Genomic DNA, 144,179 nt, shown 5'->3' on the forward strand with positions numbered 1-144,179 from the left:
GGCTCTGGGCCAGCACAAAGGCCCTGGCACAAGGTTTGACTTACAGAAATATCCGGAAGGTAAAATCAGCTGGATTCAATGGTTGGCTGAATAGGAAAGTGAGGGAGAGAGAGGAATTTGCCAGCCAGAATAGTCAAGCTGCTCTCAGCTTATAAACATAACATTCATGTCCACGGTTTCTTCCCTTTCTTGAATGTTTTCATATTTATATAATCCACTAATTTTAAAATCAGCAACAATTAAAATCAAGTGCTTCATTTTCAAAATAATTTTCAGGAAAGTGTTGACTTAATTTGCTTTTTTGATATTTTCTAAAATGCTTTTGCTGTTCTCCTATTTTCTAGTATTTATATGAGGCTCCCACTTTGGTTTTTTTTGATGTTTGTGATCTGATTCTAAAATGTTCATCTCTCCCACAGGTGAATAAACATAAATTCAGCTGTAGCCGAAGCACACCCTTATTATTAAAAGAAAGTTATTGAAAGCAATTGTCACAGATGAGTGACATATTCGTAAATATTATCCAAAAATAAATGCCTGGTATTATAGAAACACTAAATTTTATTTGCTCTGTATTCTCTAATGTTTCTATCTTTATTAAATTTGAAAAATACATTTCCATGAATGATAATAGCAAACCGTTTTACAGTAAATGTCTTTAGAGAAAGGTCACATTCTTCCAAAGAGATATGTCAAGGCTAATGGATGTATTCAAAGGTTAGATTTCGGGGCCCTAGACTGAGTTTGATTCATGCTGTTTTATAATTGCATGCCCATGGCTACCCTAGTTGGTTAGCACACATACTAATGAGGCCGGTGGCAAAAGTTCAAATCCCTGGGCAGGCAATTTGTTTTTCTCTGCTTGTGGTGATGACTGCAATTCTTATCCCAAGCCGGGCATCACCAAAGTGTGTCCATCATTGAACTGTCCAGAGAGAGTACAAATGGCTAAATAAAAATCTGTCCTTTCTATTAGAAAAATGTCGCAAAGCACATATGCATCTAGTGGGGGAGAGTGGTGTCACCTTCAAATACAGAGTAGAATATTCCTCATGTTACCACAACAAACAAGTTCTCGCCAGCAGCAAGTCATAAATGTCATCAAGAATGATGATCTCAAATTAGATTCCACATGAATAAATTCTTCATTTCTCATCTTAGACCAAACGGCACTAAATTTACCATTAAGTAAAAACGATGTGAAATGTGTATTTACCTGCTTCCTTCCTGTCTCCCGAAATTGTTATGAGGATGAATCAGACAGTATCTTGGAGGCATTTTAAAATAATAAAATATTAATCCAAATTGTCCCCTTCTGACTCAGCAGGAGAGTAGATATATTGAGTTTTCACAAACGAAAAGCAACGGCTGATGTGCAATTCAGCCTTGAACAACAGAAAAGGAAAAAAAGATCAAGCCTGCTGTTTGAGTGGAACAGGGCTTGAGTGAGTTAAATGATCTATTGGTGCATAAAGTACAAAAAAATTAATGCTAGAAGTTCTGCCCTAACCATCCTTAAGTTTAGTTTAACAATAATCACCATTGAATAGAATTCAGAAGATCATCTGAACACGATGAAATCTGCCTAAGTGGATCAATGGCTTTATTAATAAAAAGTCTCCTGGGAGGATCCTGAGTTCAAAGTCAGCCTCAGCAACATTGAGGAACTAAGCACTCAGTACCGGAAAAAAAAAAAAAAAGCCAGTCTCCTGGGAGCACTCTTCCATTTGTGAGGTGAGGTCTAGTGAAGACTTGAAGGAGATACCTGGCCAATTAGCTAAGTAACTACACAGGTAGGGCTTTAAATAGAGATGCAGAGCTCCAGGGTCTGGATTTCAGCCTGTAGTTGGCTAAGTTCAGAAACCCAAACTCAAGGAGTCACTCTTGTCCTCTCCACACGTATCTAATCATTCATTTAAATTGTTCTCACACGTCTGCCTCCTAAATGTTATCCAAATCCATCCACATTGCTTAGCCTATTTCCTGCTTCCTTATAACCCCATACCTGCAGGAATGCTAACAAGAATCCATAAAGGACACTCAAGTCTACACAGTTGTCTTTATTGTTGTTTAAATCATCTCCAAACAAAATTGGGGACATTCAGAAATCAGAATGGTGATGATTTACAACATCCACATCTGTTAACTTGCTCAGAGTGCTCCCTCCTAGTAGGCAAGCCTGCTCAGAGACTGAGGTTATTTCAGAACCATTGGATTAAAGAGTTAGATGTCTTGAGGGACACATCCGCCAATCCAGTCATTGAATGCCTCCTTCTGCTCCTCCTTTCTACCTGTTTCTAAGGAAGACATGTTGGTGGTGTGGCGGAAGATTGATACAGTCCAGATATACCTGAGAGGCGAATGCTGTTGTTCTGTCTTGTTCTGTACTACTCCCTGATACCCAACCCTCTAAGGAAGAACATTTGTTTATGATAAATGCACCAGCCACAGTTTCCTCTTTGGCAGAGAAAAAGGTCCAGCTACAGAGGCTCAAAAGTCCCTTTTATACTAAGCATCCTTTCTTCCAAAAGTAATGGAAACTAAACCATGATATGCCTTTGCCACTAAAGAATCCCTGGGTATATTCCTCTACATACGTGGAACTAAAAGTCCTGTACCTAGAGGTCTCGTGATAAAGTCTTCTTTCTGTGCTTTTCTGATTGTACTCTGACAAGGTTGGTGTGGGTGTCTTGGATGAATTAGAAGTCAGAGTGTCAGTCCCACGGAGCAAAATGCATTATTCTTACTTGCAGATTTGAACATCAATTATAACAGATAGGTCTTCTAGAAAAATTTTAAAAGCAAACACTTTTCCCTGTATGTTTAAAATGAGAATGTTTTCTCTTCTCTCTGTGTATCCAAAGCTGAAATATGATCTGGTATTCAAAAAGAGTTGGTCTCACTTATTGTTCAGGAACAGAAATTTTATTGCTTTGTAAGAGAACCAGATATTTAGAATAATAAAGGAAAATGCCTCCCTCTTGCTATATGGGTAGGTAAATTTTGTCACAGAGTTCTCTAGGTCACTACACTCCTGGAGTATATGTTTGCCCTTTCTTCTTCCCACTTGTCAACTCAAAGACTGATCTGTAAACAGAGCTGGACAAAGGAAACCCACCCGGAGGTCCGAGGGAGAAAAAAATTAGCTTAAATTAGCTGAAGAAATGTCAGCCAGGCTTAAAGTGAAACCTGATTGTTGTTTTGATAGAATATTGAAATAGGCTAATAAGAGTCATGAAGTTTGCCTCCTTAGGGAATTTTCTATAAAGACTAAACTAAAAATTTCTGCCTGAGATACTACTTCATTTTATTCATTCAATTCATTCACTTGTTTCTTTAATAGGAATAGCTGATTACCTAATAACTGATTACTTAAATGCATACAAAGTAAATTTCTCAGCCAAAAAGCAGGAATCAGGACCACATGACCTCCTTAGGCTCGTGACATATTTCAGATATTATCGAATTCTGACAAATTTGAATATGGAGAAAATGGCTAGGAGGAAAGTATCCAAAGAACTTTTTTTTTAAGCAAAGAGAACTAATCCTGTTTCTGACTTTCATATATGGCTTTTTGTGATAAAGAACATTTCTGAGAAATGATTGTAGGTCATTTGGTGTAATTTACTTCAGAGGGGAAATGACCTCTAGGGTTAGTGAATATTCCATTACCAAAGCTATCAAAAATTGGGGAATCATCTGTCAGATAGGTACTACTCATATTTAGTTTGAGGAGAACACTTCAAAGTGTGCCTTCTGTGCAAATGAAACCATTGGCCAACTGGTTGAGTGACCAACTTGGAGATATCCTAAGAGAGAGACAATGGGTTGGGGCCATTGCTTCTCTCTCTCTCTCTCTCTCTCTCTCTCTCTCTCTCTCTCTTGTTCAGGAAAGAATTAAGCTCAATTCCAAAGGACTAGTTTGAGTTCTACTTTTCAAATTATGAAAAATCATGTACATTGAAGGGGATTATGAGAGAATACCCAGGGGTGGTATTCAAACACCGATACTGAAAGGCACAGTTAATCCAAATGATTCCAATATCCTCTTGGTATGCCAGTTGTTGATCCTTATTTGCTGTGTCTGAGGGCATCCAAGGATGCCTAAGAAGACAGTCAAAGAAACATGGTGCAGAGCAACTTAAAGGACCCTGGAACACAGGCCATTATCCCCTGTATCAGAAATACTTTCCTATTTTAACAAGTAGCACTGTAGTATCTATGGCAGTATAGAGAAGAACTAGTAATGCAAATCCACAAACTACCATGCCCCTGATACTAGCTAGCCCTCATCCCTGACAGTAAGTTTGAAAGGGGTGCTCCATTTGACCAACCCTGGCTCTTCTCTTCTGTGTGTCACAGACTAGAAAATGTTGGCACAGTCTGGCAACCTGGCACGGAAGAACTGGCCAGAAGGTGCCAAACAAAGAGGGGCTTCAAGAACTCCACATCAGACAGAAGAAACTGGGAATTGGTGTTCCTAAGAGCTGGAGACCAACGATGTTCACCTACTTACCAGTATAATCTCACTTTGTACAGTAATGCTCACGACAATTGACACTATAATGGGGGCTATGAAAATAGAGTTCTAGTTAGGGGTTAAACAACGTAAAAATAAGGAGTTGGTGAAAAGTGCCAACCCCTGGACAGATCAACACAACTCTGTTGTCTACCTAAAAAGTCAAAAAAAGAGAAAAGTTCTATGCAATGGAGTCACCAGCTTAGGTGGGAACAAGAATGCGTGAAGTCTGAGACAATGTTGAGAATCTTCGTGTAGTTAATATATTAATACCTCCTACCCATATCACTCCAGCTGTACCGGCTCAATCATCTATCAAGCTTCATAGAAACCCTGCCATTTAGCCTCTCACGTATCCGTGTGGACATTTTCTGCAAAATGCAAGGCACCACAGTGATGCCTGCTTTATCAACACTATCAGTTGATCTCCTTGAAAGCAATTATCATGCCATAGCCTTTTGTGAGACTAATTATAATTACACAAGTGAAAAAAAATCCATTACTCTTTTTAAAAAGAATAAAACAAACATTAAAGAAAAAGCAGAATGACCATATGATCTTTTATCCATACTAGGATATCCTTGAGAGTAAATGGAAGAACTATTAATAGTTATACCAGGACATCAGGTAGGGGGTCACACAAATTGGGACAATAGGTGACCATATACACGAGAACCTTAAAGCCCCTGAAAATGCTATGTCTCCCTCCAAAGTCTGAGTTTTCCAAATTTTCTCAAAGACAACTACTGTTACTATTTGGTGTTAGGGTCTGTAAACAAGTCAAGATGGTGCCTGGCATTTTGCCAGAGGGAGTGGTTTGTGAAGTAATGCCAGTGAGCCATTAAGTGTGGAGATTCCTTATTGGTTGACTGCTGTATCTAGTTTATGTTAATTAAGATAAGCTGTGTGGAATGTATATATACCCCTCCTGTCCTACAATAAATGGCTCCCACTCCTGCTGTATCAATGTACACAAGTTCCTCGTCACGCCCCCGGTTAGTTTGCTGCAGCCGGACTGCGGCAATTTGGGACTTGAAAGCATTTAAAGTCCATAGGATATCTGATAGAAAGTAAGAGAGCTTTTCTGTAAAACCAAGGGAGGTAAAATTAGAAAAGAAAAACAAGAAAAAGTGGTTCCAAGGTCATGGCACATCTTAGGATCACAGTTTCATCTGGGGCTCACTTCTGACCCTCAATCCCATATTTATCAATTTGAGGCACTTCTTCCCAGCCAGCTTCAGCTCTTCTAAAAAATGTCTAACTCTCAGCAATTGGCATTAAGAGATATTTGCAACGGAGAGCCACCTAACTATGGGCAATCTCTGAGAAACCTCTCTAATCAATACCTTTTCCATTCTACATGGCCTTGACACACTCTTATTTTCAGTTTTGAAATGAGCCCTCAGGATAGTTCCCCACCAGGATTGTATTCAAATTCACTTAAATTTGGAAAAAAAAAATTAATCCTAACTCCTTATGTTGTAAAGAGGGCAGCGAATATACATCGCACCTCCCTGAGGGGCAACTGCTAGGGAAAGCTGTCCCCCTCCCTTCACTCAATGTTCCCACTGGGAAAGGAATATCTGGCTGGTGAGGTAGAGAGTCAGTAGGTCGCAGGGCACCAGATCCGGCCCCTGCAGCAGATCTGTCACCTTCAGAGGCTCAGACATTCGGACCAAAGTAAAGACACTCACTTGCGGCTGTTCAGCTGGGCCCAGGACAGCTGGCGCAATTCAGAGGAAGCATTACTAAGTCTATTTGGCCCACATTTAAAGCCATGTTTTCTCATCAGCTTCATCAATAATAAAGCCAACTTTCTGTTTATTCCCCATCTGTCTGTCTTCTCTAGCCCATCTCTCCACTGGCTCCAAAATCTGGAGAGAAAGATGAGTGTCATTCGTTGGAACTCCACGTGTAGCTCTGATAGATGAGGTTTCAAAACAACTCTTGAATTGTGACCACCACGTTGAGTAGAGGCAACAGGGATCCTGACTCATCTATGCTGCTTTCCTTTGTCCTTCTGTGACTAATAGCACACGTTTTCAGGCAGTTTCCAGGGTCAGTTGTGGTATCTAGGATCACAGAATGGTGGTGGTGGGGTTCTCTTTAAAGTTAATAGCCATAGAGGGCCTGGGTTGCAGCTCAGTGGTAGAGTACTTGCCTATCATGCCGGAGGCTCTGGTTTCCATCCCCAGCTCTGCAAATAAATGGATGAATAAATAAAACTAAAGTTAAAAGCCATAGAGGGTAGAAGCTTGTAAGCCTGGATTTATTAGTGGCACAGCCAACTGCAGTGGTCCTCAGCTTTTTAAGAGCCAAAGACTTTTTAGATTATTATGTAGACAAAAAACTCATCCCAGGAAAATGCACTTAAGCACATATTCAAAGTTTGGCATTTAATTTTTCCCAGATCCCTGAGTTCCCTGAAATAAATGATTGCCAAACCTTGCATCCTGCTCCAAGGAGTGTATGACACAGTGTCCTACCCTTACTTTATCAGCATAAGAGAGCAGGACCCTAGGCTCAGAGGGAGCAAGGGGACACAGAGCTCATTAAAGTCAACTTCTCACCTTAGACTGAAAAAATAGACATAAAACAGTGCTTTTTAAGATTATGACATGCAAATTACTTTAAGCTTCTTAAGATTATTAATATTTTAAGTGCAAGAGGCCCATAGTTCCCTGTAAAGAAACTTTTAAACTCGTTACATTCCAGAGCTATATCTCCTCTGTACTAATTTACTTTGCATATAGAAAAGTAAGGGCTTAACAGAAGTTCCTTCTGTTTCTGAAGCAATTAACTTAGCCTCAAAAGGATAGCTGATGTAGGTGGCTGTTTTAAACCATGAAGAAGCCAAATGTGAATATTTTTTTTCAATATTCTGAACACAGAGGGCCAGGGCATAGGCACCAAGTAAATGATAGTTATCTGGCCATGGAAGAAAAGAATCATTTTGAAGAAATGACCACCATTGCTTATATTTATTATACCAATACATGTTGTATAGACATATCATTATATGCAAATCAGTTTCAACCTTGAGGCTCTGGGCAGGTGGCCAAAGTGATTCTAAGCCACACAGTTGGACATGTGTCATGTAACTTCACATACCTCACAAGAACATTTAATCATCTTGTCACATTTTTTACCTCTTCTTGCTGGTATTTCTTTCCTTCCTTTAGTCTCAAGTCCTTCCTAGTTTCCTATTTCTTCCATGGCCATGAAAATTGGTCCTTCCTTCTAGGGCTTCTCAACCATGTTATTCTTGATGTGTTGGAGGTGGGGGACCGATCAACCTTGTCATGGGGCTGTCCTGCATATTCTAGCCTGTTTGGCAGTTATTCACTAAGTGACAGTGGGACCTCCCTTCCCCTAAATTATGACAACTAAAATGTCTCCAGACACTGCCAAATGTCCCTTAGGAGGCAAAACCTACCCTTGGTCCTGTTGGGGGACCATAGCTTTAAAGCAATCTGTCTGACATCAAGAAGCCAAATCAAAGGCTGGGCTTGTGAATCAGTGGTAGACCGCTCACCTAGCACGTGCGGGACCCTGGGTTTGATCCTCAGCACCACATAAAATTAAAAAAAAATGATTTATTGTGTCCAACTACAACTAAAAAAAATAATCAATGTTTTAAAAATTTTTAAAAAGAAGCCAAATCAAATTAAAATTTGAGAAAGTAGCTGAGAGAACTCTGCTCAGCATAGGAAATGTCAACCACCCAGAAGCAACAGCTGCATATTTTCCTCCCAGTGATTTCCTTGACCCAGGAGGTCTCTCAATATGCACTGGATGGAAATGCCTCCTTATGACTCTCTAACTTCTGCTGCTTTGCTTCAGGGCTACTTCCTCTGGTGGTGTGCTGTGCTATGCTTTCTGCCTCTAATCTGTTTTGTAGTAGAAGCACTCTATGTTTATGGTTCTTTTTTATTATTGATTTTTTTTAAAAAAACAAATGACAGTGGAATGCATTCCAATTCTTATTACACATATAGAGCACAATTTTTCATATCTCTGGTTGTATGTAAAGTATGTTGACACCAATTTGTGTCTTCACACATATACTTTGGATAATGATGTCTATCACATTCCACCATCCTTGCCAATCCCCTGCCCCCTCCCTTTCCCTCCCACCCCTCTGCCCTAACTAGAATTCATCTATTCTCCCATGCTCCCCCTCCCTTCCCCACTATGAGTCATCCTCCTTAAATCAGAGAAAACATTCAGCTTTTGTGTTTCTGGGATTGACTAACTTCACTTAGCATTCTCTTCTCAAATGCCATCCATTTACCTGCAAATGCCATGATTTTATTCTCTTCTGTTGCTGAGTAATATTCCATTGTGTATATATGCCACATTTTTTTTATCCATTCATCCACTGAAGGGCATCTCCTTTGGCTCCACAGTTTAGCTATTATGAATTGTGATGCTATAAACATTGATGTGTTTATGGTTCTTTTATCACACTCAGACAAATACTCAATGACTGAGTTTTCTTAATGAAAGGAAATAGGGATGACCAGGAAGAGAGCAGTGGCTTAAGCAATGGTGCCAAGCCAACATCAATTTCCCTGATTAGTATAATCATTGAGCCAGTGATTCTAGAAGGTTCTTTGCAAAGTTGAGTAAATCAGAGATAACCCTCAGAATGCCAACTGTTCATACATGGAATCAGAATCCAGCCAAATGGAATATGGGGAATTAGTTTCCAGTGCACTTGCCTCTGCAGAACCCTCATTCAAATTCCCTCCATCTCGCTAATTTATGGAGGAGCTCCACGGAACTCCATGGCCAAGAAGCAATAATGCAGCTCATTAAGAGCCACCAGGGAGTATTTAGGAAACATGCAAAAGGAACAGTTCCTTTATTTCCTTTTCCCTAGAGCCTTATTTCTACTTTAAGTTTTTCTCCATTTCTTCTAGTTTGAACGACTAAAAATTGGCTTGAAAAAAATAACTTGCCATGACTATTCATCATTGAGCTAGTTTTTAAAAAGAAATTTTTATGTTTTCTGAGATGCACGTGATTCAGTTTCAATTCTAAATTCCAAGTGAGCAAAATGAACTCATATTTTTCATCTACAATTAAATAATACATTTTTCTAATTCTAAGGCATCCAATTCAAATAATCAAGTTGACAGGAACTCATCTACTGTATTCATTAGAAATTCACCTTTTTTAAAAATTTCCACTCCCTCATGACGTTGCCTTCCACATTTTTGGTAGCTGTTTCAGAGCTGGCTGAACAGACACAATCAATACCTCATTAAGTTATTTCAAATCGTTGAACTACAGCTGTTTCAGAGTATGAGCATGAAATATAATTTCATCAATAGAAACCCAGGCTCTGTCCACACAAAGACAAAACAATTGGGTAAGTTAGTCAATTTTGTAAAAAAAAAAAAATCAAATGGGTTATTTGGTATTGAGTATGGCAAACAATTACTTGTATGATTTTTTTTAATTATTTATTTTTATCAAGAGCACAGACCATAGAACTGACAGGGACTGTCATGATTTTCCTGGTCCATTTCTTTGAGTTACTTTATGGATATAAGCAGAGAACACCTATTCTATCATTAAATGCTACCAAGAAAAATTTCCTGCCACTTGTCCATGAGCACACTCTTTCCTAATCTGACCTAAGCACACATGAGTGACCATCAGTTAATCAGTTAGAACTGAACATACCATGAATGAAGTTCAAGGTTAGAGAAATTTTTGAAAGATTATAAAACATGGATCCTGCATTCAAATAATCTATGATCTAGATGAGGAGCCAAGACTGGGATACACAGTACAAAAAGCAACACGTGCCAACAACAGCAATATAACTCATGATAAACAATGCAGACCAGGGCTAATGTTGGAGAAGTTCAAAGAGAAGCAAGTCATCAAGGGCTGGCAACATTATTTTTAACTTGTTAGATAACAATGTCTTTACCTACATTCCAAATTCATTGCATACACTGTATGTAGAGCAGTATTGCTACATAGGAGGGAAATGTATTGCCTCTGTTAGTGAATTAGTCTAAGTATTACTAATTGAATCTATACATCACAGAGTGTGTTCTATCTGAATATAGAAATTAATTCCTAAGTATGAAATCATCCAAAAATAGAGTAGACTGAGAATATGACAGTCTCCAGCTGATGAACAACTCCAAACTATCCTGTATTTTTAGGGATACCTTTATCCTCAACAAGAAAAAATGGGCAAAGTCTTGACTTAAGATTCTGGAAGCAATTAATCTGCAAAAGATTGTCAGAAGCACCAGGTGTTCCCACACAACACTGCTCAAGACTGCAGCCCTCTGTGGCAGGTTCTGCCTCCAACACCATTTTCCCTTTACACCCTTTCGTTATTTTCTGTTTCTTTTTCAGTGCTGATATTTCTTCTTATCTCATTTTTCTTTTCTATCAACTATTATATAAATGTTCTCTTTATTGAAATAAACATACCTTCAGGAAAAGCAAACAGATTTTTGACACATGAATCATTTAATTTTTATACATAAAATGAACATAGCATGTAATTGTAAGGCAGGAAAAACAATTTTCCTTCTATTCTTCTAAGTTCTAAGCGGGAATCTTTATAACGAAAGAGAACTTAGAACAGAATAGAGAGTCCAGAAATAAATCCACACATTTGCAATCAACTTGTTTTGGACAAAGTTGCTAAGAACGTGTAACGGGTAAAGTGTCTTCAATAAGTGACATTAGTAAATTGAGGCTATCCATACACAGAAGAATAAAATTAGAAACTTATGCCACCTTTTTGTTGAAAAAAATTAACACAAAATAAAAAAAACTTAAATGTAAGATCTGAAATTTTAAAATTTCTAGGAAAAGCAAAAAAAAAAAAAAATAAAAATAAACAGAAAAACTCCATGACTTTTGTCTGGACAATGATTTTTTTGGGATATGAGCCCAAAAGCACATAAACAAAAGTAAAAACAGACAAATGAGATTATATAAAATTAAAAGGGTTTCACAGTTATAAAGTTACTGGTCTAATTCCTAGGTCACTGAAACATTATCAATTGACTTTTGTGCAAGGTGAGAGAGAGAAATCTGGTTTCATTCTCCTACATGGTGATATCCAGTTTCCCCAGAACCATTTGTTAAAAATGTTATCTTTCCTCTGTTTGGGTGCCTTTGTCTAGGATCAGATGACTGTATCAATGTTGGTTTGTCTCTGTGTCTTCTATTCTATTCCATTGACCTACCGGTCTGTTTTTATACCAGTAACAAGCAGTTTCTGTTACTGTAGGTCTGTGGTATAACCAGAAATTTGGTATTGTGATGCTTCCAGGGTCACTATTTTTATTCAGAATTGCTCTGGCTGTTCTGGATCTTTTGTTCCTCATATGAGTTTTAGAACTGTTTTTTCCTAGTTCTGTGAAGAATGACATTGCTTTTTGGATGGGTATTGCACTGAATCCGTAGATTAGTTTTGGTAATGTGGCTGTTTTAATAATATTGATTTTGTCTATCCAAGAACATGGGAGGTCTTTCCATCTTCTAGTATCTTCTTCTATTGTTTCAGGGCTACATAATTTTCATTGTGAAGATCTTTCACCTCTTTGGTTATATGTATTCCATGTTATTTTTTAAAGGCAATTGTAAAATGGAATTGTTTCCTTGATTTCTTGCTCAGAAGATTTATTATTTGTGTATTTAAAAAGCTATAGATTTTTGTATCCTGCTACTTGCTGAATTTTTTATCAGCTTTGGAATCTTCTGATGGAGCTTTCAGGATCTTCTAAGAATAGGATCATACCATCATCTGAAAACACTGATGATTTGGCTTCTTTTACTATCTATTTATATCCCTTTTATTTCCTTCTTTTCCCTATTTGCTGGAAGAAAACAAAGGGAAAACACTACACCATTTAAGCACAAGCAACAACTTCCTCAATAGGACTCCTAAAGCTCAGAAAACAATATCAAGAATCCATAAACAGACTGGCATCAAATTTAAAAAGCTTCTGCATAGCAGAGGAAGCAATTAAGAGTATAAAGAGAGAGCCCACAGAATGAAAGAAAATCTTTGCCAGCTTCTCTTTTGACAGAAGATTAATATAGAGGATATAAAAAAATCTTAACACCAAAAAAAAAAAAAAACCCAGTTAGAATGGCATCAAGAATACAAATAATAATAATAGCTGGAGGGGGTGTAGGGAAAAAGGAACTCTTATATGCTGCTGGTGGGAATGTAAATTAGTACAATCACATAGAAATTGGTATGGAGGTTCCTCAAAAGACTCAGAATAGAACCACCATATGATCCAGCTATACCACTCCTTGGTATTTATCCAAAAGAACTGAAGTCAACATACTAGAGAGATACATGCATACCCACATTTATAGAGTCATAATCCAAAATAGCCACGTTATGGAAACAGCCTAGATGTCCATCAACAGATGGATGAATGGATAAAGAAAATGTAGTATATGTCTGCAATGGAGTTTTATTCAACTATAAAAAAGAACAAGAATTATGTCACTTGCAGAAAAATTATGGAACTTGAATATGATGTTAAGCAAAATAAGCGAGATGTTGAAAGTCATGTTCTCTCTCATATGTGGAAGCCGAAGGAAAAAAAAAAGGAGAAACAAGATCTCATGAAATAGAAGAAAGATGGGATAGAGGAGGGGGACCAAGGGGAGGCAGGAGGGGAAAGCAAGAGGGGGCACAGGGAAAGAAGTTGGTCAAATTATGTTCTGTGTATCTACAATGTACCAGAATAAACTGCACTGTCATGTACCAATAAGAAATGTTCCTTTTGTTGTTGTTATTGTTAATTCTACATAGCAAAGGAAACTATCAACAGAGTAAAGAGACAACTTACAGAAAAGGAGAAAATATTTTGCAAAGTATACATCTGACAAGAGGTTAATATCTAAAATATATAAGGCACTAAAAAAATTTAATAGTAAGAAAAAAATACAATTAAAAATGGCAAAGGAACTGAATAGATATTCCTCAAAATAAAGTATAAATAGTCATCTGGTCCATAAAACATGCTCAGCATCACTAATCATAAGAGAAATCCAAATTTAAACCACAATGCAATGTCCCTCAAATGCTCATGTGTTGAAGACTTGGTCCTCAGGGCAGCAATTCTCAGGGGTAGGACATTGGGGTAGTGACTGCATCAGGAGGCTCTGACCTCATCAGTATGTTAATCCTTCCATGGCTCCACAGTTTGGTGGCTTGACTGGGAGGTGGTGAAACTGTAGAGTGGGGACCTGGTTGGACCAAGTAGGTACTGGGAGTGTGCCCTGAAAAGGTGGGTATTTCTTGTCTCTGCCCCTTTCCTCTTTCTCTCCCTTTACCACACTCCATTCCTAGCTGTCACCACTTGAGAAATCTTCCTCCACATGATTTTTTGCCATGACATTTTTTCGTTAGAGCCAGCTGACCATGTCCTGAAACCTCTGAAATCAGAGCCCAAATAAATCTTTCTTCTTTTAAGTTGCTTTTCTCAAGTATTTATCACAGTGACAAAAAGCTGACTAACCCAGAAGTGGGTTGATGCTGTGACACTATCTGACCAGATGCCTTTGGACCTGGGTTGTGGGAGGAGTGTGGAATGGCTTGGAGATGCAGGCTGGAGAAGTCCTAGAATGTCGGAAACAGAGGTTGATTCAGGCATTAGCTTAGGAGACCAGAATGCTGATGAGAATGCACCCAATAAAGACCGTGTTCATGAGGTTTCAGATGGGAATAAGAACTCTACTGGGAATTGAACTGCAATCCACACGTGTTACTTCCTGGCAAAGAACCTGTCTCCTTTTTGTCCATGCCTTAAGAGTTTGTGTGAAGTTGAATTTAAAGGTGACAGATTTATTAATCTGGTGGAGGAAATTTCAAGGCAGTATAGCACTTAAGCAGAGACAGGTATGACTGACAACTTTTAGCCATATTTATAGCAAGAATTGGGAGCAAAAGCAAAGCAGAAAATATTTTACAATTTGTAGTTATGGCCTCCAAAATGCATGTAACATTGGGGCCAAGGAAGATATGAGTATTGAATAGATTAGTGCCATTAAAGAGGAACAAAATGCTTTGCATTAAGACAACAAGAGAAATGTCTTGAAGACGTCTCAGGAATCAAAAACATCCCACTCATCGCAGGCTCAAAGACAGGAAAATGAAAATTCACTTGAAAGACTGCTTTGAGAAGAGAGCTCCAGGTTGAAGCTTCACAGGGTCTCCTGGGAAGTTGTTTCCCCAGAATCACTGCACCAAGCTCAGCCATCCAGCCACTCAGAAGCCACTGCAGCCATCGTCCAAGTGGGCCCAGATGCTGCGTGAGCTGATGGCAGGCCTTGGCATTACCCATGTGGTGCTGGTTTTGCAGGAATGCAGGGTACAAGAGTTGTGGGGTCATGGTGGCTTCCACTGAGACTTCAAAGACAGCCCTGGGAGGTCAGGAAATCTGTAATAGAGTTGGAATCCCTGCCACTCGTCCTGAGATTGTGATAGATCAAGCTGTGAGAGTAAAACCAAAGCTGCAATGGAGAATCCAGAAAGTTAGAGATGCCAGGAACATGGAGCTTCTGCCCAGGAAAGCTGGAGGCAATGAGCAGAGCCAACCCAGCAGAGAAGCCATATGGGCTGCAGGGCCGTAAGGGGGACTGCCTAGGCCTGTGAAGCCCACATCATGCCATCCTGTGCCCTGGGGGCCAGACATAGAACCGCAGAATTTACTGCTTGCCTGCTAAGCTTTGCTTTTGCTTTGATCCCAACCTTCCCTCTGTGCCCCCATTACTCCCTTTGAGATAGGAATCTTACCATGAGACTCTCCAACTACTGTATACTAGGAATATTTGAATTTTTAAAGACATTTTACAGGTTCTTGTAACTAAAAGTTGACTTGAGACTTAGAGATTTTGGACTTGGACTTTTGGCTGGAACTGCTGAGACTCTATCTTTTATTATGAGACGGACATGAGGTTCTGGAGGCTTGAGCGGAATGTTAGGGTTTGATCCGGAATGTTTTCCAAAAGCCCACGTGTAGAAAACCCTCTATCCAGTGCAGCGATGCTTAGGGGTGGGGCTTTGGGGTGACTGGATCAGGGGGCTCTGACCTCATCAGTGGATTAAACCTTTCATGGATTCATAGTTTGATGGCATTACTGTGAGGTGGTAAAATTGTAGGATGGGGACCTGGTCGGAGTAAGGTCACTGGGCATGTGCCCTGAAAATAGGCATTTCTTCTCTCTCTCTCTCTCTCTCTCTCTCTCTCTCCCTCTCACCTGCCCCCCTGTCCACTCCATTCCCAGCTGCCTTGAGCTGAGAAGTTATCCTCTGCCATGCCCTTCTGCCATAGTATTTCTGCCTTTTCCTCCTCTAAGTTGTTGTTCTCAGGTGTTTTTTGCAGTGTTGAAAAGCTAGCAGAGAGACCCTTGCACACTGTTGATGCGGATGTAAATTAGTTCAGCCATTATGGAAAACAGTGTAGCGTTTCCTCCAAAAATGAAAAATAGAACTACCATATGATCCAGCAATCCTGCTTCTGGGCATATATCCAAATAAAATAAAATAAAATCAGTATGTCAAACAACCCTAAATTAGAGTTTTAATTTTAATTGAAAAACATAATAAGATGTTCAATATATTTATTTATACTTAAGAATAAGAAAGATTTTGGCCTAGAAATAAATCTTTAGTCCTAGATATCTCTGACATGCAGGGTATGGATTTAAATGACCTTGAAATTATACTCATAGAGATAGTGACAGCTTTTGGTATGATCTCATTGTAATTAGGGAAAGAACCACCTAATTATTTGCAAATTATGAGATCATAACTTATTTGGGAATAATAATCATGCCCGTGTTAATATCAGCACAGTGCAATTATGAGCAACTTGATCATTTACATGGAGGCCTCATGCATATTATCTCATTTAAACCTCTGAGCAGCTCTGCTAATAAGACAGGAAAATACATTATTTTCCATATTTTCAAGATGGAGAAAGTAGGAAAGGGATGAATAAGGAGAAATTAAGAAATAGTTTAAGTTAATTAACAAATTAATAAATCATATTTTCAGGCTGGGGTTGTAGCTCAGTGGCAGAGCACTTGCCTGGCATGTGTGAGGCACTGGGTTCAATCCTCAGTACCACATAAAAATAAATAAATAAAATAAAGATATTGTGTCCATCTACAACTAAAAAAATATTAAAAAAAAAACATTTTCTAAGATCACAGAGTTAATCACATAGTTGACTAGAACACGAGTCTTTTGTTTCCTAGACCACTTATCTACCTACAAGATCCATTCATGAACCAATTCATCTATTGCCATATTTAATAATGAGAGTTCATTAATGATAAATAATTGGTAGAACATACTCATGCTAATATTTACAAGCTAGCCCAATTCATATTGGTCTTCATATTCAACCAACTGCTACTTCCTGATGGCAAGGAAAGAGAGAAGTTTTACTCGTTCAATCATTTGAGTTCTTACTTAATTTGACATACTAAAAGAGATATCATGAAAGTTATCTCTCCAATATAGTATTTAAGTCAGTTAAGTCTGGCAAACCTTTCTCAAGGGGCACAAATGGTTGTGTTACATTGGCTAAGTGCCATAGCAGGGAGCTGGAAGCACATAGGTTTGGACAGAAGGATCTGATGACCGATGCCTATGAGATTCAGGGAGCTCTTGATGTGGTCCCCACCAAGATGAATCTTTTATGGTGAGAAGGAGACATCCCGATGAACAAGTATGAACTTTCCTCACAGGAAAAGAACTCACACAAAGGCTCAAAGGTAAGAGAGAGGTAATTACTCTGAGTGCAAACTGAGAAACTGGAAATGGTGAAGACGTGATGTTTTACTCAGGTTTTTCACTGCTGTGACTAAATGACCCAATCAGCACAGTTGTAGAGGAGAAAAGGTTTATTAGAGGTCTCAGTTCATAGAAGGCTGATTCCATTCCTTGGGGCCCTAGGTGAGGCAGAACATCACGGTGGAAGAGTGTGGCAGAGGGAACCAGCTCACATTATCAGGAAGTGGAGAAAGGGAGGTCTCCACTAACCAGACACAAATATCTACCCAAAGTCACTCCCCAACCCCCGCCTCCTCCGGCCACACCCCACTATTTCAGTTACCACTCAGGCAATCCCTGTAAGGGGATTGAATCACTGATTGTGTTAAGACTCTTACCACACAATCATTTCTCCTCTGAACCTTCTTGCATCGTCTCACGTGTGAGCTTTTGGGGGACACCTCACATCCAAACCGTAACGCGTGACAATTGTGTCTTCTAATGTTCAAGAAGTGTGTAAACAAAAGAAGAGAGTTGAGCAGTTGGGTGTAGGTACAGCTGCAGGGCTGGAAGGAGGGCTTTGCTTTGTTTTGTTCAGATTGGAATGGAATTTACCCATGTTTACAGGCCGAATTAAAGATAGAAAACAAAGAAAAGATTAAAGATGTAGGGGAAAAAAGAAAGAAAAAAAGATAGGTGAGAGAATAAGTTCAAGTGCACAAATGACAAATGGGAAGCCGAGCCTGGTCGGGAGGAAGTACGCCTCATTCTAGTACTGAATGGAATGATGCAAGGATGGAGTGAGAAAACAGATGCACAGAGGAGGCCACACTGGGGGTCGGTAAAGCACACACCAACTGACTGGCTTCTGGGTGATTGTTTATGATGAAATGACAGAAGCAAAGCATTCATCTAATCATTAAACCAGAATTACCTCATTTCATCCCCTTAACAACCCAATGAAGCAGATATTATATTATTACGACCATTTTGCAGATGAGGAAACTGAGATTTAGATAAATAACTTGCCCGAGATTATGTGGCTAGAACTAATAACACTGAAACTGTAATGGCACGGGAGCCCTGGTCCCACTGGTCCACCTCTTTGCTCAAGAGAACTTGGGGAACTCTCTCATGATATTGGACAGAGGGGTACCTCCTCACCTGGGCAAGGGATGTTAAGTGATAAATAAGTTAAAAGATTTAAAAATACATATATTCCATTTGCTAACCAGCAAGCATAACATGAAATTAGAGACTTGGCATATCAACAGCAATGTCCAATATCTTGTCATTAATCATCTTTTCTTGAGTAAGGACCACAAGTCAACAGAACCATCCTTACTCAAGCTTGGGAAAGCTGCAATGGTCCTAAATAGCATACATTAAAGACCTAGACGATACTCTGAACCACCATTCTGGGAAACAAGCTTTTCTTTGTGGTCCAGAAGAATGGGTGGGTTTGCCATGATCTTTCCGTAGTCTCCTATCCACTAGTCCAGGTAACCTGAGGAACAGCATGAAGTACTTAGGGAGGTAGAGACAACCTGGTTATGGTTGCATGAACTCCTCAGGAGGAAGGCTACACAACAGCAGTCTCCAAAGTGCTGCAAGCCTTGGCAATCATCACAGCTCACAGAGAGCAGCACAAGATATGTTATAGCAGGTACTCAATGAAGAAATGGAATCAAATTGAAAATATCACCTGCAGATATTTAGAGTGCGTATTTAGAGTGCAACAGGTAATATCACTATTCTTTGATCCAAAACATTTCTTACTGATTCCTATATTCACCAGTTTCACTGATATTTTGATTCAAACATGAGGAATTTGTATTTTTCCATTTGTTAGTGAAGGCACTCATATTCCAGAGGTTTAATCTATTTTTATGCCATGGTTCCCTTTGGCAAATCAAATGAAATCTGTATTCATCATTAAGGAAAAGTTCAATTTCAATTACAGTTTAGAAAAAAATGAGAAGGTCAAATTTCCCATGCATGTTTTCAGCCTCCCCAAACACTATGGTACAGGAACCAGTCCTGATAAAAATCCATGTGAAGTGTGCATGTTGTGTCCACAATGTGCAAAATATTCTCCTTTTAATCTGACTTCTTCGTTTTCTTCAACAATCTGTCAGATTTACTGTATATTTTCCCATCTGCCTCGCACAAAATCTTCCTACTTTCCCAAACATTTTGAAAACAAGTGCCCTCCATAAATAACATTTTTAAATAAACATGATATAGCCTTTCCTCCAAATCGACAGTACCAGGTAGAATACCCCCCATGCAGGTAAGATGAAAACAAAGCCAGTGAACCCCCCAACCTCGGTGACTTTTCTCCTTTCCTCCTAATCCGCGTGCTTTTTCAACTGTGGAAGTGGAGTAATGAGCTCTATCTGTGACATCTGTTTGGTCTTCCCCTCCTTAAGAAGGGAGCTTAAGCCACACACTTGAAACTTGAAACTAAATCCTAGGTACAGTCATTTAGTCATGCCATTCGTCCTCAGTTTTTCTCTCTCTTTAGCAAATGCACGGTTTTAGATAAAGCATTCTTTTTGACATAGAGTGAGAATTTACTGGATCCAAGAACCATTTGGGAATTCTTAGCTTGGTTTTCCTTTACCTCGGTTCACCAGGCATTCCTAGATAAATAATCACTCTTGGGTAAATAACAAAAGAAGCGCTGGAAGATCACTGATAATTATTTAAGTTGTCCATTAAGAAAAATCTCTAAATTTCCTTTTCTTCCCATCTTTTTTGATAAGATCATTTTTCAAAAAGAAATTATGGAACTTTTTTTGGTGGCTTCTTGTTTACAGAGAATGGAAGCCTCCTTGTTTTATAACTTAACACGCTTGGAAGGGGCTGGGAACTACACCATTTCCTTAGATTGTGTTCTTGTTCCAATCTTTACAGAAATAGAGGAGCTGAAGCATGATACAGAATGTGCCCTTTTATTACATTTTTCCCCTTTAGACAACTTTCTTTCAGTGATCCGTGTCTGTATCCTCCAAAAGCACAGCTTCAATTTGGGCTTTGAAACACCGGCTCAGGCCATTTGTCAACACACTTTCTTCTCTGCAAGACATTTAATCTGTCCTGGCCTTTCTGGAAAGCATCCTCATCCTGGGATCTGTCTGCAGGCTTAATGGAGAAGTGCCCTCGTGGTGCGCCACCGGGTTCACCCACGGGAGCAGCGGGCAGCATCAAAAACGGAGAATACCTGGCTTGGGGATGATGAGAAGTCAGCGTCTGGAGTTCTCCACCATGTGCCTCTCTCCTGTTTCCAGCCAGCACTGAGACGTTCATTTCTTCATTAGCTGGGAGCAGCTGCTGGGAAGAGTGGCTGGCCAGGAACATAACCTAGCATCTATTCTGGCAATGAGCTTTTTAAATTGCTTTAAACAGCGCATTGGATCCGAGACCATATCCAGTGAGAATCTGTGTTAAAATCTCAATGGCTTCTGGGGGAAGATCCAGCGTTCTGCTTTCTATGCAGTAAGTGTTGCTAAATGGCTAACAAACCAGAGCTGAAGAGTGGATTGTTTTCCTTAACAGATTGTTATCGTGTTTTCCTTCTTCCACTGTTTTCCCTCTCCATCCTCACGGATGGTTTACTGAGAGGAGCCCTGGCCAGGCTACAGCAGCTCTGCGTGGGGCCTCAGCACAGGCAGAGAGTGTGTTTTATGCCCAAAGGGCCAGTGTCTGTTGCCACAGAATTAATTTGAGAATTTGACAGGATCTCTACCAAACCGGAAAGACCACAGCACGGCAAAATGGAATCAAACACTAGTTTTTTTCACTCCCTGGTCATTTAGATCAGAGCTTCTTATGACTCATGTTCTCTTTTTGCATTTTGGTGAAGAAATCTTTAGACAGAGATTAATAGTTTGAGGGTTTTTTTTAATCATTATTATGGGAGAAGCAAGTAAGAATGAAATATCATTATTAAAATATATTAAAATAAATTTGGACTCAGGTTTCCAGTCTGGCATGTAAGAATCTTAAAAGTTTCCACTACACCTAATTATAAGTAAAAGCTAAATTAACTGAAAAATTAACAATTTTCTTAAATTCATCAAAGAAGGGAAGTCATGGGGCAAAGCACTTCCCCCAAAACTGGAGATGCAGACAGGCACATGCAGAGAATCATGGCTCACTGGAAGGAAACCTAGTAACAGAAACTTTTATAGGAACCAATGCAGGGCTGAAAAACCTAACCTGTAATTGATGAATTGTGGAGGCTCATCGAGAACAAGTCTGAGTTAAAACTCCAGGGAGCAGGCCAGGGATGTAGTTCAGACAGAGAACATTTGCCAGGATGCATGAGGTCCTGGGTTCAGTCTCCAGAACTGCAAAATGAAAACACACACACATACACACACACATACACACGTGTGCGCACACACACACACACACACACACACTCCATAGGGACCCAGTTATGGGTAGATATCATCATACTTCTAGCAGAGAAAGGGGAAAAGTTATCATTGTGAAATACGTTGAAGCATTCTGTTCTTAACAAAGCTTGCCCTCAGGATAAACTACTTTACTAGAGACTAACCTCCTAGGATATTATCTGAGCCTAACTGACGGGAGGAAATGGAACTACCCAACTCCAGCCCCCATTAGCCTTCTAAATGTGGGAAGAGAAATAGCCAATTCTACTTCCAGTTAGTTGTCCCATCTAAGGGGGAGCTACACTGAGAAGCAGTGGTGAAGGTCACAGACCAGGGCCATAATGCACCCACAGACTGAGAACTACCCACAGGGCTATAGAATGCCTCCCCTGCCACACATTACCACCACACAACTAAAGGTCTGTTTACCATCCGTTCTTTCCACCAGCACCTCATATTCAGATTGCAACAAGAAATTACAAGGCACACTAAAAGGCAAAAACACAGTTTGAAGAGGCTGAGTAAGCATTAGAAACAGAGTCAGATATACCAAGTATGTTGGAATTATCAGGCCAGAAATTTAAAACAAGTATGACTAACATGCTTAGAGCTCTAATGGAAAAAGAAAACAACATATAAGAACAGATGGGCCACATAAGGAAAGAGGGAGAAATTCTTAGAATTTTTAAACTGTGAAATGTCAAAAAGCACCATAACAGAAATGAGGAATGCCTTTAATGGATTCATTAGCAGACCTGATCATGGCTAAAGAAGGAAATGTGAAAAGCAGAAAAGCAAGAGTAAAAAACAAAACAAAACCACCTTAGAAAAAGAAACAGAACAGAACTATGGGGACAAAACAAAAGGTATAATACATTTGAGAGAGAAGGAGAAGAAAGAAAGGAAGAGAGGTAACTAGTAATGACAGAAGTTTCCCAAATTAATGACAGAAAATAAACCATAGCTCTAGAAAGCTCAGAGAACACCAAGTAAGAGAAAAACAAGATAAACAGGAAAACTACACACGGGCATGTCATATTCAAACTTCAGAAAATCAAAGATGAAGGGGAAAAAAATCTTAAAAGAAGCCAGAGGAAAATACCTTGTCTATAAAGAAGCCAAGATAAGAATTGCATTCCTTTTTTTCTCAAAAGCAATGCAAGCAAGAAGAGAATTTAGTTAAATATTAAAGTATAAAAAAATAATATCAATCTACAATTTGGTACCTCACAAAATTACTCTTCAAGAATGAAGAAGAAATAAAGACTTAAACAAACTAAAACTGATGGAACTTGCTGCTAGCAGACCTATCTTCCAAGGAATGTTACAGGAAGTTTTTCAGAAAGAAGATTTCTATAGGTCAGAAACTTAGATCTACATAGGGAAAGAAAAAAAAAACATCATCATTGAGGAATGAGTAAGTGAAAGCACAATATAAACTTTTTGCTAATTCTTAACTGATGTAACAGACAAGTTTGTTCAAAACAATAACAACAACTATGTATTCAACTGTACATGCTTGTGCACAAGTGAAATAAAGGATAGCACTACACAGGGCCAGAAGAGAGGAACAGTGAAAATTTTGTTATTTTAAGGTGTTGCAGTACTCTTGAAGTGGTCGAGTGTTATTTGAAAGTGGACTTGGATGAGTTGTTAAATGTACACTTTAAAATGTAGAGCAATCATGAAAAATGTACATTTGGTATAAAAGAAAATGGAATCAAATAAAATGCTAAAAGGCAAAAAAAGTTTGAGGTAGAAACACAAGAATAAAGAATAAGGCTAATCAAAGTAACAGTAACAAACAGGGTTCCAATTATATAACAAGCAATGGTTAAAGTATAACTCTTGATTTTCTTGGGCTGGGACTGGGGCTGAGTGGCAAAGTGCTTGCCTAGCATGTGGGAGGCACTGGGTTCCATCCTCAGCACCACATAAAAATAAACAAATAAAATAAAGGCATTCTGTCCATATACAATTACAAAAAAGATTTTTTTAAAAAAGTATAACTCTCAGTTGTCTTAATATACCAATTAAAAGACAGAGATTATTGGAATGGATCAAAAAACAAGACCCAACTATATGTTATCAATGAGAAATCTATTTTAAATATAAAGTTCATATAGATTAAAAGTAAAGGAATGGAGAAAGATAAGCCATGATAAAACTAATGGCAAGAAAGAGATAGCTATATTAATTTCAGACAGAAGACTTTGAGCAAAGTAAGTGGCCAGGGATAAAAAAGGGAGTTACATAATGATAAAGAGTCAAATCATTAATGAGTATGCTCCAAACAATACAGCTTCAAAATATATAAGGTGTGGGCTGGGGAAAAACCTCAGTTGGTAGGGTGCTTGCCTCGCATGCACAAGGCCCTGTGTTCAATCCCCAGCACCACACACACACACACACACACACACACACACAATACATAGGTACAGAACTTCAAGGAGAAATCGATGAATCCACTGTCCTACTTGGAGACATCAATACTCTTCAATGAAGAATTGGCAGATTCAGCATTCAGAAAATTACCAAAAATATAGTTGAACTCAAAAGCTACATCAATCAATTGGCTTTAATTGACACATACAGACTTGTCCATCCAACAATAGGAAATTACACATTGTTCTCAGACTCTCATGGAACATGTATCTCCATAGACCACATTCTGAGGCATAAAATACAGTTTAACAAATTTAAAAGAAAAGAAATCATAACATAGTTGCTTTCAGACTACAGTGGGATTAAACCAAATATCAATTTAAAAAAAGATAATTGGAAAATCCTGCTCGTAAATTAACACAATACTAAATAATGTGTGACTCAAAGGAGAAATTGCAACAAAGGGTTCGATCCTCAGCACCACGTACAAACAAAGATGTTGTGTCCGCCAATAATTAAAAAATAAATATTAAAAAAAATTTTAAAACACTTTGAACTAAAACAAAATACAACTTATCAAAATGTGTGGGTACAGTGAAAAAGATACTCCGAGGAAATACGTAGCACATGCTAGAAAAGAAGAAAGATCTCAAATGAATAGACAAAGCTTGGGAACCTAAAAAGGAAGAGCACATTAAATCCAATGTGAGCAGAAGAAAAGAAACATTAAAGACTAGAGTAGAATGCAGGCATGGTGGTGCATGCTTGTTGTCCCTGCTGCTGCAGGAGGCTGAGGCAGGAGGATCATTTGAACTCAAGATTTGAGGCCAGTGTGGACAACACAGCAAGACCCCGTCTCCAAAAAAAGAAAAGCTAGAGAAAAGTTAACAAAATTGGAAACAGGAAATCAATAGATAAGTCAACAAAACTGAAATATGGTACTTCTAAAACACAAACAAAATCAATAAGCCTCTAGTCTGACTAAGAAAAAAAGAGAGAGAAATGAATTACTAATGTCTTTACAAATGACAGGGCATTGCTACCAATTCCATGGACATTGAAATCTAAGAAGAGCCTATTATGAGCACATCTAAGAAACGTGATGTGCACAGGATCTATATGAGGAAGACTACGAAACCTTAACAAAAGACATTACAGAGAGCCAAATGAAAGCAGAGATACTCTACTTTCATGGACAGGAAGACTCAATATTGCCAAGATCTCAATTCTTTCCACCTTCTATAGATTCAACCTAATCCCCAACAAAATCCCAGCAAATTTTGTATATAACAAACTCATTCTAAGGATTATATGGAGAGGCAAAGACCCAGAATAACTAACACAATATTGAAGAAGAGCAAAGTTGGAGAACTCACATATCCAAGTTAAACACCTGCTGTAAAGCAACAATAATGAACATGATATGGCCAAAAAAAAGAAAAATAGATAAATGGAACAGAACATAGAGCCCAGAAATAGACCCACACAAATATAGTCAAGTGATCTTTGACAAAGGAGCAAGACAATACAATGGAGCAAACACAGTCTTCAACAATTGGTTGTGGACCAACTGGACATACACATACAAAAAACAAACAAACAACAAAAAAAACAGTGAACCTAGACTTTACATTCTTCAGAAAACTTAACCAGAAAAGGATCATAAACCTAAGTATAAAACAAAGTAATAAAACTTCTCGAATATTGGAGAAAATCTAAATGACCTTGAATAAAGGTAATGATCTGTTTTTACATTTATACAATGACATTTATTGATAATAAATATTGAACACTGTTTTATAAAATTAGAGTTTTAGGCCATGCATTATTTTGAAATTTATTTGCAGACTTTTAATTAATAGGAAAAATAAAATCCGAATTCAACTTCTGGACCAAAGGAAGGAAGTTATTCCACAATGAATCATTTCATGTATTTATTAAAACTTTGTATATTTTAATAATAATACTGATTATTAAATAATAGGTAATTTTCTATGATTTTAGAAAAGCTAAACAAAAATACTTTCAATAGTTGAATTTTATTGTGAAAAATATTTTTGAAATATTAGTCAAAAATAAACATTTATAACAATAGCTTACTTATAGTAGCTTATTTATAATAAGCATTTACTTATAATAACAAAAGTGAACTAAAAGCAATGTACATTTTTGGAATTTGAAAAAGATTGAATATTAGCAATTAAAAATGGCACAAACTAAAGGTAATCATATAGTCTATAAGTTAGAAAGTAAATGATAAATTATAACAGCAGGGTTAGATTTGAATCAGGAGAACTAGAATTATGATGCATCCTATGAATATGACCATTGCCAAGTTACAACTTCTCTTGACCCCATTTTTTCATATGAAAATTTACTATTTTTATCTTTTTATTTTAGCACTAAACTTCTATAATTCAATTTATGTCATTTGTTCTGCCATTAAAGAAACTTATTTGGAGATGTCGGTAGAAGTATTTTATTTTATTACAAACATTTTAAATTTCTTATTAGCACATTATAGTTGTACAAAGTAGTGGAGTTCATTGTGACATACATACATGGGACATAATTTGCTCCTTTTTAATCCCAAGAACTTCTACCTTCCTTCTCCTCCTCCTTTCCCTCTACTCTATTGGTCTTTGCTGAGAGCCATAGCCAAGTCGGAATGGCCCCTGGCATTTTGCCAGAAGTAATGGTTGAGAGGCGAGCCATTAGAGGGGGTAGAGAGAGAAGAGGGGAGGGGAGGGGAGGGGGATAGTAGAGAATAGGAAAGGCAGCAGAACACAACAGACACTAGTATGGCAATATGTAAATCAATGGATGTGTAACTGATGTGATTCTGCAATCTGTATACGGGGTAAAAATGGGAGTTCATAACCCACTTGAATCAAAGTGTGAAATATGATATATCAAGAACTATGTAATGTTTTGAACAACCAACAATAAAAAATTAAAAAAGAAAAAAAAAGATGATGATATTAAGTTAAGCTGTCTATAATTGCTGTGACTGGATGATGTTGGATTGAAACAGGCTGTGTATTCAATTGTATATTAGACCTTTACTGTCTGCCTTGGGCGCCCGCTACTTTGGAGTTCCCGTTGAGTTCTCGCAGGGTTCAGAAAGTGAGTGCACGCCCAGCCCGGTGGTGTTCCGGGGGAGTTCCGGTTGGTGTGTGGTGTGTTCCTGGAGAAGGCTGCGTAGGTGGCGTTCGGGGGAGTTCAGAAATAAAGTTTGTTCCTGCTTGAGTGGCTAGTGATTTGTGCCCAGCCAGACTGCGGCAGGTCTTCCTTATATTTTTTGTTTTGTTTTTAATTGGTGCTTTATAGATAGACATAAAGGTGGAATTCACTCTAGTATATTCGTATAGGTACATGACATAATTTGGTCAATTTAATACACAGTTCTTTCCTTTCTTCCATCTATCCTCCTTGATTCTCTTCCTCTATTCCACTCATCTCCCTTGACTTTCTAACCAGAACATCAAAGACAGGATCCATGAAAGAAAGCATTGAGAAGCTGGACTTCATTAAAATTTAAAACTTTTGCTCTGAAAAAGTCACTGTCAAGAGAATAATAAGACAAGCCACGGATTGGGATGAAATATTTGCAAAAGACATCTGATGAAGGGCTGTTATCCTAAATACACAAAGAACTTTCAGAACTCAACAGTAAGAAAATGACCTGATTGAAACAGTAAGAAAATGATAGACACCTCACCAAAGAAGATACCCCAGATTGCAAGTAAGCATATAAAAAAGACAGGCAATATCTTTAAGAAATTGCAAATTAAAACAATGAGATGTCACTACACATCTATCAGAATTGCCAAAATATGGAACGTTGACGATGCCAAATGATAGAGAAACTCTTCATTGTTGCTGGTGGGAGTTCTGAATGCCACTTTGGAAGAAAGTTTGGCAATTTCTTACAAAACTAGTCTTACCGTATGATCCAGCAATCATGCTCCTTGGTATTTACCCAAATGAATCAGAAACGTATGTCCACACAAAATTCTGCACACAGATGGTTGTAGCATCTGTTATAGTTGGGATATGAGGTGTTCCCCCAAAGCTCCTGTGTATGCAGGAATATTCGGGGTGAGATGATTTCATTATGAGAGTTGTGATCTAATCAGTCCATCTGTTTGAACGGCCTGGGTGATAACTGTAGGCAGAACATGGCTGGAAGAGATGGGTCACTGGGGGCATGCCCTAGAAGGGCTGTTCTTCCTGTGCCCCTTATTCTCTCTCTCTCTCTCTCTCTCTCTCTCTCTCTCTCTGTGTGTGTGTGTGTGTGTGTGTGTGTGTGTGTGTGTATGCACCCACTCCCTAAGAGCAGTTTCCTCTGCCACACCATTCAGCCATGATGTGCTGCCTCACCTTGGTCTACAGACTGAGACCTCTAATACAGAGAGCCAAAATAAATGTTTCCTCTTTGGACTTGTTCTTTTAGTTAGCAAAAGCTAATTAAAATAAAACTTGGTACTGAGAAGTGGGGTTGTTGCCGTGATTAACCAGACCATGTGCTCCAGAAGACTTTGCTGCTGGTTTGTGGGAGGAATTTTTGAAAAGTTTAGAGATGCTAGCTGGAAAAGCTTTATAATGATGTAAGTGGAGCTTAATGGGTGATTCTGGTGGGCACTCAGAAGGCCAGAAGGCCAACAGGAGCGCAGGCTGTGTTCATGAGGTTTCAGAGGGAAAATCGGACTCTATTGAGAGTTGGACCAGAGGCCACGAGTGTTCAATTCTGGCAAAGAACTTGTCTACACTTTGGTCATTCACTGAGACTTTTTGTGAGGCGGAATTTAAAAGACCCACCTGATTTTTATGTATTCATTAATTCCACAAATATTATGGGACACCTACCACATAGCAGACTCTGTTCTAGGTTCAAGAATCACACAACAATAACAGAGATCCTGCCCTCATGGGCTTATAGTCTAGTTGAGAGACAGGGAAAGATATATAATAAACAAATATAAACAAATAAATGTCAGAAGAAGATATGAACCAAGAAGAAAAGTCAAGGAAAAGACCAGAGGTGAAACAGGTACAAATCAAACTTTCATAGTTTGACATTTTCCAAATTATATAAGGAAAGGTAAGTAATAAAATCCCTAATCTTCAAAATAAGTCACAACATCATGTAGAATCGGATACTTCTCAGATCAAATCATGACTACTAAAAAGACCTACATATAAGAAAGTTCTAGCAAGCCACATCTCTTCATAAGGACATGTTCTCCCCCCACCAAAAAAAAAAAAACAGCAGAAAGGACAGTTTATTGAAGAAGTATTGCATGTATGTGTATTATGTTCAGTTTTTTATTATCTATCAAATTTATAATCATGTAAAGTCCAGGCTCCTTTTTTTTGAGTTCATGATTACTTTGATGTAAAAAATATTGTTATGAAAGTGCAGCAACTAATTACTCAGAGCGAGAAACACCCCTAAAAACATGAAAGTAATTATAAAAGTTCGAGTGGAAGTTATTTTACAAATAGAAATATTCTTTAAAAGGAAGCTCTATATCAAACCTCTCCACAAATGCACTTTCACAGGAGTTTCTGATTCTCTCCCCACAAGGCTGGAGATCTTGGCATGTTTCTAGTACCCCAGGGAATTTCTAGGCAAAATTCCTAGGAAGGGACCCCAAGATTTCACTCCTTAATTCCTAGAACCTGTGAATGTGATCTCCCTCTTACAGTTCTGCTTTGTGTATGGTACAGGTGACCTTAAACAGGGGAGACTTTCCAGTGCTATAATCCAACAACATTAGCACTTCAGAGAAGTGAGCTTTCTCCAGCTGGTGGCTTAGGAGGAAGGCAGAAGACAGAGGGGAAGTCAGAGAGATATGAGGCAGGAGAGTGACCCCGCACACCAACTACTGTTGGCTGAAGATGGAGGGACCACATAAATAGGACCTCCATCCTACACACGGAGGGAATTGGATCCTGCCAACCATCGGAAGGAACTAGAAAGAGGATTTTTCTCCACAGCTTCCAGAAAAAGCATAAGCCTGCTATGTACTACCCTTGATTTTAGCCTTGTGAGATTCTGGGGTAAAGAATCCAGCCACATCCACCTGGATGTCTGCCCTACAGAACTGACAGTTAATAAATGGGTGTTTCTTCAAGTTTGTTCAGAAAGCATAAAAAGACTAATAGATCCTTTTTGCTATGTCATAGTAAGTGTCTTAAGGAGTCCAGTTTCTGTTGTTAGGACTGCTTTCTTTGGGTTCACCCACTGAACTTGAAGACACAGTGTCGTCTCCTCCCATTACTTCGACCCTGTTCATCTTTCTTGCTGTGTTGTTTTTCTGCGCAGTTTCTTTTTCCTTGTGCTGGAACAGTGTCCATTAATTAGTGACAGGCATTCATTCAGGGCTGTTTTATGCTCTGTATTTTCCAATGCATTGTTGGTTGTGTCATCTTGGGTTGCTTGAAATTGTGTTAGGCTGGTTTCACCATTCCTGCGATCTTTGCCTGTATACATGCCCACCATTTTAAACAAAGTATGAGAAATGGAAGCAATTGAACTGGATTTAGGCACATTCTCTACATAATTTATTATTTCAAAGCAAAACTAGCCATTGTTTTGATATTTGGTGGATTGCAGTGTCCACAAGTTGTAGAAAAATGGCAGCCTCACAAATAATTACTGTAAACTGGCAGTCATTATTGCTACAATATATAGTTTCCTTCTCAACCTTTGTAAAATATTAAAATATCAGAATCTCCAACAAGACTTGAGTCAGGATTCATGACCTGGACTTAGTGAAAATCTACTCTCTTTTCTGAATAGAGTGACCACTCACCTGGGGACAAGATCCACTGAAGACCTTTAGTAAGAGGACTTCCCAATGCAAGGAAAGAGTTCACTGGAGAGGACAGATAGGAAGGGAATTCCTGTCTCATAGGTTGGGACGGCAGGGAAGGAGAGCTAGCAAATTAAAACCAGGGAGTTCAAATAAATATTTGCAGAGTCTCACCAAAAGAGTTTGAAAGTGAATGGCAGCCTCCAAATCTGGAGGAGGAAGTTTTGGAGAAAAGGGTTTTATGACATCAAATAAAGAAACAAATGAGGGGTCCATGGTCACATTAGAGGTTAGAATTAAGGACTGGTTTTAAAGGTAGAAAACTTAAGTATCTGCTCACAAAGATATTTTAAAATAGAGATAATTTTAAATGTGTGGCACTCTTCTAGAAATCTCTTTTGAAAAATAACATTATAACTAGACAGCACGCCTGTAATCCCACCAACTCGGAAGGCTGAGGCAGGAGGATCCCTATTTTGAGGCCAGCCTCTGTGACCCAGCAAGACCCTGTCTCGAACTAAAAATAAAAAAGGGTAGGGGGTGTAGCCCAGTGGTAGAGTGCCCCTGGGTTAAATCCCCAGTACCACACAAAAAAGAAGAAAAACATTAACATTATGTCACAAAGCATGTAAGAATTTCTGTTTTAGCTTTGATTATACATTTTAAAAATTGGAAACAACTGAAATGTTGAAGGAGAGCAATCTTGTTCTCCCTCTCAGCATATTAGGCAGCTCTCAAATATGGAAGTGTATGTCTGTCTTGATTATAATGGAAAGAAGCTTATGACCCATTGAAAACTGAGAAACTGTAATAACTCATCTTGTAACCATCATGTACGACTTACACTATTCATCTCGTCCTACCCCCTGAGACAAGCCCCTGGGGTGTTGATGCTCTTATCACCCAATTTCTCATGAACAAAGTGGGTAAGAAGCGCTGGACGTAAAGTAGCAGATCCAGTCAGAAGCAAAGCTGTGGTTTGAACATGAGTTTATCTGACAGTAAAACTCGTCCCTACACCACTGTACACAACAGCAGCCAGAACACAATCTTGGAAAAATTCATAAAATATAGTCTAAATGAATATTCCATCTACCGTAAGATGCACTTGTTCTTACACTCTTGATACATTCACAACCAAGCACGTGGTGCATCTACTAACAGCCTGGAGAAAGAGACTCAGTTCTTCCAGTGAGGATTTAGAATGGCTTCCGCCAGGTCTTTAATCAAGCTAAATTCTCTTCTTTGGAATTTTTGGACCACAAGGGAACTATAAATTCAGACCGCAAGTCTAATATAGGTACCTACTTGTGACACAAATTCTCAAGGGCAAGTCTTCTGTTTTTTCCCTTCCTCTCCCCCGCACTAAGTTAATAAAAGTTTCCTACCCTTTCCTTCTCTATGGCATGTGGGAGTTTGTGTCTCCAGTTTATATGAGGGGTGGGGAGCAGTCCTCAGCTTGGTTGTGTTTTCCTGTCTTTGAGGTGTATCATGTAATCAATAACTTTCCAGGATAGATAACATTAAAATACATCCCAATGGTAATAGTCATGATGGGTTATAAGTAGTTTTGCTTATTTTGTTTGTATTGTTCTCAAATTCTTCTGTGAAAACATGAATTTGTATTTTTCAAAAAAAAAATAACATTAAACAATTGAGTTATCCAGTATAATTTTGGAATAATCAACTGACGTAGCTGGATTATAGAGGCAGGAAATGTCTCTTCCTTATATTCTGAACAACAAAATACAGCCACAGGACACTTCAGAAGGAAATGAAGACACAAAGGCTGGGTAAGCCTGACTATTTGTATGCTAGGTTTGATGAGAGGTGAGAAGTCATGAGAGACTATGATAGGACTAAAGGGGTGTCAGAGGTTAAGGAGTGAAGCTGGTCAGTCGGACTCCCCTGCATCCCCCTTCTTCAGAGATAAGGAGATTTTTCTCTCTAGGTGTAGGGAGGCACCTTTCACCTGAGTTTTATGACCTGATTCAGGGTAAGGTCACCTGCACCTGTCCTGTCTCAGATTCCATCAGCTTACAATATTCAATATGTCAAAGTGCCATGTTTTAAGGTAGAACATCTTGCACCCCATCAGGAGTATAGACACACTAATAACTAGTCTGTCGAGTATATATGTGTATGTATACACCCATATACTCATATATGATATATTATGTGCATGAAGTATTACAGATCATATAAATATATTCATATGATAAATTACATATACACATAAAACATACTCATAGTTTATATTTTCATATACAGAGAGAAAGATAAAGATTTTTAAAAATATGACTTGGATATCATTTTATTAGATAAAAGGCAGTGGATGTAGAAATTAAGAGGAAGCCCCAGACTTCTACTGGTGCTGGCTTCTCTGATTATAATACAGGAGGCCATCTGATTTCACAACAGGATCCAAGGGCCCCAGAGTAAGGCTGACTGACTTGAGACCTTGGCCACATGGCAGAGATGCCTCAGTCCCAGAGTCCTATGCAATCCCATGTCTACTAGCAACCACACAAAAAAGAGGTTTTTATAATCCCTCTGTATTAGTCAGCTTTCTAGAACTATAAGGAAATAATGGAGACCATTGATTTATAGAAAGAAAAGGTGTGTTGTTGTTGTTGTTGTTGTTGTTTTGTGTTGTGTATGGTTTGGTTCAAGGTTCTGGAAGTTCCAGTTCAATATCTATTGGTTCCATTGTTTGGGGCCTCTGGTGTGAGTGCCTGCTAATGGCAGGATGTACATGTATAAAACTGCTTGTCTTATGAACCAGAAAGCAGAAAAGAAAGAGAAAGAAGACATTGAGGGGCACTGATGTTCACCCTGAAGCTTGCGAGCCCCAGGGTCTCTGCTGGGCTGTCCAGCCAGAACTGGGCATCCCAGCAGCCTATGGCTTCAGACACCAGGTCTCACCAGGACTGCTGTCCAGAAGCCCAGTGTTCCACCTCCTGCCAAGGCCAAGACCAGCCCAGGTCCATGTGATAGACAGGAACCATCACCCTAGCCTCACTGGGCTCAGTCTTCAGGACCAGCTGAGGTCTGGCTCCTGACTGGCCGGATGGCTAGTCTATTCTATGTCCATTCTATGTCCCCTGTTCTCAGTTCACATTTCTGCAATTTCACAAAGATCCCTTTGCACAATTTCAGCAGCTACTTTTCAAGAGAGCTACAGGAATGAAATCATGGACCTAAACACCCAACACAAGGGTAGGCCCCCAGCCATCTAAGGACCTCCCTCTAGGTCCACCTTCTAGAGGCCCACAGAACTTCTCAATAGTGCCACTCTGGAGACCGAGCCTTTATCACATGAGCCTATAAGGGACAGTAAGAAGATCCAAACCATAGAACCATCATTATTCAGTTCATTCCTTAAGTTCTGGGTCCCAGAAGTTGTCACTGCTGAAAAATTCTTATTCAGCAGATGGTAAACAGACAAGCACCAGTGATGACCAGGGAAGGTTGCCAAGGCAGACTCTGAAGGGGTTCTTGAGACACACGTGTAAGAAAGACAATTAAAACACAGGAGACAGAGGCACAGAACACGTCTGTGACGTGGTGAAATATTATGAAATATGTCTTTGGCCCTCTTCCCCAATTTCTAGCATAAAGACGACAGGATCATTATGCTATTCATAATAAGTCCCTTTCAGCCATGTTGCTGTTTATACTAATGAGATAATTCTTGGAGGACCCCTAGGTAGCTCTAGGGTGGGAACTAGTCAAGTTGCCAGAGACACCAACCATGTGATTAGAGGAGTCAGCCCCACTTCCAATCCCCAGGGAAAGGAAAGGGGCTGGAGATTGAGTTGATCACCAGTAGCCATCGAAAATCAAATCACTTGGTGAGAAGCATAGGTCAGAAAAAGAAGACCAATGGTCAAACCCATTATCAGCATAAGGAGGGGAAAGGGGTTAGAGACAGTGAAGTCAAACCAGGGAAGCGCAGTACTAGATGGGGGTGGCGGGAGGAATTAGAAGAATGTCTAATGACAGGAGGAAGGAAACCTAACAATGATCACTGAATTTGCTCATTAGAAGCTCGTCCATTACTGTCTCAGTTTAGCTGTTATAATGAAATATCACAGACTGGGTAGTCTCAATAACAAATATTTTTTTTCCCCTCATGATTTAGAAGACTGTAAGTCCAAGGTGGGGGTCTGCATGGTCAGATTCTTGGTGAGAGGCCTGTCCTACTTTACTGATGGCTACCCCTAACTGTGTCCTCACAGGGTGGGGAGAGTAAGAGAGAGGGCTTAAGTTCTCTGTTCGCTCCTCATAGGGCCATTAATTGCATCGTGAGGTAAAAAGGAAGAGCAGCCTCTCTGGTCTTCACGGCCTCATCTAAACCTATTTAGCTAATTACCTCCCAAAGGGCTACCTCCAAACACCCGCATTAGGGGCTGGAATTTGAACTTCTGAGTGTGCAGGGGACGGGGATACAGACAGTCCCTCAGAACAATTGGCAAAAATGGTTGAGTGGAGTTAAAAGACACATTGGAAAGGTGTGAAGAACAAATTGGGGTATGGAGGGAAGATGGGGAGTGGAATACTGGTTTCATGAAGGCTAGCCTCAAAAACAAGGTGAGAAACAGAATAGTAAGTTGAAAAAAGAGAGATTTTTTTTTTCAAAAACATGTTTTTAATAGGAAATACTTTTTTAAAGTCATATAATGAAAAGGGAAGTGGGACTGATTGAAGAGGGAGGAAAGAGAAGGTGGGTCACAAGGTATGGCAGAAGGAAATGTGGTACCCAAGTGGAGAGGATGGCATTTAAAAGGACCCTGGGCCTCCACTCCTCTGAGGTATGTGAAGAGTCTTATTCTAAAGTGGGAAGGAAAGAAGGTAGAGAGTTTTTGTCAATAGCCCATCTTCTCTTGGATGGAAGGTATCCTAAGCTCAGGGGTCAATAACCTTGGAGTGGTGGATTAGAAGACATGACAAAGGAATTGGCCAGAGACACAGAAAAGATTTGGAACATTATTAAGGACCAAAGTTACTCTTTCTTAATCAGCATTTTATTCCCACTTTTAAAAGTGTGAGTGAATTGAGGCCAGCTGGCACAGGTATAAGCCTTTCTCCAGGTGTTCTTACACCCAGGAGCAGGAATTAAGAAACAGCATGATTGCCTTTCTCCACAGGTAAAAGCTGGCAGGTCAGGTGTGGAGAAAGGACAAGGAGTTGGGGCTTGGTAAGGCTGCAACTTGAGTAACCATGGTGATCCAGTCCATGGGGAACAGACATGAGGAGCGGAAGAGTAATCCTTGGTGTGATAGTCAGCTTTTCATGGCTGTGACAAAATACCTGAGAAAAACAACTTAAAGGAAGAAAGGTTTACGTTGGCTTCTGGTTTCAGAGATTTCTCTGTATGGTTGGCTGGCTCTGTTGCTTTAGGCCTAACTCAAGGCAGAACATTATGGCAGCAGGAATATGTGGTGGAAGAAACTGATCACCTCATGGTGGCTGGGAGGCAGATAGAGAGGAAGGGGTCAGGGACAAGATCTAGTCCCCAAGGGCACAGCCCCCGGACTCACTCCCTTCCACTGTATTCCATTTCCTTTAGTGTCCACCACCTCCTAACAACAGTCCATTCAGCTATGAGTCCCTAGGAATTATTCCACTGATGAGGTCAGAGGCCATCATGACCAAAGAGCGTCCCCAAAGCCTCACCTCTGAACACTGCTGTACTGGGGACCAAGCTTTCAACCCAGGAGCCTTGGGGTGACATTTCACATCTAAACCATGACAGTGTGTGTAAGCCTTACTAGATGCCCATCAAGCAGACACTGCCAACTGCTTTACAGTTGAGAAAACAAAAGACCCAGAAAAAATAAATAATCCCCCCAGGTCATCTGGCTGGGTAAGAGGTGAAGCCAGGATTCTAACCCTCTCCTTTATGAATCCAAAGCTTCCCGACATCCTGAGCACAGGAGCAAAAGCTAAGAAATCAATATGAGGTAGAAAGCAAAGGGCTTCAGGAGACAGGAAATTGAGCACCGATTTGTTGATTTAAATGTCACTTTCTGAACAGAGGAGATCTGGTCTGGATGATGCCAGGAAGCATCCGTGACTTCCACTAAGTTCTTACTAAATTCTGCTACTCAGGAGGCACCTGGCATCGTGTGATATTAGCTGATATCTTAATAAAACTGAGTATTTAAAAAAAATTAAAAACTGCACAATTGAGTAGAAACCTACAACCTGGTAAAGATCAAGCAACCGTTCCCTTTTCTGGAAGATTCCTACAATCTCGTCCTTATCCAGCACGGCTCCTGCTTTGGAGCACTTTAGAAGAGTTTTGTGGCTGCCTTGGGATGAGGTGCCCTTCTTGAGAACTGGGGCATTTAAACCACAAGTCGAACTCTGAAAATTCAGCGGCTCTCCTTCCACTTGATAGGATGACAGATAAACCCGGGGCCGAGTGGTCAATCACTTGACTTTCTTCCTCTCCTTCACTCTACATAATGTTTCACTCTGCTCCTGCCTGCTGTCGAACTCTGCCTTTATCTCATTCCACATGAGTGAAACTCTCAAGAACTAAATTCTCAAAATGGCTAACACGTATTTATGGGGCTATAATGGGGGATCCAGTTATAACCATGACACGCTGTGAGTCCTGTATTTAGGCTTAATAGCCAACTCTCTCTCTCTCTCAAAGACTCTATCCAGAAAAATCAATTTTGTTGAAGTTGCTTTATATTTGGAATGCAGCAGCTTACCTCTTGCTCCTAGCAGAGTTAACTCTTCTCATGCCGTTGGAGTAGAAGTGGTGAATGGTCCTATCATACAAAATACAAAAATCGCCCACACTCTACAATAAACCAACAGTTTAACGTAGCTGTGTTCACACAGGCCACGTTGCAAGAAGATTGAGCACCTTATCCAGCTGTGCCAAAAATTAAAGCACTTGATTAGTCTATCACACAAGCTCAGAAAGTTTAGGATCCATTTTTTAAAAGTACCTGGTTTGTATATTTTTTATACAACTTATAAGTTCATCAAAAATTACAAGTAAAAAGTGATCTTCCAAAATAGAGATGTTCCAACCCTCCCACAGCACTACATGAGTGTGAATGAACCCCTTTATTTCTCAGGCTCAAGGTCCTCCATCTGCCCCGACTTTGTGGCCCCAGGACGAGATGGCCATTCCACCTCTGGACAAGACCTGTTGCAACTGGCTTTCCCATTTGTGGGAGTTTGAGGAGTTTGGAGTCCGATGGAGGACTTCACATGAGCCCAGGTGGGAGTAGCACACACAGGGTTAACCAGGTGCCACTTTGAAGGGTTTCCAGGCCTGGCAGGTCCCCACAGCATGAGACACTGCAGAGGCTGCCATACAGGGACCATTACCCCGAAGGTGGCGGGCAGCCAGGGACCTCAGAAAGGGCTATTGGGGTAGGAGCTTACACGTTAGGGGATATCGTGCAGCAGCCCTACACAGAGCCTCTGCCAAGGGCAGCAGCAGATGGGGGCTTTGTAGCCTGGGTTTTATTTGACTTTTGTTCCTTATGGTTAGAAGATATTTGGGAAGAGTTTCATGAGGCAGGCAAAATAGACAATTTCTAAATGACTCAAAATCTGTTTATTGGGGATATGTTTAAAACAATTAGGTGTATAAAAAATTGAGTTTGCTACTGGCAAGCTTTTGAGCTAATAGGTCCCAGTTATAAATTGAAAATTTTATAAGTAAAAAAATGTATTTAATGCACCTACCCTACTGGACATCATAGTGTAGCCAAGACTACATAAAACTTGCTGAGAACACTAACACTGGCCACCAGGGGAACAAAATCAACTAACCTGAAGCCTAGTTTATAAAAGAGTGTGGAATAATTAATGAAATTCAGTGAATACAATTCTGAAAGTGAAAAACAAGGATAGTTGTATGAATATAATTTTGCACCATCACAAAGGTTTAAAAGAAGTAAGTAAAACCATAGTAAATTGGGAACCACCTGTAATACACAAATCTCTTAACACTAGAAGCATCTGTGACTAAAATAGAAATCATATATATTTTCATAGTTGTTATAATTTCTTCAAATATAATTTAGGCTCAGTACAAATTCAAAATTATCATGATTATTCAGACTTTGGTAGATCTTGTTTTCTAGTTGCTGATAAAGTACAAATATTATTATTGGACATTTAAAATATTATTGGGAGAAACATAATCAATATAATTGGTTTCTTTATAAATCCTGTGTATTTTAAAATATTATTTCTGGAAGAAGGTCCACAGACTCTATCAACCTGCCAAGTGGATTCGTGGCATTTAAAAAAATAAAAATAAAAGCATTAACCATCCCTAAAAGAGGTTGCATTTTAAACCGTGAGGTGTGAGGAAATTGCCTAGGTGGTGAGTATGTGCTGAAGAGCTCGGCACTAAGATCCAGCCCGGGAGGACTTCTGTATTGGAAGATGGAGATGAGGAATTGTCAAAGGAGCCTGAGAAACAGGACAATGAGGTGTTGTGGACACCAAGAGAAGAAAATGTTTCGAGAAAGAAATAAACTGTGTTGAATCCCAAAGGTCAGGTTAGACAGTTTGAGAAAGGACACAGTAGTAATGTCACTGAGACCTTGACATGAATAGTATGGGAGCCTTCAAAGGGGTGACAACAGCACAGAAACAGAGAGTTCAGGAAGTTTCACAGTAAAGAGAAGAAAAGAAAGAGGGTAATTGCCGAAAGATGAACTAGAGATGAGCATTTTTGCTCTCTCTCTCTCTCTCTCTCCTAACAGTGAGCACATGGAAGCATGTGTGCTGATGGTGATGAGCCGGGAGATTGGGGAGATTTCCAATGTCTTACGGACAGTTTTGTGTTGCTGAAGCAGACAGGATGGGAGGGCAACGCACAGAGAGCTGCCTCTTCCAGGAAAAAGGAAGGGCAGGAGGAGCACGTGGACGCAGACCAGGTGGAGAAGGGGTGCGGTGAGGGAACTTAAGGGCAGTTCTTTTATGATCACTTAAATTTTTTCAAGGAAATGGGAAGGTCATCAGCTGAGATTTGGAGGTCTGAGAAGAGAGGACATGATTAAATCGTCCTCTGTGGATAGAGCAGGAGGGAGATGATCCTTGCAATCAGCATGACGGGCAAGCAGCCTGCTCCGCCTACCTGATGTCAGTGACCGTGGATTACAGTGAGACCGATCCACATCGCCATGTGTTTTCCAGACGTGTCCAGAGAGCCAAAGCAGCACCGTGATCAAAACAGGGACAAGAGTTGAGGATGCAGGAAAGGAGTGACTGTAAGGACTGACCCTGGAGTTTAAGAAACAAAGTGAGGACAGGAGGGCAGTAAGAGACATGGAGAGATGGTGGGGCCCTTGGGGGTGGTGGGCTGCTGGATTGTGAGGACACCAGAGGAGAGACCTATAAATGTAGTAGGTGGGAGATGCAGAGACGGTGATTACTGAATGAAAAGGAAGAAGTGAGAGGCTGAGATGGAAGAAGGTAAAAGACCATCAGTAAGTGAAGGTCGGGGAAATGGAAGGGGACATAGCAATTGAAATCCCCCAAAGTCAAGATGGAATGGCACTGGAGAGAGGTAGCCGAGAGCTGAGATCTTTAAGGAACGGGGAAGGCCGCCGTGATGCTAAGAGGGACACAGGTAACCGCCCCAAGAGGACAGTGATGGGACTGGCTCAGTTGCAGCACCTGCAATCAGAGCAGGTGGGTGTGACAAACCTAACCACTTGGTTCAGCCACACAGCAGCCATCTGTCCCCACCACAGAGCTTGTCTCCTGCCCTGAAATAATCTGAACCCATCAGGCTTCCCTTCTCTTGGCACATCTGCAGAGAGAGCAGCCCGACGCCGGTCAAACTCTGCGTGCTGAAAGCACTCTCTGATGTTGCCGTCTATTTAGTTCACAGACACGTTTCCAAGTCCAGGGAACAAAATGAACAACCAGCCCTTGTGTTACTGGTGAGGGAACAGCATCCTCTTTCCCCAAACCCCGGGAAGCATTTCCGAACTTCATCTTTAAGTGCTTGATGATGATTGGAGGAAAGTGGTATTTTAATTCCTTTCATAGGAAACATTTTCAAAAGCTCATATAATCGTTGTCACAGAGCCTTTAATTATTCATCTCTTTGTTTCAGTGACAAGCTTTGCCAGGGCAAGCCCATGCCAGTGTTCTCCTCCACTGCTTCTCTCTCCAGACCTGGAACATCCGTCTCTCATGCCCTGAAACAGCCGCACTTAACCAAAATTCATGCTCAATGGAACAAGAGTTCTATTCAAAATCAGGAAGCAATTGAATTTTCATGTGGCCAATAACTCAGCTATTTTTAAACAGCATTTTCAAGGGGTAAAAAGTACAGCATGCTCACCTTATATAGAAATGCCCACCTATCCTCTCCTCAAGGTTTTTCTTGAGCCTTCTGAACTCAGGCCTCCTCTTGATTCATTCCTTACTTCTCTCAGGGCTCTAATCAAAAGGCATGTCACCAGATAGGTCTGCCAACCCGGCAACCCTGTCTAAGGGCTCTCTTACCCAGTGCTCCTCCCATCACCTACTCAACTGCTCACTTTTTTTTTTTTTTTTATCATTACCTGAGACTGTGTCACCTGTGGCCACATGTAAACATCCAGTGCCTGGAACCCTGGATCTGGCACAGAGGAAGCCCTCAACAAGCATGTATTAAACGAAGGAACGGGCAGATGTGTGAATGAAGACTGAATGCACAAATGGCCGTTTTGGAGAAAGAATATTTTTAGAAATGTTTGCAGTTCATAATAAGAAAGCAATCATTTAAATCACGTTCCCTGCAAGTTTAAATTGTTAAAATATAGTAATGTCACAGGAGGGACTCCACTAAACCTTTCTGTTGAAAACAGAATCCCACTTAGCTAAGAAAAAGCAGAGAGGAAAAATGTCAGTCCCGAGGATAATTGTATTTGAAAGGTAAGTACTAGAAAACCAAGTCTCATAATGGAAGCGTTTGATCAAGCACACTGCACATTTGACAAGGAGCTTTCATTAGCGTGATTTATGTAATGGTTGGCTTGAGCATGTCAAGAACACACACATGTTAAGCATAACAACTACACACAAAAATGTACAGAGAAGTCTTCCTTGTCTAGCTCTGAGAAATGGGTAAGTCCTACTTCTAGTTAATAACCACAATGATATTTATGGGAATTATTGCATTAAGTCCTATGAGGTATTCCTTGTCCGAGGATCAATTTAATACTCTACCCTCAGAAGCAGCAATTGTCTGAATAATTTCCTCCTTATAGATTCAGGGAACATGAGACGGCATTTTCAGATGCTTTTGGCTGAATTCCATCTCTATTCACAAAGTCATTGATTTGGCTGGGGGAATAAGGGAGGAGACTGAGGTGGGGTGGGAGCGGCCAGGGGAACTAGCAGAAGTACAGTGCCCATTCGTCATGCAGACCTTCAAGTAAAATATAGGTACAGCTCTGTTTCAGAAACGGCCCTACCATCCCGTTGCTTATTTTCCCATTTTAAAGAAAGAAACTCTGCTAACTTGGTGATAGTCCATAGAGACATTTGCTTGTGTATTCATTTCCAAATATATATAATTCGCTTGATTCCAAGATTTTGTTCCATTTTTTTTTATTCCAGATTCTTGGGCATCTATTAAAGCTCTTCTGAACTTCTTTCCTTTAGTTTGGGCAACCTAAAAGGTAAATTTCATGAAAGTCAGAAGGAAAAAATATTCATATCTGTTCGGGACACCATGCCCAGCCAACAACTGGAGTTAAACCATTTTTACTCTTTCATAAAAATGTCTACTTCTTAGGGGAAAGGGGCGTAGCTCAGTGCTAGAGCTCTTGCCTAGCATGCACAAGGCCCTGGGTTTGATCCACAGTATCTCACACACACACACAAAGTATATTCCTTAAAACATTTAAAACTTGTTTTCAATATTTTAATCCATGTTCCTACTGTGTACCCCTATGGGGAACTCCTAACCTTTCCTAAATTATAAAGGAGCCACAGACACAAGTTGACTTTCTTCAGTATCATAAGCAGTGCCGTCTTCCAGCACTAATGGCCTTACCAAAAAAAAAGAAGGCAAAACATGTGTCTAGCATTTCAGATAATCTTGCTGTTTTAGTCACCTTTGCATCACTGTAACCCAAATACCTGACAAGAACAGCTTAGAGAAGGAAGAGTTTATTTTAGCTCACAGTTTCAGAGGTCTCAGTCCACAGGTGATCAACTCCATTGCTCTGGACCCAAGGTGAGGCAGAACATTATGGAGAGAGGGAGTGGCGGGGAAAAGCTGCTCCCCTCATGCAACCAGGAAGCAGAGAGAAGGAGGGGAGAGAGGCCGCAGGAAGAACCACCTTCCCAGAGCACACACGCAGTGACCCACCTTCTCCAGCCACACCCCACCTGCCACAGTTACCACCCAGTCAGTCCATTCAAAGGAGGATGCACTGATTACATCTCAGCTCTCATAATCCAGTCTCTTCACCTCTGAACATCCCTGCATTTACAGGAGCTTTGGGAGGACACTCATATCCAAACCATGACGCTTGCTTTATATGCTGTGTGACTTAACCTTCTGTACCCTGAACGTGGCCACTAGCTCATTCATTAATTCACTCATTCACTCACTCATTGTTCAAGAAGACTTTTTGTAAGCATCTGTTAATGATGCAGAGGTGTGCTAAGTGCTCCAACAGTACGAGCATCAGGAATGACTCCCTGCTCATTTTCACATGTCCCTCTTAGGTGGGAGGCACAGCCTCTCACCTTTAAAACTTGCAGAGACCCAGCGTTTCACATTCACTTTGTCTAAGGGAAGGGTCATGGGCCAAGTTCAAGAGGTTGATACTTCTTCAGGCTTATCATGTAAGTGATGCAAAAAAGTGCCTTGAGGAGAAGGCTGTCTTTATTTTCTAGAACACTTTAGGGTGTCTATGGAAGGTGCTCACCGAGTATATTCAGATAAGCTAATTTCACTTCACTGTGCTGGACCCAGGAAGTGGTTCTTCTAGGGAGCAGATCAGAGTACTATGGCATCTGATGTTTTCCTTACCTTCCGCCATGAATAATTTATCAAAAAGCATTCTCAAATTCTCAACAACACAAATACAAAATGAATTATTAACATAAGCTTCCCCCACCTAATCATCATCTCTTCCTTTCTGACGTTTTCCTCCACGCCCGTCTTGTCATGACTCAGTAAAACAGCCTCTACCCTAGACTCTCCAGTCAAATAGCTGTGTGCTTTAAATGTTTGTGTCTTCTTTCTTTATGTATTAATTGATTTTATGGCCTGGAAGTGCTGATTGTTTGTCATGTTCATATCAACATTTAGAAGTAAGAGTGATTCTTTTCCCCTGTGCAATCCAGCTGCTCCTCTGGATGAGGATTTGAGACATCTCCATTCAGTCTTAGGTAGAGATCATTCCTTAGAGTAGGATGAATTTTCCACTGGATGATAGCATAACAATGTACCGGTAGTACTCATTTTACACTGGAAGGAGGTAAGGAGAAAATCAAGCAGAATATTAAAATTAAAATTTGCACATCAGTAGCCAGGTACGGTGGTGCACACCTATAATCCCAGCAGCTCTGGAGGCTGAGGCAGGAGGGTCTCGAGTTCAAAACCAGCCTCAGCAACAACGAGGCACTAAGCAACTCAGTGAGACCCTGTCTCTAAATAAAATACAAATATAGGGCTGGGGATGTGGCTCAGTGCCCCTGAGTTCCATCCCCAATATCAAAATAAATAAATTTGCACACCAGTGACTTCTCTGAAAGTTTCTCCCCGTCGTTTGCTTTTCTCTTTTGTCTCCTAGCAGACTTCAGGCCTTTCTCTTTATGTCATGAGTTTTAATTATGCTGAGACCTTTTGCTCTTGTTTCCGTCTTGCCATTTCCAAACTTTCTGACTCCTTTCTCCACTCCAATGCCCACCCTTTGTTTTTCTTTTGTGCTACCGTCCAATCACTATTTTTCTCCATATGAAATGGAGCAGAAGGACAGTGGACCCAGAGAGAGACGCAGCGTTGTCTGGTGGAAACAGAGAAGTATGATTAAGAGCAGGGAGTGACTGTCATGCTTTAACTGTTTCTACTTCCCTCATTCTTGAACCAGGAACTTTTCATTGAGATAAAATACACGGTGGGTCTCCTGGACATAACACGAAACCTGATATCCTTGGTGATGTCCAGCCGCAGCACACACTGTCATGATTCAGCACTCCATCAGGGTGCGGTGGCTTCAGGTAGCCAGAAGGCTGCTACTCTGCAGTGGCTGCTGTGAAGTCTGCCATTCGTCAAAGCGAAGGGAGTGGGTGGAGAGGTGGAGAGAGCAACGGGGGAAGCGTTGCGCAGAGAGACGGATGTGCATTTGGCTCTGATAGTTTTTGCATCTAACTTAGTACCTCTCACCCTGGGGAAACTTGGCTTAGTCTAAATGTAGATGACATCAGTCTTCAAAGATTGTATTTTCTTCAGCACCTTTAAAAATAACAACAGCTGGGTGCAGGGGCACATGCCTGTAATCTCAGCTGCTCAGGAGGGTGAGGCAGGAGAATCACAAGTTCAAGGCCAGCCTTGGCAACTTGATCAAGACCTGTCTCAAAATTAAAAATTCAAGGCTGGGATTGTCACTCAGTGGTAGAGCAGCAATAAGGTGGGAGGGGGAGGCCCCAAAACCTACATCCACAAAAATTATGTTGGTAGTCTAAATAATTGATCCCGAATGACAGAACGGCACGTTGTAAAATGGAAGGTATATTGTGCATCACTGAAAAGCACTACATCTGATGTCTGCAAGTTTTCACGTGATTTCTTAGAGGGCTCTGAGGTTTAGACTAAACTTTGTTCATTTGGCTTCAAGATTCACTGTGAACACCACACGTACCAGGCTCTGGAACAATAAGAGAAGAAGTCCTGATTCTAACCCTTGAGAAGCTGACTGTAGTAGGGTGGTGTTTCAGGCAGTCTTCTTGGCTGCAACAGAAAGCACTCTGATCATTCAACTTAAAAATGGTGATTTTTAAGGTTACTGAGAAGCTTCCAGAATCATCAGAACAGCATTGGAATTGAAGCTACCCCTGCCCAAAGGAAGGCTGAGAAGCAATCTAGTAGAGTCGCTGCTATGGCAGAACTGAAGCCATTGGGCACTGCTACAGGGGTCAGCACAGGCAGCCATTCCCACCACCACTACAACTGGACAGCCAATGCATTCTGAACCCTCACCATGACTTTCTGCTTATCCCCCATGATTAACAGTCCTAGGTCCAACCTAGTGACTATCTGTCCCTGGGGCCTCCTCAAGTTTACAGTAGAAGGGTGCTACTCCCTAAGTAGAAGGGTAAATGGACACTGGTGGAAAACAAAGTTAAAAAGGATAAATGGGCATAAATGGATATAGTATCATAAGATATAAAGTGGCCAAGGCTATAATGCAAAGCCCTGGCCAATGAGGTCAGGTAAGGCATCCAAAGGGAAGTTGAGGGAAATAATAGAAGAAAGACACAAAGACAAGGAACAGGAGGGTAAATATGGGATCCATGTGTGCCTGATATTGCTAGAGCACAAGTTTTCAATCTTGGGTTCATTGCTCAGGGGATGTCACAGGGAAGTAGCCCAGCACAACCTGCAAACCAGTCATCAGAGTCTCAGCTGTGGAGCCCAGCACCAAGCCACAGCTGAAATGCAGGGAGGAAACCAAAAATAGCTTTTCTCCTGCAGTTAGGAAGGCTCTGCTCTCTGCACGTCACTTAAACTCTCTTGTCACCACTGCCAACATTTTGCTCCAGGATATTAGATTTCTTGAATTTTTCCCATACAGGAAGTCAGACTCTGAAAGGACAACTTTAGAAGTGAGCAAAAGAAAATAGATTGATTTTGATACACATTCTGCTTTAGAAGTGAAAATGATTCCGAGGAGCAAAGAGAGAGTATTAGGAAGACTTTTTAATTGACAGATATGAAGATCTAGCAAATAAACCAAAAGCAATATCTACCAATGGAAAAAATGCTCCATGATAATAATGTAAAAGTTGTGTTGGCCATCCATGAGCTTCGTCAATATTTTTTAAGAGCATTTTATTCAATCCTGTATAGAAATATAAATTCTACTCTCTTGTCATGGGGCTTTCCAAATCCAGAATCATAAGGTCTCATTGCAAACGTACTGTTGGAAACGTGACTCTCTGCATCCTGTTGCACTGTGGAAATATGCTGAGAAGGACTGAGAGCGCCCAGCATTCAGCTCCCCGTAAAGAAAACAAACCAGCTTCCCAATCTTTGCATATTTAAGAGCAATCAATCAGCAGCTGCTGACATGGCTTCTCTCACAGATCAACATTAGAGTTTGCCTGGGACAGAGGGGTTCCCTGAAGGCAGGACTTTCACTGCTATAGCCACCAAAGTCCTGGGAACACCAGGTCATCATTTCACCACTTCTCCTGCCCTGTTCTTAAAAAGAGAAGATGAAACTGGAATCTCACCTGCAGTCTGTTCTGACATCAGCTTTCCCCCTGGCTGATGTCAGAAGCAGCTGACTTCAAGGACTGATGACGACTCTGCACTCTCCTACACACTCGGGATCTTTGTGGGGAGTGGCTGATGCCATGGCAACAAGAACCATCTGTATGTCGGTGGGTTTTGACCCCAATTTAAGGATTTTAATAGAAAGCCTCTAAGACATTGTTCCAAACACCTCCCTGTTGCCCTGGTGTTGGCTTCTCACGCTCCTGAATCCCCACACTCTAGGAAGCTAAAGAAAGGATGGATTTTCTCACCAGCCACTTACTTTTCTGCACGCAGTCTCTCCCCCTCGTACTGTGGGATGGTCAGTGTGCATTTCCCATGCTTTAGAAATGTGCAGCGTCCCTCCTCCCACCCCCGGACACTATGTCTATCCAGATATTCCACTATCTGTGATGCCTGGAACTGAAGATGGTAAAATGTATTTCTTTCTCAAAAAAGCATAAAATGGACACTTTGCCTATAAGTATGAGTCCTGCTGGCAGGAATTCAAGTCCAAGAGCATCAGATTTATGGTCTGCATCCAGAATTCCCCAAACTCGTGAGTGTGGAAGTCTGGAAAGGCCCCTCAGTCCTGTGTCTAAGGAAGGACCCTGAAGGACAGAGGCTACTTTGTCAACCGGCCCTGAAGCATTTCAGCAAGTTTTCACTAATTCCAACGATGTTACCTTTACCAAGAATGTTTAGAATCAGGCTTTGGTTTTGGGCAGTCGTCAAAGCCAGTCGTTGAGGATCCAGTAGGAAGTGATTGGCACACTCCAGTAGACCTTCTGGAAGAGTTTAGCAGAAGGGCTGTTACAAAGGTGTGGGCAGAGTTCACGGAAACCAACGAGGGACAGTGTTGTGACCTAAAATGAGCAAGGGGAAGAAACAGCTGTGGGATCCCTGAGAGAAGTGATAAGAGCCACCTGCCCGGAGCGGAGGTCCGGCAGAACGGTGGTGATGAGCAGGAGGAGAGCTAAGGATTAAGGGCCTGGGCCCCCACCTCTTCTCACCCTCACGCCTCCTGGCAATGTCCCCACACTCACATTGCTCACAGAAGCGCAGGAACCAAAGATCAGGAGACCCTTTGATGTAGCCCACAGATCATGTTCCAGGACACAGAGAAGAGTAGAGTGGTCCTGGAAGGACAAGGAAGAGACCCACACTGTTACTCCACACTCCCCCCCACCCCGTTGTCACTATTTCCAGGTACCCTGAAGCACTGTGCTTTCTCCCCCAACATGCAAGATGGAGTCTGAGAGCAATCTAGACCATCCATTTAATTAAAATAGAAGGAGGGCAAGAATTTTTACCTAGTTTTGTTCATCACTGTATTCCCGACCCCCTAGAATAATGCCTGGCACATAATAAGTGCTCACTCAATAAACACTTCTCGAGTAAATGGTGAGATCACTCCACCAGTTAATATCAACTGTGAGTAAAATCCAAACCTCCCAACTCTTAATCCTGTGCTTTCCTCCATGCTTTTGTGAAAGTAACATAGGTCTTGAGTGCATTTCCCACAGTTGTTGATGAATCCCTGTGGATACTATCTGCACCCACATTTCCCCTCTCCCTAAACCTTCCTGTCCAGTGGCTTTAACTCTCACCTCATGCAGCTGACTCACAAGTATTTATCTCAAATTCTTAACATGTCTTGGGAACAAAGCATCTGACTTTTCTTCCAGTGCAGAGGCCCTCACCCCCACGTGCATACTGCAGTCTCTTGTAGCTTTACAAAAGACCAGACCCTGGCTCTACCCCAGAGCTTCTGATTTAGTGGGTCTGGGTGGCATCCAGGCATCCCAGTGTTTCAGTAGTTCTGTAGATTTCAAGGTGTCCCCAGAGTTAAGACACACTGTTCTGGTCCCTTCAACACTACAGGTCCAAAATGGAATTCAATATCTTTTCCCACAAATCAAGTTCTTTCTCCTGATTTCCCTGTTTCTGTCTTAAATCCAATATTTCCCACTCACCCATAGCCAAACCCGTGTTCTCCTTTATTTCCTTCTCACTTCTTTAGAAAATTGTTGCCAAGCCACAAAGCATTAGCCCAACAAGGTACCTCAATCTCTTCCCCATGGTTCGTCTACACTGCTGGCCCTGAATTTGGACCGTTGTTTCTTCCACAGGCAGCAGCATAAAGTAGATGTTCCCACAGCCTCTGGAAAGCCCAGCCTGGCTGCTGTGGATGTAGATTGTGAGGGAGTTTGTCGCCAGTATCCACCCTCCTCATTCAAGGTCAAATAACCTTTATTCCATTAATAGCAATCTTGCAAGGAAATACTATTGTCCTCATTTTATTTAAGAGTTTTGAGTTTGAAATGTGATAAAATCAAAACAACTATTTTGTTAAGGGGACAGAATCCTGGGTACATTTTTCTTTCATTTCTCCCCCTTATTGGTGTTATATTATCGTTTTTCATAGAAACAGAAGAGATGCAATGGGAAACCCAAGGACTTACCATCTATCACAGAAGAGCAGGCCAAATGTTAAACAAATGCAGGAGACGTTTTTAATTATGTCTCCAGGATTCTGGATATAAAACCTCAAGAGTGGTGTCAACAGTAGCCTCCAGGTTGTCACCTTTGCCAAGAAAGCAATCAACTTATTGAGGTCATGACATCTTTCTACGTATTTACCTTTCTGGTGACCTACAAGGCCTGGGTGATATGTGCCCATTGCCACCTTCCTTTTCCCACTGTCCCTCTGCTACCTGCAGCCACATGGGTCTCTGGCTGACTATTGAAATAAGCCTGATTCCTCTGAGCAAGGACTTTGGCCCTTGCAGGTTCCTGTCCCAGGGTCTGTCCCCGGGCAGGCCTCATGCTTTACCCTTGCTGTCTTTTCTCCATTGTCCTCTTGAGACCTTCCCCAATGACATCATCTGAAACTCATGTCCACCTCTCCCTGCTCCTTCCCACTGCCGGCTTTCATTTTTCTCTAGAGCACTCGCTTCCATCCACAGTTCTACAGCAATGTGACAACAGAACCCTTCTAGAGGCTCATTACATGCTGGGCCTGTTCTAAGGGCCTTGCATGTGCTAGCTCCTTTAACCCACAGCCCTTTGAGACTTGGGCCAAAAGACAGAGAATGAAAGCTGGAGCTCCTACTGATCTCATTTCACAGATGAGGAAACTGAGGCATTGGGGAATTACAAAATGACTCAATGTTGTAAAATGACTGAATAGTGGAGCCAGGACTCAAGCACCAGGCAGTCTGGCTGGAGAGTCCCCAGTCTTACCAACCATGCTTTCATTACTTAACCTATTTATTCTGTTTATTTTGAGTCTCCCCCTCTATATTGTAAACTCTGTAAGGCTACGAGTTTGTAATTTTTTAATTGATATACCCCCAGTTCTCATCACAGCCTCTGATCCATAGTGGATATTAATGTATTGACATATCTGTCTAATTAATTAGTCAGTTATCTCCATCATCCCCTTCAATAGCAGGTATATCCCCACATATCTAAGTGCCTAGCTGATATTTTTAACATGAGTAAATCCCTGGGGTGTGTTTCTCTGACCATATCGCCCTGCTGCCTGCTCTAAGAGAAGCACATAAGCAAATATAATGTGGTAAGTTTCTCTGTCTTTTGACCAAAGTCCCAAAGGCTAACAACAGTCAATGTCAAGGGCCCCTCATTCCCAAACAAGGGACCTGGCTAGTGATGCAGGAGAAGGAAGAAGGTTGGGACTCCTTTCCAAATCCAGATGATCATGGAAAACTAATGGACAGAGGTTGGGTTCTGCTCTGACAGCAAAGTCTGCCTCTCAGAGACTTGTGTCAGCCTCCCCTCTGTAGCCTGAACTACAGGCAGAAGCCACTCCTCAGCCCTTAGGTTGGAGGTCTGCAGCTATCTGAGCCTGTGGGCAAGGGAACTGGGTGAACAAGAACCTTCCCTTTCCAGGCCTCAGTATGCATGGGCATGCACACACACACACACACACACACACACACACACACACCAGCATACTCTGTGATCCAGTGCATTTTTTTAGCCCAGTTGGCCAGGAAAACATTTGAGCTAAAACTTTAGGACCCTACAGTCTCTATAACACCAGAACTTTCCAATTCTCACTCCTAGAACAACACCTGTCACGAAATGATCCTGATGCTCCACCTTAGTTAGTCCACACAGACATGGACTGCTTTTGAAATATATCTTAACTCATAGTCACCCTGTTCTTCCATGCTGGCCTTGCCCAGTCCCCCAAGCTAGAATCCCCCCACCACTATAGACAAGAACCACAATGAAGATCAAAATCACTTTACTGCAATGCCTGCCATACTTGGCATTAAGCAAGGTCAAAACACCAAATCAGAATGCCTCCAGCCTCTATGAACGAGTTTGGTTAACACTGAGCTACTTCAGCAGAGCCTCATCCAACCTTCGCAGAAGAGCTCAGGCTGAATAACAGTTTCGTCCATCAAAGCTGGGCATCCTGCCCTTCCCCAGTGTAGCTCTCCAGATACAGTCTCCATCTCTGGGCAGCTGCCGGCCTGCGTCACCATCTGTCAAGCTGGCCCTCCACCCACCAGTGAAAATGAGCCTGCGGTTTATTACACCCAGAGAAGGTGGCCGGAAAGACTGGGATTTTCTAGATCAATGGCATTGCATTTCCACCTCATCCCTCTTGCTGGAAGCTGTTGCTGCTCCCACCTGCTGAAAAATGTACTTGTGGAAGAATCTGCATCCGTAGCCAAAGATGGCAGCCACGGCAGTTCTTCCTGAGCTGGCTGCCTCAGGGAGGCTCCTGCTTTGGGGTTGGTTTTACTTTTTTTTGTATCATTTGGATTTTTGGTTTGGTTTGGTCCTTAGCATCAAACCCAGGGCCTCAGGCATGTTAAGCTTTACTACCTTAAGCTATGCCCCATAAGTAAAGCTTCTGAAAGCTCATCTCCATCTGGGTACTTCATCTCTGCCATTACACTATCCCCAAATCACCTGGGAAGAATTTGCCAATAGGTAAGAATTGGACCAAGCTGATCTGGCTGTCCCCTTGTGAAATATGGCTGTACATCCACGTGATGGAAATAACTAGAACACAGTGTCGATTTGCATCATATCAGATATTCAAATGAGGGGAAACCGAGGTGAATGGAGGTGATGCTGCCCCTGACACCCAATGAGCCACATTCATATCAATTGGTTTCTATCTTAGGGCTGAATGTTGCCATCTGCTGGAGAGTAAGGGGTGCAGGAGGTAGAAGGGGGAAATAGAAAGAAAGGCTGTTCATTAAACAGAACATTTGGCAATAAAATGAGGATTATGATGAACTTGTCCTTATGTCCCATTTAATAGGAAAAAAATGAAAGAAATGCATATCATCCAGGATACTTCAGACCTCCATAAAGCACCCATCGTGGCTGCTGCAACCCTATTAAGCTAATCAGGTAACATTTAGGACACTGGACAGAAACTTACTTTTCCCATAGTGTAAGACTCAAGTAACTTGAGTGTTCTTCTTATAAAACACAATACCAATTTGGGGTGCTCATAATGGAACCAAGTCATGCAATGCTCCTGGCTTAGCCAATTTACAGTCCAACACAATAGCCTACGGGCACAGCCTCTCTGGAAGACCAGTAAGACCAATAGCACAAGATCAAGCCTCAGTGGACCTTTGGCCTTGTGGTATCCTGAAGCCATAGGAAGTAACTCACATCCCAGTCCATTCGCTGTAAATTTCTACTTGTACCACAGAAGAGAATTATACCAAAAGAGAGAGGGAGAGAGGGGTAGAAACAACACCCCCTGACCTCCTTCCAAGTGCCAGTGGGTCAGTGGAATTGTGCTGTGCACAGAGAAAGCCTACTATTTTTAGGAGCACACCTGGGCAGGGAAAGACTCAATTCAACACTTGCATTATCCAAACCACTGCACTTTAGAGCACTCTTTTGATCCTCAAGCTATTCTCTACTTCCTTTTCCTGTTTGTACTTTCAAGATACTAATTTATTTATCCATGCTTCAGTGAGACCTGAGTTTACAATGGTCAATAAACTGACATTGCTGTTAAACGATGCACGCTTTCTGCTGAGGAGCATTGCCAAGCACAGGCGAGGGGCCTCCTCTCTCACAGAGCTGGAATGCTTTCCGCACTGCATGGACAAGTCCCTGGAACACGCTTAATTGTCTGTGGCACAGACCACTGTCCACAGTGTGCTGGGCTGAGACCGTGCAATTTGCCTGCCTTCAGATTTCTGAGAAATCTGACTAAAGCTATGCTATCGAAGGCCATAAAGTCTATTTCCATCCATTAAGCAAGCCGGGAAATCATCTCTTCCTTTCCCTGGTCTTCTGAACATGAATTAATATATGAAACAGGCAGAGTAGAGATCATGAAGTAACACTTTTTACAACTTTGGTTTACTACTTTAAATCAAGCTCATACTCAAACATCAATGATGTATTATCAGAACATTGTGTCATGGTCTCTCTCTCTGTCCTTAAGAGAAATGAGTCCTGGATCGTTGGCAGGCTTTCTAAATGGACATAATAATCTTAAACCTATTGGAGATGGAAAGGAATGTGCCGCTGAAGAGGAAGTGGCTCGTTCTAAACCACAGCCTCGCTACCACCCTGCTGCACATCTGAATGCTTCAGGCTGACTTGGGTTCTTGGGTAGGAACAAACCTCTTCCAATAGCCAAAATCTTTATTCTGACGACATTTGCCTCTCCTGCCAAGGTCTTCACCTTGCTTCCAAAACCTTCTCGTATGTCTTTCTTACTCATTCTCATCAAGGCCTTGAGCTCCCAGGAGAACATCTCCCGAGGGCCCCTCCTCTCTGTCCTGCTGCTTCCTCTGCTCAAACCCACAAGAATGCTCTGTGCCACTGACTTCTGCTCGCAGGCACGGCACTTTGGATTATCTTGGGCCATGTATGTGTGAACATGAGGGTGAGTGTGAATGAGTGTGTGTGTGTGTTAGTCAGTTTGATCTGTTATAACAAAATCCCACTGACTTTTATAACTTAAAAGCTACTAGAGACTGGGAAGTCCGAGATCAGGATGGCAGACTGAGTGTCTGGGGTGAAAGATGTCCTCACAGGTGACATCTTCTTGTAAAATCTCACATGGCAAAAGGGGTAAAGGGGTCTCTCTGGCCTCTTGTTCAGGGGCACTAATCCCATTCATGAGGGCTCTCTGGAAGTCCCGACCTCATCACCTCTGGAAGTCCCCACCTCCCCAAACCATCACCTTGGAGAGTAGATTCCAGTGTGTGAATCTGGGGAAGACATGAACATTCAGACCAAATCAGCGTCTGTGTGTACGAGAGAAAGGCAGAGAGGAAGAGAGAGGGAGGGGGAGAGGGGAGCAGGATGGGGGTAGAGACAGAGGCAGAGAGAAATTTCTCTAGCTATGTCTTCAGGTGGCAGAATTCTGTTATCTATCTTTTATATCTCTGCTGGCCTGGGGCCTCTCAGACAGTAGATGATCAAAACAATGTGATCAAGTGACCTGGGTGATGGAGAGAAGGGAGAGCCTCTCATGAAATCTTAGAAGTCACCTCCAGCGATGCCTCTCTCATGAAATCATCTACGACACCCGGCCCACTTCAGCTGTGTGAAAACTCCCTTTCCTTTGAGCTTCTGGATCCCTGGGCCTCTTGCTTCTTGGTGGCACTTAGAACACCCGCTCTGCCTGGTGACACACCTGCTTGCGCACATTCCTCTTCCCGACTGTATTTATGAAGTGCTACTGCCTACAGACATCCTATGAGCTGTCATGTGTTACCTCTAGTCCATCCACGATCATCATGGAGATGTTTCCACCTCCACTCTGAAAAGGAGAAAACTGGCAACTTACAAAGATTAAAACAATATACGGCGAGTAAGAAGCTAAACTATGATGCTGTTAGCCAGGTCAAACCTCTCCCCTCTCATAGTGTTTTCTTTCAGGGAAGAGAGGCCATTGTATCCCTAACACTGCCCTCGCTGTCTCCCCAAGAGACAGTGCATCTCCATGTGTTGCTTAGTTTGGAAGGAGAATCTGGCTGATACTTTTCTCTTCTCTTCTTTTCTCTTCTCTTCTCTTCTTTTCTCTTTCTTCCCTTCTTGTCACTTCCTCTTGTGCAGAGAACACAAGTCTTTTGGAAGTAGCTTCAGTTCCTATGGCTAAAGGCATGGGGGCCTATAGTTGGAGGAGGGGAATACAACCTCAAATGCTACAATATCTGGCATAGTACATCTGATCTTAGGAGAGAGACAGGAAGGAAGTAAAATGTCAGAGGAATAAAACATACATAGAATAATTGAGCCAGAGAAATGGCTTTGAGCTTTGGATCTTAGAGGCTGAGCAGAGTGAGGTGTTTTAAACTTGGAAGCATTAGACTATTGTACACAATGGTTAATACAAATGTGCAACTGGATTTTAATGACTGCAGCCTGGGTGGGAGCTCTAAGCCTAAGGCTACATAGCATTCTGACCTTGGTAAGTGACTGCAGCTTATGTCGGATTTGTCCACAGGCCATTGACTGTGGCTGACTACACAATGTAAAACACTGATAAGGTGCATGGGCCTCAGCAGAAGAGCTAGGCAGTGCAGAGATCAGCATAGGCACAGGGACCACACAGCCTCTCAAAAGCACCAGGGCTCCAGTAGTGAAGGCAGGGCACCCCAGCCAGAGTTCAGCATGCTCCAGAATGGAACCTCTTGGAGCCTCTTGAGCCAGTGCTGGCCTTCCAAGCTCAGCAAAGATGTGGCTATTATCATGTGAAGGTGGCCTCTGAGTACAGGTGCCCCAGTGCCCTTGACCTACACAATTACAAGATTTTCTAAGCAGGTGCTGCTAGGGCAATGATTCAACCATGCAGAAAAATCTCCTAGGTATTAGAGTTCAGAAGCCATTCACTGTTTTTAAATTACAGTGCCAGAGAATTCCATTTGTATTACAGGGCACTAAATGAGGTTCTAGATTTAAATTGTTAGTGCCAGGCATAAGAAGGCAAAGCAAATGGGAAATGCAAATTAGGAGGTGATGAATGCACTGAATGGCAAAGACAGAAAGATCAACTACTGCAGATGGGGATTGCAATCTTTGCAAATTTATAAACATTGCAAGGAGGCAGCAATGCCTCAAAAGCCACCCTAGGGGAGTGGAGAGGTGCACATAGGGAGTTTCCTTCTAGACATGGTAAATGCCCTTGCTAGGAGAACTTTTTCCCAACTGAATTTAAGTTCAGAGCTCATGAATTCTAGATAACCAGCATCATCTGGAAAGGACAGATGTTGGATGCTCTTCTTCAACCATCTTCTCCCAGATTCATCTGATTCCCCACTTTTGTGTGCAAGACTATTTTGCTGGATTCTAGAAACCTGGTTTTGCTGGGGAAAGCTTCCCTTGGAGTTAAAGATTAGTTGTTTTGCCCAGTTTGGTGAGTGTGGGGTAAAGGCTGTGATACTGTTACCCAAGTCCTGAGCTGAAGGTCTGACTCTGGGGATCCAACAAATCATGTCTGGTCACTTGCCCCCCCCCAAAACCAAACAGAAAAGATAAGTCTCTAAAGCATGGAAGGAATCAGTGTGACTACACTGGAAGAACAAGAGAACCCATGTCTTCTGCCCTGTCTTCAAAGTGCAGACAGGGACTTTGAGGTTTTATAGAAAGAGGAATGAGGACAATGATGGAAGGTCCACGTATCCAGAGAGGCCCCACAGCTGCCAAAGCAGTTGATGTGGATCAGGTGTGGTCTGTCCATCATTATCTCAGGATTGGCCAACTTCCGAGATAGGAAGTTGCTGTTGCCTTGAGGGGTAGCTGCCACCCATCACAAGATGTTCATCAGAGCAGACCTTGTTCCTAGCATCCAAAGTGACTTGGAGAAAGGGGACAGAGACAACATGGAGGCAGAGACACCAAGTCTTTAATCCTGCTTTTAGCCACCCACTGATATTTGCAAGCAAAAGTGAAGAACCTTGAGTTCTCATTACAATGTGGGCCCTAGTGACTCTTTAAATTCTTTTAAAAGAAGGGCAGTGGACCTAAAATTGCTCTAAAAATAAAGTCTTAATTCAAATAATAAGTGTTGAAAAGAATGTAGAGAAAGTGAGGAATCATAAAAGAAGGCACTTAGGGAATCTGACTGAAATAGCATCACCTAAAGGATATATATATATATATATATATATATATATATATATATATATATATATATATTCATGCCAAATAGAAAACCAACGGGTCACCTTAGGATTCCCAAGCCCTTGTGGGAGTGAGAGAGGCCTTCCAAATCAAAACAATTTTCATAATAATGGTAAAATGGTATTTGTCTTTTCTAATTTGTTAACATTTATGCTGATTGGGGCAGAGGTAGTAACTGCTGGCTTCTCGAACAAATACTATCCACAGGACTGGAGGAGTTAAGGTTAAGATAACCCAAATCCAACACCTTAATCTTTGAGAAAATATCACAAGGAGGACGTTCTTTCTGACCTTCTCCTGCCCTTCATCCTTAGAACACACTATAAAAGCTAGAAAGAATCCCCTGACTTCCCTCTAAAGGAGGTCATGAGGCCCACAGGTGAGAGATGCCCACCCTACACCCACAGGTAAGGAGCATCCTCATCTGGGAAGTCACAGGAACATAGAGAAGAATCTGAAGGAACGCTTGGTGAGTCCAGGTAGTTTATCACCATCAGATCCCACCCCTTTGTCCAATGGTACTGCTCGACAACCATCCCCTTCTTCATCCAACTTGGCATAGAAGTTGATGGTGGCCTTCAAGTACAGGTGCTCCAGTGCCCTTGACATACAAGCTTCCCTGTTTCTTTGGGTCTTCATTTACTTATGAAGGCTTCTGTATTGCAGAAAATCTTAAATCAATTTGTATGCTTTTTTCCTTATTAATCTGTCTTATGAAAGTCTCAGCTTGAACCTTGCAATGGATGAGAAACAGATCTTACTTCTTCTCCCCAACTGTACTGTCAGTCAGTGAATTCTTTGCCACCATACACTCACAAAAAATAAAAAAGATTAAAAAGCCACATTCATTTGAGAATGTCCTTAATGAAATTGTGCAAATTAATTTTATTTAATCTCACCCATTAAGTATTCATCCTTTTAATATTCAACGTGACAAAATGGGAATCTGCATAGATTATTTTTGCAGTCTACCCAGGTATGAGGTTGCCTCCAGGCCAAGCACGATGATGAAATTACAGGATTAGGAGCCAAACTAGCCTTTTCTTCTCCTCTTCCTCCTCCCCCTCCTCTTCCTTTATTTTAATGAAGATATTTTAAGGGGCCTCCTGTGGGTATTTTCCAACTATTTCTTCAACAACCAACCAGTAGAGCCTGTCAGCTCAAGGAAAACAGCCAACAATAGTTGTCACCAATGATGACATTCTAGCTTTCAAGCAAAATTTAATATTTTTTAAAAATGTATTTTCACCACCCTGAGCTTCACAGACTTTCCTGGTGGGATGGGTGGTGAAATCAACAAATGTGACTTTCTAATATTGTACTATGAAAAGTATCAATAATGGGAAGATCTGCCTAACTCAGTGAACCAGTATTTTCCAAATGGGCAATGTGTGATGATGCTAAAGTCATACAAGGGCAAGAAATCCTTTTAAAATGCAAGATGCTTCATCAGGTTTTACCATGGTGAAGTAGAAGTTCACATGTTGCAACTAACTTTTGTGAAACTACGACCTGAGGAGTATTAGCTCACTATCAAGAAAGAAAATCCCAAAGGCAGCAGAATACAACAGACATTAGTATGGCAATATGTAAATCAGTGGATGTGTAACCGATGTGATTCTACAATCTGTATACGGGGTAAAAATAGGAGTTCATAACCCACTTGAATCAAAATGTGAAATATGATATATCAAGAACTATGTAATGTTTTGAACAACCAACAATAAAAATTTAAAAAAAGATTAATAAAAAAAAAAAAGAAAGAAAATCCCAAATTATCTGAAACAGATACAAAAATACACCTCCCAGTGGTGTAAGAGTCTGCCTAATTCTCTCTGTCAGAATTAGGACATTGACTTGCTTGCAGATTTAAGCCACATTCTCCAAAATCTCCCAGTAGGTGTGGCAATACATGCCTATAATCCCAGGAACTCAGGGGGCTCAAAAATTCAAAGCCAGGGTTGGGATTGTGGCTCAGCAGTAGAGCACTCGCCTAGCACCTGCGAGGCCTTGGGTTCAATCCTCAGCTCCACATAAAGATAAGTAAATAAAGGTATTGTGTCCAACTACAACCAAAAACTAAATATTGTTTTAAAAGAAAGAAAGTAAGTTTGAGGCCAGCTTCAGCAACTTATGAGGCCCTGTAAAAAAAATTTAAAGGGCTGGGTTAATTAAAATGTGGCTCAGTGGTTAAGTACCCCTTGGTTCAGTCCTGGGTACCAAAAAAAAAAAAAATACACCTCCCTTTTTTTCCCTTTGCATATCTATGAGAGGTCTATGAGAGGTTGGACTTCTTCAGGGTTTTCAAAGATGAAAACCAGGTGCAGCAGATCAAATGCAAAAGCTTATAAAAGAATACTATGTCTTCTATTAAACCAAATGTGAAAAAGATTAACACAAACAAAAAACACTTTTTTCACTACATATTAATTGACATAATAATTTTACATATCTATGAGATGTAATAAATATTGTATTTATTGGATGTGTATAATGGTAAATTCCACATGCACTCTGAAATTATACATAAAACTAATTAGCATATCTGTCATTTCACATGATTTCTTTGTGATGAGAACAATCAAAATCCACTAATAATGTATATTATTAAATATATATTTAATAATAATGTATATTTTGAAATATTTCAGGATTATATTTGAAAATATACACTACTATTAAGTGTGGTCACCAAGTCATGCAATAGATCACTAAAATTTATTCCTCTTATTCAATTGAAATTCTACACCCTTTGACCAACATCTCCCCCTTTCCCATTTTACAAATAAACGTTATCTATAAGTTGTAACTTGAGTTTATTTTGTTATGTTTAAGAGAATGAATAAGTATTTTCAGTGTTTAAGTTTTAATTTCCAATATAAAAAATGGTTATAAGAACTTTGGTGTCCTCAAAAACTGTTCAGGGTTTAAAGAGGTCCTGAGATTAAAAGTTTAAGAACTGTTGACAGGCAATGGAAATTTCCAAGCTAAAACAACCAGAATGAGAAGTTGTGTGATAAAGGATCTATAATATTTAATTTTTTACTCACACAAAAAAACCAGAATTTACTTTCAGATGTTAATTCTTGTATGCTTTAACTAAGCTGCAAGAAGATTTAATCATTGAAATCGAATTTCTTGCTCATAAGTTTATAATGGGAGAGGGTTTGCAGTCAAATTTGGGATATCTATGTTGTTCTACTGTGTTATTGATACTTTGTCCTCATGTTGTCATTTAATTTCATCTCAGATTCTCTGAATTGGAGACACTACAATGAGTCAAATTGGACAATATGGCTGACAATCATTTGGAATGGAAATGAAAGAAGGGTTACAATTTCAGGCTTGGCTTCAGTTTCATTGATTTTAGAGTGGCCTTGGCTTTGATTTCACTAATCTGCCTTTTTGACTCATTCCAGATACTTCTGAGAACAAAATTTACCATTCCCTGGAGATAATCAGGGAGATGCCTGAAAGAGGAGGCAGCATTGGGAACAGTGTCAGGAGGGCAGCAGGAGGCCTCTTCTGAGACCAGCTGATCTCCTGGTGGGAAATGAACATCTCATTGTGGGTTTGGGGCCAATGCCTTCTCTCCACCAGGGAAGCTTCCTTTCCTACAGGTGGAGTGCCCTGGGCACATACTTTCATCATCTAATGAACTATTGTTGGTGTAAAAGTTAGCCTAATTCTCTCTGTCAGAATTAGGACATTGACTTGCTTGCAGATTTAAGCCACATTCTCCAAAATCATTTCATCAGTAAAAATGGTTATATACTGTCTCCTGATTGTGTCTTACTTTTTTTTATCTTATCTCTCAGGTGACTCAAAATCCAGGCTGGGAAGTAAGAACTATTGATTGGGTTGCCTCAAAAGCCACAGGAGACTACACTGAGGACCACTGGACTGCAGAGGCCATGCTCCGTCCACTTCACTGCTCTGCTTCTGCTTTGTGCTTTCCGGTACCAGGAAATCAGCACCTTTACTAATACATATTTGTGGAATGTATGATAAATGAATGAATGAAATACTATCCTAGGGAGACATTATACAAATTATTCCTTAAAATCAAGCAGAATACTGCTGATTCCAAGCAATGACTAGCTTATAAGGTAATTTATACACAATGGAGTATTACTCTGCATTAAAAAATGACAAAATCATAGAATTTACAGGGAAATGGATGGCATTAGAGCAGATTATGCTAAGTGAAGCTAGCCAATCCCTAAAAAACAAATGCCAAATGTCTTCTTTGATATAAGGAGAGTAACTAAGAACAGAGTAGGGTCGAAGAGCATGAGAAGAAGATTAACATTAAACATGGATGAGAGGTGGGAGGGAAAGGGAGAGAGAGGGGAAATTGCATGGAAATGGAAGGAGACCCTCAGAGTTATACAAAAGTACATACAAGAGGAAGTGAGGGGAAAGGGAAAAATAATACAAGGGGGACAAATGAATGTCAGTAGAGGGGGCAGAGAGAGAAGAGGGGAGGGGAGGGGAGGGGGGATAGTAGAGGATAGGAAAGGCAGCAGAACACAACAGACACTAGTATGGCAATATGTAAATCAATGGATGTGTAACTGATGTGATTCTGCAATCTGTATATGGGGTAAAAATGGGAGCTCATAACCCACTTGAATCAAAGTGTGAAATATGATATATCAAGAACTATGTAATGTTTTGAACAGCCAACAATAAAAAATTTAAAAAAATGGAGGTATTTATTCAGACTTATTGACTTTCTTTATATTAAGAAGGCAAAATACCATGAGAGATATAATAATATAACATGTTGAGACAGGCAAGAGTAATCATCAGAACTCCATCATCCCACTCCGAATTAATTAAGCTTCATTTAAATGAGATGTAAATATCCCTTAATGGAAAACTCCCAGTTGCCCACAGACAATCTAAACTCTGTCTCTGTTGCTGATGTAGGCAATGCACTTTTCTTCTTTGGCCATATTTCAAGGAAAATGAAATTTTATGCCAGGTACTTCAGAGGTAGTTGGTTCATTGTGTGCATGTTTGTATATTAAAAACAATATTTAGCATCACCACCTATGTGCAAAGATATATCGAGGGAAGATACATGGAAAAACCCAAAAGCCATACGCATGCTTTCTATATTATTTATCTATTGCTCCATAACAACTTACTTCAAAAGTAGTGGTTTAAAACAATGACATTTATTAACTCACACAGCATGTGGGTAAGGAATTTGCAACTTAACTGAAGGAACATTGTTTGAAATCTCTCATGAAGCTGTAGTCACCTGAAAAATTGACTGGGGCTAGAAGATTTGCTTCCCAGGTGGTTTGCTTATATAAACGCTAGCAGGAAGCTTCAATTCCTTAACATATGGATCTCTCCATGGGCTGCTTAAGTGTCTTCATGACTTATCATCTGGCTTCCCCCACCAAGAACAAGGGGGTGGAACCACATCTTTTATGACCTAACCTTGGAACCACATCTTTTATGAACTAACCTTAGAAATGACACGCTGTCATTTTCACAGTGTCCTACTGGTTACATAGTTTATCCTATTTAACATAGAGGGGACTCTACAAGGAAGGAATAACAGGAAGTAAGGATCAGGGCAAGCTATTTGGACACTGGCTACCACAGTTCTTATCACTTTTCTAGTCTTATCATGAAGAAGAACTAAGCTCATGAAAAGCGATTAAATAATGTGTGACAGCAATATAGAGGGTGGCAAATGACAAGGTTTGTCTTTTCTGAGTTTGGTTGATTGTATTACAGACACATGATAATGTCCAGAATTTGACAGTCAACGAGATCCTCAGGAAAGATTAATTCAAGAAGATCTCAGAGAAAGGGTAATTATTTATTGAAAAACATTCATTGAACTCCTACTAAATACTGGGTACCAGACCGACTGTGCAGCCCTTAGATACAGAGATCATAGTACAATGAGGAAATCAAACATGGGAACCTATCATGGTAGTGTATATGTAATAACGTAGTATATTTGTAGTGTAGTATACCAATAGTACACAGACAGGAAAATATGCTTCATGCACAGAAGGACCGAGGAGAACAGCTAACTTAGCAGGACATGAGGAGCATCCACATCCTGGAGGAGGTGATATCTAATCTCAGCCTTAAAGGTAACAGATAGCCAGGCATTCTGTCCAGAGACAGCATGAAAAAAGTTATGAAGGTGAGAAATGGCATGTGATATATAAGAGAATGACTTTGGTCTGTTGATGAAAAAAACAGGCATTGGTGGAATGTGGAGTTAGAAGTAGGCAGGCACACACATGGAGAGTCAGGGGCTGGTGCTCTAAGATGATAGGCAATGGGAAGTCTCTGACTCTTGCTGTCAAGAGGAGTGACATGGTCAGATCATCATTTTTAGAACATTCTAGCAGCTTTGTATAGGAATAATTTGAAGAGATCAAGATTATGGAGAGATAGACTAATTGGAAAACCCTTGCTCAAGATAGGAATGGAGTGAGAAGGAATAAAACTAGAACAATAGCAATCTTCAAGGGGATGAAAAGACACATTTGTAAATTAATAATGGACCAAATACCAGGGACAACCAGCAAAAGATAATAGGTGTATTTTCCAGTAATAAGATAAAAGACAGTAAGCAAAGTAGGGTAAAGTAAAGGAACAGGAAATTATGCTGGCAGTCTGTCTTCCAAGGCTGAGAGATGGGATATTTCAGGCGTTGGTGGCTGGATGCCCAGTTTGTTCAGCTAGGTATCTTGGAAGAATGGGCCCACTTGGGACCACCTCAGCTCTAGGGGATTGAGCAATAACTGTAAGAGGAGAGAGTAACAGACTGACAATAAAAACCAAACCACAGAGCATCTGTAGGTGGCCACTGATTCTGAGCTCCTCTAGTGAATCTAGTAGCATCAAGACATTTCCTTTTATACCAGTTTCTATCATTTCCCTATTTCTCCTGGGGGAGTCTGCCATGTAAATGTAAACCAGAAGATTGGACACTCTCTCAGGTACAGAGATGCCTTTACCACTCCTCTAAGAGCAGCATTTCTACCTACCAATTACTGTATTTTTCATATCGGGAAGTTCTATTTGGTTCTTTTTCAAATATACCCAGTAAATGTTGATATCTCACTTTATTAAAGCATATCGGACATACTTCATATTTGGTTTCTGACCATTTTATTGTTCACTGGCTTCACTTCTTTGATTTTCGTTTTTTGCTGCTGAGTTGTATTTATGATGACTTCTGCTTGTTTAATTTATTTTAAAGTTATGAGCCCATTTTCTTTAAGACTTTATCTGTGAAAATTCTTTGAGGCCTTAGTTTAAAGTGTGTTCATCTAGAGAGTGTTTGCATTTGCTTCTGCCAGGCTTCTGGGGGCACAACCAACCTAAGACTACTCTAAACTAGATTTTCGACAACCAAACAGGCATAGGGATTTTGGTCTCAAAGCCTTGTGATCACAGAATTGTGTTTAGAAATTGTTAGGGGAAAACCAATTCACTAAAAGCCGAGACTGAGACTGGCATGCATCTCCAGTATTATCTACAACACCTTTACCAGCAAGGTAAGTTAATTGTTTTCTCTATCTTTTTTTATTGCTAGATTTATACAGGAACTTGGCTCTCTTTACCTGTTTAGGGACCAGGATTTATCTCCCATCCCTGCACATGTGTCCCATTAACACTTAGAAAACTGCCACCAGGTTTTCTCCAGCTCTACTAAAAACTCTTTTGAGTTTGTACTTTTATGAGGTTTCAAGAAAGGCCCTGAGAAATTCCTTCACTTTCTCCCAGCTCTACCTATTTTATAAAAAAAAATGGAAAGGTGTTTAAGATGACACTTTTAAGTATGCTGTAGTGGGAAAGTTCCTCTAAAGGAAGATAAAATGTTTTAACTTTTTATTTTGAGACAGGGTCTCACTAAGTTGCCCAGGTTGGCCTTGAACTAGGGATCCTCCTGCCATTTACTTATGCCTTATTCTTGAGATTTAATCAATAGAAAAGACAGCTGGAATAAAGGAGTTAAGAAGACTAGGTTGTCATTTGTTCCACATGGTCCACCAAAAAGGGACTAAAGGAAAGCCAGAAAGACATTAGATAAGTCAATATTGAGGTGTTGTTAGGAAGCAATAGAGTGTTAAAGGATGCAACCATTATTCAATGTCTCAGACAACAACAAGCACATGAAACTGAGTTCACTACTTCCTTAGTTATGGCAGAGCCGTGCTGGATGGACACAGCTTCTTGGAGAAGATCAAGTAGGCAGTTCTACACAGGGTATTGGGAAAGTGCAGAATTCAGGAACTGGCATTTGCAGAGTCAGGAGAAGGGTGAAGGACACTGTGGAGGCTTAGTTCTCGCTGATGGGTCACTTGTGGAAGCCTGTGTGCTGGAGTGAGTCCACTCCCTATTGGCTGGCTTTCCAAAGCAAGAGGCTGATGTTGATTAGCTGGATTTCAAAACCATATTAACTGAGGGGAGTTGCTGGTTGATTAAATAAGCTTACACTGGTTCTGATGGCTCCATGGCTATAAAATGAGGTTTTTGGAAAAATAAGCAGGTTTAACATCTACTTTGGTGGCTTCTTGTTACCATGGCTACAGGATAATTAGTCTTTTCCTAAGTGTGGGAACTTTTGTATTGCCAAAAGAAAATGTCACCAAGAAAAATATGCAAAAACTTGTAGAACTAGATCTCAATAAAATGTCTGTATTTTTAGACAGGACTAAAATCCTCAAATAAACATTAACCTCCCTAACCTCAATTAACCACATACATGTGTGGATATTAATTCCAGGAACAAGAAGCTATGACCAAAAACAAATAAAAAGTTGTGCCCTGGGTTGATTTAGTTTCTCACAAACCATGACATCACCATACAACTCAATTAACCAAATTTTAAAAAATGGACTCAGACATCTCATTCTCAACAATTTCAATACCAACTACATAGAAATTAAAATACATTGGAATATCTCAGAGATGCTGAAAGTACATATCTTAGCATTACAACGCACTCAAACCGTATTACCACAGAGTGATTACAAGAGCCATGGTGACACAAGCCAGGCACCATGGTGACACCTGTAATACCAGAGACTGATGAGGCAGGAGGATCCCTAGTTCAAGGCCAACCTGGGCAACTTAGTGAGACCCTGACTCAAAATAAGAAGTTAAAAAATGGTTGGGAATAGAGCTCAGAGGTAGAGTCACTGGGTTCAGTCCTCATGTCAGGGAAAAAAGAAAAGGAGGAGGAGGAGGAGGAGGAGGAGGAAAGAGGAAAAGAAAAAGGGAAAGTNGGAGGAGGAGGAGGAGGAAGAAGAGCACAATCCTGAAGACTTATCTATGAGTCACTCTTTATAGAGAGGGAGGGCAGGAGTGGGAGGAGCAGAAATAGAACCATTCCTTTCTTACCCTGAATTTTAAATTTATTGTATCAGGTGATTAAATTCCTGAGTGTTCTTGGTCTCACGGTCCATCTTTGATCCTAACCCCCGACCAAAACACTGCTCCCATAAATTTACACAAACATTATCTTCCAAGAATTGGACAAACTCCTTAGGTCGTAAATAATTTGTTATATGTTCTTTTCCCCCTGCAGTTTCTTAATGTATAGTTTAGTTTAACTCAATATGTTCATTCACTAGCTATAGACCAAACATTAGTGACTTTTCCTTCCCAAGGCCCAGGCTCCCCAAAATTAAAAGACAAAAATACTTCCCTCTCCCCACAATTTAGTTAATATGATATTATACTGCACCAAACAACATTTCCTAGTCTGAGGGGTTTCATGTATGTTGAGTCTTATAATTGTTTTACGTAGCTTGTTTCCTTTTCTTTTTCTTTCTTTCTTTTCTTTTTTTTTTCTTTTTGCCACACTCACATGCTAGGCAAGCCTGGTACCACTGAGCTACCTCCCCAACCCAGCAGCTTTGCCTTTGTCCTGTCACAGAGTCGTGGGAGCAGGGAAGTAAGCTGGAGTTTAACCTCCTACCTAGGACTCCTCTCCACAACACATACATACAAGCACTAGCTGAGAGCTACTGCAGATTTATGAATAGAGTGGCTTGAAAAAACAAAAACAAAACAAAACAAAAAGGCTTCTTTGCCTAGCTGTTAATTGAGTTTACGGCTGTCAAAGTAGCTGTCGGTCTGATTTGTACATAAAACCAAAATGATAGAGACATCACCGGAAAAAAAAAAAAAATTCTTGGGCTCATGATAGCATAAAAACAAGTTTTATAATTTGCAGACTCAATTGATTAGATTAGCTGATGGGCGCCTTAAAATTCATCAAACTCGTTGTTTTACTGAACAGACTGCTAATTCATTTCAGAAAATGAGCAACTTATCCCTGCAGCTTATCCTTGAATGGGTACTCTCCATGCTGTCATTGCCCTCCAAGACAGGTAGCTGCGGGCCCACCGTTCATTGCTATTTGCATGCTCTCTGATCCATCTCTGACAACCCCGCATAAACCACATGTAATCAATGAAGAATCATTATGTTGTAATCAGTGGTAATGTCATAAACTGCTATGAGACACTGCAACCGGCAATCTCAGGATGAGAATGAAAATAGAGAAATAAAGGTGTCAGTTTCCAGATGGTGAGAGGGGCCTCCGTATTGTCTCAGCTCTGAGATGGAAACAGTTATTACCCAGGTGGATGTTAAGCAACAGCAGGAAGGCTGACTTGTACCACTACAACTAATGCATACAGTGACTCCTAGTGTTAATTCCTTTTCAGTGTTTTCAAGTTATCAACATCATTTCCTCTGACAGGTGATTCATTCTGGGGGGAAAAGTGGGAAGCCTCAGCAGTTAGTTATCAGACATCTTCCAACCCTTTTTTCCTTCTCCCACCCAGGCTGCAGGTATTCCAGGCTGGCTTGATAACACTAACGGGAAGCAGAGGGAAAGCTGTGATTCACTGAGACTACCCTGTTGTAAAACACAGCGAGGTTCATTATCACTTCCAGAAAGTGTTTCCAACAGAGGTGACAACTCCTGTTATAAATAGTGTTTTCAAAGATCCCAAAACAAAACGCTCTGGGCTTGGGATTTGAAAACACATCACAGACAGACCGGGTGAATTAGTATGCACTGTGGAATTGTCTCAGCCTCCTAATGGTGCTAACATTCATTTTTACTTAATCTCAGAGAGTGACAACTGAGAGAGGAAGGCAATAAGAATTAAAAAAAAAACGAAATTTGTCAGATAGAGTGAATTCAACATCCGGGCCAATTTCAGCATCTCTTGGGGACCTTGGCTTCCGCACTTGAAGGAGGCGCCGCCTTCCTTCTGTGCAGTTGATCCCTTGGCTTGTTGTTTGGGTTGAGAACTGATCCATGAGTCACTCTTCATAGAGAGGGAGGGCCGGAGTGGGAGGAGCGGAAATGGAAGCAGTCCTTATCTATTTGCAAGGGCTTTATTTGAAAAAGGCTAAATATAATTGAAGCTAATATTATTAGTGTGCATCAACTCTTGGATTTTTTAAAGATCCAATTGTTTGATACATTCATTCTCATAAAAGCTTTTTCATGAGTTGGATGCTTTTAACTTTCACTCTATTGACTGAAAGTGCTCAGGAAGAAAATGACTATTCCAGAGCGACAATGGGTTGCTGTTTGAAGCTCTCCACACACTCCACTAGAACCCTGGGGTGTCGAATGAGTGTCTGTGTGTGTGTGTGTGTGTGTGTGTGTGTGTGTGTGTGTGTGGAGAGGGGGAGGGCTGTGATTCCAACTAAACAGGACTGGATGCTCTAATCTTAGAATGATGCCCCTCCCTAAAATGTCCTGCATTCAGAAATGCAGAAAGACACGGCTCAACAATTTTAAGACTTGTTATGGCCCATTTACCAACAATTAAGCATCTGTGTTAACATTTCTGGAAACTTCTTTACTTGAAGGGAGCAGGTGGCATCTCCCACCAGCAGAGCAACTGGGTTTATACAAACAGACAAGTTCTGCCGAGTTGGCCATCTACTCAAGGAAGGGGGGAAGGAATGGATTTGTGAGTGTTGAGGATGCGTTCACAAAGAAGCCAGGTGCTTAGGGCAGGGAAGCCACATATTTTTGAGGTCAAATGAATTTAAGTGATTTACAACTCTTGCTTTTTTGAGGCCAGGAGTAGATTTTTAAGAATAAATCATGCCCTCTAAGTTTCATGCTTAAGTCACTCCTCCTTTGGCTACAAACCCAAGTGAAACCAAGATGATAGGAACACAAAGTCTGAGAGCCTGATGGAACATAAATATATTTTCCGAATATCTGGAAAAGCGTCCATATTTCTAATCCTGTTTTCACATCAGAATGATGTCACCACCAGCATGACAATTCAAGGAATGTGACCCAACCCACCATGGAATTCCAGTTTAGTCACTGGGTCACCTGTGCCTAAGGAGCAAACATCTCTTTCCTAATTTAGCAACATAACCTCAGAATCATTTTGCCTATTTGAACTGACTAGATTCAAATATGAATCCAGAAGTTCACATTCATGTTTGGGCTCAGGAAACGGTTCAAATGAAACACAGTCCGGCTCACTTCTAAATGCGTTCATGAGCTACAGGATGCAAAGACAGCAAAGAGGATCTCTGTCCAATTGGGCAAACTTAAGTGCACTGGAATAGGAGTAGAGGACTTTGAAAAGAAAATCTTGCCTGAGGACAGAGAGAAGATGAAGCATAACTTAAGGGCTTCTTGGATTCTCAGTAGGGCACTGCCCTCTCTGCTGCTGTGGTAAGCCCCAGGGAACCCCTCACTGACGTCACGAGGTTGGAGTGATGAGACAAGGACAAGAAAAAGAGCACACAGAGGAAGACCTGGATGCTCCAGGGAAAGGTGCACCTACAGGGACCTATCACTGATGACCAGCAGGTTTTCCACTGCCCACGGATGTGCCGCCCATCTTCCTGCCTTCAACAAACACCATTAACCACCTACTGCCATGTGACACGCAGTGCTAGGCACTATGGGCTATTCCAATAAACACAGGGAGGCTTTGGTTTTGGGCAGAGTTTGAGTCTAGCAACTGCACAGCACTCACATATTTGGATGTTCTTATATCCCAAGAAAGTCCCAGAATCCTGGTGGCAAGAATTCTGTCACTAAGTTCTGATCTCCTCGGAAACAATTAGGATTCTCCAGAGACAAAGCTCAGTGCTTCTCACATAACCCGTGCTCACAATACCTCGGGAATACATTAATTTGAATAGACTCTCACTAGAGAAATATTTTGAAATATTTTATATTTACAAAATATATCTAGAGAGAGAGTATGTTTATAATAAACACTATAAAAATTTATATTTATGTTATATTTATTATTTAAAAAAAACAGTAAATTTAACAGTCAAGATGCACCTAAACAAACATTTCCAAGTCTTTAAAGTCCTCTAGCTGCGTTTCCCCAATTGCCTCCCAATTCCCACTACCGCCCAATGATAATTATTTCCCTGAATACAGTCGATCCTCATTATTTGTGGATTCAGTATTTGCTAATTTTTCTGCTCAGTAAACTTTATTTATGACCCCACAATCAATATTCATGGCACTTTCTTAATCATTTGCAGACATGGGCCAAGTGGCAAATGAGTGACCCAGTGCAAGGCACACTTCCCAGCTAAGGCTGAACAAGGTGACCCTGTGCCTTCTTGTTTCAGCTCTCAGACTTCAAACAAGTGACCTTTTCCTAACTGCTTTAGCATCACAGTTTTTGCTATTTTTTGATGATTGCACTTGTTTAAAATGGCCACCAAGTATACTGATGATGTGCTGTTCAGTGTTCCTAAGCCCAAGAGGCCATAATATGCGTTATAGAGCAAATGTCTGCATATTACTTCAGCATTGTCCAGGCAGGAGCTATAGGGCTACAGATAGTGAGTGCATCACTAAATCAGGTGTCTTACACAGAAACATGCATAAACACAGTAATAGAGAGAGAGACTGATGGTCAAAATATTGTGACCAGAGACTCATAAGAAGCTAATTTATTATTTCTCCCTAGGAGCAATGGTTCATTATCCACTAATTTAGTGTTTCTAAATTGCCTTTATAGAATAAAACTGTTGTACACAGTAAAAAGCAACTAGCCTGGCATGGTGGCATATGCCTATAATCCCAGCAGCTTCAGAGGCCAAGGCAAGAGGATCTCAAATTCAGAGCTAGTCTCAGTGAGGATGTGGGGGAAAAGGTACACTTATTTATACGTTGCTGGTGGACTGCAACCACTATGGAAAATAGTATGGAAATTCCTCAGAAAACTTGAAATGAAACCCCCATTTGATCCAGTTATCCCACTCCTTGGTTTATAACCAAAGGACTTAAAATCAGCATACTACAGTGATGCAGCCACATCAATGTTTATAGCAACTCAATTCACAATAGCTAAGCTATAAAAGCAACCTAGTTGCCCTTCAACAGAAGAATGGATAAAGGAAATATGGTATATATACACTATAGAATATTACTCAGCTTTAAAGAAGAATGGAATTATGGCATTTGCAAGTAAATGGATGGAACTGGACAATATCATGCTAAGTGAAATAAGCCAATCCCAAAAACCAAAGGCTGAATGCTTTCTCTGATATGTGGATACTAATTCACAATAAGGGAGTGGGGATGGGGGGCTAGGGAAGAATAGAAGTAGTTTGGATTAGACAAAGGGAAATGAAGGGAAGGGCGGGGGAATGGGAATAGGAAAGATAATAGAATGAATCTGACATTACTATCCTATGTGTATATATGATTACACAACCAATGTAATTCTACATCCTGTACAACCAGAAAAATGAGAAGTTATACTCCATATAGGTATTATATGTCAAAATACATTCTACTATCATGTATAACTAATTAGAACAATTTTTTTAAAAAAGCCAGCCTTGGCAACTTAGTGAGGCTCTAAGCAACTTAGGAAGACCTTTCTCTAAATAAAATATGAAAAAGGACCAGAAATGTGTCTCAGTGGTTGCACGCCTCTGGATTCAATCCCCAGTACCAAAAAGAGAATTTTTTAAAAATCAACTATATCTCACTTTAAACCAAAAACTAATGTGACAGCAACCTGTCTTAAAAAAGCATATATCTTAATTAAAAATACTTTATTAATGAAAATGCTAATGATATCTGAGTCTTCAAGGAGCTTTTTGTTTGTTTTGGGTTTTTTTTTTTGTAGTGCTGGGGATCCAACTTGGGTCCTTGCATTTGCTAGGCAAGTGTTCTACCACTGAAGCATTTTAGGTTGTCATTGTTTGTTGGTGGAGGGTCTCACCTTGATGTCAATCACTGCAAACTGATCAATATTGTGGATGCTGAAGATTGGGGAGGCTGTAGAAATTTCTTAAAATAAGACAATAATGAAGTTTGCTGCATCAATCTTTTCCTTCATGAAAGAGTCTTTACAGTATGTGATATGGTTTAATAGCTTTTTGCCAAGAGAACTTCTTTACAAATTGGAGTTAATCCTTTCAAACCCTGTCACTCCTTTCTCAACTAGGTTTATGTAATATTCTGAATCCTTTGTTGTTTCAACAACATTTACAGCACCTTTAGCAGAGGTAGATTCTATCTTAAGAAACCATTTTTCTGCTCATCCATAAGAAATAGCTCCTCATTGATCAAAGTTTTATCATAAGATTGCAACAATTCAGTTATACTTTCAGTCTACACTTCTAAATATGGTCCTCTTGCTATTCTGACCACATCTACAGTTACTTCCTCCCCTGAAATCTTGAACCCCTCAAAGTCCTCTATGAAGGTTGAAATCAACTTCTTCCCAATTCCTGTTGATGTTGCTATTTTGGTCTCCTTGGTGAATCACAAACGTTCATCATGACATCAAAAGTGGTGAATCTTTTCCAGAAGGTTTCCAATTTATTTTATCCAAATCCAACAGCAGAATCACTATTTATGGCAGGTACAGACTTATGAATCCATTTCTTAAGTAGTAAGATTTGAAAGTCCAAATTATTCCTTGATGCATGAGCTACAGAATGAATGTCATGTCAGTAGTCATGAAAAGAACATTAAGCGCATCTCCCTCTCAACTCCATTAGAACTTTTGAGTGACCAGGTGCATTGTCAATTAGCAGTAAATATTTTGAAAGGGATCTCCTTTTCTGAGCAGCAGGTCTCAATGGTAGGCTTAAAATATTCAGGAAGTTGTAAATAGTGGTGCTGTCGTCCAGGTTTGTTATGCCATTTACAGAGCATAGGCAGAGGAGGTGGAGTGTAATTCTGAATGGCATTTGACCATTTTTTTATAGGAATGAAACAGTTTCTTCTTGTTTCCTTTTTCATACAGCTAACCAGTTGTCTTGGCATCTTTTATCTTTTATCGTGTTGTTCCTCCTTTAAGTTCTGACATGCAATGCCAACTCTGTGAGATGTCCAGTTTCCATACATGTGAGTCTATTCTTGCATTCTTTTTTAAAATTATTATTAGTTGTTCAAAACATTACAAAGCTCTTGACATATCATATTTCATACATTTGATTCAAGTGGATTATGAACTCCCATTTTTACCCCATATACAGATTGCAGAATCACATCTGTTACACATCCACGTTTTTACATACTGCCATACTAGTGTCTGTTGTATTCTTGCATACTTAATTCTGTTTCATTGTTTAACACTGTCAAATGCTACTGTTTTTAACAACTAGACTTCTTCCTAGGTCTTGACATCTGGTAGAGAAAGTCATAAATGTCTCCATTAATGTCTTGGTTTTTCATAGAAATTCTGTAAACAACTTGTCAAGGTCTACCACAAATGCTATTGTGATTTTGATGAGAATTACATTAAATCAACAGATCAAGCCTGGCACAGTGGCACACACCTTTAATCCCAATCACTTTGGGGGCTAAGGCAGAAGGATGACAAGTTCAAAGCCAGCCTCAGCACTTAGCAAGACCCTAAGCAACTTAGCACGACCCTGTCTCAAAAATAAAAAGCATAGCTCAGTGGTTAAACACCCCTGGGTTCAATCCTAGGTACCAAACAAAATTTTAAAATCAACAGATTAATTTTCCAAGATATAGTAACCATGAAACTGGTATCTCTTTCTCTTTATGTCTTCTTTCATATCATTAAAGTTTTAAAAATTTGACCTATAAATGTCTTTCAACTCTTTTAGTAGTTTTAGATTTTGGTGCCTTTTATTTTTAATATTATTATCATTATTGCTTTTCTACCATCTTATTACTGGTCAGTGGAAATGTAATTCTTTTTTGTTTCTTAGTCTATCTCATGCTAATAATTTTTGAAGTTTCCATCTGCAATAATAACAGCTTTGTTTCTTCCTTTCTAATTCTGACAGATAATTTTTCCCTCAATCTTTTGTCAACTGGCTAGCCCCTCCGGGACATGTGTGTGTAGGGTGATATGGGAGTCCTCAACTTGATCTGAATTTAACATAGGCTTTCAGTACAGTGAAATGCACTCCCTTTAGTGCCACCCTGTACCCCACCATTGTGTACCTAAGTAACTCTAAGATTAAAGCAAAGACATGGATAAGATTGACCATTGGAACAACCTGAACAGCATTTCCTTTATTGAGTCTAACCATTTTCTACCTTTCCCCAAATTCTTATGTCAAACAACAGGATTGCATTTCCCAACTCCAATTGCCCACCTAAGTACCCCCATGAAATCCTCAAACTGATTATGTATAAAACCTAAATTGTCATCTTCTCCAGCAAAAAAAAAAAAAAAAAAGCCATTGCTGAAAACCTTGATGTCCTCTTCGACACCTTCCTCTCCTTACTCCCAAATCCTACTGGGTTCTGAATCTTGTCTTGGAAGCGTGCCCCTCCCTCCAGAGGATACTTCCATGGCTCTGTGTTCTGTGTTCACCCTCTTAACTAGCTATGCATTGTCATTGACATTTTGTTAACTAAATAAACTTTTGCTGTATTATTATGTATGTGAAGGAAGCCTGGACAGTGAGGACACTTTTATGTTGTTTAAATGCATTTGCAGGACTTTGATATCACACTAGCCTTATCCTCTTGGGTACATGCAGCTCACGAAGAAAGCAAGACAGTGGATTTCACACCTCTTTTCAATCATTTACAAATTAAAGCTGCTGGCAATAGGTTAACCACTATTATTGATCATCTCCTTAGTACAGTACACTGGGTGAGGAGCTAGGGGGGATATTAAGATGTGCAAACAAGAACTTTGTTAGTCTAGAGACAACTCAGTCAATTAGTTCCATTGGTTGAAACTGGGACTATTTGAAATCTTCATGGTATTTATAGAGATTAATGGCCAGAGTTGTTTATTTTCCATTGTCTCTCTTGCCTTTAGCCCTCTCTTTAATTGGACCTACCAATGGATTACATAGTCAATAAATCTAAGCCACAGACAGTCATTTTTGTGTCCTATTTCAAAAAATGTCATGTTTCATCCCATCTCTAACTTCAAGGATAACAGAGAGGGAGGCCCCTTGTCCCAGAGAACCACCTAAATGCTTTCCCTCTGGCTCCATAAACATGTCAAGACATCCTCGTGGACACTGATTTTACCAACTATTTTAAGGAAAAACTTTTAATTCCTTCCTTCCAGTAGATGTCATCACACCATATACAAAAGGAATGTGAAGAATCCCACTATTTTTATATTGGAAAATAGACTTTTTTTTAATCAGACTAGAGTAAAAACTTTCAGTGTACCTAGAGTGATAGAGTCACACTTGGTTCTCTTGCATCACCAGGGAACTGGGTGGGAATGTTATTGTAGGGAGCAGTCCTGAAGGAGAAATTGATTATGCAAGGGTACCTGGACCCTAGGATTGGTGCTGGTCCCCCTGGAAATAGGTCTGGCATATCTGACTGTTCAGGAGCACTGTGTGCAGGAGCTCACAGTGGTATCACATGATTAAAAAATTAGAAAGAAGTGTGAGATATCATTAGCGCTGTATTAATAGAAAAAAAATATATAAATATGAGAGGTGGAAACTAATCAGAGTGGTCAAATTCTGGAGTGTCACTGTGCATCCTGAAGGTTAGCATCTATACCAAGACCACCTTACATGACTGACTCTTTATTTTCTTATGTTTAATGAGTGATTTTTTAAAAAATGAAATACTATTTACTTGGAGATTAATTATTTTAGATAAATTAGTAATGACAAAAGAGGATATTTGGGAAATATGGTCTATTACCAAGAGATAGAAGCTGATTTTAGTCTCAGTTTGCCTTGCATAATTCCATTTTAGCACTAAAATTCCAAATACCTGGAAACCCCTCATTAGGAACAGTTATGTATTAGAATTTAGGGACTCAAGAGTTGAATTGATAACTTTCCCTTCTTGTATTTTATTTTATTTTATTTATAATTAATAAACCATTATATATAGTTGTTCTTCTGTCTCTGTAGATTACAGATCTGTGGATTGAAAACCTTCAGGAAAAATAATTTGTACTAAACATGTACAGACTTTCTTATCTTTTTTATTATTCTCTAGAAGATAGTGTTTAACAATTTGCATAGCATATCCATTGTTTTCGGTATCACAAGTAATCAAGAGATTATTCAAAGTATGAAGGAAGATATGTGCAAGTTATATACAAAAACCATAACATTTTCTATAAGGGACTTGAGCATCCTTGGATTTCAGTATCTGTAAAGTTTCCTAAAATCAATCCCCCATAGATAACAGAAACAATGGTATACTTATGAGATATGATGCTATGTTACGGTATATGCACGCATTCGGAAATGATTAACAAATTCATCACCTCACATACTTATCATTTCTTTACATTGAGAACATTTAAAATCTACACTTCCAGCAATTTTGAAATATACAATACCTAATGATTAACTACAATCAACTTTGCAATAGGTCATAAAAATTTATTCTTCCTTTCTTAGTCAGCTATTTCACCGCTATGACTAAAGGACCCTACCAAAACAACTATAAAGGAGGAAAGGTTTATTTAGTGGTCTTAGTCCATAGAAGGCTGGCTTTATTCCTCCAGGCTCAAGGTGAGGCAGGACATCATGGCAGAAGAGTGTGGCAGAGGGAAGCAGCTCACGTGGTGAACAGAAAGCAGAGAGAGACTCCACTGGCCAGATAGAAATATGTACCCCAAAGCCACATTCCAATCTCCACCTCCTCCAGCCACCCTACCACTTTAGTTACCACTCAGTTAATCCCTATCAGGAGATTAATTAACTGATTAGGTTAAAGCTATAACCCAATCATTTCTCCTCCAAGCCTCTTGCACTGTCTTACACATGAGATTTTGAGGGATACGTCACATCCAAACTATAACACTGTCTAACCAAAAATCTGTACCCTTTCACCACCATTTCCACATCCCCTCTTCCCAGTCCACCCTGCCCTCCACCTGCCTCCCCATTTCTGGGAATTAAGAAAATATGATGTAGATACACAGTGGAATATTATTCAACATTAAGTTTAAAAGGGAGATTCTGTTTTAGTCAGCTTTTTCACCACTGTAACCAAAATACCTGACAAGAACAATTTTTGAGGAAGAACCGTTTGTTTGGATCTTACGGTTTCAAAGGTCTCAGTCTATAAATGGCCTACGCCATTTCTCTGTGCCCTAGGTGAGGCAGAACATCATGGCAGAAGAGGATGGTGGAGGAAAGCAGCTCGGGCCATGGCCACTAGCCAGCAGAAAGAGACTCCACTCACCGGGTACAAAATATAAACCCAAAGGCAGGCCCCAGTGACCCGTCTCCTCCAGTTACAACCTTCCTGCCTACAGGTACCACCCAGTTAATCCCAATCAGTGGATTAATGCACTGATTATGTTAAGGTTCTCATAACCCAATCATTCCACCTGTAAACCCTCTTGCATTGTCTCACACATGAGTTTTTGAGGGACACCTCCTCTAAATCATAACACAGTAATTTGCAATCACAGGGATGAACCTTTAGGGTGTTCCAATAAGTGAATAGGCACAAGAAAATAAATACTGCATGATCTCACTTATATGTGGAATCTTAAAAAAGAAGTTCAATTCATACAGGTAGGGAGATTTTTTTCCTCTTGAAGTGAAAACAAGTGTATCTTTACAAAAAGTTAAAAAAAATGAATTTGGAAAATGAATCAGGTAAGTGAATCAGAGTTCATCACTGACTTTCTCAGATTGTTCAGAATGACTTTTCTCAAACACTTAACCCAAAACAGAGCTGTGTTGACACTGGTGTCAACATATTTGTTGACACTGCTGCAGGAAGATGTGGCTGGAAGCTCTATAAGAGCCTCCCTCACTTGCAAGAGTCCCTCTCTGTGCAGGTGATGAGGCTCTAGTGACAGTTCACAAGCACGTGTGAAAATTCTGTCACAGTGGTAAAGTAGAGAACACACTTCATTATTTTCTCTTCTCTGAAGTTCTTTGATGACTATTTTCTTGGCTTATGACCAATGAATCAATCTACTACATGATCTGTATGAGTCAGAGTTCCCAGAGAGACACAACCAACAGGATGTGTACAGAGGGAGAGTAATTTGAAGAATTGGCTCATGTGATTGAGGAAGCTGGCAAGTTGAAAATCTGTATGAAGAACCTTCATACAGAGACCCAGGAAAGAGCTTCTTCAGCTTGAGATGGGGCTGTCTGCTGACAGAGTTTTTTCTGTCCCCTCCACCCCAGAAGAGGTCAATCTTTTTCTATTAAACTCAACTTATTGGATGAGTTCCAGCTATCTACAGTGTGGCAGGCAATTGGCTTTACTTAAAGTCCTTTGATTTAAATGCTAATTTCATCAAAAAGTTACTTCACAGAAACATCTAGAGTAATATTTGAGCAAATATCTGGGCACCATGTCAACACATAAAATTAACCATTGCAAGATCCAAATGGCATCAGCCGTCAATAAGAGTCACTTATCCAAGGTTGCATGAACTATAGCTGAAAACACTGTACTTAGGCCTGTTCTCAGTGATTACCCTGGGGTTACTTGGCAAGCACTGAAGACGTGCTTATCACTGTTGTACAAGTCTACATTTCCAAAATAACACCAGCCCAAATCCAAACAGAACATTAAATGGAATCTGAATCTCATGTCCCCTCCTTTCAACCCAGTCCACTTTTTCTGAAATTACACTCAATTCAGTATTGACCAAAGATAAGTAGGAATCTTCTGCTTTATTTTAACATATTTAACATATAACAAAAAGCTATATTATGGTTTATAATACAAATTTCTCCATTTTTAAGAAAAACATGATTTTCAGGAAAAGTTTTTCTTTTCAAAATCTTTTTTGGGCTCTCTTAGTGTATCCCAGAGAAAATTCCTTGTAAACTTACATTTCTTTGCCATCAGATGGTAAAGTTTAAGAAGAATTTGTGCCGGGCATGATGATGCATACCTGTAATCCCAGCATCCTGGAAGACTGAGGCGGGAGGATCATGAGTTCAAAGCCAGCCTCAGCAATTTAGTGAGGGCCTGTGCAACTTATTAAGACCTTGTCTCAAGAAAAAATAAAAACACGGGGTGGTGCTGGGGATCTGGGGATTTGGGGATGTGTCTCAGTGGTTAAGTGCTCCTGGTTCAATCCTTGCTTAAAAAGGGGGGGAGATCTGTGTGATCACTTGGTCATCTTAGAACTCTTGGTCACATTGAGTTGGAAATTTTCCATCAGCTGCCTAAAAGGCACACCCACAGCCTAACCACTTGGCATTACTAAGACTGGACAAGGTTCATCAGAGAAGAAAACAGTGATATAGTTGGGCTAAAGGACTCTTAACATCTGCACCCCACCCCCTTCCTGGCTGCTGGAATATAGAGAGAAATACACCCTGTTCAGCAATCCATCACTGATAAACAAGTTTAGGACAAGTGTCCTCACAGGAGGAATCTTTGAATCATTTGTTTCTAACAAAACAGCAGCATAGGACTTTCATCCATCCAACAGCACTTAAGGAGCACCACCATGTATTAATAGCACCCCACAGGGCACAGTGGGTGGGTATGGGTCTTATTTGGTTCTTGCTCTCAAGAGGTGTGAAGCAGACAAAAAAGTATGAAGAAGGAGCAGCAGGTTTATCCTAAGTATGTTTGTTACATAATAGAATTTGACCATCCTTTTTAAGGCTTAGTGAAAAACCAATTGTAGAAAGCCTTTAATTTAAAATAGAAAACACAATGATTTCCTCCTCCTGGAAATTTAGAAGGGAAAAAAACTTATTATCTAATAAATTATCTGCATTAAAAATGCATTAGTAATCAATCTTTATAACATTTGGTGACAGCTACATTGCTTATTAAAAAAACAACACTGTCTCTTTTCTCCAAGTATGCTTTTTATGGTTCTTCTGAAAGAAACTCATTAAACTCAACCATAGAAGAAGGCAAACTACTTTACAATAAATTAGTATGTTATAAATAAGAAAATGCTTAGCATAATATTTTAATTGCTATTTTAATTTAAAGCTTAATGCATTACTACCCAAAGTGTCTACTGCAGAAACCTAAAGAACATAGTTCTTGCCATGATTGGTAAACTCTGGAGAGACTGGGTGCAGAGGTTTTTTTTTTTTTTTCCTACTCTTCAACGTGAACAATAGGGACTATCAAGGGCTCCAGGGCGTGCACCATAAATGGCATTTTCCACCATCCTTTGGAAGGTCATGCCCAGTTGTCTTGGGACCCAGTATTTATGGTTAGGAAGGCAGATGCTTCAAAATGTGCCCTAGCTCTCACAAATGCATACTGACAGGTTGAACTTTGCTTTTTTTTAGAGCTCTAAATATTTCCACCATTCTTAGCACAAAGTATCCAGAGATCCAGAGTCTCATAAAAACTAATTATGGATTTGTTTTGCCTAGTATCAAACAAGTGGGTCGTTTCTTTATCTGGCTGCAGAAAAGTTACTATTTACAAAATCAAAGAAGACAATATCCACAGAGTGACACTTGGCTTCCTACAGAGTCCAGCAGTGCATGCTGCTTTCTCAGTGTCCCCAGGGATGGGGTAGGAAGGATGTCCATGGGGAATGGCTGAGGAGCTACCCATTGCATGACACTCACCAGGAGACAAGCAGATAGTGGTCTCAGAGCCCAAGTGTGAGGAGCAACTTGGGGCTTTGGGAATTAGGAGGGGCTTCACACCATCAGGAAGCAGGAACTCTAGTAAGATGAGCTAAAAAATAAAAAGAAGAAGAAAGAAAGAGGTTCTAACTGTGGAGCTAGTAACGAATGAATGGCGAATAAATGAAGCCAGATGAAAATGATGAGAGAGTTTTCTTTCATTTCTAATGTCTCTTTCCCCTGCCCCCCACTCTGATTTTAAGGTATCCCCTTTAACATTCATGTTGAAACTTAGTCCCTCTTATGGTTTCCTTTTTGGAAATAAATGGCTTCACCCTAAGGGGTGCATTTCATGTGTTATACAAGGACCCAGGGAATGAGCCTGTGCCCCTTTGCCCTCCTGCACTTCTACCACATGAGAAGGCCCTCACCAGATGCCAAATGCCCACACCCGGACTTCTCCACCTCAGAACTCTGAGAAAATACATTGTTGGTGTTTATAAAGTCCCAGTCTGTAGCATTTTGCTAAAGCAGCATGAACAGACTAAGCCACCCCGCCCTGTTCCCATTCTAATCAAGTCTCAGGTGTTGCTCTTTTCTTTTTTTTTCTCCTTCAGTCTCTATTTCTCCCTGGTGCACATGGTTAGTTCTCCATTGATTTTTGAAGTCACTCTCAGACACTGGTGAAAAGAAACAAACAAACAAAAAAAAAAACAAACTGGGTCTTGTTCCCATTTTCAACATTTATAGGAATTTCAATCTTGGGCAAATCCATTTTACCCTTTACACACCCCAGTTCTATCATGTGTAAAATACAGACATCAGCAGATGCCTCAGATGACCAGCGCATATAAAATTGCCCCAGGATTGCTGATGTCAAGCCTACTGGTATGCAATTCTGTCATTTCTAGGGAAGTCACACTGCCAGAAAATGGAGTTTTTAACATCAACCCTTGATCCCTAAGGCCTGCCTGCCTGTCAACGTCAGTACATCTATCATCTGCTCCAAAGCCATCTATCAACACCTACGCTGCTCATTTCTGAAGTTCCCAAACCTGTCAGATCATGGGAATCACCTGAAAACCTCTCAAAAATTAAAAATTCCAGGGATGGATAAAGTTAAACCCTCTCAATCTGACACCTCTGAATCTCAGGGGTGGGAGTACCGTGGGATTCACGTGTATAAATGCAGTTTTACAAAAGCTCTCCATACAATAATTCTGATAATGTAATCAGGTTTGGGCCTCATTCAGATTCTGCTTTTTTGTGTGAAAAACTGGCCCAGGGCTGGGGCATGTGGCTCAGTGGTAAAATGCTTTCCTGGCATGCATGCGGTCCTGGGTTCAAATCCCCAAGCTTCAAAAAAAAAAAAAAAATAAGTGGCCCTAATTACTATCTGCTCTCCTCGTGGCCAACCTCTTGTGACTAGTAATGTTCTAGAAGCCCACCTTGATGGTCTTCCTCCCACAGGAGTCAGCTGAGTCCCCCTCTTCCCACCGCACTAGGCTCCTGCCTGCCCCCCAGCTCTTCCTTCCTCAGCTGGTCCCATTCTCTGCACACAACTCTCCTGAGCCCAGCTTCTCCACAAGCCAAATAACCTCAGCTTCTTGTATATTATTGCTCCTGAACTTCAGCATCAGATGTCCTATCATCTGGAGTATATATGTGACAAATGTCTAGTGAGCTCTGCTTAGTTTTTACTCCATGATCACATAGCTACTTTCTTCCAAGGCCTCTGTCCTGTGCTGAGCATCAAATGGTCCTAATTAGTCATGAAAATCCAGAGCAGAGGTTCCCTTTTCCTGACCTCACTATCGATGCTCTCTGTCCTTTACCAAGCACCCAATATTTGGGTGTCTTTAGCTCTGGAAATCAGACTCAGTCTGTTTTGAAATTTCCTTCTGGTGCTGAGACAAAAGAATGCAAAGGTTTCCTTGGCAAAGTGCCTCCGGAAAAGCCCCAGCAATCCCTGAATGGTGAGGACAGGCCTCCACCCACATCATTCCACCCTCACTCATTTCCCCATGTCCTCTGCAATTGCAGCTTGTCATTTAAAAATAGATCTCTCACACACAAACACATTGAACTAGAAAGAAAGCTCCAGGCATGGTGTGTATACGATACACATGTATGTGCACAGTTGTAGCTCTTAAGCTTGGTGCCAGAAGAACTGCTGGAAACTGTGGCTGTGTTCCTGAGGAACGTGCTGCCTTGGGCCTTGCTCCAAGGAGAATGTGTGTAAGAAGTTGGGAACAATCCTGTAGCAGGATGTTTTCAGCCACAGGTTAGTAAGCATTCAATTAAAAGTAGCTCAAACAATAACGATATAAAGCAGGAAAACCCAGGAAAGGGATTCATATATAAATATTTGTAGATAGACACAATATCTTTATTTAATTTTTATGTGATGCTGCAAATCACATCCAGTGTCTCACATGTGCTAGGCAAGCGCTCTACTACTGAGCCACAACTGCAGCCACCCAGGGAAGGGTGATTCCACAATTGGTATAGCAGTTCAATGATAGCATCAAGATTCTGTCCATCATTTGACTCTGCAGTTCCACAGGTGCTATAGTGTCTCTCGTTGGGGCTGGGAGATGTCAGGATCACATCCAGTGAAAAAATACCAGTGCTTCCCACTGTGAGTCTTTGAATTAGGGAGCTAGCCTTTCCTAAAGACTCCACACATATACAAACACACAAAGCACCTTTTCCTGGTGTTCCCTTTGCCAGGACTGGATCTGAAGCCCATGTCCTAGCTCGACAAGATCTAGGAACTTGAACACTGAGCAAGTGTAGCCCATGGTAGGAAGCAGGATCTTCAGGGAAAAGGAAGCTACCGGAAAGAGGCAGGGGCAGAATGACTGTTAAGTGAATGACTGGCTGTCTCAAGGCACAGGACTGAGAGGGAAGAAGGATGGAAACATTTTTTTTTCTGGCCTGAACCTTGGGTGGTCCCTCTTGATGCTGTTTTAGAAACCGTAAATGATCACTCTCACTATATAGCTAGACTTATCTCAGAAGGAAAGGTCTAGAAACTTGGGCTTCACCAGTTTTGGCTACTAGACATCAGAGCTATTTTCCATCTTTCTTGGTGCCAGGAAAAACTTGAGAAAGCATTATATTCTTAAGCTTTTATACACTACCTAGTATATAATATACTATAAAGGTCTGCCTTAGTGACCTCAAGATGATACACCAAAAATACCATAGGCTGAGTGGCTTAAAAGATAGTAATTTACTTCATACTCTTCTAGTGGTTAGAAGTTTAACATTGGGGTGCCCTTGTGACTGGGTTCTGGTGAGGGCCTTCTTCCTAATTTGCAAATGGCCACCCTCTTTCTGTGTCAACACATGTCAGAAAGAGAGCTGACTAGCTCTCTGCTCTTCAAATAAAGGCACCAATTCATTCATTTGGGCTTAATACTCATGAACTAATTATCTTCCAAAGACCTCACTTCCTAATGCCATTAAATTGGGACTCAGAGTTTCGTCACGTAAATTTGGGAGAGACACAAATAATTAGTCTACATCAAGGCCAAAGAGAGAAGGAAATGGGGTGGTTGGCAGTGCCTAGGCTCACAGCCCAGCTCCTGGCTACTAAGTAAAGTCTTCCAAACACGCCAACCAGAGTCTGGGCTCATCTGGGTCTCACAGAGGGCAGCTCAACCAAAGGAAAGTGAATGAAGGCACCGGCTATGGCAGAAATTAATTTCACTCTAGAGCTTACAAAGCCTGAAATTTTGTGGATAAGGAGAATTAACAAGGAACATCAGCAATAATGACTAGAGCAGAGGTTTAGAGGTCAGATTCTGGGCTTAAGTCCAAATCCTGGCCGTGGATCATGGTGCAACCTTGGACACAGCCCTCCAGACAGCAAGGAGCCACTAGAACATCATGTAAATGCTGTCAGCATGTCCAGGGTCAGCAGCAAGAGGAAACAAGATTATTTTACACAGAAGGCACTGGCAAATGCAGCGAGCTCGAAAGTTAGCACCATAATGCTCACTGACACCAGTGAAAATTACTACAGAGATTTGGCAATTCTACAAACTTTCATGGCAGTGTGACCTCTACAGAGAAGAGAGGGTGTTTTCTGTGCCTCTCGAGCCCTACTTATCACCCTGCTCAGCTCTTTCACCTGCACCCAGCTCTCAGGTATCTGATGCTTGTTATGGGGCCAGGAGCCTCCTGATCTTTTTTCCTCCAGCCACTAGGGCAGGTGAGCCAGCACTAGGGCAGGTGAGCCAGCACTGAACTACCATGAACAGAGAAGAGCACCATCACTGAATGATGACTTTGTCTTCAGAATCAGGAGACTAGAAAGGTCGTCTAACAAGTACCCCTAACAAATAGTGACCTTTAGGGATCCACAATATTTAGGTCTTGGAAGCCTGATCCACGGGGATTTAAATTAGACAAGGGGTTCTCTATGTGGAGAAGGAGAAGTGTCTTAAGGCTGCTGTGGGAACAGGTAAGGGGACCCAAGCTGATGAGGCTTGGGAGCCACCATGTGTGGGCCACAGCAGTTCCCTTTCATCTGTTTCATATTTGGGATAACACCTAAAATTTTAGTCTAAATAAGCACAAAATAATTTTTTGTAATTGGTAATTTGAAAAAGAAAAAGAAAAAAAGAGGATAGCATGGATGATCTCAAACCTTTATTTGTTGCAACTAATCATTAGGTCCAAGAAAAGAAAGTGACCCCACTCCTACCCCATCAATGCCCTCCAGCCAAAGACCATCGGGGACACACCAATTGGCAGCTGGCAGCACAAGAAACAAAGAGGGTGGTGGAGGGAGCTGTTATAGGCTCTGGGCTGTGGTTAGGTCATTAATGAGGGCAGGTGTAGAGGAAATGGTCTACACTGGGTAGTCAGAAAGGGGGGGATATTCTATGATTGGGTATATTATAAATCATTATCTACAGGGGAGCAAACTAGAGCAAAGACAAAACTCTAATTCATGAAGACACATCAGTCCCTTGCTTCAGCTGAGAGAGAGGATATTTGAAACTTTATGGGTTGCACAGTGACCTGGTTTTGTCTCACTTCATCATGGTCTCTGAGTAACCTTGCCTGATGTCCGTTGTTCCGTGAGGTTGATTATGTGAGCAGAAAAACAGCAGGGTCCAGCCTGAGCACCAGGCTAGCTCACAGTGACACTGAAGTCCAGCTGGGAGGACCAGACCAGCTCCCAGATGTCAGGGGCTATTTGTTATTTCTTTATTTTTTACTTCTCAAAAAAAAAAACACAACAATAAATTGTGCTTTAACTTAGGAACAGAACCTCAAATCTCCACCTCCCCGCCCCCCAAAGAGTCCCTCAATACAATTAGATACTTCTCTGAATAACCCTCACTTCTTTGAATGACATTTCTGGGAAATATTGATGTGAAAAATCATGCTTAAAGTGTTTTCTCCACCAGGTACCTTTTTCCCCTTTCATACCCACTCCTGCTCTTCCCCACCCCACAATACTGAATCGTTAACTGAGATTCATCTCCTTCCAGCTCATTAGGAAATTCTGGGAGACAGCAAATAATGAACAAAGAACAAAAAAGGAGAATGGTAACAATGGGATAAATAGATACATGGGATTTTTCGTTAATGGTGCTCATTGCACCATGAGCCAGCTGTCATGAAGACTGTCTGATTTTTCATCAGCGGGTGACAGGCCCATGGCTATATTAACATCAAGGTGGGTTGTTCATAAAGAATTTGGAAAGTATGTGTGTCCCTTTGAAGGAAAAGGGAACTGAAATGAAAATGTTCAATAGACATTTTACTCTTTTGTGAATGAAATAGAGAAAGGGATATGAAATTAAATTTTACTTGAGTTTTTAGTATATATAAATACAACCGTAAATACCAATTAAAAGCCATTCCCACATAAACACACAAACATACATGCTTTGCTCGTGTGTGTGTGTGCATATATATATAAAACCTATAATTTCCTTGCCAGAAAAGATTACTTAGTAAGGAATAAGTAATGAGAGTGACTGGTCTAAGCTTCACTCATTCTTGCTCATCCCTCATAGGACCATGTAGTTTATCTCGAGATGAGAATGGCAGTGTTCTTCTTAGCAAAAACCCTGGCTTGAGGGATTGAAAGATCCACATTCCAAGCACACAACTGACTAAGAATATGACTGGGGTGTCCTTGGCTCTGTGAGATTCCAGTTTCCTAGGCTCTCCAAAGGAAGATTAGACAAGGTTTTAAGGGGTTCTTGAAAGTCCCTGCCAGCTGAATTGTGCAATGATAGGTGGCCCACACCTTTTCTTCATCAGAAATAAGTACCTCCTGTGTGGTTGACTGTTCCCTCTGACGTGAGATTTATAGCTTGGGCTCCAAGGTCAGTACAGTCCTGCGACATTTAACAACAGGGATATATTCTTAGAAATGCGTTTTTAGGCAAGTTCATTATTGTGTGAATGTTGTAGAGTGTACTTACACAAACCTAGACGGTGTGGGTCAGTCATTCCAGGTGGCCTCTGGTACAAGAGACACAGTAACCATGAGACATTAGAGGCTGCTACAGGCATAACACAGCACACTTTTTTTTCAGTAAACTTGTGAGTGTGTGTAAGTATGTGTATGTGTGTGTGTGTGTGTGTGTGTGTGTATTTAGGGATTGAACCCACAGCCTCACATATGCTAGGCAAGTACTCTACCACTGAGCTACATCTCAGTCTTTATATCCTTTATATTTCATTTTGAAACAGGGTCTTGCTGAGATGCCCAGGCTGGCCTGAACTTGAGATCCTCCTGCCTCAGCCTCCTGAGTAGCTGGGATATGGGTGTGCACCACCACTGCTGGCTAAACTTACTTTTTAACAGGCAGAAGGAAGGCACTATAAAATAATGACAAAATATAGTATAGTGAATACACAAAACAGTAAAATAATTGTTTATTATCAAGAATTATGCACTGTACATAATTAAAAGTGCTATACTTTTATATGTCAGGCAGCACCATGAGTTTGCTTACACTAGTGTCAACATGTGAGTAACGTGTTACGCTACACAATTATGACAGCTCCACCATCACTAGAGGATAGGAACATTCAGCTGTTACAATCCTAGGAGAACACCACCATTAATGCAGTATATTGCTGACAGAGAGCATGTGTTGCTTTTGCATCCATTCATACTCTGTTCAGTTTAAAACACTGTGTTCTATTTTAAAGTTGCAATTTTTGTTTTATGATCCACCCACCTCCCCATTCTCAGTCCATGTGGCTTGGATGAATGCCTCTTCCTCCCCAACCCCCGCCACAGACCAATCAGGCTCATTCTATAGTTTTGGCTGCCATGTTTGATTGGCCTGTGAATAACTAACTCAAGTTTGTTCAATCCAAGAGTATCCTTCAACCTGTGAGGAGAGCGCAGAAGACTTAAACCTGGGAGGATGAATCTGATCAAGTTTATAGATCTAATTACCAAATTATAAGTGGGAGAAAAGAACATGTTAAGTACTTTGGTGATACGATTGGAAACTGAGGGACTTTATAAGAAATATGATCGCCAAGTACCCCGTGGTTGAGAGAGAGAGAACCTATAGACACAAAGAGATCCAAAGCAGCTATTAACCAATCACAAGGTGTAGAACCTATTTAAATACCAATCTAAATACATAAAACAATCAAAGAAATGTGAAATGAAATGGTATTTGGTAATATGAAAGAATTATTGCTAAATTTTGTAGGTAGGACAGTGATATAGTATTTTTAGAAAGGCCTAGTATTTTTAGAAAGATATATGTTATGAAATATCTATAGATGAGATATCATCTAGAATTTGGTTTAAAATAATTGCAGAGTAAGGAGAAAATAAACAATAAAATGTTGGCTGGGTGTTGATGATTATTAAAGCTAGTGAAAGGAACTGGGATCATAAGATCATTCTCCCTACTTTCAGACACACTAGAAATTGCATTAAAATATTTTGAATCAAATTTAAAATTAAACATATATACTTTTATACAATAATTCCATTTTTAAAAAAGGATACAAATTATGTATTCATTTTAAGATTTATAATGAAAAGGAGCTAAATGTCAAACTACAAATTGAATAGATTATAGTATAATGACATGTGCTTTTGATTATGCTTAGGAATAGATTTAAAGGCATGAGAATATGCTTATTATTTGTTATTATTGATTAACTATGTAGGTAAGATTATAGTATCTCAAAATAAGTAAAATATACATTACACAAAATATTAAATTTACTTCTAAATAAGGCCTATTACCATAAATTTTATTGAAGGACATATGTATATATCATTGAGGTTATAATTACAGGTTCTAGAGTGAGCTGGGGATCTCAGCTCAGCCACATAATAGCTGTGACAAATTACATCACCTCCACTTTGTAATACCTAAATGGGGATTACGATGTTAACTATCTTACAGGTTGTAAGAATGAACTAAAATGATTTATGTAAAGCATCTATAATAATCACAAAACATACATTGGCTAATGTATCAAGCATATAATAAATGATGAATGCTTGTTGCCTGAAAGTTGATCCCTTATACAAATTGTACTTATAATTTTTCAAAGGTCGTTTGCAATCCTATTACATTGTATTCTTGTCACAAGAATCAGTTGAGAGCTGGGGTTGTGGCTCAGTGGTAGAGTGTTCGCCAAGCATGCATGAGGCACTGGGTTCGATCCTCAGCACCACCTAAATGTAAAATAAAGATATTGTGTCCACTTTAACCTAAAAAATAAATATATTTTGAATAAAGAAGAATCAGTTGATAACTATTTGCAAACTGAAGGCTAACACTCAGTTGCAGAGAAGGCTACTGAACTTTTCTGAGGTGACTCTGATCCTCTGCTACTGGTCCAGAATCCATCCACCTTGGCCTCCTGACTTCCACAGCCAAGACTCATTTCCCACTAGCAATGGACGTCACCACATGGCTGACTATTCACCACTGTCCATCAGCCCCAAACATCATTTTTAATCCCTATGCTCCAGCACATAATGGCTCCAAATTCCAGGACTGCAGAGATAAGGGCTCCCCTGCTGGGCACTTGGGGGCCAGAAACCATTTAGTGCGCCTGGGGCTGTTGATAACCGATGGCACTCTACCACTCCTGCGAAATTAATTTCTCCTGCCTGGGCTTGCATTGTCTGGGCACCTCCAGAGGAATGGTGTACTGACAGTCCATCTTGCTTCTGGTGAGCTTTACCCATATCTCCTGATTAGCATTCTATTTGTATGCAAATAAGCCACTTGCCTTTGTTTGTGGATTAATCTCCACTATAAATTGGAGCTCTTGTCTTCTGAATCCATATAGTTGTGGACTATAAGGTCTGGAAATGACTTTCTTGAATAAGAAGTCAAATTTCTCCATTTTAAAGACAAGGAAACTGGGGCTAAGACGGGTGGACTTCACAGGTGCATATCGCTGGTGAGTGCAACCTGTTCACAAACTCACAGGGCCACACCCCAATTTTGTCATGTCTACACTAAAACCCCAGTTAAGCCATTAAGAAAAAGAACACAGATCACTTACTATCAATGTGTGTGTGTGAGAGAGAGAGAGAGAGAAACCCACAGACAAACAGACTCAGATGTTTTTCCAAGATCTCTTTAGAGATTGTGCTCTGTTAAAAATAAGGTTAGCTTATCAATGAACTTCTTTTTTAAAATTAAATGTTAATGTTTAAGTTATTGGCCATTTTATTTGGCAGTCTCATTCAATTATTATTAAAGTACAAATAATTCAAAATTCATGCCCAATATTGTGATATAAGAGGAGAGAGTATCAATCTCATGATTAAAAAAAAAATCTGGGAAAAGCTAACATAAGTCAAAGGGAAATATGAAGAAGGTATCTCATTTGAAGATGAAAAGGAAGGGAACAAGAACCTCAATTGCTTTAATAAAATATTAAAACATTGTAAGGGACACCCTTGATGCCCCTTCCAAAGAAAAAATGGAAAATAAACCAGGAGCAGCTCTCCATCTCCCAGGACAGGACTAAGCAACATGCTAAACCCCAGTGGCAGGGAACTCTTGAGGCAGAGCTGATGAACCCTGGGTTCAGCCTGACAGAGTCCTGCAGAAAACTGATGGGAGGGTTGGGAATATTCATAAATACATGTCTTCTCATTTCGATGAACCTGGCATGGGCTTGGGAATTAAATTCAAATGTGATGCACCGGGCCTCAGACAGCAAGGTGGGCTTTAAAAGGGCAAGAAAGCCCCAAGAGTGGGTGTCAACCAGGGGCCTACAGAGGATGACCTGCATGAGCCGGGTGGTTCAGAGGCCTAACCAGGCCCTGCATGTTAAGAACTGTGGCCTTGTGGGTGCCCAGGTCCATCCACTGATATGGTTGGCAGCTTATCAGATTCCTTGTACAAAGGGAGGATGAAGGTGACATTGGGATCACATGGTAGCTGTTCTCTCGCATCCTACCCAACCCCACTACATCCCAACCTCACTAGATTCGAGTTCCGGGAAGAGGTCCTAGGTCAAAGTGTGGAGTGTTTCTGCTCAGGGACTGGGTCCCTCATATGGAAGGCACTGTTTTAATTGCTTCATGTACATGGTATTTATTTTCACAACAGTCTCATGAAGTAGGTATTACAGTTATCCATATTTTATAGATATAGATAACCTACAGAGAAGATAAGCAATTCCCCCCAGACACACAGTAAGAGGTGCAGAGACGGTCAACTCTTAACCACTGGGCAACACTGCAACAGCTACGCAGGCCAGATGGTTCGGGAGCATGGGGGACATGTAACTTACCCCTTTCTGATCCACCCTTTGCAGAACCAGGTGACTGCTTGGCACCCTTAGGACCTAAGAAGTAAATAGCCCTGAGGGCTACAGAGCAGGGCAGGAGCTCACTGCAGCCAGAAACACAGAGGGCCCTGGACCAGGAGCAGATGGTCCAAGCAGACTGTCCAGGGTCAAATAGGTCTGGGGGTGCCCTGGAGACATGGTGGGGCTCTCTCTAAGCTCTTAAAGGTGACGGGAAAGAAGACAGAGAGAAGCTCCACAATATCCCACCTGCATTCTTCCTCATCACTCCCACGTTTCCACGTGCAGGGCTTTCCTGGGCTGACGTCAATGGTCTCAATCCCTTAAATCATCGGCATCAAATGGAGGGACACAAGCTCTTGGCATAAACCCAGATAATTGCACCATCTCCAAATCCTATTCAGAATAATCCCCACCCTCCCTGAGGCCCAGGGGCAGAGACACTATCTGGGTAAAAAAAAAAAAAACAACAACAACAACAACAACAAAACAAACAGAAGAGGAGAACTAGGAATCTGGTGAAACAGAAGTAAAATGTGAAAGGCAGTTTACAAGCATCATTCAAAACAAAGAAAAGGAGAAGAAATCAAACCACCACAGTTCCCCGGACTGCGGGTTTCCCACCAGGTGTGTCTGATGGCTCTCATTTCAGCTATCAGTAGACCTTAGAATCCATTTTGGCACAGGAAGCTGGCAGGTGGCACCACCAGGGCACAGCTTAGCTCTGCCCTCCGCGGGGACCCAGGGGGCTGTGCCTTCTGCATCTTGCTTCAATTAGGAGAGATGAGCTCCCCACCGAGGACTTCTTTGTGTCCATAAAGAAAATCAGCACATTCCTATTCCTCTGTCGTGGGAGGGGTCGCTGAGCCTTGAAAGCTCCAACAGGGTGGCTGCTGGAGCGATGCTGCAGGGGCAGCACCGCGTTTAATTGTTTCACACTCGGATGCCAATTGATGGGGCCTTGGCTCTGTATTTAACACCACAGCCGGTGATGGACTCCGCTGCAGGAAGCATGCCCTGGCCCTCTGCACACTGTTGTATAACTGATGGGGGAAGATGCCCTCTCATTTGGTAAACTATATCTGGCCTTTCCAGCCCAGTGGTCATTAATGTTTGTTCTCATTCGATGGGCAAATTCAAAGAAATACAGCTCTCATTAGCTCCTGCCCAATTAACAATAATGCTCATCTGCCTCCACGGCTCAACACTGCTACAGAGCTGGAGCTGTTTGAATTACACAGCTGGGAGGACTGGGGAGGGCATCCAAGCCATCTCTGGTGCTTCAGCCCTCAAGGCTTGGATTCCTCCTGGTCCCCTCAGTCCCTCTGACCCCACTCACTCCACACCCATCTCCCGATGAACAAAACAACAGTAACTCACTTCACTGAGTATCTACACGGACCAGGCAGTGTCCTAAATGATGCATGTGAATTAACTCACTTGGATTGGTGACAAATATATGACCTATAGAGTCACAAAAATCCTCCAGGAGAGTACAATTTCTACTCCTGGCACCTAAGAGCTATATGAACTTGGACAAGTCACAAAGGAGTGACCTACATTTTTGTACTTGAAGCAGATCCAAATAATAACAATGTGACTCTCTGGGGTCAATGTCTCCATGGGTAAGGTGGTGGTTTGATTTCTCCTCCTTTTCTTTTTTTTTTAATAATGCTTGTAAACTGCCTTTCACATTTTCATTTCGCTTTGTCCCCTTTCCCCTGCATCCAAGCAGCTGACTCGAAAAAACCTGTGAATGGTCACCAGGGGCATCAGGGAAAAGAAAAGAATGGTCTACCAAAATGTATCCCCCTTTTTGAAAACAACCCCAGGTGACATCATGTTTGTGCATCTATAAGTTGGAGCTGGAAATAATTAGCTGTAAGTATGTTCTATGGCACAATTGTTCAATGTCTCTATGGCAGACAATTTGCTAATATATCAAAATTTCAAACAGGAGTACCCATTAATCTAGCAACTACACTTTTAGGAATTTATCTTATATAAGGGGAATAAAGTATGTATACAAAAATATTTATGTTGTATGGTCATATTAGCATAAGACTAGAAATAACTTATTGAAGGACTGACTAAGAAAGTTATGGTACATTTGCACAATGGAATATTATGTAGCCATAAAAAATAACGCAGCTTTAAATTCAAGTGATACAATTTCCCACATATTTTGTCAACTGAAAGAAGGAAGGTACCACTATAGGTATATATTTTTAAAGTATTTATAATCCATTGTTCTGATCATAATTACCTCTAAAATGAAATCAACAATCTGATAATAGCCACTGCCTCTGAGGAAGGAGTTAGAGCAGCTTGATATCACAACTGAAAGGGATACTTACTGTCACTATATCCTGACTCGTGAGTTTGTGTCATTAGAATCAGTCACATATTCAAGAAGTAGATAATATATAATTAAAAGTTAAAAACTTATTGATGTTTAAGAAGATAAAATGCTCATGTTTTAGAAATGGAGAGAACCAGGTGTGGTGGCATACACTATAATCCCAGCAGCTCAGGAGGCTGAGGCAGGAGGATGGTGAGTTCAAAGCCAGCCTCAGCAAAAATGAGGTACTAAGCAACTCAGTGAGACCCTGTCTCTAAATAAAATACAAAATAGGGCTGGGGATGTGGCTCAGTGGTTGAGTGCCCCTGAGTTCAATCCTTGGTACCACCGCCCCCCCCCCCCAAAAAAATGGAAAGAATCAATTTTAAATCATGGATCTGTGAAAGACAATAAAAAAGCAATCAGTAAATATGCAGAGAAAGAAACAGCAGTGAGGGGATCGGAAGGCCAGGTCTAAACAAATCCAATCAGCTGGTGGGACCTCTGTCCCTCCAGACACTCAAGGTGGTACATATTCATGGGTGTGTAGCTGGGGAAAGGGTGTTTCCACCACCTGGCTTCCTGACTGCTTGTGGACTGTCAGGTCAGACTCCTAGGGAGCAGCAGGGAACCTAATTTCTCAGGTTTCTTTGGCTGTTGGTAAGTCTCCTAACTAGCTCAGCATGTCAGCTTTGCACACTGGGGCAAAATACCTGCGAAAACAACTTAGAGGAAGAAAGATTTAAATCGGCTCCTGGTGTCAGACACTTCGTCCACCGTTGGCCGGCTCCATTGCCTGAGTCTGAGGGGAGGCAGACGATCATGGCGGAAGGGCATGCCAGAGGCAAGCTGCTCTCCTCCTGTGAAGGAAGCAGAAGCAGAGAGAGGGAGGAAGAGGCCAGGGGATGAGACAGAACCTTCTGGGCACAACCCCAACTGCCTACTTCCTCCAATGAGGTCCCCCTCCTGCAGATTCCACCACCTCCAAAAAAAAAAAAAAAAAAAATGCCATAGCATTTGGAATCTACCCATGTATTAGTCCACTGATGAGGTCAGAGCTCTCAGGACTCAGTCACTTCCCAAAAGCCTCACCTCCCAAAGCCCTCACTTTGAGAACCACTCCAGATCCAAAAGATGTATTCCACGAAATAACTCCCCCACCGTGACAGTTAATCGTGTCAACCTGGTCTAGCAATAGTGCCCAGACACACGGCAGTGTGCGGCCAAACTCCAGTTTAGATGTTTCTGTGAAGCAAAGTTTAGATTAAACCTCAACGCCCAACGGGAAGTTACACTCCATGTATGCATAATATGTCAAAGTACATTCTACTGTCAGGTACAACTAAAAAGAACAGTCACTTTAATTTTTAAAAATAAAAATTAAATCTCAACACTCAAATCAGTAGACTTTGAGTAAAGCAGATGGGTGGCCTCATCCAATTGGCTGAAGACCTTACAGGGAAACACTCAGATCCTCTGAGGAAGAAGGAATTCTAGCCCTGGACTCTCCTCAGATTTGAGATTTTAAAATCCATCCTTCCCTAGCTCTCCTGCCTGCTAGCCTGCCCTGAAGACTTCAGACATGTCAGCCACCACAACTGCAGGAACCAGTACCCCAAAATAAGTCCCTCTGAGAGAGAGAGAGAGAGATGTCTTATTGATTCTGTTTCTGTTTCTCTTGAGAAACTCTAATACACTATCCACGGGGATGGCTCCCTTCCATCACACATCACTTGCAAGCCTCTGGTGTGTGCACGTCCAGTTCTGCTAGCTAGGCTGCAAGGTGTTTGTGAGCAGCACTGTGTCTCCATCATCAATTCATCAATGTATTTCTAATATTGAACAGAGAACCTGCACCAGGGAACAAGTGCTCAATCGGGTTATTGAATGAAACTGCACTTTTCATGACAATGATCCTGATGCCAAGAGCTTGGGTTTGGCTCATGAACAGATCAGCATCAAAATCAGTTCATCAGTTAGGAATAACATAAAGGGAAAGGAAAGTGAATAAAACAACCCTTATCCGTTGTTTCCAATTACCAGGAGGCTGAATTTCCATGTGCCTTCATACAAAGTCACCTGAAGACCTGTCAGAGGCAATTCATTGTTAGAACTAATCAAGGAGGTCACCATAGTCAAGTTTCCAAAATGTAGGACTTATACATTTTCAAAATTAAAGTCAAGAATTATGTTTTGGAATAAGATATTCCTATAGAAAAAAAATATTTAAAAATTGATTTCTGATTATCCTCTCTTAATTCCAATGTCTGTTGAATTTTATTATCCATTTTAAAAGATGAAATTATGAATCTCAATACCATTCGTGAAAATCAGATTGAATCCTAGATTACAAATATCTGCAAACAATTTCAACAAAAATTTTTTTTAACAATTCCCATATTTTTAAAGGATTACTAGACGAAAACATCTTTGACAAGTCAATCTGAATTCTTACGTGAATAAAGAACCAACTGGTTTTGTTTTCTGATCAATAAAAAATATTTTTTAATGAGTGCCCAACACCAACAACTCAGTCCCATAGGAAAATTGATTTACAAGCACGTCAAATGGAGATATTATTTTACTTCCTGTTTTTACTGTTCTGCCTTGGGCTGTCAACGAAGAACTTAGGCGTTCCCCCCTGGGAGCAAGGAGGCGGAATAGCATGAGGCCTTGAGAGGCCATCCTTGAGAGCAGGAAACACTCAGGTTTGACCTGGTCTACTGCAATCAATACGGCATGGCATAGAGAACGGAAGCAGATGGCAGTGTATAGTTACATCAATATTTTTCTTTATTATATAATTTGCGTTAAATTCTGTTAAGAGACAAGCAGATTAAATTGACCATGAAAGATACCAAAAGAGAACACGATGGATCGGATCACAAATGGATTTTAATCAACACTATAGGACTTGTGGTAGAGGAATTATTTTTCTTTTAATGAAGTTATCTTGCTTCTTTCCATTCTAGGTTATATTGGAAAGTACAGTATGAGGCCTAGAGAACAGAAACAACCCACTATTTATGCTAAGCCCCAGGCCAATGTCATTCTAAATGGAGAAAAATTAAAAGCATTTCCCCTAGAAATGGGAAACAAGACAAGGATATTTGCTAAGAGTTACTTTGTGGTCTATTTTAAAGAAGGATTCTGTGTGCTTTCTTCTCAGTAGAGAAGAAAGTATATTCCATCATTGATGGATGAATAATCTACATGTATCTGTTAAGTCTAAATTACTGACTGTTAAGTCTAAATTACTATAGTTTCTTTGCTTAGTTTTTGTTTGGAGGATCTATCCATTGGTGAGAGGTGTATTAAAACCATCAGTATTATTTATTGTGTTGTAGTTTATTTTATTCTTGAAATTGAGAAGGGTTTATTTCATATACATAGATGCTCCATTGTTTGGATCATAAATATTTACAACTGTTATGTCTTGTTGATGAATACCTCCTTTAAGCAGTATGAAATGTCCTTCTTTGTCACTTCTGATTAACTTTGTCTTGAAGGCCCCTTTATCTAATATAAGGATAAAACTCTGGTTTTTTACACAATCCATGTGAGTGATATGTTGTTTTTTTTTTTTTTCCCCATCCTTTCACCTTGAATCTGTGGATGTCTTTGCCTATGAGGTGAGTCTCTTGGAGACAGTTTATTGTTGGGTCTTTTTTAAAAATCCAATCTGCCATTCTATGTCTTTTGATTGTTGAATTTAAATAATTTATGTTCAAGGTTATTATTGAGATATAATTTGTATTCTCAGTCATTTTGGTTTATTCTGGTTTTTAATTTGAATTAGTTTCTCTTTGATTGACTATTCTTTTAGTTTAGTTCTTCCCTTTGCTGGTTTTAACTCTTTTTTATCATTTCATCTTCATGGAATATTTTGATGACAATATTCTGTAGTGCAGGCTTTCTAATTATGAATTTTTAAAACATTTGTTAATCATGAAAGATTTTTATTTCATCTTCAAATCTGAAGCTTAATTCTGCTGGGTATAGTATTTCTGGCTGGTATCCATTTGCTTTCAGAGCTTGGTACATGTTATTCTAAATAACTTTGAGGGTCTGGGTTGAGAAATCAGCTGAGATCTGTATTGGTTTCCCCCTACGTAATCTGACATTATTCTCTTGCAACCTTTAAAAGTCTATCTTTATTCTGTATGTTAGGCATTTTTATAATAATGTGCTTTGGTGCGTGTCTGTTGTAATTTTGTACATTTAGGGTCCTGTAAGCCTCCTATATCTGATTTTCCACTTTATTCTTCAGGTTTGGGAAATTTTCTGACATTATTTCATTGAAAAGGTTGTACATTTCTTTGGTTTATACCTGTATGCCTTCATCTATCCCAATAAATCTTAAATTTGGTCTTTTCATGTTATCCCATATTTCTTGGAAGTTCTGTTCATGGTCTCTTAACATCGTCTCTTCATGGTCAACTTTATTTTCAAGATTATATGTTTTGTCTTCATTGCCTGAAACTCTGTCTTCCAAGTGTCCTAGTCTGTTGGTCTGAATTTTAAATTTGATTTGTTGATTTCTTTATTTTGAGGATTTCTGCTTGATTTATTTTCAGAATTTCTATATCTTTATTGAAATGATCTTTCACCTCTTGAATTTTGTCTCTAATATCACTCCTTACATTGTGCTTTACCTTGCAGATCAGTTTAACGATGTACATTCTAAACTCCTTCTCTTACACTTCTTTCACAGTAGTGTCAATGCATTCTATTATTGGAGCACCTTGGTTTGTTTAGGGTAAGTTGGTCTCTTGCTTTTTCATGTTGTTTGTATGTCTATCCACCTAGCAGTGTGGATTTGAAACAGTCCATTTCTAAACTGTAGACTTATAGTATACCTGAAGGATTTCAGTATCTCACCTTTAAGAGGGAAACAAATAATAACAGTACACAATGCAAACAACATATAGCCTTAAAACAAATAGCTCCTACTAAGACATCTACAGTTTTGTTGCAATAAACAGAAATGACGTGTTCAGTTATTGCTTACGATAAAAACAGTAAGTATGCAAAAGGGTTTATAATTTCAAACAAATTGATGGACAAAGAGAGAACAGAAGAGGATTCCCTCTTTCACTGCTTTTATTCAACGTTGTCTAGCCAGAGCAATTAGACAGAAGAAAGAAATTAAATGGATATGAATAGGAAAAGAAGAACTCAACTATCCCTATTTTCCAATGACATGATTCTATATTTAGAAGACTGAAAAATTTTCACCAAAAAACTTCTAGAACTCATAAATGAATTCAGCAAAGTAGCAGGGTATAAAATGTACACCCATAAATCAATTGCATTCCTATACATCAGTGATGAATATACCAAAGAGAAATTAGAAAAACTACTTCATTCACAGGAACCTCAAAAAAATAAAGTATTTTGGAATCAATCTAACAAAAGAGGTGAAAGATCTCTACAATGAAAATGATAAAACTCTAAAGAAAAAAATTGAAGAAGATCTTTGAAGATGGAAAGATCTCCCATGCTCTTGGATAAGCAGAATTAACATTGTCAAAACATCTATACTACCAAAAGCACTATATAGATTTAATACAATTCCTATTAAAATTCCAATGATATTCTTCATAGAAATATAAAAAGCAGTCATGAAATTCATTTGGAAAAATAATAGACCCAGAATAGCCAAAGCAATCCATAGCAGGAAAAGTGAAGGACACATCACAATACCAGACCTTAAATTAAACTACAAAGCTATAGTAACAAAAACAGCATAAATAGACACAATAAAATAGACACATAGACCAATGATACAGAATAGAAGACACAGAGACAAACCCTCACAAATACAGTCATCTCATACTGAACAAAGGCACCAAAAACATACATTGGAGTCAACAAATGGCACTGGAAAAACTGGAAATCCATATGTAGCAAAATGAAATTTTACCCCTATCTCTCACCATGCACAAAGCTCAATTCAAAGTGAACAAAGGACTTAGGCATTAGAACAGAGACCCTGCACCTAACAGAAGAAAAAATTGACCCAAGTCTACATCATGTCAGCTTAGGACCTGACATCCTTAACAAAACTCCTAAAGCTTATGAAGTAAAATCAAGAATGAATAAATGGGATGGAATCAAACTAAAAAGCTCTTCACAGCAAAGGAAACAATAATGTGAAGAAACAGACTATAGAATGGAGAAATGTTTGCCACCTGCATCTCAGATAGAGCACTAATTTCCAAGATATACAAAGAACTCAAAATAACACCAAAAAAAACCCAACAAATAACCCAATCAATAATCAATAAGTAGGCTAAGAAACTGAACAGATACTTAAGAGAAGAAGAAATACAATCAGTCAACAAATATATGAAAAATGTTAAACATCTCTAGCAATTAGAGAAATACAAATTAAAACTACACTGAGATTTTATCTCATTCTAGTCAAAATGTCAATTATCAAGAATTCAAGCAACAATAAATGTTGGTGAGCATGTGGGGATAAATGTTCACTCATACATTGCTGATGGGAGTGAAAATTGATACAACCACTCTGGAAAACAGTATGGAGACTCCTCAGAAAACTCGGAATGGAACCACCATTTAATCCAGTTATCCCACTCCTCAGTATATACCCAAAGGACTTAAAACCAGGATACTATAGTAACATGGCCACATCAATATTTATATCAGCTCAATTCACAATAGCTGCTGTGGAAACAACCAAGGTGCCTTTCAACAGATGAATAGATAAAGAAAATGTGGTATATACATAATGGAGTATTACTTAGTCATAAATAGGAGTGAAATTATGGCATTTGCAGATAAATGGAAGGAACTAGGGACTGTCATGTTAAGTGAAATAAGCCAATCCCCCAAAAACAATTCTCTAACATGCAAATGGCACTGGGAAAACTGGAAATTAATATGAAGCAAAATGAAATTATACCTCTATCTCTCACCATGCACAAAGGGGTGTGGTTAGGGAAGTATAGAAGGACTTTGGATTAGACAAAAGGGAATAAAGGGAAGGGAGAGGGAATGGGAATAAGAAAGATAGTAGAATGAATTGGACATTACTATCCTATATGCATATATGATTACATGACCAATGTAATTCTATATCATGTACAACCAGAAAAATGAGAAGTTAATACTCTGTATATGTATGTCAAAATACATTCTACTATCATGTATAACTAGTAAGAGCACATAAAAAACAAACCAAAAAAAGAATAACTTCACTCAATTAAAATATTAATAATAAAAATCAATGTATTCATGATATTTTTAAAACATATGAAGGCACCATCTTGTTACTGAAAATTAATAAATATGTAGATAGAAAAAAGAATTTCCCCTGCCTTTCCTATACAAACTATATTCAAAGCAGGCAAATAATTGATGGGGATAAATTCTTCTTTGCAGAAGAATTATGTCTAATTAATACAGAAGAAAGGACAGAAAAGAAAATTGCCATTTCAATCCTTAGTGAAACACTTGGCCTAGGCAACAATGATTGTCAGAGGATGCTAAGTCAGGTGAAATGTTTATAGATGGCTTGAAGAGGATATAATATTCTGATATCGCCTGATTGATTATTGGCATGACTCAAGTGGGGCAAACAGACGACTTCAGCTCATGTTTCCACAGGAAGAACATAGCACAGGAAACATGATGACCTAAAAATACTTGAACATTTTTTTTCTGTTTTTTTTTAATTTTATTTTTAACTGGTTTTATTTTTTAAATACATGACAGTGGAATGCATCACAATTCTTATTACACATATAGAACAATTTTTCATCCCTCTGTTTGTATATAAAGTATGTTCACATCAATTCATGTCTTTATACATGTACTTTGAATAATGATGTCTATCACATTCTATCATCCTTGCTAATCCCCTGCCCCCTCCCTTTCTCTCCCACCCCTCTTCTCTATCTAGAATTCATCTATTCCTCTCATGCTCTCCCTCCCTACTCCACTATGAGTCAGTGTTGAGGGCCACAACCAAGTCAAGATGGCACCTGGCATTTTGCCAGGAGGAGTGGTTTATGAACCAAAGCCAGCGAGCCATTAAGATGATGAGGATTCCTTAATGACTGACTGCTGTATCTGGATGATGTTAATTAAGTTAAGCTGTGTGTAATTAGTTGGGTATATATACCTCTGCTGTCCCGTAATAAAGCGGCTCCCGCTGTTTCAACCTTCACAAGTTGCTTGTCACATCCCGGTTATTTGCCCATCCAGACTGTGGCAAGTCAGCCTCCTTATATCAAAGATAACATTCAGCATTTGTTATTTGGGGATTGGCTAACTTCACTTAGCATTATCTTCTCCAATGCCATCCATTTACCTGCAAATGCCATGATTTTATTCTCTTCTAATGCTGAGTAAAATTCCATTGTGTATATATGCCACATTTTTTTAATCCATTCATCCACTGAAGGGCATCTAGGTTGGCTCCCTATTGTGAATTGTGCTGCTATAAACATTGATGTGGCTGTGTTCCTGTAGTTTACTGTTTTTAAGTCCTTTGGGTATAGTTTGAGGAAAGGGATAGCTGGGTCAAATGGTGTTTCCATTCCCAGATTTCCAAGGAATCTACATACTGCTTTCCATATTGGCTGCACCAATTTGCAGTCCCCACCAGCAATGTATGAGTGTGACTTTTTCCCCACATCTTCGCCTACACTTATTGTTATTTATCTTCATAATAGCTGCCATTCTGACTGGAGTGAAATGGTATCTTAGAGTAGTTTTGATTTGCATTTCTCTAATTGCTAGAGATAATGAACATTTTTACATATATTTGTTGATTGATTGAATATCCTCTTCTGAGAAGTGTCTGTTCATATCCTTGGCCCATCTATTGATTGGGTTATTCATTTTTTTGGTGTTTTGCTTTATGTACCCTAGAGATTAGTGCTGTATCCAATGTGTGGGTGGTAAAAATTTGCTCCCAAGATGTAGGTTCTCTATCCACCTCACAGATTGTTTCTTTTGCTGAGAAGAAACTTTTTAGTTTGAGTCCATCCCATTTATTGATTCTTGGTTTTAATTCTTGCTTTATAGGAGTCCTATTAAGGAAGTTGGGGCCTAATCCCACATAATGGGGATTAGGGCCTACTTTTTCTTCTGTCAGACACAGGGTCTCTGGTTGTATTCCTAAGTCCTTGATCCATTTTAAATTGAGTTTTGTGCATGGTGAGAGATAGGGATTTAATTTCATTTTGTTGCATGTTGATTTCCAGTTTTCCCAGTACATTTTGTTGAAGGTTTGGATTTTGATCCAAATCTTGGCACCCTTGTCTAATATAAGATAATTGTAATTTTGTGGGTTAGTCTCTTTGTCCTCTATTCTGTACCATTGGTCTACCAGTCTGTTTTGATGCCAATACCATGCTGGTTTTGTTACTATTGTTCTGTAGTATATTTTAAGTTCTGGTATAGTGATGCCACCTGCTTCGCTCTTCCTGCTAAGAATTGCTTTAACTATTCTGGGTCTCTTATTTTTCCAGATGAATTTCATGATTGCTTTTTCTATTTCTATGAGGAATGCTATTGGGATTTTGATCAGAATTGCATTAAATCTGTATAGTGCTTTTGGAAGTATGGTCATTTTGATAATAAAGCGCCCGGTATTATCTCCCTCTCTTGCCTGGAGATTTCCCAGTTCCTGGTCTCTCCCTCTCCCCTAGCTGTTCCCAGTTTAGGAAACTCTCACCCCAGGGCTCCCATGGGCAGCTCCCTGGTCACATTGCACACCTGTGTTGGGCAACTACTACTGTGTTGGGTTACCTCCGCTGGGGATGGGGAAAGGGTAGAAATCTGGTACCTGGCCGCCGGAGATCTGATCTAGGAACTTCCCCCAGCTAAATGGCAAGAATGTTGAATCAAGATGGTGGTGGTCTGCTTTCAGTGCCAGTGTCTGGTGAGGTGGAGGGAGCCTGGTGATGTGGGGGGAGCTGGGTGATGGTGTTATGCTATGAGTAGGTAGCAGCTGAGTGACCTGCATGAGAGTGGAGTGAAGTCTTGGCGGTCTGCAGATGTGTTAATAGGTGATTCTGCTAAGGTTATCCCTGGGTCTTGCGTGGACTGGAACTTCAGGCTTTGAGTCCTGCTCCAATGCCAGGCATCCTACTCGAAGGCTGAGGTCTGGGCCCCCTGTGGGGTCACAGCACTGTTGATTTCTGCTGAGAGCAGCTGGATAGGGGTCCTATAAGACTCGGAGATGTAGTATTCTGACTAGGTGAGATCACCAGGCGGTTCACTCCCTTCCTGCTGCCATGTTGGATCAAAATCCAAAACACTTGAACCTTAATCAAATCAAGGTGCACATCTAATCACCAGCTTATAGAAATAGAGACACCAGGGGAACAAGTTAAAAATATAACAAGAAGTGATCATGCAAATCTAGAACATAAGACCTAAAAGATACACATTTTGACTTCTCCAACAAATTCAATGCCATGACTGAGGAGAGAGGGATAATGTATGTTAACCAGTAGAGGTGCAACCACGTGATCAGTGGGCTTTATTGTTCTTAATTGAATTGGTTCATTCCAAAAGACCACTGGAGAAATTGGAATATGGATTGGATATTATAATAGACATTATTTTTATTTGCTGAGTAGGGTTATATCTTTTTGAAGTTTTATTGTTTAAATTCATGTAAAGTACCTACAAAGTAAATGACATGATGTCTGATATTTGCTTCAAATACTCTAGAAAATATGCATGTGGGAATAGGGGATGGGAGGGGGCCAAGGCAGAAATGGTAGATGAAATCAGAGGTGCAAACTGTTAGCTATTGGAGCTGAGCCATGGAAACATCAAGGTTCATTATATCATTCTATCTACATTTTTGTATAGATGTTTGGAAAATTCCATAGTAAAAACAATTAACCCCCAAAAAATTATGTTTAAGGGGAGAGTAAAATATGTAGAAATGAAATTCCACATATAAAAGGAATGAAATAAATAAATGTAAAAACATCTATCAGAAAATCCTACTCCATATGCTACCCGCTGATATTGAAATGGAATCACTCCAAATATTATCTGATTAGTTTTGAAATTGATGATTAATAAAAAGATTAATCACTTTCTACATTCTTCTGGCACCTCACACTGCCTCCAATTTAAGTAGGAACTATCAATCTAAGAAAAATTTAGTGAGTTAAAAGCTGTATGATATGCTCAGTGAACATGTCTTTCCTGCTGCAGAGAAATTATTTGGAGATGGAAAGAGGACATAAATTCTTCAGATCAATTTTCCACAATCCCTTTTAAAAAGAGGCTAGAGTGATGATGATTTGGCTTTTCAAAGATCTGATGCCATGGATCACAAAGAAAAAGCAAAATTAATTGTGAGTGAAGGAAGGAAACACTTCTAATGGCACTTCTTTTGTGGGGATATAGTTAAGCAGCCTAATAGAATTCAGAGGTTAAAAATAAGTCCATTCACTGTATGCCCACACACATTCCATATAATGACAGATGGACATCTAATTTTAAAAACATACTACATTTTAAAAATACTTCAGCAACATACACCTAAACAATGGATTAGAACTTGATTTAAAAATAATTTAAATACCAAAAGCTCATTGATGGAAAGGACGCTCGGTGGAGAAGCCTGCCCATAAGAAACAAAGGCCTTTCTTGTCAACCAGATGTTTTCCCCAGAATGAAACTACTAAATATTTCAACTTTCAGCTTGTGAAAGGAAAATTATTTATTCTTAATCACTGGTTTGTTTTTAACCCCAGAGTTACAACAATTGGGGAAAATAAAGGCATTTATAAGATGCTTATATCAATGCCCAGTCTTAGGTTAGGTTCCATCTGAGATGGATGGTCACATGCAAGAGCTTCTTCGGGGAGCACGCTCAGAAATATCATCTTGGGGCGTAGCAGACAGAGGGAGATGTGGAACTGTGATGAGATGACAAGAAACCTCGGCAACACCACAGGGAGACTACAGCAGAAGAGGCCTTTCAGTTCCTAATCTAGGCAAGGGGTCAGGCCTTTGTAGCCTCACATAAACTCACCTTAGGCCACCAGTGGAAATGGGCTGTCACCTTGGATTGGGTAGCCCCCTTTGGCCAAGAACCATTCCTGTGTAAGCCTCACTGATAAGTCTCTTTGCAGGACTCATCTGACTGCTTGGAGGTGGATGCTTTGGTTCTGAAGGGAAGATCTGAGGAGTGTACCTCCCCTACCATTACAATCCACCCTTCGAGATGCCCAAATCTAATGCCTTCATACAGCAAGTTCATGCCATCTAAGGATAGCTCCATGTGATTCTGGTGATCTCTTTTTTGGTGAAAACTTATAAGAGGAAGGTTATTTGGACAAATCACAGTCCTTGCAACTATATCTGGTATCATGAATATCCCTTTTTCTTAACCCCCTTTTGAGATTCCCACACACATTTAAACATCTCTGCTGCTCACTTGAGTGTAGTGACGCAGATTCTCATCTGGAGGGCCCTGAGCCATGAGTAACCATGGTTGTGGTGGTAATGGTCAAGATCAAGCCATGGGTCAATCGTAGCTACCATACTTGCTCATTTACCATCAGAATTTGGCAAGAAAGTACCAAGAACCAACCCAGAGAATCACCTGAATGGCTGCAGTTTCAACTGTGTTATTAACTATGGCCTTAAGTTTAATGGAACTCTCTCTGTGTTACTTAATAGGAACACTCTCGCTCTGGGGACCAGAACACAAGAGACTAAATGTGCAAGAACCAAGAAGCACAAACTCCCCAAATAGGTCATTAAGAGTAGTAGTGAGTGGTGCTAAACCTACCTCCAATTCTTATTTTATGGGGCCATCAATTTCATATATTGTGGATATAGGAGTAAATAACAGGCCTTGATTTAACATTACTCCATCCTTACAAGATCTCACCTCCAGTTTGGCACATTAGTTGTGTTGTCAAAAATCTCCAGAGGGCAGATGGCATCTGGGTGGTTATGTACATGATAAGAACAGTGGATCCCATAGCTATAGGAATATTGTAATTCTTCTTTTGAAAAGTGTCTAATTCATTTGCCCAGTTATTCATTAGGTTTTTTTTTTTTTGGTGTGAATTTTTTTGAGTTCTTTATGTATTGTTTTTCTTTTTTGGTGTAAATTTTTTTTGAGTTCTTTATGTAATCTAAATATCAATCCTCTGTCAGAGAATAGCTAGCAAAGATTTCTCCCATTCTGTAGGTTTTCTCTTTCAGGTTCCTAATTGTTTGCAATTGTTCCAAATTGTAGGACTTCCAGTTGCAAAGGGGTTAGATTGGTAAATTAAGTAGGTACATTTTGGGGACCACTGCTCTTGCAGTATTGAGTATGTTTAGATTGGCATGTTTCTCTGCCATTCCTCCTACAGATGATATTGGTTGTTACATATTTTCTTGTCATAAAAGGAACACTTGAGAGGCTTCAATGGGTTTCTCTACTACAGGGGTTCACTCTTAAAACTAAAGAACTAATGAGGGGATTGTGCCAACTACTACGGATGTCCATTGGAATTATATGTTCAGAAACTGAACAAATGATCACCAGATGGATCCGTGGAATCAAAGAACTCATTGTGAAATAGATTTGGGGTCTTAATTTCTTATTACCTGTATCTCACAAGCCTACACTTTAACAAAGGGCCATGATAAAGCATAAAAGTCCCTGAATATCAATGGAGTTTGACATTCTGAAGAATCTTGGTAGAATCTTAGGAATCATGGAATTCCCCTTTTCCCATGTACCTAAGTAAATGGCCATACATCCTTTTGGAGAAATTATTATCATAAACACTTGCTATGGTATAGCAAGATCCTTCCTCAGACCAGTTCCTCATTCATCAAGCAGGTTCTGGGTGAAGGACTGGCTCAACTCTGGAAATCGGCCATGACCTTTCACTGGTGCATAAGCATTACCCTTGCCATCGGTCCCTCTACCTTGCTCCTAAGAGCACCATGTTCTAGTACAATAGTCCCTCATTATCTATGGTCTCACTTTCTGTGGTTTCAGTTATCCATGGTCACCTGTAGTCTAAAATAATAAATAGAAAATTTCAGAAATAAACAATTAATGAGTTTTAAATTATACAACATTCTGAATAGCATGATAAAATCACACCATTCTGTTCTGTCCCACCTGGGACATAAATTACCCCTTAGTCCAAGGTATCCGTGCTGTATGTGCTATCTGCTGGTTAGTTACTTAGTAGCCATCTTAGTTATCCAATCAACCATTGTGGTACTGCAGTACTTGTGTTCAAGTAACCCTTACACAGTACCAAATGCTACAACACAGTACATATATCATTCACCTCACCTCATCTCATCACACAAGCATTTTATCATCTCACATCATCACAAAAGGGGTGAGTTGAGTAAAAAGGATATTTTAAGAGAGAGAGAGAGAGAGAGAGAGAGAGAGAGAGGCCATATTTACCTTTTATTACAGACTGTTGTTAAAATTCTTCTATTTTGTTGTTAGTTATTGCTATTAATCTCTTTTAAGTTTTATCACGGTATATAGATGTACAGGAAAAACATAGTGTATATAGAGTTCAGTACTATCCATGTTTTCAGTCATCTACAAGGGATCTTGGAATGTATCCACCATGGATAAAGGGTAACTACTGGAATCCCCGACATAGCTCTCTATGAGTGAGGTCCCCTAGCTGTCACTTCGAACTTGGCACTCATTATAATAATTGTATGGTTCTTGCTTCTGGCACCTAAGTTCTACCAGCTGGCCTCAATAAACCTCGGCTCTTACTATCCCCATAGTTTTTCAGGAGTGCGGTTTTATAACAGCATCATCGATAGCATCAGCCCTGCCCCACAAGGGATAGTCACCGTTGAGTTGCTCAGTGTTCCAGTGCCCCTCTTACCAGCTCATTCCTTACAGCTTTGATAAATGCTCTGTCTTCCGGTTTCCCCTAAAAATCCCATGACCTTGTTTCTTGCCTATTACAAAGAACATTAACTCCAGCATGGCCTCTTCTCTGAGCCTTTTGATCTCTTTGGTCACTGTCTGCTGAGGCATTTCTCACATATCTCCTTCACTTTATTTGAGCATCGCTTTCCTAAAAAAGAAAAGTCAGTCGAGATACTCCAGGAGTCCATGAAGCAGGGTACTGAGTCCGCTATCTCAGAAGAGTGCTCCAGGCAGACACACTCCAGCATCCAATTGTATACTCCATCCAGACTGTTATAGTTTGCATCTGAAATGTCCCCCAAATGTTCACAAGTTGAAGGCCCAAACCTTCAAAGTAGCAATGTTCAGAGGTGGGGTTTTTGAGAAGTGATTAGATTACAAGGATTCTGATTTGATCCATGTATTAAGATATTGATGGGTTCATATGTGAATTGATGACTCGGAGGTGATGGAAACTGTAGGAGGGGCCTCATAATTCGAGGAAGCACATCACTGGGGTGGGCCCTGGAAAGGATGTATCTTGTCCCTTGGCCTCCCCCCAACCCTCTGTTTCCCAGCTCCCATGAAGCGAGCACGTCTGCCCCACTGCATGTGGCCCACCATGATGTTCTACTTCACCACAGCCCACAACAGCGTGGCCAAGTGACTACGGACTGAAACCTCTGACACCACACAACAGGGTAATATTTCCTCCTCTTGTTAATTTTCTCAGATACTTTGTCACAGCAGCAGAAAGTTAACTCACAGGCCCTTCGGCATTCAATCCTGTATACATTCTTCCACTCCTGCTAGGATTTGTGGACTAAGTCTTCAGCTTCGGTGTAAATTCCCTTTCTTTCCCAACCAGAATCAGCACTATTCCTGTCAGGTTTTACTGTGACTTGATCTAGTTCATTGGTCTGCAAATGTGTCCTATAAAGAGCCAGCCAGTTAGGTTCAGGTTTTGTGCACCACATGGACTCCACTGCAATTACTCAATTCTTCCAAAGTAGCATGATGGCAGGCAGAGATAATGTGTTGTCGAATGTTGTGGTGTTAGTATTCCAATAAAACTTTATTTCCAAAAACAGACTGCCGGCTGAATGGCTTGGAGGTTACAATGGCTGATCCTTGTTCTACTTACTGGTGTAATATCCAGGACTGGAGTCAGGGTAGATCCTGAGTTGGGAACAAGCGGCTTCTTGCAAGACAAAGCCCTCTGTGTTGTCTTAGAGCAAAACAGCAGCATTAGCTTTAATAGGGAAGAGTGAGCCAGAGGGTTCAGGACAGTCTGGAGATTCAAGGTTTGTGGAGCTTGGTCACAACTGTCCTCCGTCCAAGTCTCAGAATCTTATTCCTTCCCAACTGGGGATCTGACCTTGGCATAGCTTGGCATAGCAGACTCGTTATGGACTGAAACCTCTGACACCACACAACATAGAGGGAAATTCAGTCCTCTATGCAGCTCCACTGGCTTTAGGATCCAGCCCTCAGTTTGATTCTGGCCTTTTTTCGGCCTCTGGCTTCAGGAGAGCAGAGTCTTGTTATAAACACCACAGGCCCTCTGGCTTTCACACTTAGCCCTGAGTTGGTGATTAATCATTGCAGCCTCTCATTAACTTTATCAAATTAATTTTATAACACTAGCAACAGCCATCCAATTCCATTGTATTCTAATTACCGCTTCCCCTGAACCTGTCCACTACTTCACTTACTGAGTGGCTTTCCTCCCAGTTGATTCTGCACAACAAAATTGTGGCATAAGCCGAAGTTCAGCCGACTGGGTTCAGTACTCCACTGCCAGGGGGCTCAGGAAAGTGGACAAGGCTGCGGAGGGAAGGCAGGGGTCTGGCAGGGGGGAGCCAGGCTCCAGGCCCAGGGACACTGCCAGGTGTCAGGGTTCCGGGTGCAGGACCAAGGGCCCAGGGAGAGCAAGGGGACCAGGTGAGAAGCAGCCCTGTGTTTCCCATAAGGAGCCCTGGCCCAGGTGAGAATCCAGAACCAGGGACCCAGAAATGGGGCCTGGAAAGGGAAGGGGGCCAGGAGGAGGGCCACGGGAATGCACTGCTGGGGGTCGCAGTGGGTAAGGAAAGGGGCCAGAGAGCCAGGACCCAGGCCAGGAGCCCAGGCAAGGGACCAACCCGACTTCTCTTCCTAGGAAGAGAGACCCAAGGAGCAGGAAACCCGTGGGCGCCAGGGGAAAGCACGAGGGGAAGGGGAGAAAGGGGCTGCGCCAGGAGCAAGAGACAGAGGGAGGCGCAGGGGGCACCTAGGGGAACACACTAGGGGGCCCAAGCAAGGGGCCCCTAGGTCAGACCCAACAGGAAGCAACGCCACGCTACGCCCCAGGACAGGAGGAACACAGTCAGGGGCTCAGGCCAGCAGCCTGGCCTGGAGACTGGAACTCAAAGGCTCAGGGTTAGGGAGGGCTGATTTGAGGTAGTAAGTAGTAACAGCATGCAAGGCCAAGAGGGAGGGGGAGGGAAGGGAGGGGATCACTTAGGGCTGGGTCTGCACAAGTCCCATGTCCACTGCCAAGTGTCAAGGTTCTGACAACTAAGGGGACCCAGGGCAGGGGCAGGGCTGTGTTTCCCCTAGAAAGCATTTAGGGCACAGAGGCTAGCCAATCCACTCCTGTGTCCCGGGTGAGTAGATCCTCAGAGAGGGGCCTGGACCCAAGGAGGGACAAAGGATGTCACTGTGAGGGGGTTCCTGGCATGCGGACTTGGGGAGGGTTGGAGGGGAGTCAGGACCCATTCGAGGAGTTCAAGTTAGGGAGAATCAGGGGAACGGAGGGTCTGGGCAGAGCCAGGATACCACAGCACAAGGGGAACAGAGAAGAGGCACAGGAGGGGGCCAGGAAAGGGGGCCTGGAAATCCAGAGACAGGGACAGGGTCCTCCAGAAGGTCAGCTAGTGGCTCAGGCAAGGAGCCAGGTGCAGGAGTGGAGAGCCAACTGCTGGGGCTGGTGCATGTAAAGGGACAGGGCTGGGGAGGGGAGGGAGGGGAGAAAGGGAGCGGGTGGCGCAGGAGGAGGAAGGCTGGAGGCCCAGGACCACTGCAGGGTGTCAGGGTTCAGGGCTGAGAGAGGCCAAAAGGCCCAGGCAAGGGGCAGAGCTCCTTTTTCCCAAGGGAGACCGCAGGGCCAAATGCCCAGTTCCAGTCCCCTGGCCCAGTGAGCATCCTGGGAAAGGGATTTGGAAAAGGTGCCCGGCAGGAACAGGGACAACAGGAGGGCCGAAGGAGGGCACAGCGTGAAGGGGCAGAGGAAGGGTGTTGGTGAGGTACAGCCCAGGACTCCAGAAGGGAACCCAGGCTGGGACCTAGAGAAGAGCCCAGGCCAGGGGAGAGCAGGGAAGTGCGGGGCCGAACAGGTAGGTGGCACTAGGGTACTGAGGTGCAGGGAAGCCAAGGGGAGCGGGGAAGCGGCTCCAGCAAGGGGGTGCACGCAGTCCAAGCCCAGGGCAGCACGGAGCAAGAAGGGCCCCCAGAGGCTCAAGAGAGGAGCCAGGCCGGGGAGTGGAGAGTCAAGGGCCAGGGCTTGGGCAGGGGGCTCAGGACAGATGTCAGGGTTCCTGGTGCAGGACCAAGCACCCAGGGAGAGCAAGGGGCCCAGGCCAGGAGCAGGGCTTTGTTTCCCATCAGAAGCTCTGGCCCACATGAGAATCAAGGGCCAGGGACAAGGCCAAGGGGGCCTGGCAAGGGACGGAGGCCAGGAGGAGTGCGATGGGAGGGCATGGTGGGGGGTCACGGTGGGTGCAGAGAGGGGAAAGAGCCAGGACCCAACCAAGGAGTCCAGACAAGGGACTGACCCCACCAAAAGATATTAGGGACCCAATGAGCAGGAGGCCTGAGCTCCAGGAAAAAGCACCAGGGGAAGGAGACCAAGCGGTGGTCGCTAAGATGGGGAGAGAGAGGGCGGCACAAAGGGCACAGAGGGGAGCGGGCTAGGGGGCCAAAGCAAGGGGCCCACAGGTCAGACAGGAAGAGACACCTCTCAAAGTAACCAGACACAAGGAATGCAGTAAGGGGCTCATCCGGCAGCCAGGCCTGGGGGCTGTGGGGAAAAGGGTCAGGGTGAGGGAGGGCTGGGAGGCTTCGGGCAGCTGGCAAGGCTAGAGGGCAGGGGAGGAAAGGCAAGGGATCGCCCAGGGCAAGGTCATCGCTAGGCCCACATCCACTGCCAGGTGTCAAGGTTGGGCTGCGAAGGGGGCCCAGGTGAGGAACAGGGCTGTGTTTCTCATAGGGAGCCTTCAGGACCCAGAGGCCAGCCAATTGCTCTCCTCTGCCCCAGGTGAGTAGATCCTCAGAGAGAGACGAGGACCAAAGAGAAACAAAGAAGGGCCTTGTGAGGGGTCCCTTTGTTCCAGGATGGTCAGTGGGGAGCCAGCACCCATTGGAGGAGCCCAGGATAGAGAGAACCATGGGGAGAGGAGGGGCTGGGCAGTGCCAAAATACCCAGTACAAGGGGAACAGAGGGGAGGTCCAGGAGGGGGCCAAAAAAGGGGCTTGAAATCAAGGCACAGGACAGCGTCCGGGGACTCCAGCAAGGAGACAGACCCAAGAATGGAGAGCAAAGTGCCAGGACCCGGTCTTGGGTCCCATGAAAACAGACAGGGTGGGGGAGGGGTTATAAAGGGGAGGAAGGGGAGTGGGTGGCGCGGGAGAGGAGAGCTCAAGGCCAGGTTTTACTGCAGGGTGTCAGGATTGAGGAGCAGGGCCCAGGCCGAGGGAAGCCAAAGGGCTCAGGCAAGGGGCACGGGTACCTTTTCCCAAATGGAGCCCACAAGGCCAAATACCCATTTCCAATCCCCTGGCCCTGGTGAGCAAAGTGGGCCTGGCAAGGGACTGGGGCCAGGTGGAGTGCCATGAAAGGGCACGGCTGGTGGTTGCGGTGGGTGTGGAGAGGAGCAAGTACCAGGACCCGGTCAAGGAGCCCATGCGAGGCACCTAGGTGACCCAAAGATACTAGGGACTCAATGAACAGGAGGCCTGTGCTCCGGGGGAAAGAGCTAGGGGAAGGAGCGTAAGGGGCAGAGCTAGGATGTGGAGACAGTGGGCAGCACAAAGGGCATCGGGGGAGCACTCTAGGGGGCCAAAGCAAGGGCTCCCCCAGGTCAAACCCCACATGAAGAGACAGCACGAGAAGCCACAGGATGCAAGGAACGCGGTCAGGGGCTCAGGCCAGCAGCCAGGCCCAGGGACTGCAGAGTAAAGGGTCAGGGTGAGGGGGGCTAGGTTGGGGTAGGGGCACCTTGCAAGGCGAGAGGGCAGGGGAGGGGATTGCGCAAGCAAAGTTCGGTGCCAGGCCCATGTTCACTGCCAGGTGTCAGGGTTTCAGGCAGCCAAGGGGCCCCAGGCGAAGGGCAGGGCTGTTTCCCATAGGGAGCCTTCAGGGCACAGAGGCCAGCCAATTTCATTCAATGCCCCAGGTGATTACATCCTCAGAAACGGACCAGTACCAAAGGAGGGCCAAAGGAAGACACTTTATGGGGATACCTGCGGGGGTGGGGATGGCTGTGTGGGTGGGGAGCCAGGACCCATGGAAGGGGCCCAGGCTAGGGAGAAGCGGGTGGGGGGGAGATTCCGGGTAGTTCCAGGATACCATAGCACAAGGGCAACAGAGGGGAGCCATAGGAAGGGGCGCAAGCAAGAGTCCTGAAATCAAGGGTCAGGGACAGAGAGAGGGACAGGGTCCTCGAGAAGGGCGGCTGGGGGCTCAAGCAAGGAGACAGGCCCAGGAATGGAGAGCCTAGTGCCAGGGCCTGGGTAGGGCTGGGGAGGGGAGGGAGGGGAGAGAGGGGAGCGGGTGGCACAGGGGGAAGACGGCTCAAGGCCCAGTCCACTGCAGGGCGTCAGGTTTGGAGAACAGGATCCAGGCAGAGGGAGGCCAAAGGGCCCAGGCAAGGGGCAGAGTACATTTTCCTCTTTATTTTGGTGTCTTACCAGATCTTGCATCTTTTTAGTGCTCATGTGAGTGCTCTGGTGCATTCTTAGTAACAGCTTTCTCCCATTCTTTCGGGCAGTATGATTTTTGTCTTCTGCTGCCCGGTACCACCCCTGCCCCAAGGGGCAGTGGGACATGGGTAATTTATGAATCCAGTCCAGGTCTTCTTTAGTATATTGGGGATGGTCTGGTAGCTGTCTGGGTCCTGGGTCTGGAAGGTTGGTTACTAAGACAGGATCCCACGAAGGGCAACTTCCCGGGCCGTCTTGTCAGCCAGGTTATTACCTCTGGCTACAGGTTCTTTGGACTTCTGATGCCCTGTACAGTGGACAATGGCTAGTTTCTTTGGCAGCCACAGGGCAGCAATTAGGGCTAATATTTCTTCTTTGTTTTTAATAGCCTTCCCTTCTGCGGTCAGGAGCCCCCTTTCCTTACAGATGGCTCCTTGTATGTGGGCCGTGGCAAATGCAGAGCGGCTGTCAGTATACACTGTCAGTTTCTTGTCCTTACCCCGTGTTAATGCTTGGGTCAGTGCCACCAACTCGGCTCACTGGGCGGAAGTCCCAGCTGGCAGGGGCTCAGTTACTACCTCTGCACTCGCATACCTCTGACCATTTTGGATAAAGCTGCTTCCATCTGTGAACCACAAGAGGTCAGCGTCGGGTAAAGGCTGATCCTTATTTGAATCAAATGTATGAAATATGATATGTCAAGAGCTATGTAATGTTTTGAACAACTAATAATAATAATAAAAAAAAAGGTCCTCTTGAATGCCTTGAACCTGAGCCAAAATTCCTGCACAATTATGCAGAGTTGCCTCCAGGTCAGGGTCTGGTTTCAGGGTCGCAGGGTTGAGTGCTGAGGGTTATCTGGAAGTTGATTCTGAGGGGGTTAAGTAGCAAACCCTGGTAGTAAGTCTGATGTTGCTGAGCCATCGATCCTGTAATTGCCTCAGTATCCCTGCGTGGGGTGTAGTGATATACAGTTCTCATTCCATGGTCAGCTTATCTGCATCTTTCACCATTAGGGCAACGGCTGCAATCATCCTCAGACAAGGATCTAGTCTCTTTGACAAGTATGCCACTGGCTTCTTCCATGGGCTGAGATACTGAGTCAGGACTCCCTTGGCAACTCCCTTGTGTTCGTCAATGTACAGGTAAAAAGGTTTAGTAACATTAGGGAGTCCAAGGCAGGGGCTGACAGCAAGGCAGTCTTAATTTGGTTAAAAGAATGATCCATTTTCTCAGTCCACCAAAACTGTTGTCCTTCCCTAGTGGCTTCATAGAGGGGCTTGGCAAGCTCAGCGAAGCTAGGGATCCACAATGTACAGAAACCTGCCGACCCCGGACATTCCCTCACCTGACGCGAGGTCTGGGGCCTTGGAATTCTTAGCACAGTCTCTTTTCTAGCTTGTGTGAGCCACCGTTGTCCCTCCTTTAGCAAGTAGCCCAGGTAAGTTACCTCTGGCTTACAGATTTGGGCCTTTTTAGCTGAAGCACAATAGCCCCTGCCTCCCAGGGCTCTGAGTAAGTCCTTAGTTCCCTGCATGCATTCCGTTCTAGTCCTGGTGGCAATCAGCAAGTCATCAACATACTGCAAAAGGGTTAAGTTAGGGTGCTGTGTTCTGAACTCACCCAAGTCCTCATGTAGCGCCTCATTGAAGATGGTTGGAGAGTTCTTGAATCCTTGGGGGAGTCTGGTCCAGGTTAATTGTCCACTGATGCCTCTCTCAACATCCGTCCACTCAAAAGCAAACAATTTCTAGATTTTTGGCACCAGGGGCAGGCTGAAGAAAGCATCCTTCAAGTCCAGGACCATATACCACTGCTGGTCTGGTGGTAGTGCACTCAGGAGGGTGTATGGGTTGGGGACAGTTGGGTGGATGTCCATCACCCTCTTGTTACTTCCCTCAGGTCTTGTACTGGCTGATAGTCATCTGACTGGGGCTTGCGGACTGGCAGCAAAGGACAGGCCAACTGGCAGGGTATCAAAACCCCCAATTCCAACAGTCGCTGGATGTGGGGTGTTATCCCCACTCTGGCTTCCATGGACATGAGGTACTGTCGAACCCTGACTGGGTCTGCCCCAGGTTTTAACTCAATGAAGATTGCAGGCCTATGCTCTGCCAGTCCCATCCCCCCATCCCCCTCCTTCTCTGCCCAAGCCTCAGGGTAGGATTGCAGCCAGTAATCTATGTTCTCATCAATGGGTGTTGGCTGCTGATGAAGCCGGTATTCATCCTCCAGGGCAAGAGTTAATACCTGGATGGGGCGTCCTAGAGAGTCTGAAACTGAGATGCCCTCAGGTTGGAAGTGAATCTGAGCCCCAATTTTGTTAAGCAAGTCTCTTCCCAATAAGGGGTAAGGGCATTCTGGAATCACCATGAATGAGTGGGATACCTGGCCCATGCCTAGGTCCACTGTCCTTCCAGTAGTCCATGAATATTGGCTCATTCCAGTAGCTCCCTGTACCCAGGATGTCTTTCCTGATAACTTTCCTTGGGGTTTCAATAAGACTGAATGCTGAGCTCCAGTGTCCTCCAGAAAGTCTATCAGAGTCCCTCCACCTTAAGAGTTACCCTGGGTTCCAGGAGGGGAGCCGAACCCTGTCCCCCTAGTCACTATCGGGGTTGTTCATAGTTAGGACTGGGTGAGGGTGTCTCCCTTCTCCTTGGCTCCTAGGCTTTTTGGGACAGTCCTTGAGCCAGTGCCCTATTTCCTTGCAAATGGCACACTGGTTCTTTTGCAGATCCCGCCTCCCTCTAGCAGGGCTCCTCTTCCCTCTGGCGGTCCTCTGTTAAGGGTGTTGCTGCTGCTTATTGCTGTTAGCAGGACTCAGGTCATCTCTCCGGTCGCCTTCACTTGTCTGTCTTCTAGAGAGTCCCGGTTGTTGTACACTTTTTGGGCTATGGCTAGCAAGTCCTGCAAAGTTTTCCCTTCCAAATCGTCCAGCTTCTGTAACTTTCTTCTAATGTCTGGTGCTGACTAGTTTACAAAGGCCATTCCTACTGCCGCTAGGTTTTCTTCCGTTCCTGGATTGAGGGGGGTGTACTGTCTAAAGGCCTCCAGTAACCTCTCTAAATATCAGGCTGGAGATTCCTCCTTACCCTGATGAACTCTATACCTGGGCCAAATTGGTAGGTTTTCGAGCTGCCTCTCGGAGACCTCCCATTAGAGTCTGGCGGTAGACCCGGAGCCTCTCTCTATCTTCAGCCATATTGTAGTCCCATTGGTCCTGGTCTGGTGGCTCTGGGGAAAGGTGGTGTTCATTATATCTGGATTGGTTGTGGGCCGCCCATCACCTCCGGGGACCAGTTTCAAGCTTCCATCTTGATGTGCTCCCTCTCCTCCATTGTGAAGAGAGTGCGGAGCAAGTGAGGACAGTCATCCGAGGTGGGCTGGTGGGTAAGAGAATGCTGTCCAAGAGAGAGATTAAGTCTGGTGGGTTCTCTGGGAACCTAGCAATCTGGTTTCCAGTTATACAAATCACTAGAGGCAAAGGGCCAGTAGTGAAGGGCTGAATCCCTGCCTCCTCTGGGGTCCTGCCACCTGGAGAGGCAAAACCCTGGAGTCTATCTGCCCCTCTGGCACCAGGGCATGAGTCCGCCCAGTGCAGCCGAGGGTTCCAGACGCCAGTCCCTCAGCTGCTGCTGGTATCTCCTCCACCATCTACACTGCTGTCAGGGGCAGGGGTAGGAATGGGATGAGGATCAGGAACAAAAAGTTTGTTAGAAATGGGACAGGGTGGCTGGTATGGTGGTGGAGACAGGAGTTCCTTGTCCATTCTGCTTTGCAAAATAGGGTAAAGGGGTTCTGGGGCAGAAGGACAGGACAGGGGCGCTGGCCACCACAGCACGTTGTCTCTTTAAGTGCCAGGACCTTTGATGATGCCAGGGGGAGGGTCCCAAACAAAGTCCTGCCATACCAGGATCTAGGGCACCTGGTCCAGGTGTCCAGAGCTACCTGGGAGAAAAACTTGGGTTTTAACAAGAAGTATAGTTTCTGAGACAAAAGTGCCACTAGGTGGCCATCCAACACCAAAAATAGGCCATTCAGAAGTACAAAGAGTCTGAAGTTTTCTTTACCACAGCACTCAAATTTCACCCTCTTTCCTTTACCTCATCAAAATGAGACAGTAGCAAAGAAAGGGGGGTAGTCTGAGTCTGTCCCATTTCATCTGGCATCAGTCCAACGTCCAAGGTAAAACAATGTCATCACACTTAACAAAAACACAGACTGACAAAATGCCAAAACACAGATTCCCTTTTCAGATTGCAGACAAAAATGGAAGTAGGGTACTGACCACAAGCCAAATGGCTAGAGCAACTGGCCTTCCCCTAAAATCAGACGAAGAGATTGGGGGAGTATCCCCCTCTGAGTCAGATGGCTCTCTGATGGGGTTTGGGACATCTCCCAGGAGCCCCAGCTGGTGACCCTCCAGAGCCTGTCCGGAGGCCAATTGCCAGCCCAGAGTACAGATTCTACAGGCCATAGTCAGGACAAAGACAACAGAAATGACAAAAACTCATGGTGTTAGACTCTCCAGTTCGGGGATCCTGAGGCCTGGGGGATCCCAGACCAGCCCCCAGATGTAATGCCAGATTCGTGGGACCCCAATAAACCTCCAGGAGCCGAATCCGATGCAATCACACAAGAGTCTTTATTGCAAGCTCGAGCCTGGACTCACAACCTGATGCAGTGGTCCCAAGGAGGAGTCCCAGTCCTTTGTTCAGTGAGATTTTATAGGTTTTGGAGAGATACTCTATGCATCACAACATCACACAGCAAATCATTCCACACCACAGGAAGATCAAACAACAACTCTTAGCACTGATTAGCACATTCACTGGCAGGAACAAGTTGGATAAGGGTGATTGGTTAGTACAAGAAGGGGATTCGTTTGAACTGATTGGTTTAAGCCACGAGGGGTGTACATGCTAAACTACATGGTTTCCCAACATGTTATCAACCATCATAAACTACTGGGGGGTCATCTGGAATCCCTGTCTCATGCTGATTAGTGGTTGATAGGGGGTTGCTAAGGGTCCTCACCTAGCCTAACTGAGTCAGGGACACCTGGCACCAAAGGTCTCTCCTGTTATTTACAGACAAACAACTCAGCAGGGTGGGTAGGTACCTAGGAGCTCTCTGTGGTTTTTCCAAAGTCACGGGTCATACCCCCTTCCTTTGGACAGGCCTTGAGGTAGATAGAAGCTGCTGTTATTTATTTATTTTTTCTTCAATAAATAAATAAATAAATAAAGTCTCATCAGTTTCTCACCTCTAATGTGTAAAAAATTTTAAAAAATGTTTTTTAACCCAGTGCTGACAGTCTGAGTACTGCTTCTCAGCCTGGCCCCTGGCAGCTGCAAATCATTCTGCTGTGGGTCAAGGACATCAGTCCTGGCGATATTGCTAGTTATCAGGGACGAGTTATGCTTCCTCAAATGTTAAAATTTGAACATTAGAGAAGCACCAGGTGTATAAAGCAGGTTTTATTTTAAAAATACTAACACAGGGGCTGGGGTTGTGGCTCAGTTGTAGAGCGCTCACCTCACACATGCAAGACCCAGGGTTCGATCCTTAGCACCACATAAAAATAAATAAATAAAGTTATAAAAAAAATACTAACACAGGGCTGGGGTTGTGACTAATTGGCAGAGCACTTGCCTGGCGTGTGTGGAGGCACTGGATTCAATCCTTAGCACAATACAGAAATGATAAATTAATAAATGAAGGTATTATGTCCATCTACAGCTAATAAATAGATAAAGCTTGGGTAGGGGCAGCATGCAAGGCGAGAGGGCAGAGGAGGGAAGGGAGAGGATCACTCAGGGCTGGGTTGGAGCAAGTCCCATGTTAATTGCCAGGCCTCAAGTTTCAGGCTGCTAAGGGGACTCATGCGAGTGGCAAAACGGTGTTTCCCCATAGGGGGCAGTTAGGGCATAGAGGCCAGCCAATTGCGCTCCTCTGTCCCAGGTGAGTAGATGCTCAGAGAGGGACCTGGGGGCCCCTTGCTTAGGCCCACCAGCAGGCTCCCCTAGGTGCCCCTTGAACATCCCTTTGTCTCCTGGTCTTCACACAGAGGCTTCCTCCCCTTTCCCTCCCACTTTCCCCTGGCTCACGCAGGTCTCCTGCTCCTTGGGTCCCTCATCACCATCAGTCGGGTAGGTCCCTTGCATGGGCACCTGTCTTGAGTCCTGGCAGTCGCCCCTCCGTGGACCCACCCAACCCCCAGCCGTGCCCTCCCATCTCCCTCCTTCTGGGCCCCTTCCCTTGCCAGGCCTCCTTTGGCAGGTCCCTGGCCCTGGATTCTCATCTGTGCCAGGGCGCCTGATGGGAAACAGAGCTCTGCCCCTCTCCTGGGCCCCTTGCTCTCCCTGGGTGCTTGGTCCTGCACCAGGAACCCTGAAACCTGGAGATGGACCTGGGCCAGGAACCTGACTGCCCCCTGCTGGATCCCTGCCTTCCCTCCCAAGTGTTGTCCACTGTCCTGGGCCGCCTGCCCAAGCCCTGGTCCTTGGCTTTCTGTTCCCTGGTCTGTCACCTCACTTGAGCCACTGGTGGCCCTTCTTGCTCCATGATTTCTGGGCTTTGTCTGAGGAACCCTCCCTGGGGCTGCTTCCCTGCTCCCTTGGCTTCCCTGGGCTGCAGTACCCTAGTGCAGCCCGCCTTCCGGGCCCTGCCCTTCCCTGCTCTCCCCTGGCCTGGGCACTCCTCTAGATCCCCTGCCTGGGCTCCTTGCTGGGGTCCTGGCCTCCACCCACTGACACCTGTCCTGCAGCCCTTCAGGCTGTGCCCTCCTTTGGCCCTCCTGTCCTTTCTGGCTCAGCCAGGCCTGCTTTCCTGATCCCCTTCTCAGGATGCTCACCAGGGCCAGGGGACTTGACCTGGCCTCTTGGCCCTGTGGGATCACTTGGGAAAAGGTGGCCCTGCCCCTTGCCTGGGCCCTTTGGCCTACCTCAGCCTGGGCCCTGCACCCCAACCCTGACCCCCTGCAGTGGACCTGGGCCTTGAGCCCTCCTCCCCCTGTGCCACCTGCTCCCCTTTCTCCCCTACCACCCCTCCCCATCCATGTTTCTTTTTGTTCACCCAGGCCCAGAGGCTAGCACTTGGCTCTCCATCACTGGGCCCGGTCCCTTGCTTGAGTCCCTGGCCACACTTCTCAAGGACCTATCCCTGTCCTCCCCCTCCTGTGCCTCCCCTCTGTTCCCCTCATGCTCTGTTTCCCTGGACTGCCACAGGATTGGGTGTGACTTCTGAGGTCAGCTACAGGACAGAACACTGTGAAAAGCTGCAGTCCATACCAGACTGAATGAGTTGCTCCTTTTCCTAGGCCAGGGACACACCTTGGCACGGTAGGGAATCTGAAGCTATGGCAGTCTGTCTGTCAACCTGGGGATCATTGACTCTAAGGAGATCTTGTCCAGAGCCCTGCATTTCCACAGGCCTGAACCCAGATAATATTCCTGCACTGAGCTGCCACTCCTGCCAGTGCCTCCAGAGCTGCAGAGATGGGAATTTTCCAGTAAGCCAACTGCTCACTGGGCTTACACAGAGCAGGGAGCTGTCTTTGGGGAACTGAGGTAGTGCACTAACAGAATATGTTGTTACACAGGAGCAGGGAGTTAAGATGGACAAGCACTGAGTTCAAGACCATCCAGAAGCCAATGGCTGAAACCTCTCAGATGCTCTAGTCACCTCAAGAAGAGGCAAGCACCACCATAAGTGGGGCACAATGAGCCCTGAACCTCCCAGGAGGTGCCAGGGCCTGGGCAATTGGACACACATCACTCAGTCTGTCTTCTGGAGCCCAGGATGTCCCCGGAAGCTGCTGAAAACTGAGGCTTACATCCCAGAGGAACCCAGAAAGGAAAGGAACCCCAACTTGAGGATGCCTTGCAGTACAATGCCCTTCAGCCAAAGCCCTAGAAGGAGCCTGAAATACACAACTGGGGACCCTCATACTGTTCCTGTGGACTCATGCAGTGGCACTGTGCCCTGCATGTCTAGGCACCTTGACGTCTTGGCTGTGCTGATCACCCTTGTTTTGTTCTTTCTCTCTGGAATGATTTAAAGGCTCTTGATAAGAAAACCTCTTTGTGTAGCTAATTTGTTAAGGAACTCTTCTTTTAGATGGACTGAGAATTCTCATAGTTTCGAATCTGATTGAATTTTTCATGATTAAAGCCATTCCTTTATCCACTGTTTGTCTATTGATTATGAGGGGGCGAGTAGAGGGTCAGGATGGGAAGCTGTATAGGTAGGTCTGTGGCAGGAAGGAGACAATTACCCAGGTCAGAGCTGTGGGCTGAACCCAATGCCATCTCTGGAGATATGAGGATAGTGTGCTAACAGAATTATATTTGGGTGGCCACTTACTGGTGTTTCCTCAAAACTGAATGTGACCTTCCAGAAGAGGAGAGAAAATCAGCATCCATAAACATCCTTTAAATGGTCTACAGTTAATTTCTTATTGACTAAGAAAGGACATCAAAATGAAATGTCTAGTCTTGGGCCTTCTGAGTTGACAATCATGGGATCCAAGACATCAGCTCTAGGTCATACATGTCCAGGCAGTGACAGAATCCTGCTCTGGTGGGCTGTGTACAGATTAAGAGACTTCATAGATTTTCCTTCAAGATCCACCAAAACTGAAGGCTTCTGGGTGGGGTCACATGCTTAATGTCAGTTTGCTTTGGCTTAACAAACTATCATCAGCAGGGTGCCGTGATATACCAGTAGTCCAAGCTACACAGGAGTCTCAGACAGGAGCATTGCTTGGGCCCAGGAATTTGAAGTCACCCTGGGCAACAAAACATGATCCTGTCTTAAAAAATAAAAAGATAAATTATACACTGGGCTTAGCTTGAAGGGATGTAAATGCCTTCATTAGCCTGGACATGGACTTTTAAACTTTTGTGTTCCCTGAAACCTGGTAGGTTTTAGATTGAGGGGAATTGGATTTAAAAGGGTTTAGGAGCTAGGTCTTACTGAACAGTGAGATCAGACCTGTTTGCCTTGTTTTTCTCATCAGTTTAACTGCGTGTCAATTGTCCATGGCATGGAATGGGAGTAGAGGTCAAGGAGGAGTTGGAGTGTTTTTGTGGTTCAGATATACAGACAGGATTACAATGGGATCATTCTTTCTTCTAAAAACCTGAAGTCTATATCAGCCTTTCTTCCTCTCCCTCTCCTCATGGATTTTCTTGAATCTTGGGGACAACTAGAGGATTAGCCTCCACAATAAAGAAAGGAAGCCAGGTGCAGTGGCCAGGCCTACAATCCCAGGGATTTGGAGTCTGAAGCAGGAGGAAAACAAGTTCAAGGCCAGAGATAGTAAAATAAAAAGTGCTTCTCTCTCTCTCTCTCTCTCTCTCTCTCACACACACACACACACACACACACACACACACACACACAATGGAGATGTAGTTGAGTATAGAGATGTATGAAGCTCTTGGTTCAATCACCTACACCACCAAGGGGGAAAAAACCCCCACAATGTGTCATGATCACATATGTCACTGTGCAAAGATTCCACACCTTGTGAATATTATATTTTACAAATGTAGTAGTACAAAAGGACATCTTTTCATTTTTGAGAACCTTTCATTGCTATTGCACACACACCCCATGCCTACCAAAATATTGAGCATTGTAATAATGTACGTTCCTTTGGTTAAATTTACATAAAACAAAATTAGAACTCTCTAAAAATCTTTATACAACTTATTCTTTCAGTATTGAAAATGATGGGAAGGAATACATAGCATAGCATATGATAATTTTTTTTCTTTTTAGTTATACATGACAGTACAATGACCTTGATATATCATACATTTGAATCAGATGGGATATAATTTCTCATTTTTCTGAGTGTACAGGTTGCAGAATCATAATTTCAATATGGGAAATATAAAATAATAGAAAAATAAGAAAAGAATTAAAAACCTGACATTTAAAAGGTTTTGTTTTGTTTTGCTTTTTTTCCCCTCCTTGGAACTTGGGATTGAACCTGGACTACTTTAACACTAAGCTACATCTCCTGCAGTTTAGAGAGAGAGTCTCACTAAGTTGCTTGTGTACTTGTGATCCTCTTGCCTCAGCCTCCTGAGTAGCTGGAATTACAGACATTTTAGAGGTTGATAATGGGCAATTGCATAGAGATAGTACACAAAGCTGGCCGACTTTCTCAATCACGAACTCTATTTCAAAGTATTACATTTAGATGAATGGTAATTTTTTTAAAAAAAATTAGGACAAAACACTCCTCAGAGATTATGTTCACATTCATTTTCTATATGGTATTATTTTTCTGAAATACAATCAAAGTCTCATGATCTTGAAATAAAACTGATCCATGAAGAAATCTCTGTGGGACATGTTTGAGAGAAAGAAGTCACAGTGTGGTTTTTACTGTCACAATTTTGACACAACGATCTAAGGAGAAGTAGTTTTTATCATTAGGAGTCTAAGAACATATACAAAACTATTGACTCCTGCACAAACTTGTTTCTTAAGAATGCATTTGGGCCAAGGGAACTCTGCTTTGGAGGGGTTTATAATTTGGCCCCTCTAGAGACACTCAGAGCCACAGCTGCTGCTAACACAAATCACTAGGATATCAGGCAGGGCACACCCATCCACTAGGCAAAGTGTCTAGGGCCTTAAAATACTTTAGGGTCCTACAAAATTATTTTAATTTCTTTTGAAACTGAAAGAAAAAAATAATTATCATGCATAATATAACATCTGATATAGATATCAACATATTGTCATAAACCCATAGTGTTAGACAATAATTTTTAATTTAATGTATTGATTGAGTTTTCAGTTCAGGAATGAGTACCTTAATGCAAAAGTATGCCAAGAGTCAGGGTGGGTCTCTGCAAGGGGCAGAGGGCCACAGTATGTGTTCCAATTCCCCAGGCTCAGGAAGGTTCATCCTTTGACAAGTAGCACAGAGTAAGGCCAAGTGCTTTGGTCTAAGCTGGTGAATGCACCAGGAAAGAAGGAGGGATCTCCTGACTTGACCCCCAGTTAACTATACTATGACACCTTTACTTGTCTTAAATAATGTTTGTATTTTTAGAAGTTTGTCGTTTAATAATCTTTAGAACATTTTGCATCCATTCATAATTTAATAAAGCTCTTATATAATTATCTTTGATATTATTTGCATCCATTTTGCAAACTAAAATTCTAACTGGGACTGGGGTTGTGGCTCAGTGGTAGAGTGCTAACCTAGCCTGCATGAGGCACTGGGTTCGATCCTCAGCACCACATAAAAATAAAATCAAGCTATTGCGTCCAGCTAGAACTAAGAAATAAATCTTTAAAAAATTCTAACTATATTTTTGTAGTTTTTGTGACTCTTACTAAATATATTGCTAAAATATTTATTACTTAAATTTCATTTCACTAGAATAATTACAGGAGTACAGAAAAGAGAATGAAAGTGGAGGATACGAGATTAGAGAATTGATTTTATCAAATATTTTTTATTAAAGTTTCTACACAAAAATGTATAAAATTGTGTAGCATCATTATATTTGTTTTGAGATTTAAAATCTATGTGATTCCACATCAACAGGGAACTATGTTTTCAATACTATAAAAATTTACATATATATAAAATTCCTTAATGCTCTATACCTCTTGGAATTATAAGGACATTTAATATGTCCTAGAACCTCTATGCTATCTATTCCCTCTGGGATTCTAAGGGTTGCCTTATTTCTAACTAAGTGGATCATTTTTATCTTGTACTATGAAAGAACACTATTTTTTCCTTAATAGACTTTCTTGTTTCTGCGAATGAATCTGTGCAATAAATTCCTAAAAGTGGAATTCCTATATCAAAACAGTGTATTTAAAATTGTTAAAACACATGCCTAGGTTGCATGTTCAAGGAGCCTACCAAATTCATTCAAACAACAGTATTGAGGAAAGTCTTTTTTGCCAACATTATTTAAAATTTTTTTCTTAGTTGTACATGAACATAATAACTTTATTTTGTTTATTTGTTTTTATGTGCTGCTGAGGATCAAACCCTGTGCTTCACATGCGCGAGGCAAATGCTCTGACACTGAGCCACAACCCAGTCCTTGGCCAACATTTTAACAACATGGGTTATAAGGAAAATTCCTTATAGAATTATTTGCTATATATTCATTAAAATTAATTTATGTACTGTTTATTTTTTTTCTCAGCTATTTCACTGGAGCAAAAATTTAGCTACATTTTGATATTTTGTATAATATCACCTAGAAACAGTTCTCTAGCTCCCTGAATAATAAATTGATTGTAAAGATAAATTGTGCCATGTGGGTCAGGACAGTACAGGCTTGTAATCTCAGTGACCTAGAAGGCTGACACAAAAGGACCTCAAATTCAAGAGGAGGCAAGCAGGGTGGCACACACCTGTAATCCCAGTGGCTGTGGAGGCTGAGAAAGGAGGATAGTGAGGTCTAAGGCAGCCACAGCAAAGATGAGGTGCTACACAACTCAGTGAGACCCTGTCTGTAAATAAAATACAAAATAGGGCTGGGTATGTGGCTCAGTGGTTGAGTACCCCTAAGTTCAATTCTGGCATAAAAAAAAAATTCAAGAGACTGTTCAGCAACTTTATAGATCATATCTCAAAACAAGAACTAAAAATTACTGGAGATATACCTTGTAAGGTTGTCAAAAACCGAAGTCCCATGATTTCAAGTTCAAAATTTAATAACGCTAAGAAAAGTAGGGTCCAAGAAGGCCATCTTTAGTAGAGTTCCTTGGAGGCCCCCTGGCAGCAGGACCCTCTGGGTGGAGTCTTCTGGAGGATCTTTGCCAATGAGTGAATACTAAGGCCCAGAGTTTGGAGGTCTAGATGCTGAGGTCCTTTGAAAGGCCTCACAGTGAGCACAGTCAAGAGTGTAGTGGTAGCTGTGACCCACACTGGGCAGATTGCCTGCCCTTCCCTGGCTGGACTTGATCTTCTGCTCTGGCTTCTTGACCTCTTTGAATCCTGACTGCCTGGGCAGACTCTGAGTCCCAAGAAGCAGAAGATTGTAGGTTGGTTTGAAAGGAAGACAGGCGGAGGTGGGAGTTAGTAAACTGCAGGGAGTCAGGGCACCTGTGAAATGCCCTTGAGGGAATTAGATGGCAGGGTAACATAGGAAGATCATTTCCCATCTGGGCTCTCAAAGCTGCGTGTATCTGCTTGGAGATGCAGTGCTTCTGAACACACAATAGACCAGTGGCCTGGCTACCCACCTCTATCCAGAAGATGCTGCTAATTAGCAGAGAAAGAACAATGAGGGAGGACCCCCTTAGATTCAGAATTGACCCTCTTAGATCTGGACATGGTCTCTCACCACCCAGTGGTCTGAGCCTCCTCTTTCTCCAACATCCCCAACAGGAGTACACCACAAGCAAGAATTTTGCATTGACACAATTTTATTGAGAAAACAGAAGAAAAATGCACAGGAGCTCTGAAGCCTCCATGGTGGACTAGCAAACACAGCTTTACTTCTAGGTGATCCCTTCCAAAAAGCTCCTCCAAACATGTTTGCACGGGAAATCTCAGTGCTCCTGGGTCCCAAAGGTTACAGACTCAAGCAGCCTCAGGGAGTCTTGCGCAGAAGGGTGCGGATCCACTCCCAACAACCTTGGCTGGTCTCCTGGCCGCTGGTGTGGCCAGAGGGAAGAGGACCCTTACAAGGGTCACCACCACCAGAGGTCTTGGGCTCTAGACCTCTGGCACCCAAGCACCTGGAACACAAGGGAGCCCCAGCCGGTGGCCTATGGCGGGGCACCTTGGAGACCCCTGACTTTCCTGGGGGAGCCTGGGTCTTCCTCTGGGTTGCAGATGCCAGATACAGGACAGGAGGCTCTGTGTCATGGCGCAATGTGCTGTGTGCTGTGGGAAACTCATCTGTCCATGACCAATGCCAGAGACCACTTCCTTGGGTTGTGGGATGCAGATCAAAGTGGAAGTCTTGGCAGTCATAGGAAATATCTGGCAATTGGATATAGAAGGGCACCTGCAAGGGCCCAGGATATATTGAGCTCAGGGTTGGAGGCCTCTGGAGCCCTGGAGCCTGGTCTGCAGAATGCCAATCCTGTGGCACACAGCAGGAAAAGTGCTGCTCCATGGTGTTGTGGGCCTCACACCAGGTACCACCAAGCATGTGGGACTCAGCAGGCAGCAGGTTTGGTGTTCTCAAACTCCTCTGGCCTCTAGTGAGTTTCCACCCACAGACTGGGAACCTGGGTGGAGCTTGCTTCAATCCTGAAAGGAAATCCCATTACAAAGCTCAGTTAATGAGATGAACAACAACAACAATTTTCTGTTAGTCTCTGTAATAGGAAGTCTTGCTCCATACAAGACACTGAAAACTGGACATTGTTCTTCTGGCTTTAGCAGGGTTGTCCGCACAATAACTAGACTATCACAGCATCACAATATGGTTTGGTTGTAACCCTTTTTCTTCCTGAACTCTGCCTATGGGGTAGAATGCTTGGAATTAGGAGTACTTCCAAAAAGCAATTTAAAAATGGGAAATGAGACTTGGTTTCAGATCTGGTGCTAAAATCTAATTGATCTATCACTTCATCCCTCACGCCATCCAATTCATAACTTGAGAAATGAATCCCCAATATGATAATAGGAGGACTTGGACCTCTTTGGAATGAATTAGGCCATAATCCCTCATGAAATGTATTTATGGCTCATACTGGAGGTTTCTAAAAATATTTTACATATATCTCTCAATTTCTTCTAAACACCCAATAGGACGAAGCTAGAAATCCATAATGAAAAAAGGAAGTGAAAATTCACAAATTTGTAGAAAGAAAAAAAAAATAAACATGTAAAATAATATTCTGATCAAGGAAAAGAGCACAAGGGATAGAAGAAAATACATAGATAACCAATAACAATGGGAACACACTAGACCAAAACTTTTGAGATGAAACAGAAACAGTGACCAGGAAGTTATATTAATCAGAGTTCTGGAGAGGAACAGAATCAACAGGAAGTATGATTATAAACAGGGGATTAGTTAGATTGACTTACTTGACCAGAAGCTGGGTAGTCCCCAGTGGCCGTCTGCAGGCTGTAGAGCTGGAGGAACCAGTAGCTGCACAAGTGGCTGAAGCCCCCGAAACAATAGAGATCAGCAGTGCTCCCTGAGTCTGAACAGAAGGCTTCTGAAACTCCCTGGACAATCCCTGGCAGAGTCCACTTTGGAGGAGTGAAGAGCAAGAGTCAGATATCCTCAAGGGATGGCAGCAGCAATCAAGAACCTGTTCTAGGAGAATCAAGCTTGCATCTGCTGCTGCTTCCTTGTCCTCCCACCTTTTATTCCATCCAAGCCTCCATCCTATTGGCTGCTGCTGACCCACTTTAGGGAGGGTCTCCACTTCAGTTGTTATCCCACATGACAATTATCACTAAACACACCCTCATTGATACACCCAAAATTCTTTTAATCATTGGCAAATCTTAATCCCATCAAGTTGAAGGAATGCTAACATTAACCAAGACTCCCAAGACTGAATCTACAGGAACACCAGAAAAATTCTACAAATCTGATTGGGATTAAATCAGTCCTCAAACACAAGGTGAGACTGGGGATGTAGCTCATTGGTACAGAGCACTTCCAGGAGGCCCTCCCTGGGCTCAGTGTCCACCACTTCAGGGAAAAAAATATCCTAATAAGTGAAAAGTTCTGGACATAATGGCTTCATCTGTTAATTCCATGAAAGATTTAGAGAAGTAGTTAGAGACACATTGCCAATTACTCTCAGTCTCACTCAAAAAATTGAAGAGTAAGGGGAGGGGGAAAGAATTGTAGAACTCTACTCCTAGTTTTACCTGTGATTATTTGCAAGTGGGTTCATAGAGAAGTGTCAGTGTGTGAATTCAAGGAATATTTCAATTGTACCAATATTTCATATTTCTGTCAATAATGTATTTTGCAATTGATGGTGAAAATGTGGACCATGAAACAAAGTATTAAATTAGGGGCTGCCTTTCATTTCTGGTTCTTCCTGATTGCATTTTCACTATTCAACTCTAAATAATAAAAATACAAATAAAAAGAAAAGCAGAAAATTGAAGTACTTCCTGAAGGGTGCATCAGCATCTCTAACACATATCTGGATTAGCAGTTTCTCTGGGAATACCCTTTGCTTACCATGTTTTGCCTTTCCAGGAAACACTTTTTGAATCTGACAAAGTAAAATATCTCCCTGTGGTCTATCAAAGGTTTAAAAGTAAGACTTCTGGAATTCACTCTAGGAAATGGAGGGAAGGGTCCAAACTTTCAGAGAACTCTGGGATTAATCTGTGTGGCTGTTTGTCCCCAGAACAATTACAGAAGTGAAATGAGTTTAAGAATACTTGTAATTAACATTTACCATACATTTATACCTGGCAGGATTACCAGGCAAGTGAGAAGGGGTGCAAAGGGGGCCCAGGACCAGTTCAGTGTCCATCAAAGAAACCCAGGCAGGACCCATACTGGCATCCAGGAATCCCGCCCTTGCTTTCTATATCTCCAAAACAAACACACAAGTGAAAAACATTTTTTTCAATAATTTTATTATAAAGGAACAGAAATTTTCTTGAAAATCCAAGAAAGTATAAATTTCTCACATGAGTACTAAATCGAGAAACTTTTAAAAATATACATATATTGTTTTTTTGAGTTGTATTTAGACAAAATACCTTTATTGTATTTATTCATATGTGGTCCTGGGGATCTAACCCAGGGCCTCTGAGTGTGGTAGAGGGGTGCTCTACTGCTGAACCACAACCGCAGCACTGAGGAATGATTTTTAATACCATTTCTTCCCAGAGGATCTTCCATTGCACCATGTTCACAGAGACCTCATGGCTCTCAACCCAAAGGCAAGCAGTGAGTAGTCCAGAGCCCCCATTATTCTAAAGTCACTGTGCATGGTTGGGAACCTCAGGCAGCATCCTGCAGACCTGGGTGGTATCTTTTGGCACTCACAGAGGGAGACTCTGAAAGACCAGGGGCAATCTCAGGATTCCTCGGTCCATGGGGGCAGGCTGGACACTGGTCAGCTGGGTTTCTCAGAGACATCCCACTCTCCTAGGGGTACTTGGGGCTACTGCTGGGTCTCACACATCTGTCATGGACAGGCAGGCTGTTGTGTGCCTCTTCTCAAGGAGCTATGCAATCTGGGTCCAAGGAAGGGTCAGGGCCAGCTGACAAATCCACAATGTCTAAAATATGTTACACAGTTGAAGTCCTGGGGATCCCAAGAAAGGAAGCCCAGCCTGAGATAGAAAAGCAGAGGCCAGGGCCCAGAATCTGCTTCCTTTAGGGCTTGGCAGTGCCTGGGCCCTAGAGCCTCATCTCCACAATCTCAGGCCTCCCACATAGGAGGGCAATTGTTTGTCCATAGCTGCAGCCTCTCAGTGGAGGAAAAGTCTTCAGGGACCCCTTGCCTGATCATTTCTACTCTTCTGGGATCCTCTTGATCAGAACCACAGGGTGTAAAGTTGAATGGAGATAGGATCAGATGGAATATTCCTTCAAAAGCCAGGATTTCCTAATCCTCAAGGCAGATCCAATCATCTGGGATGAGAGTGTTCATTTGAACAGATTTTGTTGATTGATAGGTTTAAAACAATTTTTGAAAAGTCCCAAGATCCCCACTGCTGATGGTGATGACCAAGCCTGACTACCCTGGTCTCCAAAAAGAGAAAGAGACAGAAGAGGATGAGAGAGAGTGAATGATTTAGCCTGGGTGTGTTGTAGGGACAAACAGGTCCCTAAAGATAGCAGGAAGCAGTTCTAATTGGCTGTAGCCAGCTTCAGAGGGTACAAATTTCACTGTAATCACTTAATTCCCTGAACCCTGAGTTCAGGTAGTTCAGAACTTTATACCCAGTATGTAAGGGGAGGGGCTCAGAAGTTCACAGTCTGTAGAAGTTCACATAAAAGCAGCTTTTTCTTTCACTGTTTTGGGCAACTTAATCCTTCAAAGGTATGGCATGAGGTGGGGGGTGATTCTGTGGTGACACAGCCTCAGTGGGAGGCAAAGCCTAAGGGTCAGAGGTCAGGGATCATAGGCTGCTGAACAACTTCACCCACAGCTCTAGCCCCAAACACATTTCCAGCCCCAAGCTCCCTGCTAGGAACCTCTTTCAGACCTTCTTCAGAGAATTAGTTTAATATCACTTTCATATCCTGTGTCTAATATACAGCATTGTACTTGGCTAACCGGAAAAGCCAGGGATCTCATTTCAACAAACGTCCATTTTGTGTAAGATTCTCCCATGTCTTCAGGGTGGACACAGTGCTAAGACATTATTATAGGAAAACTTGTATAAACGCATTGCTTATATAGGATGGGGACTCAGTGGCAAAAGATGGGCTCCATTTACTCTCTAGAAAAGAATTCTTGGGAAGAATTTGCTAGGACCCCAGATGAGGCTGTGTACTTCTTTGGTCTAGTGAACAGGGGGTGCAGTATCTCTTCTCTACTTATCATGCTGCTCAGCAGAGAGGCCTCACACACCTCAAAGTGCAGGTCTCTTAAAATATGGGAAGACACAGGAACTAGAAGGGGAGAGAGTGAGAGTGGAGAGCTTAGGGTGGTCTCACCTCACAACTTCCTTCAGGTTCTGTTTTTCCCTAATGGAAAGTGGATTTTGGTATGTTGGTAGCAGGCCCGCCCTGGCCCCTGGGGACTCAACCCCCAGTTCTTTGTTATGCATGTCAATGTGGCCAGCTCACAAGACCGGCGCGGGCTTGCGGTTCCCTGTTTATCTGCCTAGAGCATATGTGTCTGCCTAGAACATCTTGACCTGTTCCAGCCTCCTGATAGGGGACGGTGACGTGACGGTAACCCAAGGACGCACTTATTACTCTTCCCTCCTCACTTTTGAGTCATTTCCCGCAGCTGTTAAAAAGATATATAAGGGGAACAAATTTGGCAATAAAGCGCGCACATGCTCCCTCCTGGATGAAGAACCTTGGTGTCCTGTGTATTTTTTAACCCCGCCGTCCCTCGCTGGACTCGGCTCCGTTAGCCGGACGCGGCATTGGTACTTTTTGTCACTTTCTTTGTAAAATTATGATGCCCCAACATTTCATTCTCTTTCCCAGCACCTGGACATTTAGGGCCTGAGGTCTCTACAGTGCCCACCACTCCTTCCTTTCTCTTCCTCTCATGAATGACTGAACACCTTTCAGTGAGATAAACCTCTTTTTAAAATTCATCCTATTCTGTGTTCCTTTTGATATACACAGAATTGTGATTATTCTCTTATTAAAATTTAAAACATGATTATAGCCTTTTCCCTTCACCTTTGGAATTCCAATTTTGTGTGGTATTGAAGTCAAGAGAGGAAATACTAGGGTTGGACCTGAGGCCTGAGGAAGAGCACAGGGATGTGTGAGATCATTAACATCACAGAAATTCACATTTCCAAAGTGAGGTAAACTGTTCATTAGTATCCTGTCACATACTAAACATCTGCCTTCTCTCCAAAGTAGGTAGGTAGGTATGTAGATACTTATATCTTAGTGACCATCAAACAGTTGGTAGAAATACATAAGATAAGATCATTTGAAAGCAAATATGGGAGCTGAGGGTCCAGCTCAGTGGCTGAGCGTTTTCCTGGTGGGCTGCAGGCTCTGATCCCCAGAGCCACAGAACACAAGGTGTTGAGAGCTGAGGGGAAAGAGTGGAAGAGAAACCCAATAAGGCAACACAGATTAAGCATTTCACTGTGGATACTTTATGTGTGTGAGTGTGAATGCTTTATAAACAGAAATTCCACTTTTATGAGGAAGAAACTATGCTTTAAACGGAGGTGGACCCATAGTTATCACTTCTAGTTCTAGAAGTGGGGACACCAATGATGGTACCCCTCAGAGAGCCTGACTTCTATCTGGCCTAGTTCTTAAAGCAAAAAGTTGAGCAATAACATCTGGGCTAGGGGCTTGGGTTGTGGCTCAGTGGTAGAGCCCTTGCCTAGCACGTGTGAGGCAATGGGTTTAATCTTTAGCATTACAAAAAAATTACATGAATAAAATGAAGGTATTGTGTCCAACTATAACTAAAAAACAAAACAAAACAAAACAAAACACAGCTGGGCTAGGTGGCCCACATCTGTAATCCCAGGGACTTGGGATGCTGAGGAAGATGGATGGCAAGTTCAAGACAAGCCTCAGTAACTTAGTGAGTTCCTAAACAACTTAACAAGATCTTGTCTCAAAATAAAAAAAGAAAAGGGCTGGGCAAGTTTGCACATGCCTGCAATACCAGTAACTGAGGAGACTAAGGCAGAAGGATGGTGAGTTCAAAGCCAGCCTCATCAATTTAGTAAACCCTTAATAACTAAGTGAGTACCTGTCTCAAAATAAAAACTTAAAACGGTCTGTGATGGAGCTCAGTGGTTAGGCACCCACGTTCAATTCCCAGTATAAATAAATGAATAAATAAATAGGCTAGATTTTGGCTCAGTGGTTAATCTCTCCTGGGTTCAATGCTGGTACAAAAATTAGCAGTTTAGAAATCATGAGAACAATAGACAAGCCCATCTTGCCCCAACACTGGAAAGCAAAGTCTCAACAATGGGAATGATCTGAAGTTAGGATCCCAGAGAAGACTTGCCCCATCACTAAAGCTGCCCTTGTTCCTGTCCAGGGAAGGCCCAATTCTCTCCAGATGAAATAAGTTGTTATTTTTGTCAACAAATAACTTTTTGTTTAACTCCTTTTACAAGTGTACATGTTTTTGTATTACATTCTTCACTAAAGATAGATTACAATTTACTTTTTATGTATTAAAGGAGAGGGGAGCTTATTTGTTATTCAAACCATCTGTACTGATTTCACATAACTTATGGTGACATTTCTGAAATGTGAAAATAATCTCTCTGCCTTTCCATTATTTAAACCACTCTATTTCTTGGGCAGGGGTTGTGGCTTACTGACAGAGCGCTTGTCCCTCACATGTGAGGCACTGGATTTGATCCTCAGCACCACATATAAATGAATAACCAAAATAAAGATATTGTGTCAATGTATAACTAAAATATATTTAAAAAAAATAAACCACTGGATTTCTACCCGATAATACTGAACTGGTCCAGCTGTGGGCTGCTACCCCCAAGAGCCAAGCTCTGGAGGCAGGGAGGGGCCCAGCAGGGAGCCTGGGGCTGGAAATGTGATTGGGGCTAGAGCTGTGGGTGAAGTTGTTGAGCAGCCTATGACCCCTGACCTCTGACCCTTAGGCTTTGCCTCCCACTGAGGCTGTGTCACCACAGAATCACCCCCCACCTCATACCTTGTCCTTGAAGGATTAAGTTGCCCAAAACAGTGAAAGAAAAAGCTGCTTTTATGTGAGCTTCTTCAGACTGTGAACTTCTGAGCCCCTCCCCTTACACACTGGGTATAAAGTTCTGAACTACCTGAACTCAGGGTTCAAGGAATTAAGTGATTACAGTGAAATTTCTACCCTCTGAACTTGGCTACAGCCAAATAGAACTATTTCCTGCTATCTTTAGTGCCCTGCTTGTCTGTCCCTACAACACTCTCAGGATAACTCATTCATTGTCTCTCTCATCCTCTACCCTCTCTTTCTCTCCTTGGAGACCAGGGTAGTCAGGCTTGGCCATCACCATCAGCAATGGGGATCCTGGGATTTTCAAAAATTGTTTTAAACCTATCAATCAACAAAATCTGTTCAAATGAACACTCTCATCCCAGATGATTGGATCTGCCTTGAGGATTAGGAAATCCTGGCTTTTGAAGGAATATTCCATCTGATCCTATCTCCATTCAACTTTACACCCTGTGATTCTGATCAAGAGGATCCCAGAAGAGTAGAAATGATCAGGCAAGGGGTCCCTGAAGACTTTTCCTCCACTGAGAGGCTGCAGCTATGGACAAACAATTGCCCTCCTATGTGGGAGGCCTGAGATTGTGGAGATGAGGCTCTAGGGCCCAGGCACTGCCAAGCCCTAAAGGAAGCAGATTCTGGGCCCTGGCCTCTGCTTTTCTATCTCAGGCTGGGCTTCCTTTCTTGGGATCCCCAGGACTTCAACTGTGTAACATATTTTAGACATTGTGGATTTGTCAGCTGGCCCTGACCCTTCCTTGGACCCAGATTGCACAGCTCCTTGAGAAGAGGCACACAACAGCCTGCCTGTCCATGACAGATGTGTGAGACCCAGCAGTAGCCCCAAGTACCCCTAGGAGAGTGGGATGTCTCTGAGAAACCCAGCTGACCAGTGTCCAGTTGCCCCCATGGACCAAGGAATCCCGAGATTGTCCATAGTCTTTCAGAGTCTCCCTCTGTGAGTGCCAAGAGATACCACCCCAGGTCTGCAGGATGCTGCCTGAGGTTCCCAACCATGCACAGTGACTTTAGAATAATGGGGGCTCTGGACTACTCACTGCTTGCCTCTGGGTTGAGAGCCATGAGGTCTCTGTGAACATGGTGAAATGGAAAATCCTCTGTGAAGAAACGGTATTAAAAAAACCTTCCTCAGGGCTGCAGTTATGGCTCAGCAGTAGAGCACCCATCTAGCCCGTTCCAGGCACTGGGTTAGATCCTCAGTACCACATATGAATAGAAAAAAAAGGTATTCCGTCTAACTACAACTAAAAAAAATGAATAAATATTTTCTAAGAAGTTTCGCAATTTAGTACTCATGTGAGTAATTTATGCTCTTTGGTATTTTCATGAAATTTTCTGTCCAATGTATAATAAAATTATCAAACCATTGTTTTTCACTTGTGTGTTTGTTTTGGAGATTGAGAAAGGGAGGGCTGGTTTCCTGGATGCCAGTATGGGTCCTGCCTGGGTGTCTTTGCTGGATATGGGATGGGTCCTGAGTCCCCTTTGCACAGAGAGCAGCCAAGGTTCTTGCTTACCTGTTAATCCTGCCAGGTATAAATGTATGGTCAATGTTAATTACAAGTATTCTTATACTCATTTTACTTCTGTAATTGTTCTGGGGCCAAACAGCCACGCAGATTAATTCCAGAGTTCTCTGAACTTTTGGAACCTTCTCTCCATTTCCTAGAGTGAATTCCAGAAGTCTTACTTTTAAACCTTTGATAGACCACAGGGAGATATTTTACTTTGTCACATTCAAAAAGACTTTTCCTGGAAAGGCAAAACATGATAAGCAAAGGGTATTCCAAGCGAAACTGCTAATCCAGATATGTGTTAGAGATGTTGATGCACCCTTCAGGAAGTACTTCAATTTTCTGCTTTTCTTTTTATTTTTTAGAGTTGAATAGTGAAAATGCAATCAGGAAGAACCAGAAATGAAGGGAAGCCCCAATTTAGTACTTTATTTCATGTTCAACATTTTCACCATCAATTGCAATATACATTAATGACAGAAATATGAAATATTGGTACAATTGCAATATTCCTGGAATGCACACACTGACACTTCTCTAGGACTCACTTGCAAATAATCACAGTTAGAATTAGGAGTAGAGTTCTACAATTCTGTTCCCCCTTGCTCTTCATTTTTTTGAATGAGACTGAGAGTAATTGTCAATGTTTCTCTAACTGCTTCTCTAAATCTTTCATAGAATTCACTGATGAAGCCATTAGGTCCACAGCTTTCACTTACTGGGATTTTTTTTTTTTTTTTTCTGGGCAGTGGTGGACACTGAACACAGGGAGGTCCTCCTGCAAGTACTCTGTATCAATGAGTGACATCCTCAGCCTCACCTCATTTTTTATTAGAGATTTGATCCCAGTCATAGTTGTAGAATTGCTCTGGTGTTCCTGTAGATTCAGTCTTGGTAGTCTTTGTGAGTGTTAGCATTCATTCAACTTGATGTGATTAAGACATGCCAATGATTAAGAGACTTTTGGGTGTATCAGTGAGGGTGTGTCTAGGTGTGACTGGCATGTGGCATAACAACTGAAGTGGAGACCCTCCCTAAAGTGGGTCAGCAGCATCCAATAGGATGGAGGCTTGGATGGAATAAAAGGAGGGAGGACAAGGAAGCAGCAGCAGATGCAAGCTTGATTCTCTAGAACAGGTTCTTGATTGCTGCTGCCATCACTTGAGGATATCTGACTCTTGCTTCTTCACTCCTCCAAAGTGGACTCTGCCAGAGATTGCCCATGGATTTTCCGGAAGCCTTCTGTTCAGACTAGGGGAGCACTGCTGATCTCTCTTGTTTCGGGGGCTTCAGCCACTTGTGCAGCTACTGGTTCCTCCATCTCTACAGCCTGCAGACAGCCACTGGGGACTGCCCAGCTTCTGGTCAAGTAAGTCAATCTAACCAATCCCCTGTTTATAATCGTGTCCTGTTGATTCTGTTCCTCTCCAGAACCCTGACTAATATACCTTCCTGGTCATTGTTTCTGCTTCATCCCATAAATTTTGGTCTAGTGTGTTCCCATTGTTATTAGTTATCTATGTATTTTCTTCTATCCCTTATGCTCTTTTCCTTGATCTGAATATTATTTTAAATGTTTTTTTTTTTTTTTTGCTTTCCACAAATTTGTGAATTTTCACTTCCCTTTTTAATTATGGATTTCTAGCTTCATCCTGCTGGGTGTTTAGAAGAATATGACAGAAATATGTAAAATATTTTTTAAAAAAATCTCTAGTATGAGCCATAAATGTACTTCATGAGGGATTATGGCCTAATTCATTCCAAAGAGCCCCAAGTCCTACTATTATCATATTCGGGAGTCATTTCTCAAGTTATGAATTGGGTGTCGTGAGGGATGAGGTGATAGATCAATCAGATTTTAGCACCAGATCTGAAACCAAGTCTCATTTCCCATTTTTAAATTGCTTTTTGGAAGTACTCCTAGTCACAAGCATTCTACCACATAGGCAGAGTTCAGGAAGGAAAAGGTTACAACCAAGCCATGTTGTGATAGTCTAGATATTGTGCTGACAACACTGCTAAAGCCAGAAGAAAAATGTCTAGTTTTCAGTGTTTTGTATGGAGCAAGACTTCCTATTACAGGGACTAACAGAAAATTGTTGTTGTTGTTGTTAATCTCATTAACTGAGCTTTGTAATGGGATTTCCTTTCAGGGTTGAAGCAAGCACCACCCAAGCTCCCAGTCTGTGGTTAGAAATTCACTGGAGGCCAGAGGAGTTTGAGAACACCAAACCTGCTGCCTGCTGAGTCCCACATGCTTGGTGATACCTGGTGTGAGGCCCACAACACCATGGAGCAGCACATTCCCTGCTGTGTGCCACAGGGTTGGCATTCTGCAGACCAGGTGCAAGGGCTGGAGAGGTCTCCAACCCTGAGCTCAATATATCCTGGGCCCTTGCAGGTGCTCTTTTATATCCAACCGCCAGATATTTCCTATGACTGCCAAGACTTCCACATTGACTTGCATCCCACACCCCAAGGGCATCCTCTCTGGCATTGGTCATGGAGAGATGACTTTCCCAGATCACACAGCACCTTGCACCAGGACACAGAGTCTCCTGTCCTGAACTCAGCTTCTGCAACCCAGAAGAAGCCCCAGGCATCCCCAGGAAAGTCAGGGGTCTCCAAGGTGCCCCAGCATCGGCCACCGGCCGGGGCTCCCTTGTGTTCCAGGTGCTCGGGTGCCAGAGGTCTAGAGCCCCAGACCTCTGGTGGTGGTGGTGGTGGTGACCCTTGTAAGAGTCCTCTTCCCTCTGGCCCCACCAGCAGCCAGGAGGCCAGCCAAGGCTGCTGGGAGTGGATCCGGGCCCTTCTGCGCAAGACTCCCTGAGGCTGCTTGAATCTGCAACCTTTGGGACCCAGGAGCACTGAGATTTCCCCTGCAAATGTGTTTGGAGAAGCGTTTTGGAAGGGATCACCTAGAGGTAAAGCTGTGTTTGCTAGTCCACCATGGAGGCCTCAGAGCTCCTGTGCATTTTTCTTCTGTTTACTCAATAAAATTGTGCCAAAATGCGAAATTCTTGGTTGTAGTGTACTCCTATTGAGGATGTTGGGGAAAGAGGAGGCTCAGACCACAGGGTGGTGAGAGACCATGTCCAGATCTAAGGGGGTCAATTCTGAATCTATGGGGGCCCTCCCTCATTGTTCTTTCTCTGCTTATTGGCAGCATGAATTAGTGGTGTCTCTAGGTATCCAGCCACCGTCCTATTGTGTGTTACACACGCACCACATCTCCAAGCAGATACACAGCAGCCTTGAGAATCCAGATGAGAAATGATCTTTCTGTGTTACCCTGCCATCTAGTTCCCCCAAGGCTATTTCAGGGATGCCTTAACACACTGCAGTTGACTGTCACTTCTGCTTGTCTTCCTTTCAAACCAACCTACAATCTTCTGCTTCTTGGGACTCAGAGTCTGCCCAGGCAGTCAAGATTCAAAGGAGCTGAAAAGCCAGAGCAGAAGATCAAGTCCAGCCAGGGAAGGGCAGGCAATCTGCCCAGTGTGGGTCACAGCTGCCACTACACCCTTGACTGTGCTCACTGCGAGGCCTTTCAATGGACCTCAGCAGCTAGACCTCCAAACTCTGAGCCTTAGTATTCACTCATTGGCAAAGATCCTCCAAAAGACTCCACCCAGAGGGTCCTGCTGCCAGGGGGCCTCCAAGGAACTCTACTAAAGATGGCCTTCTTGGACCTTACTTTTCCTAGTGTTTTTAAATTTTGAACTTGAAATCATGGGACTTTGTTTTTTGTCAATGTTACAAGGTATATCTCCAGTAATTTTTAGTTCTTGTTTTGAGATATGATCTAATAAAGTTGCTGAACAGTCTCTTGAATTTTTTTATGCCAGAATTGAACTTAGGGGTACTCAACCACTGAGCCATATACCCAGCCCTATTTTGTATTTTATTTACCGACAGGATCTCACTGAGTTGTATAGCACCTCATCTTTGCTGTGGCTGGCTTAGACCTCACAATCCTCCTTTCTCAGCCTCCACAGCCACTGGGATTACAGGTGTGTGCCACCCTGCATTCCTGGTCTCGAATTTGCAGTCCTCTTTTGTCAGCATTCTAGGTCACTGAGATTACAAGCCTGTACTGTCCTGACCTACATGGCAGAATTTATCTTTACAATCAATTTATTATTCAGGGAGTTAGAGAACTGTTTCTCAGTGATATTATACAAAATATCAAAATGTAGCTAAATTTTTGCTCCAGTGAAATAGCTGAGGAATATAAAACAGTACATAAATTAATTTTTATGAATATATAGCAAATTGCTGCAGTCTGGCTGGGCAAAATAACCGGGGGGTGACAAGCAACCTGTGAAGGTTGAAACAGTGGGAGCCCCTTTATTACTGGACAGTAGAGGTATATATACCCAAGTAATTACACACAGCTTAACTTAATTAACATTATCTAGATACAACAGTCAGTCATTAAGGAATCATCATCTTAATGGCTCGCTGGCATTACTTCAAAAACCAGTCCTCCTGGCAAAGTGCCAGGCGCCATCTTAACTTGGTTGTGGCCCTCAACAGCAAATAATTCTGTTATGCTCGAATGTGCTAAGGTCTTCTAATATATGATTCTGGGGGAGAAAGTGGATTCAAAAAGCTGTGCTTTATAGCATCTATTTGACTAAGAAGAAAGTGAGGGATGACTTCAAATTGCATCAGAAACTTCACACCCCGTAGTGTATAGGAGAATGAAGCAATTTGGTTTTGAGTGAACATGTGAGATGGCAGTTCCCTAGGTTGTAAGTCCAAGTATAAAAGGTCAATCCTTTGGATTGACAGTTAGGTTTGTCTTTGTTCTTGGTATTAGTCTCCTGGGTTGAAATTTCACCCTGAGGTTTTTGCATGCAGCCTTAGTTGGGCATTCTTGTTTCAGACCAAACGCTTCTTTCTCACTCTTTCTCTTTCCTTTCACCTCCCTCCTCCCTCTCTTTTTTCTTTTCTCTCTCTCTCTCTGTTTTTCAGATACTGCACATAACTTTGATTCATCCCAAGCTCCAGGATGACCACTGTGACTCTATTGCCAATGCAGCTCCAGGCCCTTGAACTCTGTAGTTTCTTCCTCCTGAATCTCCTTCTGCTACCTCTTCTTCTTCCTGAATCTCCTTCTGCTACCTTTTCTTCTTCCTGAATCTCCTTCTGCTACCTTTTCTTCTGGCAATTAGAGCTATATTCAGTGATGTCCTCCCACCAACTTTCACCCATTCCTGACTGCTGATGTCTTCTTGCCAAAACTACATGAGTGTTTCTCCTGGAGCAGAAAGTAATGCTGCTTGGGGGCAGTGTGGACCTGGAATCTGGAAAGGAGAGATCAGATGACACTGGGTACCCAGAGTCCTTGACTGTTATGGTGTGAAGTGGAGCCATACAGAGATGTTCTGAGGTCAAAGATTTGAAATCATAATTGAAGATTCAGCAAGAGAACAAATTGGGATGAGTATTAGGGACAAAAAATTGGATGTGAATGAGGCAGAGAGTAAATAGAGTACATAAGATGGGATGCTTTAAGCTTTTGAAAGTACTAATTATTGAAAATTTGATATTAATGTCATTCACCCCAAACCAATTAGAAAAGTGATGAAAATTATGGAACTCTTCTGAAATTTCCACAAATACATAACACTACTAACTTCTTCAGTAGCAAAAATGAACCCAGCCTCTCTAATATTAGACACCTGGAAATTAAAACAA

At 41.9% G+C, this 144,179-nt stretch overlaps 1 protein-coding gene across 1 annotated transcript; it reads right to left on the reverse strand.

The window, feature by feature from the left end:
* Nucleotides 1-48,138: 48,138 nt before the first annotated feature.
* On the reverse strand, nucleotides 48,139-118,777 carry LOC107146322. The gene is given in 7 exon segments (XM_015490402.1): nucleotides 48,139-48,273; nucleotides 48,421-48,546; nucleotides 55,155-55,199; nucleotides 115,561-115,674; nucleotides 116,921-117,465; nucleotides 117,468-118,083; nucleotides 118,685-118,777. Coding segments are annotated over 7 exon segments (1,674 nt in total).
* Between the last annotated feature and the right edge of the window lie 25,402 nt (nucleotides 118,778-144,179).

The sequence above is a fragment of the Marmota marmota genome, unplaced genomic scaffold (assembly GCF_001458135.2).
Source record: "Marmota marmota marmota unplaced genomic scaffold, marMar, whole genome shotgun sequence".
NCBI classification, from domain to species: Eukaryota; Metazoa; Chordata; class Mammalia; order Rodentia; family Sciuridae; genus Marmota; species Marmota marmota.